Source organism: Phlebotomus papatasi, chromosome 2 (genome assembly GCF_024763615.1).
Source record: "Phlebotomus papatasi isolate M1 chromosome 2, Ppap_2.1, whole genome shotgun sequence".
Lineage (NCBI taxonomy): Eukaryota > Metazoa > Arthropoda > Insecta > Diptera > Psychodidae > Phlebotomus > Phlebotomus papatasi.
The window spans coordinates 7,414,356-7,558,534 of record NC_077223.1 but is presented as its reverse complement, the minus strand read 5'-3'; the positions used below and the strand labels follow the sequence as shown (position 1 = coordinate 7,558,534).

At 35.2% G+C, this 144,179-nt stretch overlaps 9 protein-coding genes across 15 annotated transcripts in view; 5 read left to right on the top strand and 4 right to left on the bottom strand.

Annotated features, from left to right (window-relative positions):
• Positions 1-28,308: 28,308 nt before the first annotated feature.
• Positions 28,309-33,576, top strand: LOC129802316 (uncharacterized). 2 transcript variants are annotated; one of them, XM_055848039.1, is made up of 2 exons: positions 28,309-28,521; positions 32,583-33,576. In XM_055848039.1, exons 1-2 carry the CDS (start codon positions 28,504-28,506, stop codon positions 33,354-33,356), a joined length of 792 nt encoding a protein of 263 aa, XP_055704014.1. In that variant the 5' UTR covers positions 28,309-28,503; the 3' UTR covers positions 33,357-33,576. The 2 variants fall into 2 exon arrangements, with proteins under 2 accessions (XP_055704014.1, XP_055704015.1); XM_055848040.1 differs by lacking the exon at positions 28,309-28,521 and having other exon boundaries at positions 32,577-33,576.
• LOC129802306 (phospholipase B1, membrane-associated-like) lies at positions 33,493-95,512 on the bottom strand. Of its 4 annotated transcripts, none has more exons than XM_055848023.1 (6): positions 95,296-95,512; positions 54,843-55,300; positions 34,814-35,192; positions 34,559-34,745; positions 34,334-34,450; positions 33,493-34,209 (listed from the first exon to the last, which is right to left on the bottom strand). In XM_055848023.1, the coding sequence occupies exons 3-6, from the start codon at positions 35,169-35,171 to the stop codon at positions 33,573-33,575; spliced, it is 1,299 nt and encodes a 432-aa protein (XP_055703998.1). In that variant the 5' UTR covers positions 35,172-35,192; positions 54,843-55,300; positions 95,296-95,512; the 3' UTR covers positions 33,493-33,572. The 4 variants fall into 4 exon arrangements, with proteins under 4 accessions (XP_055703998.1, XP_055703995.1, XP_055703996.1 ...); XM_055848020.1 differs by having other exon boundaries at positions 34,334-34,462; positions 95,296-95,510; XM_055848021.1 differs by lacking the exon at positions 95,296-95,512 and adding an exon at positions 83,674-83,885 and having other exon boundaries at positions 34,334-34,462.
• On the top strand, positions 83,846-87,861 carry LOC129802311 (actin, indirect flight muscle). The gene is made up of 3 exons (XM_055848030.1): positions 83,846-84,389; positions 85,962-86,910; positions 86,985-87,861. The coding sequence occupies exons 2-3, from the start codon at positions 85,986-85,988 to the stop codon at positions 87,188-87,190; spliced, it is 1,131 nt and encodes a 376-aa protein (XP_055704005.1). The 5' UTR covers positions 83,846-84,389; positions 85,962-85,985; the 3' UTR covers positions 87,191-87,861.
• Positions 95,513-99,140: 3,628 nt separating the features above from the next.
• Positions 99,141-103,633, top strand: LOC129802312 (actin, clone 205). Of its 2 annotated transcripts, none has more exons than XM_055848033.1 (3): positions 99,141-99,310; positions 102,333-103,288; positions 103,357-103,633. In XM_055848033.1, the coding sequence occupies exons 2-3, from the start codon at positions 102,364-102,366 to the stop codon at positions 103,560-103,562; spliced, it is 1,131 nt and encodes a 376-aa protein (XP_055704008.1). In that variant the 5' UTR covers positions 99,141-99,310; positions 102,333-102,363; the 3' UTR covers positions 103,563-103,633. The 2 variants fall into 2 exon arrangements, with proteins under 2 accessions (XP_055704008.1, XP_055704006.1); XM_055848031.1 differs by having other exon boundaries at positions 99,233-99,310; positions 102,336-103,288.
• LOC129805041 (uncharacterized) lies at positions 103,625-104,344 on the bottom strand. The gene is made up of 3 exons (XM_055852850.1): positions 104,176-104,344; positions 103,835-104,120; positions 103,625-103,772 (listed from the first exon to the last, which is right to left on the bottom strand). The coding sequence occupies exons 1-3, from the start codon at positions 104,342-104,344 to the stop codon at positions 103,625-103,627; spliced, it is 603 nt and encodes a 200-aa protein (XP_055708825.1).
• LOC129802309 (uncharacterized) lies at positions 104,337-111,564 on the bottom strand. Its single transcript, XM_055848028.1, has 4 exons — positions 111,306-111,564; positions 111,129-111,241; positions 110,944-111,055; positions 104,337-105,246 (listed from the first exon to the last, which is right to left on the bottom strand). The coding sequence occupies exons 1-4, from the start codon at positions 111,471-111,473 to the stop codon at positions 104,425-104,427; spliced, it is 1,215 nt and encodes a 404-aa protein (XP_055704003.1). The 5' UTR covers positions 111,474-111,564; the 3' UTR covers positions 104,337-104,424.
• A 29-nt stretch (positions 111,565-111,593) lies between these two features.
• LOC129802318 (28 kDa heat- and acid-stable phosphoprotein) lies at positions 111,594-112,915 on the top strand. The gene is made up of 3 exons (XM_055848041.1): positions 111,594-111,785; positions 112,140-112,625; positions 112,694-112,915. The coding sequence occupies exons 1-3, from the start codon at positions 111,776-111,778 to the stop codon at positions 112,729-112,731; spliced, it is 534 nt and encodes a 177-aa protein (XP_055704016.1). The 5' UTR covers positions 111,594-111,775; the 3' UTR covers positions 112,732-112,915.
• Positions 112,916-117,932: 5,017 nt separating this feature from the next.
• On the bottom strand, positions 117,933-132,347 carry LOC129802314 (putative RNA-binding protein Luc7-like 2). 2 transcript variants are annotated; one of them, XM_055848036.1, is made up of 6 exons: positions 132,154-132,347; positions 131,915-132,009; positions 123,564-123,662; positions 123,278-123,496; positions 118,677-118,889; positions 117,933-118,596 (listed from the first exon to the last, which is right to left on the bottom strand). In XM_055848036.1, exons 1-6 carry the CDS (start codon positions 132,212-132,214, stop codon positions 118,330-118,332), a joined length of 954 nt encoding a protein of 317 aa, XP_055704011.1. In that variant the 5' UTR covers positions 132,215-132,347; the 3' UTR covers positions 117,933-118,329. The 2 variants fall into 2 exon arrangements, with proteins under 2 accessions (XP_055704011.1, XP_055704012.1); XM_055848037.1 differs by lacking the exon at positions 132,154-132,347 and adding an exon at positions 131,607-131,667 and having other exon boundaries at positions 131,915-131,981.
• Positions 132,348-136,679: 4,332 nt separating this feature from the next.
• Positions 136,680-144,179, top strand: part of LOC129802301 (exportin-5) — a 10,894-nt gene continuing 3,394 nt past the window's right edge. The window contains exons 1-2 of the mRNA XM_055848016.1: positions 136,680-138,335; positions 142,869-144,179. The exon at positions 142,869-144,179 is cut by the window's right edge and continues 265 nt beyond it. Of these exons, the coding sequence (XP_055703991.1) occupies positions 137,118-138,335; positions 142,869-144,179 (2,529 nt within the window). The 5' untranslated portion in view covers positions 136,680-137,117. The remainder of the gene's footprint in view (positions 138,336-142,868) is intronic.

The following is a 144,179-nucleotide window of genomic DNA, read 5'->3' as shown; positions in this document are numbered from 1 at the left end:
TTAACAATCATTATTAAGCATTATCCCTTTGTCCATAGGAACTTAGAAATTGAATCCCATATAATCTTAGAAATATTTCAATTCTCAGATAAGAGTAAGCTTAGAAATTGAAGCTTAGAGCTTTACAAACTTTAGCTAATACTCAATGGGACTAAAATCTTTTATGACATTAGGTATTTAATAAAATATGTAATATTGATATAAAATGCATATCTAAAAAGAAATTTTAATGTAGGAAAAACTAAGGCTAAAAACTGAGGACGAACATTTCTTCATTGGACAAGTACACTGAGAAAAATCCGAAAAAGTCAAAATAACATTCCGGAAATGTTAATTTTACCCTGCAGTATTGATCCGAAATCGGTGTAAATATTATGCTTTTTAGGTGTATTGTGGGTTAAAGTTACCCTTTTTTCATGTTGATTTCACCCTCAAAAGGTGTAACACTAACATTAAAAAATGTTGATATATTTTTACACCCGAATAGTCAGGGGGATGACATTAGCTCTGAAAAATGCTACCAGTTATAGTGTAATTTTTTTCGTGTTTTCATACACATTTCACGAGATATCTCCGAAAGTACGTAGGTTGCCAATTTGGGGTTTTGGTTGCCTATTCTATATTAAATTGGCTTTTATTATCTATTTGTATTATTTGCTAATTCATGCTACACTGCTGGCAATAATCATAGCTCCACTTTTTCATACTGGAAAAACTCTGGAAAAAAAATTTTTGGAAAAAAAATAATAAAAAAAGCATTTGAAGGTATTTTCAAACCGATATGAAAAATTGCCATTTGAATTTCATACTACCAGAACTGTGAGTACTGTGATAGCATCTTTATCAAAATGGCGTTTTTCGGGTGGCAATAATTATAGCTCCACTCAATAAATTTGGCTCCAGAGTATTTTTTTTTTCAATCAGTGACGGCAAATATCTTTTAGTAATTAAATTAATAAATTTATTAACCTAATTAGAATCATTTTTATAAATTTTTTCATGAATTTTGCTAAAATATTGCAAGAAAAATGTTTAACGAACAAAAATAAGGGATTAATTGAGATCTTGAAGAGGATGGAACCTGACAACCAAAAAATTTCCAAAAAAATGGGAAGATCCTATCACCTTTCAGCCGAATTTGTCCATATAGCCGACATATATACCTTTTCAACCACTCCCGGGGCTAAGAATCTTCTTTTGTTAGAGACAAAAGTGTGCAATTTTCTGTGTTACAGTCGGAAAAAACAAGTTTTCTACCGAAATTTGATGTAAAACAATGCTGACTGCTAAGTCTGATCGTGTCTTGTTGGTTTTGTTCCAAATCGGAATCCTAAGTGACTAAGGTGGTCTTCAGAATACTGGAATAAAAAATTATCAAAAAGAATCTTCTTGCAGTTAAATGCACAGATGGTGTTTTTCGTAATTTAAACTGTTTACCGGTTTAATTTTACTGTTTACCGGTTGTCAACCGATTTAAACTGATTAATAAATCATTCAGAAGATCCCTAAAAGAGAGTATTAAGAGTAATAGACCGTCTTCAGACCAGAGGTTTAGCCCAGTTCCCGAGGATCTCAAAACCTTAAACAGCAACCGATTTTAATGATTTTTCAAAATATAATAGGTCATTTGCCCTTAATAATCCAATCCTAAGCCAAATCTTCCAAAAAATATTGACTGATAAGGTATTAGAGAAGTTAAGCCATATGGCTAAGCCCTATGTCGAAAATAGACACAGGCTGATCCTCGAGAATACTCAGCTTGAAAAATTTGGCGGTAAAGGATCAGCCCAAACTATCATACACTGAGGATTTTGGATCAAGGATTAACGTTTTCAGTGTAAATTTCTATTAAATCTCCACACTTTGAGTACTGAAGGACTTCTTAAATGCAATATCAATGGATTTTTCGTACAGAAAGAAGCACTCTGACTTTCCTATTACTCCAATCTTAATGCATTTTAAGATTTTGAGACATTGCGTACCATTACTCCCCATGCTTTTTCACCCAATTGACATTTCGAAAAGCACCCAAAAACCCCCAAAGTGAAGCTTTTTATTTTCAGCACTGGCGCTGATGTCGGCTGATCCCCGTAACTTCACTAGACCTCATGAATTTAGAAGATCAGCCTGATCCTCCAAATTTTGGGTTGATCCCTGAGTGTATCAACACCAATCCTCATTTTTCGGGCTGATCCCTAAGCCAATCCCTGTGTCTATTTTGGGTTTTAGGTCTGAAGTCCGTAATAGAATTGATTTTCTGTCGAAAATTACTTATCGGTTCATAACCGGTTCATTATCAGTTCAGAACCGCTTAGAACTGATTTATGAATTACTCAAAACATTTCCCAAAATACACCTCAAAAGCAATATAATTGAATTTCGAATAAAAATTAGTTCTCGGTAATGAACAGAATGATTATCGGTTCAGAACCGATTGGGATCTGTTCAGTTTTATCCCAAACATGATATCATTCAGTAGAGAAATACGCACTTTAGAGTTTTTTTTATAAACCTTCGACGGTATTTTCGTATAAAGACAATATGGTAAGTATACCAAAGGGGCAAGGAACTATGAAAATGAAGGTGGTCGAAATAGGCCACCAAAGCTATGTCTGCTTTTTGTTCATTTTAAAATGTATTAAGAATTATTTTAGAGAAAATGAAGACGATAAACTATCTACAAGGTTCCAAGCAACTCTTCTTAACTCATTCGTACCCATCGATTAATATATTAATCAAAAAATAGACGATTTTTGATCTTTTATTGGATTTTTCGTTACTTTGGTCTTTCGATTACTTCGAAAAAATAGTCTGACAGTGATGGAAATACATTTTGTTGTTCTTTTCTCGCTTCGCGGAAAGTCATGCAAAATTTTTGCTCAAAATGGCGAACGGAAAATACGACATCCCGTCGAATGTCTTAAAATTGACCTCCATCCTCTTTCTTGATTTGAATTCTGATTGCTAATTCGTGTTCTTAGATAGTTACTCTATCTAAATCAAAAGAGTTTGTAATTAATTAATGTTCAGAATTTAAATTCAGTGAACGTTAAAACGCGTGTTTGACAAGGGTTCCCCGCGCCCCCATGATAGATATTTTTTTTTTTCAAAAAAAAATCATCTATTAATCTGTATGAAACTAATTCCAAAATTTGAACAATCTATTTCAAATATTTTTGGTACATTGACTGAATGGGTTAAGGACGGGAGTAAAATATAACTTTAGAAGTCCGTAGGAAAAAAATATTTTGGAACATCGGTGTTCCTGTCGTCCTTATAGGGTTAAGGGGGTTTCCCTAATTACAAAGTCAAAAAAACCTATATTTTTTATTGTTTTTAATAGATAAATAAACTATCTAAGAATACCTCATGAAACTTTCAGAAGTTCGAATTCTTATTTTTAGTTTTTATGAGTTTTTCGAAATGTAGAGGAAAATCAAGAAAAAACTTGTCAACCGAATAAAACGATTGAAAGCTTATTCTCTTTACAATTAAACGTTCTTCTATTTGAACTAAAGGAATTGTTATAAACACCTAATTTTCAATCTTTTACCGCATGTTAAAGTCAAAATGTTGTCTTAAGAATGCACGTTCTTTAAAGGAGCTTGCAAAAAAGTTACAATTTCACGATTATCTTCGATTACCTTCGGGTTTTCTTAATTTCAATATGAAGTGCAGAATATAATAATTGAAAATTTTTTAGTTGCGTTTTTTCAGACAAAAATTACAAGCTGAAGTTTTCCCTCCAATTAAGGTGTGCTCCGAAACGATGCTCTAATCAGCTATTCATTATCTAACTGATTTGTAGTATTTTGTTTTTTCTAGAAAAATGTATTTAAACACTTTAGATATGTATAAACATATGTATATCAAAAATTTCAAGATTAGTCCTTTCCTTGTTTTCCAAGAAATGGCGAAAAATAATTCGTTTTTAGCCTCCTAATTAGGGGAACCCCCTTAAGACTCTTCCATCACTCAGGCTTATTCAGATCTAGTTTAGCAACGAAGGAATCAAGAAAAGATAAAATTTATGGCTAACAACTCTATTAGATGTAAATAAATATCTAAAACTTTTGTAATTTAAAGCACAATATTAAATACTTCTAAGAGATAGCTTTAAGAAATCCATAAGAATGCGCCATCATCCAAGCCACTACCCTAAGTTCTATTTAACGAGCGCAATTGAAACACAATTGTATCTAATAATTGCTAAACTTTTACTTATGCAAAATAATTCATAAAATAAAATTAAAAAAAGAGAAAAGTAATGGGAACATACTCAAACAGTAAGACCATAGGATCTAAATGCTTGTCGAAGTAATCAAGTCAGTTATCCGTGCAATAATTTGTTAATAAATATCTCAACGACTTATTAAGAAATCGCACAAGAAAGAAGAATGCATACATAGTCTCTCTATGTCTTATTTAGAGAATATTTAAAGTCTTATATATTGAAGAAAATGTTTTACTGGTTCAGCATAATATCTGCAGATAAAGATAAAAAACTAAGAAGAAATGTTGTAGAAGGGAAACAAGAATGTTTCAAGCATCTCCGGTATCGCTATATTCCAATTCATTGTAACACCTTAAAGAGTAAAAACGATATTTTTATAATAAAAGATTTAAATTTTATAATTTAGCTTGATAAAAGTTCATAGTCTTTTCAAAATATCAATCAAGTGTCTCAAGCGTTTACATTTACAGTCTCCTTTTAATATTCAAAATGAGATCTATAGCAGAAACTGGGGCAAATAGTTACAGCCATTGGTCAATTTGTGACATTTTTATTCTCCTATATTTATTCATTTAATAAAGAAATTGAACTCTCAGTGTTTTCCTTTCTGTAAGATCTAATTTTAAAATTTTCAACATGTCACATTTTGCCCCAAGATTGCAAAAAAAACAAATGAGCAATAAAAATACAATTTGTTAAGTTTGTTTCAATTTGGTCAGCAAAAAAATGATCTACAAAAATAGATCCGGTCAGTTATGCTTCAACCCTTAAAATTTATAAATACTAATGAAAATTCTATGTCTTTACTAACATTTAAGAAACAAATACTCGCCAAGTGATTATGTTACGAACAATGTTTGTGAAAAAATTGAAAATTTTTAAGAATTCACAAATATTTACAAAACAGTTTCTTCTGCGGCAGGTTGAAATAAATTTTAAAACTACACAGAAAAAAAAAATATTTCGTAAAATTGATCATAAAATTGCATAACTCACTAACAAGTTCGTAAAAATTTGTAACTTTTTCACGAACATTTTTCTTAAGATAATCAATTGACGAGTATTTTTTGTTCTTTTACAAATATTTGTTCGTTAAAGTTCCTCAATATTCAGAAAAATGTTCGTGAAATGTTGACATTTGTTCGTAATCTTCCAATAGGAATTTACAAATATTTACGAACAATTTTACGAAATAGTTTTTTCTATGTTTTTTTCAAAGTGGTACACATAAATACACACATAAATAAATTTTCTAAAGTCATGACTTTGCGAAACTACCCCACACTCCCCTTATAGTGTTTCTCTTCTTCAAAAAAAAATATAAAGCTACTTAAAATGCTTTTTAATTGATTGCACGGTTTATGGATAATTTAAAAAAAAATAAAACACAGTTTCTTTAAAATGTTTTTCATGTTATAAAACGTTTAAACATCCACTGAGAGAAATCCGAAAATAAAATAACATTCCGGAAATGTTAATTTTACCCTGTAATATTGATCCGAAATCGGTATAAATATTGCCCTTTTTAGGTGTATTATGGGTTAACGTTACCCTTCTTTCATGTTGATTTTATCCTTAAAAGGTGTAAAATTAACATTAAAAAATGTTGATATATTCTTACACCTAAAAAGTGTTAAAGTTATGAGGAAAAAAAGTTAATCACACCCTCTTTTTTTCTCAGTGCCTGAAAACTGCAGCAATGTGCTAATAAGAAGAATTAAAAAAAAATATTTTATTTGAAAAAGAGAGGCGGTAGAAAATTAGTTTATTCAGCAAATAAATAAAAAAAGAAACATATCAAAAAAAATATCCAAAAGAATAATTTAACAAAACAAAATATGGTAGGCAAAAGTAGGACAGTTTCACTTAAGTCACCCTATTTTTAATATTATTTTAAAAAATCAATGTTAATTGTTTTAAAAATATTTTTGTATGGTTCTTTTAAGTACAGGCTATTTGAAAATCATTGATTCTAGATATATTCATTGACTATCTTTAAATTTCTTTTTGTAAATTCGTAAGGGAGCAAAACTGCCCTATCCTCCCCTATGTAACATTCTGATCAAAAGAAAGCTTTTTAGAATTTTTTTTCCTTAGCAAACTCTAATCATTTCGATCAAATTTTTATTAAAAACTGTGATAATAAGGGGAAGTGAGGCACCTTTGAATGTGGGGCAGCTTTGAAATTGTGATTTTTCACCTATTTTTAAATAAAATTGAGCCTTATCATGATATAATTTAGCTGCACAATCAGATTGAGAAGCTACATTATGATAATGGCTCTATTCCATTTAGACTTAGTAGAAAAATCCCAATTTCAAAGCTGCCCCACATTCAAAGGTGCCCCACTTTCCCCTACAGGAATTAAATTTTTAATTTAAATAGAAATATATATATAATATCTTCTGCAGAAAACATTTTGTGATTTCCCAGATTTCTTGCCGTTCTAAAAACTCAAAGAACGTTAAAAGTTTGTCCTGCTATACTCTGAAAAAAAGGTTTTGTCAAATTAACAAGAAAATTTTGTCAAAAGTATGATCTCCTTTACAAAAAAAGATAAGCGTTTTGTCAAATTGGTAAATAACATCCTTCACTGAGAAAAAAAGAGGCTGCAATTAACTTTTTTTTCGTCAAAACTTTGACACTTTTTGGGTGTAAAAATATATCAACATTTTTTAATGTTACACTCTTAGAAAAAATTAGTTCGTACAAGCTCATATGCAGTTATTAGAACTATAAAATATAGTAAATATAGACCCAACTATATATTTAGTTTGGGTAACTAAATGAAATAGTTGACCACAGTTAGTTAAAGTATCCTTTTCATTTAGTTATCACAACTAAATCAAAATAGTTATGGGTACTATAACATATTAGTTCCAATTACTAAATAAATGGGGTTGATACCCATCTTATTGGCTGTAATAACTATATCATATTAGTTGTGGTTACTATATAGCATTCATTGTGATGCATATTTCTTATTAGTTGCTTAAAATTCGAAAGAGCTTCAACGCATTACTAAAATAAAAACCACCCTTTACTATTGGTAAAGTAGTCATAACTTCATGAAAATATAGGCCCATCTATTTACATTGGTTGTGAGAACTAAAAGGAATTAGTGACCAATATTAGTTGGGATAATGATTTCATTTAATTAACACAAGCAAATATAATTGTATGAAAGCATTATGAAATAATTGCCGCAACTTATCCACGTAAATATTGTCTTATATTCTCACTACTAATAAATTTATTATGAGTATAATGTTTTAAGAATATAAGAACTATTTTAAATAAATTTGATAATAATCGCCCGAACAACTAATTTTCATTAGTAATCACGTCTAAACTTTTCCAAGAGTGTAATTTTACACCTTTTAAGGGAAAAATCAACATGAAAGAAGGGTAACGTTAACCCATAATACACCTAAAAAGGGTAATATTTACACCGTTTTCGGATCAATACTGCAGGGTAAAATTAACATTTCCGGAATGTTATTTTGACTTTTTCGGGTTTCTCTCAGTGTTTTGACAAAATTTTAACAAGATCTATTTGTCAGATTAACAAAACTTTTTTTAAAGTATGACAGAAAGCGTTAAAAGGTTAATTAGAACACAAGTCACAATGTAAATTAGAACAAAATAAGAAAGTGAACGACAAAGTTATTTTAATCATCGGTTTATTGATTACCTAACATTTTTCTTGGTGTTAATGGAATAAATTTTACGTTTTCGATCGATGATAGAGTTTTAAAAGATTAAATGCAAAAGAAAATAAACTAAATTAAGATTGTGCTGTAATATTCTATTACACTCATGTGATAAGTCATAAAATTTTGGGCTGCCTGAATTTCTTTATAGCCTACAAATTTCATCATAAATCGCTGTATTTTGTTCAAGTCTTTGCGAGTGATATACATAGTGTTTATTTCTCAAAGTATCAGTTATTTCAAATCCAGCAAACGACCTTTTTCTTGCACCTCGTGAGAAAATCCAATGAATCACCCTCTGAATTGAGAGGTGTATCATGTGGAAATTGTTGAGATCTCCTAACCAGAGATTCTTGTGCGAACGTAATCTCCAAGAGCGGTTTTGCTTAGGCGCTTTTGAGCACTCTTCTTGCCGAAGATCATCAATGGGAAGGGATTAAATGGTACGGATAGACGCAACTACAGACGCTAACACCATTCAATAAATCCTCCAAGACATGTACATATTTTATATGCATTTTTTTTTACCGTCTTCACATGTTTAAAATTATTCGTGTATAAAGTTGCAAATGGAATTGTGACCGACGAAGACGGTACAACGAGATTTTGTGTCATGGAATTCAATTGAAATTACATTTAAAATGCAAAGTGCTTTTTTTTTTCTCCTGGTGTGGCATGTGAAGAAAACATGAAGATAAATCCTTGAGGAATTGGGAAAAATCCATCGGGTGATATCAATTCAACCTGAAAAGCTTCCACTCAATATTTTTCCTCACAAATACCATCAATAGTATTTTCTGCCACAAACTTGGTGACACTCTCTCTGCATGATATTGGCGAGACACCTCAACTAGATCACGTCAATCAACATTAAATCGCTTGAAATTGTGCAAGCTTCTGCAAAGTAAAAAATACTTGATCTCTTGCACGAAAGCACGCAAAGCTTCGCGAGCCAAGCTGCTATAGCAAAAGTGACCAAAAGGAAGCACGCAAAAGCTCTTGCTGTTGCCCTGCATATTCGAAAAATAAATAAATTGCCCTATTTAAAAAACCGGACGTGTCTGATGAAGAAATTGGTCGCATTTTTATGCGCGAAAAAAATGACGAATCCATCGAACTTTTTACACATAAACCTGCATTTAAAAAAAAACCAACTGTCTGAGTACAAGAAAAAATTCCAATGAGTAAAAAGTGAAAGTGTTATTGACTGGCAATGAACTATATCTGCAAGCTCTTTTTTGTGGCAATTTAGCGAGAGTCAAAGTTCTCTGTCACTGGCCCGTTAATCGAAAACTTTTCGGTACATCTTCCTCCGCAAAAGTTGGTCATTGTCAGAATATTGAGAAAAACCAGCCAGGTAAGTTAATAAAGATTTTAATGAATAATTTTTTTTATTATAAATTTCAAAGTAAATTTCCCAAACTCTTCACAAGACACGTGTTCACGGCGATTAAATCTTCTCTGTTTAAAGTGTTAAATTGAATATTCAAAACTATTGAAAGTTCAACGATAAGCACTCATTAAAATACTTACCGAAATTGCATTTTCATTTCTTTGTTTCATTCATAAGGTGATGGATTACCGGACTTTTTTAATTCATTAATTTTCAAATAGTTTTTCCCAAGCAATCAAGACCTTCCATTCCTTGCGTTCTTGTATACTGAAAGAACGACTTTATTGCTCGAATTGTGCAGAGAAAGCAATTGTAATCCCTAATCGAGCGTTAAGCCCTAAATAGACTCAAAGTTTAAGCGGTCTTCAGCGGTCTTCGGACTTTGAGAACATAATAAGGTCAATCATCTTTAATAGATTAGAGCAGTTAAGCCATATGGCTAAGTAATTGTAACACCATTGACGTAAGACGTATCTTGAGAATCAAGGAGATAAACTCCCTCCGGGAGCGTCAGGGATGGTTATCCTCTCAGGACAGGAAAACACAAAAGGGAGCTTTGGCAAAAATATTCGTGTTTTCCTGTCCTGAAAGAATAACCCCTGATGCACCCGGAGGAAGTTTATCTCCTTGATTCTCAACATATAGCTAAGCCTTAGGTCTGAAGCTGAAGCCAGTAATAAGCCGAGAGATGCCTTAGTGGGAAACTGATGGAAATGCAGTCTAATCATTATTATGATGATAATTACAAGAAGGTCCGCTTTGAATGAAATTTTCGGGACTGAAAAAAAGCCCGCGAATTCACTCCAGTGACACAGTAAAATTGCACATCTGCAGGAGATATATTGATATTGATATTGATATTTATTTCTCTCAAACAGATAGGGTCCGCCCCTCTTACATTGTTTGATAAAAAAGAAAAAAAAGAGTGAAAAGAGCAAAATTACATTCTTATTACATAAAATGAAGAATGAGCAAAAGAGAAAAGGTAAAGTACCAAAAAAAAAGAAAAAAATTGCATAAATAGAGAAAGAAAAAAAAGAATAAGAATGTTCCTAACTCTCATCCGACCTAGACTGATAGTGCCTTGCAATGCCATCCTGTGAGATTCTAGCACTCACAGGGAGAGAGTTGTAAAGAACAAACCCATCAACAAAAGTGTTCGCGAATACTGGTATCCTTGGGATAAGTTACGGAATTATGTTTGCATACATTAGGGGCATTTCAAAAAAATATTGTTTCATAAATGAGCTCCCAATTGTAGGCAATTTATTATTAGATGCTCAGTCAATAGATTAACTTGAATGAAAAGAAACACGGACTTTGACCTAGATCCTTCTCCTCCTTTATTACTAGGACAACGTTTCGGAGCTTGTTGGCCCCTTCCTCAGGTCTACAATGTATAACATTTAACAATTTATATAGGCAATTTATATAAAATTCTATTACTCCTGTTTTCACTTAAGCCAGAACTTCCTGTATGTTAAGCCGCCCCTCGGCTTAAGTCGCATGTGTGTCCAACACATTATTATACCTTACCAGTTACTTTCCGGTACTCCAAGAAAAACATTTGTCAAATGGATGTTTATCTATGCAGAATTTGGAAAATATTTGTCAAATCGTCTGCTAACTGAATCTTCTTAAAAGTTTGTAAAACGGATGCTTTTCTACAGAGAAAAAAATTGTAGGGGAAGAGCTCATAATTTAGGACAGCTTCTAAATTTGGACACTTTGAAGGTAAAGTTGGACACTAAAAATAAATTGAACATATTTTTACAACATTTTAGTAAATTTTACTATTTACGAGCATTTCGAAAGTCTCTAGTGGAAGTACAATAGAATTTTAACGAAAATTTTAGGGAAAAGGCTCATGCTTTTGGACAGAGTGCCTATAAGCATCAATGTTCCAAGTTCGAAGTGCGATATTTTCAATACTAATTGACTTTTTTTGTTACTCTCTTTTCAAAAAGGTTCTATAGAAACTTGGAAAACTATTTGTTGTCTTTGTTCTTACTAAAATTAGTCTTAATACGCTTAAAAATGAATTGATACGTAGAGGCGAATTTGACTCAAATTTTAGACACCTTGGTTGTAAATATGGACACCTTGGATGCCCATTGTTCTCTATTTCAAGAACCTATCTTACCAAGTCCTCTACCTGTTTACGTAAGGGAACCGTAGAATACCACAAGAAACCTGGAAACTGTTCTCCAATTCTGCACCTTTAATGAGCTAGCGTTCTGGTCCACACTGTAGACCCATCGGAAGCTGTATCGGCCTCGTTTCCTCAAAGTACAAAGTCCGCCCCTAAAGACTTTCCAAGTTTTTTTTACCTTCGTTTATCCGCAGCTCCAGATTTCGTTCCGCATGATCAATCTAGATGAAATTGCTAAGACATACGTGGACTTATCGAGAATGACCCCCTCGTGCTAGCGCTGAAGTCGCAGATCGCTTTTTGCAGTGTCAGGTTGAATAAAACGCACGATAGTCCGCCCCCTGTCTGATTCCGTTCTTTACACGAAACTCCAGTGACAACAATCCGTTTACCTTAATTTTGCTTCTCATCCTAATCAGTCTTATCAATCTGTTTGGGCTTCCGAATTCTCCCATGGCTTCTTATAATTTTACCCTGACTATGCTGTCATAGGCTCATCTTCTCCATAGACAGCCGAAGAAAAAAGTTCTGGTCTGTTGTTGATTTGTCTGGAGTGAAACCACATTGGTATTGTCAAATTCGGTTTCCCCTATTTAATTCTTTCGCTCCAGATCAACCTTTAAACAGTTCTCACGATACAATGAGTAAAGATGAGCTCCCAGTATCATTTTTGTTTTAAAAATTCAAATTTTTTATTTCCAATGTAAGCAAAAATATCTAAAAATCGCATAAAAACATTATACGTCCCTGTAATACGAGATGAACGATATGAATTTTTCGTGGCGCCAGAGATTCTGTACAAGATAATTTAAAACCCTCTTATATCTTTTCTTAAAGGCAATATCTGTGACTGGTACCAAGCAATCTCAGCAGATATATTGCAGAGTTTCTTGGAACCTAAAAAGATCTCATGAATGAGTTCTACGTGTATAAATGCAACACTTCGTGCGTTGTCGTAACCACCATTAAAATTACGATGGTCTCAAGAGGTTGAAGTCTCAAGAGACGCATTTCTCTGTCTGTGCCCATTAAAATTTAATAAAAATTGTTCCTCATCTTCGTTATTCACCTAAGAGGTGTATTGACATTCCAGTGTCTCGTAAAACGTTGACCTATTGACTGTTTATAGATGTTTGGTCACGAACTTCTTTCCCACCTACACTTCCTTCCTCATTTGTATTCGTCATCAATTTTGAATATCGATGGACACTTTCCTCTCACCTCAACCAGCAAAATGGAAAACACTCTGTGAATTTTTTTTTGCCATATATTTAAATTTTTCTACCTTTTGCAAAACTCATCAAACATAACAATTGCCATTCACATACAAAAGACTTTTACGGTGAAAATTAAATAAACATCATCTGTCTCATGAATATGATGGAATTTAGTGCCTAATGAAGACTTCAATAGCCTTATCAGCATTTTAAATTGCCATTGAGAAAAGATGGTCCCTTTCGAGCATATATGCAAACATTTAAATATCTCGTGTTGTTTTCCCCTCAACAAAGTCGTATTTACCTATTGTCTAAGATTTTTAAGATGTTGTAGATGAGAATTCTGCAAAATTATTCATTATTATTTGTCATGGTTTTGCAGTGCACTTATAACCCTAAATTAGCGAAAAGCCGTTAAAATCTTTAAGTAATAGCTATCAATATACCTTGTAACACATTGAAGATAGCTTTTAGTTGAGATTCTTTACAATCGCAGCTTATGTTATTTTAAGTAAAACCTGACTCCATTAGACCGTGCTCGTACTTTCTAAAAGCACATTCTGGAATTCAACACTGGTAAAACAAGGAGGATCATATTGATTCATAAATGGATCATATTTGATCCATTTGCAAAGGATGAATCAAATTTGAAACTTTGAATGCATTCTTATCACGATAGAACATGTTTTATCGTAAACTTATTACTCACATATTTCTCTTATCTGACTGAACACCAAATGTAACTTTTCATTGCTTATATTAGGTGAGATTCTTAACAATCTCACCTACTATAATCCTAACAAAATTTCATGTCGTCCGATCGAGCTCAAACTTGGCCAAAACGTGTTTCAGCACTTCCTGATCACGAATATATATGTGGCTAATTTACGTTCCCGGCCGGCCGCTCTTTGGAGCTTAATAGCTCCTAAACTAAAAAAGATATCGACTTGCGGTTTTCGGCAAAGGTTATATATCGGGTGAAAATTGCAACTTGGTGCATTGACCCCCCACCCCCCACCCCTCCTTCCGCCATTTTGAAGACCCCCCTTTTTTTGTTTTCTCAATAGCTCCGCCCCTATGGCATCGAGCGGGCTCAAATTTTAGTACGTTATAGCTGGGCCTTAGAGCTTTCCATCAATACCAAACTTAAGGTCCCCCGACCCCCCTGACCCGAGCTATAAGGGTCCAAAAAAAATTTCTTAAAATGACCATAACTCCGGTTCTAACTGTCAGAATTTAAAAAGTGAGGGCTTTTTGGAAAGCTCTCGTGAAATGCCACTTCCCCTTCTAACATCGCAAGTTCATAAAACCACCGCTAGGGGCGCTATTATTAAAAAGAAAATTTTTAAATCTTATAAGTTAAATAACTCAAAAATTCCATTGTGCATCGGGCTGAAATTTTAGTATGTTGTAGTCGTTGATTATACCTATCAAACAAAAAAAACCTTAAGTCGATCTAAAACCCCTGACCCGAGCTATAAGGGGTCAAAGTTTGAACATTGACCGGCCTCTATCTCCGGTTCTAATTAACATAGCGACCTAAATTTTACCTTTTTGGTTTCGTCTCGATGAGCACTTTCAGATGGAAGTTCAAAAATTCACCACAGGTGGCGCTGCGATAGCGTCAAAATTCCTCGAAATTCAAAGTCACTTTTCTCAAAAACGGCATTGTGCAAGTTAATGAAATTTTAGTATGTTGTAGTCCAGTCTAGGACGTTTCCAAAATGGTGCAAATGCGCGCTGTGGTTAAAACAGAACCGGAGATATGAGGGGTCAAAGTTCACGAAATTCAAAAAATCATATCTCCGGTTCTATGTAACCGATTTTGATGAATGAGGGCTTAAACGAAAGATCTCACCAAATGCTACAACTTTCTAGAACATTTGAACTTTGTGGGACCAACACCAGGGGCGCCACAGTCGAAAAACCAATTTCAATATCACATAACCTCAATTATCTCGACTGTCGCTGAACCGATTTTGATGATTCCTTCGCCATAATTGTAGAGCACATTTGTCTCTACATTTCGTCCATACATCATTTTCCACTCAGACTACGCTATCACTCAGATTTTGCCGTTTAAGTGTGAAAAAATTGATTTTTCCAATAATAACGCTTTGAAACCACTCGGATACCAATTTGACTGCCTCTACTCCACAAAGACACTTAAAATAGGGGTTTAAATGGAAAGTCCCGCAAAATACAACAATTCTTTGATATAGTTGAAGTTCAACAAATGACTACTTGGGGAACTCTGGATGAAAAAACGAGTTAAGAAACAAAAAACCTCGCTTATCTTGGCTTCTGAGTAATCGATGAGATCATGTTCTATAGGAAAATTATAGAGTACATTCTGGTCTACATTTCACCCATATATCACTTTTGTGCCAGTTCATCCAAATCCTTGATATTTTGGTTTAAATACAAAATTTGTATAATTTCACGAATTTGATTCAAGATAACTGAACGGCGACTCACAATTTCAGCTCTAAATCGAATTTGCATGCACTCCGAGTTAGCTCACGTTAAGAATCTCACCTACATAAGCCGGTTAGGATTATCTGTCCCTTTACTTAAATAAACGTAAAAAACGATACTTTCGAATGGATCCTCGGTGATTTCTTTAGCTAAATGAAGTGCCAAGACACCCTTCATTGGTCCAATGCCTACTTGCGGTTATTCTGGTAGCCGTATCAAGCACCTTCTCAATGAGAAGGCGACCAATGAGCACAACAGGGGGTGACATTAGGTCTGAAAAATGCGACCGATTTTAGTGTAAATTTTTCCCTGTATTCATACATATTTTACAAGATATCTCCAAAACTACGTAAGTTGCCAATTTGTAGTTTTCGGTTGCCTATTCAATATTAAGTTGGCTTTTATTTTGTGTATATATTTTTTGCTAATTCATTCTACACTGACAGAAAATAGCTAACAATCCCAAAAGGTTATTCGGCTCGCTGGAAACATATGGAAAACATAGGAAATGTCCTGCCCCTGGAGCACACAGTATACTGAGCTAAACAGCCTGGTTAGTTAGTAAGTTAGTCCTGAAGGGAAATTCTCTAGCGCTCTGACAATGCCATATGACCAATTGGGTTCGAATCTTAGGAGAGCTTTTTCGAAAATGCGATTCTGTAGCCGTGACATTGCCATTTCAGCTCACGTGGCATTGTCAGAAGTCACATATTTGAGATTTCTGGCAGTTCAAATGACAATGAATTTTCTTAAACAAATCAACCAAGACGTACTGTATTTTTATAAAACCATCAAGTAAAGGGATTTCATTAAAAATTCAATGAATTGCATTTTAGAACTCATATGATATGACAAAAAAACCTCGAATGGTATTGTCATGTTTCGAACTCACGCATGACAATGCCACGAAAATTACAGAATTCCCCTACTGGACCACCTCAACATAAGTATTAATAATAATAATACATATAATAATATAATAATCGTGCCTTCAAATCTTTTCTTTCTATTAAAAAGATCATATTTTTTAATTATTTATTATTTTATATATAAGCAACTTTACTATGGAAGAAAAGTTTTGTTACTTTAACAAGAAAAGTTTGTCAAAAGGACTTCTATACAGAACTTGAAAAAAAAGTGAAATCAGCAGAAAATTGGACTGTGTTTAAAGTTTGTGAAAAGGACGTTTTCAGAATAAAACAAGACATGAGAAAATTATTTAAAAAAATGTATACATTTTTTTGTTTTTGTAAAAAAATGTAGGGTAAGTGTGCCAAATTCCGGCCAGCTTGCAATTTCGGCCAACTTTTGTGTTCCTCGAATTTCTATGAATTTTTAGTCTTTACATACTCTAGATATTATACAATGCAACAGAATAACAAAAAATGTAGCTTCGACAAACGAGATGACGTGAAAAAGGCATTGGAAGAATTCCCGAAGGGCAAGGAACTATGAGAATGAAGGTGTCCGGAATAGGCCACCAATGCTATGACTGCATTTTTATTCATTTTAAAATGTATTAAGAATGATTTTAGAGAAAATAAAGACAATAAACTGTCTAGAAGGTTCTAAGCAACACTCCTTAAAAATAAGTAACAAAAAATTCAACTTGTATTAAAAATATTATATTTCAAACTTGAGACTTTGGCGCTTGCATGCAACTATGCCGACATTTGGCACACTTACCCTATACATTTGATAAAACTTTTTGTTATAACAAAAAGTTTTATCAGTTTGTGAAACAACATCCTTTTGATAAAATTTTCACAAGATCCACTTGCATACTTTACAAAGCCTTTGATTCAGAGTATTTATTTATTTTTGTACATAGAACAAAACAACCGTAAAATAGTTTGTAAATGTTTGTGAATTCCCAGTGGGAATTTAAAAAATGCTCTTGAATCGTATAACCCACTTAAAAGTTCGTAAAAGTTTGTATTTTTTCTTAAACACTGTTTGTATATTGATCACTCGATGAACGTTTTTGTTCGTTTACAAACATTTGTTCGTAAATATTCGTAAGGAAAATGTTCGTAAAATTTTGTTATTTGTTTGTAAAGTTTTGCAAAACAAACAAAAATGTACGCACAAATTTTTGTAAAAGAATTAAAAATGTTCGACAAGTGATTGTTTTACAAACAATTCTGTGTAAAAATACAAACTTTTACGAAATATTTTTTTCTGTGAAGTCTAACTTAGGGTAGAGTCAACCCTTTTCGCCATGTAAGCACTTTTTTGCCACCTAATATAAAACAACTAATTTAAGGCATTTAAGAATAAGTAGCATTTCAACACTCATAATATGTTCTGTTCTAATATCCCAATACGTTATTACGTCTCTTAATTAATTGAAATTAGTTTTAAAACATGTGGCGAAAAGTACTGAAACAAGTATAATTGGGTAAAATGCATATTTTTCAATGAGATTTTCTAAAATTCTCGAGACGTATCCTAGATATATAGATAGATATTGCTTCAAAGTATCTTTATACAAAAATTCATTTTAGTCTGACAAAAATATCACACCTTACGAGGCCCCTAAAGCTTAATGATGGCGAAAAGTACTGACTCTACCCTACTGTCTTATTTGATTGCATTCATACAGTCCCCATTTGTAAAGCTTTTTTCTACTCAAAATATTTTTTATAAACCCTGTGATGATTTGAAAGCACATATGAAAAGAATCATAAGCTATCATAAGCTTATCTAGACTGACCATCTGATTTTCTGAACTTTTCTCGAGCTTTCAATAAGAAGCCAGAGTGTTGATAGAGCCAATCAATATCCTTGTTTAAATTCTCTTTTTTCTCGCATTAAAATCTCGAGAGTATTTCTTTTTGCAATTAGCGAAGCTTTGTGTTGACATTATCTTCACACCTCTTCATCATCAAATTGTCTACTCATTTACCTGTAATCCACTTCGATGTTTTTCTGTGATTTTTTTTTAAATCACGAATAGAGAAGACATTTCGTAAGAGAATTGAACTCGTCCTTCGTAACCACGGTACCTTGTTAATATTTGTCAAGTGTCTCGACATAAAATTACATTGAGTCCAGGACACCGAGGTGATTAAAAATGAAACAAGGGTAATGTCATCAAACAAAGCAAGGAGATGGACGATTGCTGCTTCTTGAAGGTTGCACTGAAAGCAATTAAAATGATAAGTATCATGTCGTCTTCGCAGAGAGTGTCCCATTAATATGATCCGGCAGATGGAACTCTAGGCTAGAGCGGTAGTTAGCTCTAGTGCAGATCTCACGTAGATCTCTGTGAGCTTACGTCGTCTCAGTATGATCACCTTGAAATAGACACTGATTGTTATGAAATCTTTCACTCTCGTTTTTTACATCACATTAATTTCTCCTCACGTGCTCTATGAACAGGAGAAAATGTACCATGAATACCTTTTGGTGCACTTGATCTGAACCTTGAGTGATCTCGACCAATTATTTTGGCAATTTTTGATATTTTCGTTGGAAATTCCCACGCAGGAATTTACCTTTTCTTTCACCTTTCACTGCCAACAATTTATGAAAGAAAAATTAAGAATCTCCTGCTAAAATTGAAGGCATAATTGAAAATTTTGCAACGGCCCTTTTACTTCCCACAAAGTGATCTTGTGGCGATCTTCATGAATTTTAATTAAATGACCGCAAACTTGCACTACGTGATCTCTGAAGAAAGTCACAGAGTTTGTATTAACGCCTGAGGTTAGGCAAGATAATACCTTCTTGAAGCTTTCATCTCAGCGCAGCTTTGAACACTTGACGATCTCAGCGAAAAGTCGCTGAGATCACTCTCAAAGATCGCTCTGATGGATTGTGTTAAGTGAAATGGTAAACTAAAGTGAATAGGAACGCGGAATTGCAGAAACCATCTCACCCACTCATCTCTCTTTAGAGTGCTCTTTCCCAGAAAACAAAAAAGAAAAAAAAATAAACCCACCAGTGCAAGATCATCAAACAGCCCAATTGTTACACGAAATTTACCATATTACACGCAATTTGGCTGGCTTTTTGGGCTATTGAGATCTTGTTAGCGGAGTTGTGATTGTCTTGTCCCACAGATCATTTCGCATGTGCTTTTTAGCCAAATTATTAAGTAATCTGAAACTCTTTTTGAGTGCCCAAAAAACGACTTTCTGTGGCACTCCAAGAAATTTCGCCACGAGAGTCCAAAACGAGTTTAATGATCTTCTGTGAGATTCAGAAAAATAGAAGGAAAAACATCGAACATCTCAGTTTTTTTCGCACCAATCTCTTGTCGAATGATCAACACGGTAACAGGAACAGTTGATTGAAGAAATGTTGAGACGTTCAATTGTTTTTTTTTACCAAGAATAAGTAGAGCAAAATCACAAAAAAAATTATTTAGTTGAAAATGAAAGTAGGAGTTTTTTCTTCTTAAATTGATCTTCACATTTTTTTATACATCGCTGAGTACTTAATAAATAATATTTCTTTTTTACTTAACAAATTTCATTATTGTGCTTTATTGATCACAGCAAAAACATAAATTTATTTGCGATTCCACGATTATTATTTTCCGTCGAGACTTGGAATAGAAAAAAAAACAAAAAACAAATCAACTTAAATTTAAATTATTTTGAATTGAAATAATTAGTGCAGAGCCAAAAGAAATAAATAAAATTCAAAATTATGCAAAATAAAATAAAAGAAAAATGTGACATAGTTTTGCATAAGAGTATAATGATGTTATACTTCTTTGATTCTCATTACAGTAGAGCCTCGCTATAGTCCATATTTGGTTCCAGATTTGACACTTGGTTCGCACTATAGTCCATGTCATTTTTTAAAATTATCAACGACTTTTAGTATTGAAATTGCTCGACGGCTACCACTTTCTTTGCGATTGTGGTACTTGTCCTCGCTCTCTTCATTATGGACCACAATTATCACAATTACTCATTAAAGTTTGCCAAAAATATTAAAATAATTATGACAACATTGCATGTCGCGTACTAAAAAACATAACCTAACTTAAAATCAGTGTTTTGAAATCAACTGTCAATAAATTGTGGACTATAGAGCGATGGGCTATAGCGGGATTCTACTGTATTACGAATTATATTTTAAAAATACAAAATTACAATTAGAAGAATAAAAAAAAGTTAATTTAGTATTTTAAGCGAATTTATTTATTAAATAGACTAATTCAGACGTAATTTTGAGGAGATGATTTGTCTTTTCATTATTCGGATGATTGGGGCTAACAAATGACAGATACCCAAAAGAGAGATTTTTCGAATTTCTCGTGTTTGACAGCTGTCATCCGGATATCGAAGTGCAGCATTCAGCGTATAAAGCGAAACTTCCGTCATTTAAATCTTCACATATACTTTCCTTAAAATAAATTAAATTTTCAATTTAGATTGCATGGAGTTCGAAGTCCTTTCATTCGAAAATTCGAAATTCTTTCAGACGAACACCTATAATCGTACCATTTGACCTCCGAATTGATAGCAAGTGCATGAAAAAATTCTAAACAACTATTCATGCAAAATAAATAATTTTTACTTTATAGATTCCCTTCGAAAAAGGTTAAATAATGCCTCTAGTTCATATAGCGGAAGAATTTCATGCTTCGAACACTCTTCATACTTATCCCGGGTCCCGGTAAAAATCCCGAAAATCAAAATCCCGAATTCTTAAAACTGTCATAACTATTCCCATGATTTCACCCGTGCTTGCTGGAGGCAAAGCGAAATTTTCTGTGTCTTGGGAAATTATTCTACGCATTATCCTTGATAAAATTACATCCCTTTCAAGATTTTTAATATTCGGGATTTTGGCTATCTCCGATATTACCTATATCTCTTTAACAGATGTAACCGATCTATGAAAATATTATTTTAATACTTTTTCTTAATTCACCATTTCCTGAAAAATTAGCTCAAATTCATTCAATTCACTTCAATTCCTTCCATTCACAGAGAGTTTAATTCTTCAATAGTGTCTTGGATAAAAGGTAAATTGAACTCTATTTGCACAAAATTTTGCTGATGCTCGAGGAATTCAAACTCAATTTCGAATTGTCAAAGTAATTTTTTGCACAATATTTAGAAAATTGTTGAAACATGACATTAAGAAGCCGTTAAAAGAAATATTTGGTGATCACGACGGGAATTATAATGGAAAATCAATATTATCAGCATCATTGCTTTGTTTTATTTCACAAACAAATTGAAAACTGACACTCAAGACACTTCGAAATTCGAACAGGAAATATTTCAGCCGCCACGCGGACGAAATGAGAAGTAAAAATGTCTTTCCTTTGGCTTTCGAAACTGAAGTTCGAATTTTTTAAACTCCAACTGTGAATAAAGCATTTTTTTCACAGGTAATTGCGAAAAGTCTACAAGCATTCCCAAAACTAATTGGATTTTTTTTAAATATTAATTATGGGAGAGCCGGCATGTCTAAGACACTTTTTTATGATTTTAAGGCAATATTTCCAAAAAGACTAGTAACTAGCATAGACTTTCATAAAAAAGTCGATTAATTTTTATGTCACATTTATTTAATTAATCAAAGAATAATCCACCGTGTCTCAAACAAGCAGGCTCTCCCCTACTAAATTTCTGTCATTACCAAATTTTACAAACTGCTTAAGTTTGTAGTGTTTCCTTAAGGCTCTTACAGACAATTTCGACATTTCTTTCATAATAGTTCAGACATTTTTTTCCAAAGACCAATTTTCAGGAAAATTGCTCCAATGTGTAGAACTAGAAATTTCCAAATAGTTCAAGTAGTTCATTAGTGAGATGATAATATGGCGAATGAAGCCATCCAGAAATCATTAACTTCGAAAAGAGTAAAATCCAAATAAAATAACTGAGGTTTTCGAAATTCGATTTCGAATTTAACAATGGATAATTTGAGAGAGCTGCTTGCGCTCTCACAGATTGCGCTGAGTGCTGTTCCCAATTTTTCAATTCCCAATATTTTAGACAAAAATTCAGCCAAATAGAAAAATAAGACCAAAATCAACTTTCATTATCTTCAAAAAGATTTAAATCCTAATAAATCCGGCACACCTTTTAGATCAGAAAATTTGATCAAGTCAAAATTCACATCCTTTTCTTTCTTAAAAGTTTTACATATGTCTATCCTACTTTTCTTACTATTTTACTTCTTTTGAATATCATACCAAATTAAATTTAGTTCAGTCCAATTTGGAAACCAAAAAAGTGGGAGATACTTATTCAAATCCTTTGAGGAAAAAAAGGACCCGAATGTTGACTTCATGAAATTTTACCGATCTAAAAGGTGTCCCGGAGGCATAATAGAAAAAAATTAGAATTTTGAAATTCGATTTCGAATTCGACTTTGAATTGAAAAATCGATTAATTTAGAAAGCTCATAGAAATTAGTTTAAAATGAACAATCAGCCATGAAACCCACTGCCCTGTTAACATTGTACAAAGAACCGACGTTAGGGAAATATAGTAGAAGGAAACCGTAATTTGTTTCGAAGCGGAGTCAAAGTTTGAATTTATTATTGTCTTTAGAAAAAAGTGATTAACACTTGTTTATTGTTGGAAAGTGCCCCTTCATCCTCTGTTATGCCTTGTAAACTCCTGGACAGATTGAGAGAGAAAACTCTGGATATTCCTTATCGGTTCGACGACTGAGGCTTGGAGACCGTGCCGAAAGCCTTGGAAAAAGTTGCCGTTTTTCTAAGAATGATTCCATTTCTCGGCGAATTCCGGTTCCCTTCTACTAAACTGCCCTACTAACCTTTTTTCGCACGAGAGCAATGTTTGTCTCACAGATTGCGCTGACAACTGTTCTTAATTTTTCATTTCCAATCATAAAAATCGTTCTAATTGAATAAGATACTAATGAAATTGTTTTCAAACTATTATTTATTCCAGGGGTGTGCAAGAATCGTTTGAAACCGAATAAACGTCAAAATAAGTTTGTTTAGATAGCGTTTTGACCATTGACGCACAAGTTTCATTTGACGTTTGTTCGGTTTCAAACGGTTCTTGCACACTTATGATTTATTCTATCAAGAATTTACAATTCTGTCATATTAAATATTCTTAATCTGCATAGAGGGACGTGGGACTATTCTCAGCTGTCGGACCAGATTGATATACGAGTTTTTCGTTTATATCTAAAGAAAGCTGTGCCTTACAATTATCTTGTTTAGTTCTACAATTATTTTACAACGATAAACTATAATGCTTTAATGCCAAGTTTTCTTTAGAAATATGCAAAGAAATCGTAATATATCAATGTAGTCCCACTTTCACTTAATCTTTTAGAACCAAAAAGCAATTTTAATCAATGTAGCCACACTTTCCCTTAATCTTTTAGAACCAATAAGAAATTTAAAAAAAAAATACAAACACCCCGCGTTCCAATACTTTTCATAGCTACTGTAATCACCTTATGAAACATAGTTTAATGGGAATTGCATCCGAATTTATTGGCTAGGATCAGTAGAGATCTTCATAAATTCGACTATTTGTTATGTGAATTCTTTTGGTGTGCTAATGGACGATGATGCATTAAAACTGGATTCATTCGGCTGGTATTTATCAGGTAATTTCTCTGCAAGATAGTGTCTTGTATCATGATCCTCTTTCACATCTCCACATTCAGTTGACGCTTGAGGATTGCACAACAAAGAAGTATATCGAATTCACTTTCAATTGGCTTCTCATGCCAAAGAAAGAGGCAACATTGGTGAAGACGGTGCTGAGATATACGGAAAAGAGTTTGATATAATTGAGTCAAGAGCAAAAAAAATACATGTTTAGATACTTGGAGGTGGCAGGTGAGAGGAATTTTGCTGATTGTTGGGGAATCTTATTTTTTGTCTATTCTTCTGGGTGAGATATTCACGTCATCACAGACAAAAAAAACAGAGTGACAAAAAAGAGAAACAGATTTAATAAGTCTCTTATTGTATGCTGCATTAATTTTTTTTGTCAAGCAATTAAATGTGAATTGAGAGAAAAGACAGCACCATCAAATATTGCTATCGTTGCAATAAAATGCTGAACAGTATTTGGCGCATGAATATTCGGTAAGACAACAAAATGTTTGTCAATCGTGATTGTCATCTTTCTCTCCCAATCGAATTGTCCCACATTGAACTCTGTAGAAATCTGTTAACGATATTCCGCATCATAAATTCAGCGATCGAAGAAGTTAGTGGAGAAAGTAAAAAAAAAGAAGTCAGAATTATGAAACTCAGCATCAATCCCATAATTCGCCACCTTCACCAGCGTCATCCGCACGAAGATCTCCCGCCAAGACTCACCAGTGCACCATCGCGACCCTACAACTGGGATTCGGTCAAAAATCCAGTGGCCTCCGTGATACTCTTTCTCCTCTTTTTATTCTTTGGGAAAAGATGTGTTCACTAAACAAGGGAGGAATATTCATGTGGATGCGGTGTAGCAGATACAAAATTACTCCTAATCATTGATTACACACCCAACAATAATTATGAGCGGTCTCAAGATTAACAACTTCGAGGTTAACCCTTTAAAGACGAGGGACTAAAACATAAATTTGGATCAGAGGTGAGAGCAAGAACTGTTTGAAACCGAACAAACGTCAAATGAAATTTGTACGTCAAAGTCAAAACGCTGCTGTACAAACTTATTTTGACGTTTATTCGGTTTCAAACGGTTTTTGCTCACCCCTGATTTAGATGGTCATAGAAAAAAGAATTTGGATCTTCTGTGATCCTACAACATTTAAAAAGTTAACAAATTCACGGAATTACTGACACAAAATCAGTGAATTTGCGTACTATAAAGGGTTCTGGGAATATGCACCTCGGGATCATTTACCTGCCGGTATTATGCACACACAATTATACATTTTGCCTATACCATAGGAAGCTAATTTGTTAATGAATTTTTGAACTACCCCTTAAATGTATGCAATTTTTTACTCAGTAAATTCGAAAATCATATGTTTTGCATATATTAGGGCGTTTCTGTATTTCATTTAAAAGAATCTCCTACATGTACGCAAGTTTTCTGGATACACAAAGCCATTTCGCGTGGATTTTTTCGATTCTGAAAATGTGCATAATTCTAGAACCCCTTGTGTTAAGAGCTTTTTGGATATTCTACGAGGGCAGTCCGAGAAGTCCCTGGGTCTCAGAAGGAAAACAAAAAATATTTCGAACTTTACGTTTTAATTTCCCAACATAGTGTCCTTGTAGGTCGATACACTTTTCTCAGCGATGTTGGATAGCCTCTATACCCATCTTGTAGTAGGTTCCGTCCAGGTCGCCGAAATAGGCGTCAACTGCAAGCTCGACCTCAGTGAACTCAGTATTGTTGGAAAATCTTTGACCACCCAGCCATTTTTTCATGTTTGGAAACAGGAAATAGTTCGATGGGGCCAAATCTGGAGAGTAGAGAGCGTGGGAAAGCAGTTCGAGCTTCAATTCCTTGATTTTGGCCATCGCAACAAGGGAAGTGTTTTTGCTCCGGTGTGATCAAACGCGGCACCTAGCTTGCACAAAGCTTTTTCATGTTCAAATTTTCTGTCAATCTGCGATGTACGGCACTTTTTGAAAGGCCTGTCAGCAAGCTCATGCATTTTCAATCGACGATCACTCAATATCATTTTTTCGATTTTCGTCACATTTTCCGGTGAGGACACCTCTTTAGGGCGACCAGTGGGTTGACAATCATTCAAGCTCATTCGACCACGCTTGCAGTCTGCTACCCAAAATTTTACAGTGGAAATCTAAGGAGCAGACTTCCCTAAAGTAGAATCCAGGTCAGCTTTGGGTGTCTTAAGACATTTCAAAAACAGGTACTGGAACACGTAATGATGGCTCAATTTTTCAATGTTCAATTTTTTTCTGAGCATCCATTTTTACCAGCTGCCAAAAAAGAACTAAGCAGCGCATTACCGCCAAACCTGAAACTTAATCTTTGTTGGTACATTGGAAAAAAATTACTGGTCCCAACCTACAAGCGCCATCTATACCTAATGTCAGGGACTTCTGGCACTTCCCTCGTGCAGCTATTATTGAACTCTTATAGATCCAGGCTTTAAAGGGACTTTACAGGCATTTTAATAGGGTCCCATTCTCTACCTCCACCTCTACGCGATGACCCCTGGACTCCAGTCGAAATTTTCGGCTAGAGACTGACAGAATAGGAGACCTTGTCTTGGCGATATGAACTATATTTCTCAAAACGGCGGACGTGGACTTGTGACGATGGATAGGTCATCAGAAAAGAGTGATGTGCGGAAGAGCGATGATATTACTTGCACACGAGAAGCCCCAAAGCCATTCAAATATGATTACTAACTTGGCGCCAGGTGGCAACTAACCCTAAAAGTTAAAGCCAAAAATTTTTATCCTCGTACTGTAGCCCTTCCTGACTACAGACACTTACACTCAACAGGTGATGTCCTTCTTTTTGGGAATCTCAGGCTCAGCATCCGCACTTTAAGCCTTCCAATGACACATTGACTCCACCACACATGGCGCCAGGGTATCACTCACTCTGAAGCAGGTCAGGGAGCCAACCTTGAGATTGCAATAGGCAGGGTTGCCTACGTTTTGTGGCGGAAAATCTTCTACAGTTCCCACCGATCAGACATGGTAGATCGGATCAGTAAAGACCAATCCTTAAGTTCTAGGAGTAAATAAAAGCTTACAAATAGGAGAGAGTAGTCACCTGCATCTACGGTACCTCAAAATCTTCGTAAAAGAAAACCTAGGGTCCTAAATAGGCTCAGGCTGATCCCCAAGAATTCCTATGCCCTTGACACACTTACGACTTAAGCCGAGAGGCGGCTTAGTGGAAAATTATAGACATGTGGTTTAACCATTATTTCGAATGTAATTACGCTGAGTCGTCTCTCGGCTAATCCTCAAGTCTGTCAAGGCTATTAGACTGTAAAATTTGGCTTTTTTATCTAACCCATTCCTTACCATGGTATTATACATCATACGCAAATTGAGTAATTTTAGATGATTTATTCCAGGGAAATTAATATTCGAATTTGTGTCAAGACTGGATTCCCAAGAAGCAAAATAGCTGCCTTATAGAACCAAGTATTAAACAAGTCTTTTAGTGCACTTTTAAAAGACTTAAAGTGAGAATTTTCTTTTGAAATTCCTACAGAAGCTTTTAAGATCCTTAAGAGTGCGCCACTGTACTTATAGTAATCTCAGTGATGGAACCAAGAGCATTATAAGCAAATAAAAAGATTTTTGGTTCTATAGTTTCTTACTTAAGGAATCCTACAAGACTATATTAAGAAAAAATTGCTTCTTGGGTTATCAGTTACTTTTGTCCTTCAATTACTTGAAAAGATAGCCCGACAGAGATGGGAATACATGTTGTTGTTCTTTTCTCGCTTCGCGTGAAGTCATGCAAAAATTTTGCTCAAAATGGCGGACGGAAAATTCGACATCGCGTCGAATTTGTTAAAATTTGCCTTCATCCTCTTTCCTGATTTGAATTCTGACTACCAATTTGCTTTCTTGGATAGTTACCCTTTCTAAATCAAAAGAATTTGTAATGAATTAATGTATAGAATTGAAATTCAGTGTCCGTTTAGACACGTGTTTGAGGGAGGCTCCCCGCGCCCCCATAATGGATAATATTTTTTCTTTTCAAAAAATTCACCTAATTATCTGTAAGAAACTAATCCCAAAATATGAACATTCTATCTCAAGTATTTCTGGTACAGTGATTGAATGGGTTAAAGAAAATTTACGCAAAGGACCTCTAGTAGATGATCCTAAACCCTCAGTGTATGACAGTTTGGAATAAATCGTTACTGCATGAGTTTATTGAGGCCCTTATGCCCCTGTAATAGTAAATGGGTGATAAGTTTATCAGTTTAATTATCTTATTCACAATAAATCAAGTAAAGTTCATCTGGGAATATATTCTATGTGGTGTACAGTTTTCCTTAGGATATATCTTTGCCTTGGCATGTGCGTGAATCCCTTCACTTGTGACCCCACCGAAAAATCTCTCGTTTGGCACCCAAAATATCCATCGAGATCGTGCCCATCCATGTGGACGACGGTGTGGGCAATTCAGCGATGCCGAAAGTGCGTCTGGTGGGCAAGACAAATGTGATTGTGGTATAAAAAGATGATGAGAGCTGGAGATGGTACCATAAGACCATTTTCAGTGACCAGGAGAACTTGCTCCGGACAGTGAAGAATCTCCGTGAAATCTTGTCGCGAGTTCAGTGAAAAAAGAGATCTCTTAAGGATTTAAGAGCTCCTGTAAATTCTGTGAACAAATTTAAAAAAATAGAGATATCAAAAAAAAATTATGAATAAATTCTGTGTGGTAAGTTTTTTTTTTTGGGAATAAGCCCGCCATAAATAGTATTTTAGATGGGCTATGTGTGCGTGTTTAATGTGGATTACTTCATTTGCATTTGGATTACAATATTTGACCAAAAACATGAGAGGGTGTTTATTTGTCCCAGGAAGAAAATGAATTTTCACGCGCTACTCAAAATGCAAATAATCATAATTCATATCGGCTGCACTGGGTCAAATAAATCAGTTTCAACGTTTCAACTCGTGCAACAACCTCAAAATTCCGACAACTATTTCAACAAATAATTGATTTATGAACCTGGAATATGTTAACGCGCAGTGTAATTTCCATTTCATCTATGCTGGCATAACTATCTCCCGGCATCGCACCTCAAATTTCACGGATACCCATGCCATATGTCCGTTTTGCTGAGGGTGTTACGGAAAAACGTGGCGTTACTAATGTTTCACTTAATTTTCATTTTGATACTTTGAGTAAATCTGTGAAATTTCTTTTCTAAAAATAGCCTATTGTTGTATTTTTTTAAAGCACTAGGCAAGTCTAATTAAATAATTACATAAAATATTTAGGCCCCATCGTGTTCATTTACCGTATTAAGCTTTGAATGCTTTGAAAGCTGTTAATCTATACCCATTAAAAGAACTCATTCAAATTAAATCATAAATAGCGTTTTGATAATTTCGAACTAGGGTGAAAGGAACACCTATTGATACTTTAAGAATTTGTGTCAGGACCAGGACCATATTGATACCCTACTCTGTACCATTTGGAATACAAAATTTGAACACTTATCCTTAAAAACGTAGACTAATGAAAAAACATCAGATTTCTTAAATTTTATCAGATACAATAAATAAATTTCAACATTTTGACAAAACTGTCAATAAGGGTTCCCTGTCGAAGAGGTGTTCCTTTGACCCTAATCATAATATTTTAATTTTTTTATTCCTTGACAGTAATTTTTTAAGAACTATCTACATTTATTTAAATATTTTTAGTGCGATAAAATGTTTTAGTCTCATCGCGTTATCTGATTGGCTAGAGCTTAAAAGCTTTCAAAGTTTTCAATCTTAAGACCTCTACACATTAGAAGCACTTTTCGTCAAAAATTGTTTTTTTTTTAAGAAATTGCCTGCAATTCTGTAGGTAGAAACGTCAAAATTGTGTCAAAAAAGCAATTTATGACGAAAACTGCTCCTAGGCTCTAAACATTGGCAGAAATTTTCGTCAAAAATTGCATTTGTAACAGAATTTTTACATTTCTACCTACAGAACTGCAAACAATTTCTTTCAAAAAAGAAAGGAAGAAATTTTTTGAAAGAAATTGCCTGCAGTTCTGTAAATAGAAACGTCAAAATTCTGTCAAAAAGCAATTTTTTGACGAAAACTGCTTCTAGGCTTCTACACATTGACAGAAATTTTCGTCAAAAATTAACAGAATTTTGACGTTTTCAAAAAGCAATTTTTGACAAAAACTGCTCCCAATGTGTAGAGGCCTTAATCTTGCAAAGCGAAGGAATAAAATATTTTATTGCAATAAATATTAGTTTACTTGTAAATAATGCTTAATTGACAAAGCTTTGAATTCTAGAAGTATTTAAAGGGGAGACTGGGGCAGTTCGTTCAACGAATTTATTACGATTTTTTTATTGTTCTACCTTAGTCAAAAAATTCAGTAAAAATCATTAGACATCAACTGTCCTTTATTTAATCTAAATCAAGAAATGAATCTACTTAAAAATTACTCAGCTGAGCTGTAGGGGCAAGTGGGGTACCTTGAATTGAGACACCTTTGAATTGGGACAACTTCAAAATACGACTTTTTGTCCTATTTTCAAATGGAACAGAGCCTTATCATAATATTTTTCAGCTTCTTAATTGACTAATGGAGCTTTATTATATCATGGTAAGGTCCAAGGGGTTATTCATAAGCAAAATAGAGTGGCTCAAGTTCTCGGTTTCCTGAAAAAAATGTATGGGTTCCCTGGGCTCCCCGCGAGTTCCCTGAAATTTATGAGTTTTCTGGGTTCCATAAGAAAATACCCCCGGATTCCCTGAAAAAAAAACATGAGTTCCCGGGTTCCCCGTGGGTTCCCTGATCAGATTGGCTCGAGTTCCCCGAAATGAGTTACCCCTTGGTATCGTCCACTTCTATTAATTCTATAACCCTTTCTGGGCGAATGGTACACCAGTGTCCCAAAAAAAACTTTTTTTGTCAATTTGGAGGATAAAAAGACTTTATATAATAATTTTTTTGGGACACCGGTGTCCCACTTATCCTTAAAGGGTTAAGAACGAGTGGAACACCGGTCTCCCAAAAACAAAAACATTTTTCTGACTAAAGAACGTTATTTTGTCCAAAACAATCCAAACAAGTAATTTCTAGTTTTGTAACACCGGTGTCCCATTCGTCCTTGAAGAGTTAAGAATAAGTGGGACACCAGTGTTCCAAAAACAAAAACAATTTTATGAAAGTAGAAAATTAATTTGTGCTCTAAATAGTCCAAAAAATTAATTTTATTTTTGGGACACCGGTTCCCCATTCATCCTTAAAGGGTTAAATATGTAAGTAGAAATAAGTGGGGCACCTTTGAATTGGGGCACTTTTGAAATAGAGATTTTTTCTCCTGGAATGGAACTATACCTTTCCGTGATATAATTTAGCTGAACGAAGCAATTGTGAAGCTATATTACATTATAATAAGGATCAGTTCTATTTAAAAATAGAAAAAAAAATCCTATTTGAAAAGTGTCCCATTTTAAAGGTGTCCCAGTTAGCTCCTAAGAGCCTCTTTAAAAGGTACATCAATTTCCTCTAAACTATTTTTCATTAGATTTTTCCTAAATGATCTCATAAAATTATTAAAATATTCACCGATTTCTATAATATAAATATTTTTTCTGAATTTAAAACTGCGCGGAACTACTTCACACTCCCTTTAGACTGTTTCCCTTCTTCAAAAAAAAAATTGAAAAGCTACTTAATATATTTTTAATTGATTACACGGTTTACGGAAAAATTAAAAAAAAAAACAATTTTCATTTGAAAAAATAGACAGTAGAAAATTAGGCAAGTCAGCTGATGAATAAGAAATAGATCAAAAATATCCAAAAGAATCATTAAACAAAACAAAATATAGTAGGAAAAAGTGGGACAGTTTCACTTAAGTCATCTTATTTTTAAAATTCTTTTAAAAAATCAATGTTAATTGTTTTAAAGATATATTTTTTTTTGGTTCTTTTAAGTACAGGCTATTTTAAAATCGTTGATTTTAGGTATTCATTGACTATCTTTAAAATTCTTTTTGTAAATTCGTAAAGGAGCAAAACTGCCTCATATTCCCCTATGTAACATTCTGATCAATAGTAAACTTTTTAGAGTGTATTTTCCATAGCAAACTCTAGTCATTTAAACTAATTTTCAATCAAGTTCAATAAGAAAATGGAGATAATAGGGGGAAGTCGACCTTATTAAACCTTATCAAGATACAATTTATCTGCACAAACGGATTGAGAAATTAAATTACATTATGATATGGATCAATTCTATTTAAAATTAGGAGAAAAAACCCAATTTCAGAGGTGCCCCACATTCAAAGGTACCCCACTTCCCACTTGCAACTTCCAAAAATATTTCTCGCAGTGTTTTGAATAGCGCGGAAGAACTACATTACTTACGCTTTGCAATCTCTTCTCGTTCTTCCACCTCTTGAGCCATTGCCTGATCATTCTCTGACCTTTTTGGATGAAAGTGAAGACTCTGCGAAAGTCTCACTCTCGAATTTCTCGATCATCCCAATTCGAGGTCATCCGATGAAATGGCTGGGTATATCTTGCTGTGCCTGATCAATAAAACACATTCAAGTGGCCAAACGTGAGATGCTCAAGCCACGCTCAAACCAGTTCACAAAGTCATTATGGTAATTGGCGTTTTAGGAAGCGCGCGCGCACGAGATGAAGAAAAAAAATACGACAACTTTCGCACATCAACCATTGAGCATCCAACAATAAATTTTCGGCGGAAGTTATGCTGAGAGTTATATGAGAAATTTCTCTTGATGCAGATTGGTGTGTTGGCGTTGGCTGCTGCCGTTCTGGCTGAGCCCCCATCCTTCCGTCGTCCATCTACGTCCTACGGAGTCCCATCTTCTAGCTACGGAGCACCCTCAGCCCTGTCCTTCGGTGGTGGATTTGGACACAGTAGCGGAGGATTCGGACACAGTAGCGGAGGATTTGGACACAGTAGCGGAGGATTTGGACACAGCAGCGGAGGTTTGGGTTACAGCAGTGGAGGATTTGGCCATAGCAGCGGAGGATTTGGCCATAGCAGCGGAGGATTCGGACACAGCAGCGGAGGATTTGGACACGGTGGATACAGCCATGGAGGAGGTCTTTCATCCGGATTTGGAGGTGGCTACAGGGCTGTGAGCCATGGTTACCAGAGCAATGAGGGTCAGTATGTGGATCCTCAGCTCCTGCACAAAGTCAAGCAGATCCTCCTGGATCAGGAAAACCTCGCTGAAGCTCATCACGGTGGTGGCCATGGAGGAGCTCTCTTCACCCCATCTTCCTCCTATGGTGTCCCATCAAGCTCATACGGACCACCATCCCCAGTCTACGGTGCCCCCCACTACCGCTCTCGTGTTGTTGACATCGATCTCGGTCATGTGCGCCAGGGTGTCCAGGTAGCCCAATACCACCAAGAATCCCTGTCTCACGATTCCGGTCACGGCTATGCCTCTGGTCACGGTGGCTACTCTGCCCCCTCATCGACCTACGGAGCCCCAGCTTCCTACGTAGCCCCACCATCATCAGCTTACGGAGTGCCACATCACTAAGCCTTAGTCAAAATCAAAACCAAGATCTCTAACTCTAAACTTTTCCTCAAACTCTTCACCCTCTATCTCTCTTTCGCCTTCTGACTTTTCCGACTTTCCCTCCCTGTGGCGAGAAAAAGACGAAGAATTTTCCCTCAAGACTTGATTGTACATAATCCAATGTATTTTTTTTTGTAAATATGCAATAAAAAACAAATCTTAATGATAAGTTCAACATCAACTATTGGCGTTTGTAAATATAAAAGGTTTCTGAGTGGTTGGGCATTTGAAGTCCTGGAACAGAGGGGTAAATCCTGATGATTTCTGCCCTACGGGTTCCATCATATTGTTCCACAGTCCATTTGCACTTACAGCATGACCTTTTTGACTCAAATGGACACAATCAATGGACATTAGGTTCATATCGGATTGTTTGGATCCTCGGTAGAACACAGAAGCATCCTTGAAGAATGGTTGATAGACCACAGTAAAGTCCTTGGTGTGAAGTTCTGCCAGGAAGCTCACTCTCTCCATGATTTTGACAAACTTCCTCTCCAGGGATCTAAAGAGCTTCCTGTCTCGTGAATAAGAGGGTCCAAACAGGCAAGAGCACTCAATTGGACGGGTCAGGGAGCAAGAAAAAGGAGTTTGAACGCGATCCATTGAGAAAGACAGACTGATCAAAGGGGATGGGACCAGATTTACAAGAGTCCGTGGGAGATTGTCCCTCAAATACCTCAGAGATTCTATCAGATATTTCTCCTGCATCTCATTAATCCATTGCGTGGCATTTGTCTGATAGCATACATCTGAGCAGAAGTCATTTCCGCCAATCATGTAAGTAAGGATCTTCCAGTGATGCGTCATGTTGACTCTGAAAGAAACCATTTCATTTCAATTGCAGAAATTAAATTGTTTCCGATGAAATTAATAAGATAGTATTGTGTGAAAGTGAAAGTGGTTTTGGACATAAATTCTTTTCCAATTTTGTTATATACCTGGAGTCCAGCCTCATGCGTCTGACCAGTTTTTTTGCATTGTACGGCATATCGCTCGTTGTGGCAATATTTTCAGCCACATTGAACTGAGCCTTCCGGTGTACATTGTACGAATCACTGAGAGAATACCTGGGATGAGATTGATTTCGTGGGTTAAATCAATTAAGTCACTTGTGGGATGGACTACCCACAAAAACCTCATCGTCAATCAATTGGAAAACTCACCCAAAGAGATGGGAATTGAACTCCTTGATGATGTTAGGGAGTGTCAGATGTGTGCGCCATGTCCCTTGACCCCCAATTGACCACGACACTCCCCTATTCTCCACCATCACCTCCCACAATGCTCTCGAATTGGCAGCAGTGGCTGTTGTTAGAGAATCCCCAACTGCTGCTATTATATCAATATCACCTGTCAGGAAATGGAATTGCGTCACTTCGGGAATTTACAGAGTCTCTCAAAAGGTATCCCCATCCCACCTGGACGCAGCTGATGAACACTCTCTGGCGGGCTGGGACTCCGGAAACCATCCAGAGGACATGGGAAAGCTTTCGACGGGGCAACATGACGCTGGAAAGAATCTCCGGAATCCCTCTGACCAGTTTCCCCAAGGAGGCGACTGTATACCTCCCGGAAACCTCGATAGAACATTCTAATGGGCAGTGAAGCGTCCAATGGACTGGTCACAATGGTATCTTTGTATATCTGCGTTCCTGTGATATTCCTCAGCAAATTCCCACTCGTACGACTTATAACATTCTGATGACTATTTGGAGCCAGCAATTGCCCATTAATTGAACCGACCAAAATGATAAGGACACAAACAGCATTCATCATACTGACCAAAATCACTGGACCCTGAAAAAATTCCTGGTTAAAAATTCTAATTTATCAGAGTTTTTCTTCAGAGAAAATTATTCAGAGTAATACCGGCTCAAGACTGGAAGCTTAACCCAATTTGGGAAGGTCACAAAAATCTAAATAATTTTCCCTTAATATCCAATCCTAAAGGCCTTGACAGACCTGAGGATTAGCCTAGAGACAGCTTAGCATAATTATATTAGAAATAATGGTTAAACTGCATTTCCATCATTTTCCACTTAAGTCGTCTGTGCAGTTACACAAACCTTGGGAAAATGTAGTAGAAAAAGTATAAGTATTCCACTTTAGAATGGATTGCACGGACTGTGCTTTAGTTTCCCAATTACCTTAAAGAAGATGAAATAATTGAACGATAAAAAAATTGCCCCAAAAGTCTCAGAAAGGAGTCCACTGAATTACCTGAAAAACGGTAGAAAAATACGGAAAATTAATATCTGCCTGTCCACCGAACCATCCGGTCGAATGGACGAAATTTTCCCGCGATGGGCAGATTTTCCGTCTGATGTCCAGAAAATGTGTGTCTTCTAAAAGACTCCACGTGGTCCCACGTGTTGGCGAAAAACCTTGATGAAAAAACACTTTGTTCCACCACCAATAATTTTTAATGTTCACCAAATAAATTCACTGATTTTTACAATCCTTTCCACTTATTTTCTTTAACTTAATAAATAATTTACAATAATTTTCTCACATAAATTGATTTTGGAATTCACTCGAATGCTCTTGTGCCAATGGATTATTTGAGACTGAATAGAAGGAAAAAATGGTAATTTTTGGGAACTCGATTGCGCATCAGGATTAGCGGGATCTTTGGGAGGAGTAAAAAACCCGCATTAGCCAGTGCTCCACTTGCATGAAATGAGCGCCACTGGCTTACAGTCCATTCTCATCGATTCACGCGCCAATCTTTGCAATTGCGCTAAAAAATTAAGATTGCGCCGTAACATCGTCTCTCGGCTTAAGCCGTAAGTGTGTCTAGGGCATAAACGTCTATTTCCTCAAAAACCTTGCCTCACAAGAAATTTTAAGAGTTAAGCCATAAGGCTAAGACCGGCTTCAGACTATAAGTTTAGCCTAGTTCCCGAAGGTTTCAAAAATCTAAATAATAAAGAAATTTCAATGATTTTTCAAAATCTAATGGATAATTTTCCCTTAACCCTTTAAGGACGATTGGAACACCGGTGTCCCATAAATAAAATAATTTTTCCTGACTACCTAAAGTTATTTTTCTCTTATTTCTGTACATAATTGTAAAGTAGAATGTTGATGGAATCTAGAATATTTTTTGCAAGTCTCTAGCTATTTGCTATGTAGTAAATATTTAAGCTCAAAAATGACGAATTTTTAAATTACCAAATTCATAATTGATTTTATTTATTTTTTATACTTCCATTTTTTTTAAGCAAAACCCTTTTGGGAATAAAAACTACAATACTCATACGTAATATTTTTCATTAAAGCGAAAATTTTTATTCATTGGTATTGTCAGAAAAATTACTTAAATTTTTGGGCTATTTTTGTCCCTATCGTTCATAGAAGCACAATAGAATATTGAGAATAGTTCAATAGAAGCACACCGAATCAGACTCTGTTGGACTTTCCAAGGTTAGATGTAAGACTTATCATTGATTATGTTTCTCAGTTTAATTTTTATTGTTGATTTTCAGTCCGTAAAAAGTGTCTCGTCGTTAAAGGGTTAATACCCAATTCTAAACAACAATTTCTTAAAAAATCGTGCTTGATAAAGAATTAGAGGAGTTAAGCCAGATGGCTAAGCCATAGGTCTGAAGCCCGTATAATACGAGCTTCATACCTAATGTTTAGTCATATGTCTTATATTCGCTAATTTCTCTAATTTCCGGAAATATTTTTGGAAAGTATTTCACTTAGGCTTGAATATGAAGGACAAATGATCTATTTCCGTTTCTAAAAACCACTGCAATTTGTTGTAATTCAGGTTTTCAATTCAAAGGTCTTCGGGAACTAAACTAAACCTCCAGTGTAAAACTCGTATAAGCCTTAGGTCTAAAGACCGTATAACACTACACAATGTACGAAAAGACTTAGTAGGGGAAAGTACTCTCCCTTCGAGCGTTCATGTCTTCGAATAATGTGAATTTCTTTTGTTTTTCATAAGAGATATTCACTAAATTATCACGGAATTGTCAACAATTGATGATAAGCCAACTAATATTTAATAGAAATGTGTAAGTCTTTTAGGAAAACTAAAAGAAAATTCACATTATTCGAAGGCATGAACGTTCGAAGGGGGAGTACTTTCCCCTATAGGATGTGTTAGATAGTATAGCCTAATTCAAAATCTACTCCAAATAAGAATTCTTTTATTAAAACTTAAAAATAAAAAAATAGCACTGTGTTTATTAAGGGATTACGTATGGATAAACAGACCAAAAACGGCGTATTTTCCTGATATTTTTTAACATAATAAAAAAAATATTTAATTCAATCTCTTAGTCATATAATAAAAATTCATTATTTTAACTATATTTTCTAGAAATTTCGTTTAAAAATTTTAAGAATTCAGGCACTGGAACTTGCGAAGACCTTTTCTTTTAAAAAACTATCTTTTCGATGGACAAAATTACTCTAGTAAACTAAATATTCCCTGTTAGTTCATGAGTCAAACTAGGACTTAAACAAAATATTTTGGAAAAAAAATTAAATTTGATTTTTTAGAGAATTTCATACAAAAAAATAGATTTATTTAAATCTAGATTAAAACGTTCAAATATTTCAAAGACATTTGTGTTGCTCAGACAGTGAGAGAAATCCGAAAAAGTTAAAATAACATTCCGGAAATGTTAACTTTACCCTGCATATTAATTCGAAATCGGTGTAAATATTACCCTTTTTAGGTGTATTGGGGGTTAAAGTTGCCCTTTTTCATGTTAATTTTACCCTTAAAACGGTGTAAAATTAACATTAAAAAATGTTGATATATTTTTACACCTAAAAAGTGTTAAAGTTATGAGGAAAAAAAGTTAATCGCACCCCCGTTTTTTCTCAGATGGAGGAAACACAATCTATTATGTGTATATGCTATGCATTAATAATAATGGCTCATTTAAAACTTTTTAAATCATTAATAAACGTTTTTTTTTATTCAAGTTTTTTTATTACTGTGTAATTTTTAGAAATACTTTTTGATCAGCTTTAAATTAAGTATTATTTGATTTATAAAATATTCTTGTACAGAGAGAGTCAATTGAACTGCAACTTTTGAAAGTGCTGTATTTTTACTGCTAGAACTGAAAGAGACAAATCGTTTTTTTTTAACTTGACACCGTTCTGGAGCTTAAACGGTAAGAGATATTGAATTCCAATCTTCGATGACCCCCAATAAAAAGAAATATCTCTAGTTACCAACTCTATCCCCACCAAAATCATGTTTTATCAGTTTTTCTCAAAATTGATCCAAGTTTTTTCAATGATTTTCGGATTTGTGTTTGAGGTAGTCTTATGTATGACCGGAAAATTCGCCAATTAACAGGGGCAAACAGTCACAAAACGGATATTTTATTTTTTTACAAGCTACCCGAGCACCTCCAAAATTTCTAATTAGAACAGTTTTATAGGAAGTTTACCGCTCTACAAATCTGTGAAAGTCATTTTTTTTCTATTTTGCAAGGAAATATATTTATCGAGCCGTTTTTTAAAAGGTAATTTTGTGATCATTCTCAAAAATGCTGGGATATATAGTATCAGGCATAAGATACTATCACATTTTCATTCGCTTTATTACGGGATTCCGTAAATTTAAGTAAAATACCTAGATTACATATTTTCATAGGAAATTTATTCTTCTACACCTTTGTAAAACATCGTTTTCTCTATCTGAGAAAAGCGCATTTCAAATTATTTTACAAAAAGCACACAAAAGACTGCAAATCGTTTGACCAATGCAAACAACAAGCTACGACACATAGCATTGACGTTTCTTTTCATCGTGGGATATCAGAAATTGTTTCGGTTTTTGTTACTTTTTGCTCCATAGCTGTATAGAATTTCCATTGATTGGAGATCTCTTATTTTTAAGAGACAAAAGACGGTTGGATTTTGAACATGCATGGAGGGAGAGAGAAAGAGGAAAAAGTGGTGAATGAGATCAGCTGGAAAGAAAGTAGGGGAATAATGGGAACGAGTATGGGAGTTACGTAAGAGACTTGATTTTTGCAAAGAGACGTGAGGAGAAAAGTGTATAAGTTTATTTTGTGAATTATAAATTAAATATTAGTTCAAACTACAGAAAAATTTACGTGACGTAGAGTTAAACGTGTTCAGTGAAATCTAAGAGGAGAATATTTGTAAATAAAATAATTGGTGAAGGTGAAAAGTGTGTTTCACTGCCTCAGTGGATTTGGAAAAGGGCATTTGGCGGTCATCGAGGAAACGTCTTCTGGAAAATCCAGCCGCCTACGTTCCGGATCACTGTTGAAGATATTTAATAAAGGAATATATATTTCCAGGTACGTGAATATCACAAACGGTAGAAGGAAGCCCAAGAAACACACAGTCCCTGACAGATTTATAACACCACAATATATTTATAGGTAAACTGGGCAGGAAGAAGAGGGTATTAGATATCACAGAATCCTATCACAGAGAAATTATTGTTTACCACAGGTAATTCTCCACAATAGCTTTTGTTACTTTTTACCCCAAGTGGTCGTTTTTAATAAAAGGATTTCTGGAGAAAAGGATCTTTGTAAAATTCTAAAATAGATAGCGGATTTGTATTCAAAGAATATCCAGATAATTTGGGAAATATTCACTAGTGCATCAAATTTAATATAAGTAGCTAATAATTTATATCTTCTGCACGGAAAATATTTCAAAAATAGGGCTAAAAATTTCGATATTTTTTATTTTCTAAATTCCTTGTTCAAATTCTAACAAAATTACAACATTGAAGAAGACCTATGGAGGCTATCTATGGAAAAAATTTAAGCCGCTATCTTATTTATCTTGGAAGATATTGAATTTTAAAATTTTCGATTTGTGACTTTTTGCCCCAGTCTCCCCTAGCGATCTAAATTAAGTTGCAGTTCAATTGTCTCACCCTGTATAAGTAGACAAGGAGTCGCAATCTTAATAAAGTATTTTAAATCAGTATCAAACGCTCCACAAAAAAAGCAGAATGTTTCTCAAAGAGAATTTAAATTTAACTGCTCCATTCCATAGAGTACCATCTCACTCATAGTAAATGTATCAATCGAAGTAATTTTTTTTTAATGTACCTTAGGATAGTATGGTCTGGAACCATCGAATTATTGATACGTCGTTCCATAACAAACCCACATAATTTCCATTTAAAAATGCATGCACAATAAAATTACCCAAACTGAAAATGCATTAAGAGAAATTACCAATGAGATGGCAGTTTTAAGGCAGGAAAGGAGAAATTATGTGAAAGAACAGGTACAAGAAATTCCATCTGAATCGGAATTGACAACAAAACCACCGGAGGTGGTGTACGAAAAAAAAAAATTGAAATTGAAGCTATATGGATGAGGAAGTGAGAGTTTTGCACATGAGATGTATTTTTTGGGAAAGTTACCGCAACGTACAATATTAATAAAATATCATCAGACAATTTAAAATGATTTTTTTGGGTGACTCAAAGAGTGTTGAAAAAAAATGCGATAATTAATTTTCTTTCCGCAATCGTATTTGTGAGAAAATAGTCAATTGACCAATTCATCAATCCAACACTATTCCATCAAAATGTGTGAGGCAATCATTTGAGAAGATGGTTAGCTGAGACAAAAGCCCCTCAAATGAGGTTGTTTCTCACTCATTTATTAATGTAATGATCCCATTACATAATGTCAGACACATAAAAGCCACACCAGGAGAATGTCCAATCCAAAATGATAATGGAATTTTTGGGCGCCTCAAAGAAGCATATCTCAAAAATTAATTCACGGGATTGTCTGCAAAGAAACCAATACAATGTGACTGGATTGGGAAAGTTTGTCTTTGTGCAAAAATTACAATATTTTTTAAATTACACATTCTTAATTAAGACAAATTTAAATAAAAGATTTAAGTTGACGAGCCAATAAAGGTGGAATATTTAATTGATGAAAGATTTATTTATGATCACTTTCGCTTTAAAATTCCTGTGAAAAGCCTGAAGATAGAGTTCTTCGAGTGTAAGAACGTCTCCAAGGAAACTAACTCCATTTACATTGCAGAAGTCCTTATGACCATAGGACTGCAGAAGTTAAAGAACAGTTCAACAATGAACCAACAATTAAGCAAGTAAAGTTAGAAAGATATTTGAAATAAGTTTAAAGTTCTCATGGAAAGTAATTTGAAGCAAAACGACAAGAGTATGAGTCAGTATATTCAACAATAATGAACTTTTTTATTGGAAAAGTTGAGTCCTTCCCCTCTCTATACTTTACCAATTAATTACTTTAAGTCCTTCCTCTTGCAATTCTCATTACTTAATCTCAGTGTTCTTATCTGCATTTTGCTGTGGTTGTATGACAAAAATTTTCGCAGTTTTAAAAGTTTTTTTATGATAAAATTCAAAGGGTTTTCATTTACCTTTATTCATGTTCACGATCATGTTCAAACGTTCAAAGCGTTTTATTTAAATCTATTTAATGAAATTGAATAAGTAAGGCTCAAGGTAGTGTGGATTGGTGTAGACTGTAGAAACAAATGGGACCCATCGTTAGAAAGATCTCGATCTCAGATACAATAAGGGAGACCGGGGCAGAATTAGGCAGCAAATAAAATTTTTCATTGCATATAATTTGTAAGAAAAATGTTTGTAACAGGCTGATAAATATTTCAATGAAGGGATGCGTTTTCATCGAATAAGTAGTAGTTTCTTCAATATTTCTTCTAAGGCAGGCTATAACATCCCACTGTCTAATACTATATGTGGCTAATCTGCCCCGGTCTGCGCTAAATACTAAAATTTCATTGAAATCGCTTTATAAACACCGAAAATTTAGTCCAGTCAAGACATTTTCGATTATAGCTCAGGTAAGGTAATATTAAGGGAGGAGTGCGACCCACCGCTAAAAAGGTCGCAACTTCAGCTACAACACACTAAAATTTAACCCTTTAACGACGAGACAGTTTTCGCTGACCGAAAATCAGTAATAATAATAAAACCGATAAACGAAACTTGTAAAAGGTATTATATCTAACCTGAAAAGAACCAAAAGAGTCTGATTTGATGTATTTTTTGTCTCTATGAACGATAGGGACAAAAATAGCCCAAAAATTTAGGTAATTTTTCTGGCGATGCCAATGACTGATAATTTTCACTCTAGCGAAAAATATTGTGTTTGTGTATTGTAGTTTCTTGTTCCAAAAAAGTTTTGCTTAAAAAAAATTGAAAGTATAATAAATAATTAAAATCAATTTTCAATATGAGAATTTAAAAATTCGTCATTTTTTAGATTAAAAAAATTACCTTATTACAAATAGATGGAGACTTGCAAAAAATATCCTAGATTCCTTCAATCTTCTACTTTGCAATTACGTACAAACATAAGAAAAAAATAGTTTTAGGTAGTCAGGAAAAATTATTTTCTTTATGGAACACCGGTGATCCAATCGTCCTTAAAGGGTTAAAGAAAAAGTATCGTTTAGTTTTCTAAATAGGGGAGACTGGGGCAAAACTTGTCAAAACGCATATTTAATTCTTTCACGAGCTCTGAGAAAACTTAAACGCTTTACAATGAACATATTCTTATAGAAAATTTACTGCTTTACAGCATTGCAGAAGACTTAGAAATGTGATTTTCGAATCATTTTCTAAAAGTCGATTTTGTGGAGATTTTCAAAATTGCTGGGGCAAATTTTGTCAGTCTTCGAATAATTTGTGACGTTTTACTTTCACAAACGGTAAAAATATCAAATAGACATATTTTTATAAGAAATTTAGTTCTCTACAACTTTGTCGAAGATAATTTTTCTCTATCTTAACGAGAAATGTGCTTAAATTGAGCTAATCAGTATTGATATTTTCTGTAAGGCAAATATTCCAAAAATAGGGCTCAAAATTTCATTATTTTTTTTTTACATAATCCTTCCTCGAATCCCTTGAAACTTTGTAAGTTTAAGAAGGTTCATGAAGACTATCTAGAATAAAAAATTCAAGCCTCAGTCTCTTTTATTTTAGAATTTATTTTAGAAAATAGTGAATATTGAAATTTTCGTTTTTACAAATTTTGCCCCAGTCTCCCCTACTCCAAATAATAATAATTATTATTATTACTATTTATTCACAATAATACAGTCGTCCTTTAAAAAGAAAATTACTAGGTCATCAAACCTAGGTTAAACTAGGTAAAATGATTTAAATGATTTGAAATGTAAGTATTAGTTATTATATAAGTGGTTTCCTTCTTTATAGGTTAATCATGATTTATATAAATAAGTCAAGACAATGTTGAAGAAGCTAATCCTGAATGAGAACAATTAGATGATAGGAGTCAAGGTCAAGAACAATTAAGTGAATTCTCAGATAGTGAAGAACTTTTGCCGAAGTGATTTTGATGATAAGAGTACGTTTCGAAACGCGATAGACTATAATTACGTTCGACCGTTGAGCCCAATCGATGCCATACTGGCTGAATTATTGAGAAAACAAAATTTAGGGGTGTTCCAAAATATCGGAAGGCGGTAAGGGTGGATCTGACACCACCAACTTCTAGCAACCTATCAAAACTTTTAACCTTTTCTCTCTCCAGAAGCGTTTGTACTCCGGATGAGACGGACGGGATGTCCACGGAAATCGACCTTTAGCGCAAATGGTATTCGTGATCTATGAGTGTCAAAACGTGTAATAATAGAACTGGTCGAAATTGGAAGCTGGCCGAAATTCGGTACACTTACCCTAAATAACTTGTCTCATATTACTTTTCGTAAAGTTTCACTTTAAGTGCTAACTTTCAGTCTAGTCAATAAAAAAATATATTAGGTATTCAATTCAATTCAATTCAATTTATTGACTCACAAAACTTAGGGTAGTTCCCTCTTACAAATTTGTGGCATAAAAAAAATAGTTAAAAAAAAAAGAAAATGAAACAAAATACAGCTATAAAAGAAATTAAGAATTTAAAACATGAAAAGAGAAATTAGCTAGGTCCATTCTGGAAGTGCTCCCTAATAGTGTCAGGCGATCTACGCTTCTGAGGAGCGAGAGAATTATACATAAAAACCCCTTTGACAAATAGAGTTCGTCTGAAGGACTCATGGTGTGACTTAGGGACAATCAGTCCACCGACTCTAGCCGACCCGCCAGGAGTCAAGAGAGAGGCCAGGTACCCAAGGCATCCCGATGCAATCAACCGGTTAAGAAAGATGAGAGCACGCATTTGAAGTAGCGATGGGAGATAACATCCTACAAAAACATTTCTATAAGAAGAAATGTGATCACGAGGGCGCAACCCGCAAATGTATCTCACACAATTGTTGAAAGCAACTGAAAGCCGACGAATCGTGTCAGCATCCGACAGAAAGAAGAGCTCTGCTCCATAATTAAAAAATGGGAGTAGCAGTGCTCGGGCTAGGAGCAAGCGAATATCATAATTACTATATACTTACTCTATACTTATTATTTATAAAAAAAATTCATAGATGTTAAATAAAGGATGATTTTATTGTGCTACTTAAGGGAAGGTGGGACATCTTTGAATTGGGGCAGCTATGAAATTGGGCTTTTTTTTTCAAACCAATTATGAAGCTAAATTACATTATGACAAGGCTAAAAAATTCTATTTAAAAATAGGAGGAAAAACAACTTCAAAGCTGCCCCAATTCAAAGGTACCCCACTTTCTCCTATCAGGCGATTTTCACATCCATATTCCAGTAATTTTCTTCAACTTTACAGGGAATTGAGAATGAATTTATTTATTTTAAAAATTTAATGTAATAATTTAAAAACTAATTCACTCGTCTATTTTTTGCCTAGGGGGAAGTGGGGCAGTTTCGAAAGTGGGGCACCTTTGAAATTGGGATTTTTCTCCTATGCTTAAGTGGAACTGAGTCATATTACAATGCAATTTAGCTTCTCAATCTGTTTGTGCAGCTAAAAAGTACAAATTTCAAAGGTGCATCACTTCCCCATATGTTCAATAAACAGAGAACTTATTAGCCCTTTGAGTGCACAAAGAAATAAATGGATAAAACAACAAATATTGAATTGATTTAGCGGTGTTCGATGTGTACTAATTTGGTGTTAAATATTGCAGAAAATCCCCATTGGGTATCCATTACAATTGAATTGTGACACAGTCCTCATCGTTAATTCACCGCACACGATAAAATAAATTCATTCCAGGGCGGATGCGGTCGAACAAAAAAAAATTGCGGAAAACTCAGGAATGGGATAGTATCGTTCTCTATTTTAAATCAAATTATTTAAATGCACTGTCAAACATCTAAATACAATTAATTGGCGATTGTAGCGTCACGTTTATTCAATCACGTTTATTTATTTATTTCTTCTATTTAAAAGCACTAACACTGAGCACAGTTTCTGATTGATTTTCATGTTGTATACCTCTGTCAATGATGGTTCTTGAGAGTCTACTCAAGAAAATAGCTCAAGAGTTCTCTCGATGGAAAACTCTGCACAACGCAGTTTAATGACATCAATACAACTGAAAAGACTTGCGGGAAAATTAGACTTTAATGTGCAGTGGGACTGTCTGAGGTGAGCAAGAATTTAAGAATTGCATAATATTTTCATTAGTAATTTTCTCAAACACCAAGTTTAATGTTGAAGTATTGAAAAAAGACCTCTATGCATCTTGTTTCTCCCACTTTGAAAGATTCCAAGAAAATTAATTTGCCAGGTAATTATACTTGAACCCTTTTGTTGTATCACCTTACAATCCAATAAAATGCTCATTTGCACTTGGTGTGTCTTTCAAAGGGAAAGCCCAGGTAAGAGGTGCAAGAGTGGAAAAATCAAATAATCGGGTTTATTAACGTCTCTCTTCACTGTTATTAAATGGACTGACCAATTAATTTATTTGTAATTTTACTGGAAGTCATGTTGGTTGCAATGAGGAGTGCTTATGTGGGGGCTCATTAGTATCCAAGTGATGGTCTCTTCTTCGCCAAAAAAAAAAAAGAAAAACCACCACCAGACACTCACCCATGTCGGTGTAATTTAATTATAATGAAATTGCGTAAGTTACCCGATATAAAATCTAATAATCGATGTCATACACTCGTTCAACTTGTTCTGGTAAAGTGTCACAACAAATTGGATAGCATAAAATGTTCCAAGTAAGAGGAAGAAGTCTCTTTAAAAATATCATCAAGGAAATTAGCAATTTTTTTTCCAAGTGTCCAAATAAAAGTTTCATTAATGACTGGATCATTAAAAGCTTTGATTGACAACAGATTAAACTGAGAGCAAAAAAATATACATTAAAATTTCCCATAAATTAATACAAATTCAATTAATTTGAAATCATTCCATACACTTTATTTGCATTTTATGAGCTTTCCCAAAAAAAAAATGTTTTTAAGTACTTACCAAAACTGAAATTAATTGAATCTTTGAAGAGATTGTTTCAGCCTTGCATAAGAGTTTGTTGCCAATGAACTTTCATTCACTTTTATTTATAAACAAGTCAAAAACCTCTGATTTTGATAAAGTATTTTTTGCCCATAAAATGTTTTGAAAGGGGTGGAGAATTAGAAAACACGGCTAATAGACTAACAAATGAAACAAAAAATGCAATGACTTTGTCCTTAATGGCCTCTACACACTAGAGATATTTATGTCCATATTGAAGCCAATTCCCTACGCTTGTGTAGGCAAAACTCTTCAATATGGACATAAATTTATCTAGTGTGTAGAGGCCATAACTCTTTCCAGACCGCAGCATATGCTGCAAGCCAATTTCACCATTTTTAATCAAAAATATCTAAGTTCAGGAATTAATTGTGGTCCTACAAACAATATCTTACATTTGGATAAGAATATAATTTTTATTAGTTCTGAATAATTAAAGAACATTATTTTTCACAGAACATTCATATGCTGCTTTGGGTACTCAGAGTCCCAAAAGAGACGAAAGAGTTAACATTTTTTTTATTTTACTTAGAACAATTTCTAATGGTGCTGTTCCAATGAAAAATGAACATGTTTTCTTTCAGCGTTTTACTGTTCTCAAGTGCTTCTGTTTTATCGACTTTTCTTAGTGTTGGTTCCTGTCTCGATTGTTTTCCCCAGTCATTGTTGTGTACTAAAACTACCCAGTCATGTCAGGAACCAACACGTAGTAAAGTCGATAATGCAGAAGCACTTGAGAACAGCAAAGTGCTAAAAAAACCTTATTCGTTTTTCATTGGAACAGTACCATTATAAAGTCGCTTTGGAATTGACTCCAAATATCTTACTGAAGTGGAATGAATAAATAGGAGCAAATGTCCAACCATCCGCCGACTCTAGGTTCGAACAACCTTTTTTTCAATATGTTTTTAATTAATTTTACCCATTATAGTAATAGAGTTTCGGCTTCGTAATCCAGATGGATTTTTTGGATATGTTCAACGTCTCGAAAATATAATACATTTTTTTTGTAGAATTAGATTAAAAGTTTTAAAGAAGCTTAAAAAGACATAATTAACCCATTCAGTAAATAAACCAGAAATACTTGAGACAGAATGTTCATATTTTGGGATTAGTTTCCTACAGATTAATAGATGAATTTTTTGAAAAGAATTTTTTTTTACTATTATGGCAGCGCGGGAAGCCCCTGTAACACACACGTCTTAACGGTCACTGAATTTAAATTCATTCATTCATTTTCAACCGCTTATCCCTATTGGGGTCGCGGGCCCATGACATCCAAATTAGCAGCCCACGCTTGTCGATCCTCCGCCACTTCAGGAAGATGTTCGGGTTCGATCCCGAGGCGTTCCAAGGCAAGATTCTGAATTTGATTCAGCCACCTTGTCCTAGGTCTGCCTCGAGGCCGAGGTCTCCTCACAATCGCTTGCATAGCTTTTCTGGGGCTGAATTTAAATTTTGTGCATTAATTCATAACAAACTCTATTGATTTAGAAAGAGTAACTATTCAAGAACACAAATTGGCAACTAGAATTCAAATCAGGGAAGAGGAAAGAGACCAATTTTAACAAATTCGACGGGATGTCGTATTTTCCGTCCGCCATTTTGAGCAACAATTTTGCATGACCTTACGCGAAGCAAGAAAACAATAACAAAATGTATTTCATCTCTGTTGGACTATTTTTTCCAAGTAATTGAAGGACTAAAGTTACTAAAAATTCGTTCCCGATAGCAATTCGGATAAAAATTGCCCAGGAATAAATCATCTAAAATCACTCAATTTGCGTATGATGTATAATATCATGGTAAGGAATGGGTTAAAGAATTCTGCTATTATATTTCATTTATTAAACAAAAACATCACAGGATATTCATTTTCATTGCTGAACACACATGCATACATGACCACAAAATTATTTTAAATGTGACCGTCGATAAATTGTCCGGATTATGCCGATCTGGATTAGAGAGCAGGCGCTGTATATTCAAGAGTGAACTGTGAGTGGCGATCGGCAAAATAATGCTCATCTGGAATCGTAAGATAAAAATCGGAAGATCCGCACTATTTTGCTGAGGAATCAAAAGTTCGGCAAAATTTAGCCAGGGATCCGCAGATCGGCACAATTTTTGGATGAAGTCGACAGATCGGCACTCGAGTGAACCGTGAGCGGCACAGTTATCTACCCGTTGAATATATTCCAAGCTAATCCAATGCCTCAAACTTTCGGAAAAGAGCCGTGGGTCAAATCCATTAAGAACATAGAAAAAATATCGAGATGTCCGAAGCTTGAATCATGTGCCAAAATCCCGAACGTCAAAATCCTGAAAAACCAAAATCCCGAAAATTTTGGCTTACGGGAGTTTGGTTTTTCGGGATTTTGGGTTTCGGGATTTTGGGTTTCAGGATTTTGACCGGGACCCCTTCGGATGATTCAAGCTTCGGACAACTCGATATTTTTTCTATGTTCTTAATGGATTTGACCCACGGATCTTTTCCGAAAATTTGAGGCATTGGATTGGGTCCCGGTCAAAATCCCGAAAGCCAAAATCCCGAAAGCCAAAATCCCGAAAGCCAAAATCCCGAAGAATCAAAATCCCGTAAGCCAAAATTTTCGGGATTTTGGCTTTTCAGGATTTTGACGTTCGGGATTTTGGCATTCGGAATTGGCCGGCACCGATCCAAAGATAGCGTGCTTTCCCCTTCGGGAAATTAGATGATTTACCCGATTTACCTTAAACTTAAAATAACATAAAATAAAATTAATCGGCGTAAAGTAGTTTTACTTGTATTTTTTTTTTAAATAAAATTCTTAGTTTAAAAATTCTATTATTTTAATCGATGGCATCCTTTATTACAACAAAATATTCTGCCTATTTTTGTGGTACTGAAGCTCAAAAACATTCAAAATATGTCAACTTTGATGATTTTATTTAACCGTAAAACATTCCTCAGCGTAATAGCCCTATAACTTCACTATTTTCCAATTGTTTTTTTTTGTTAAGCGTAGTCAACATCTTGAATTTAGTCAAATCATTAACTTGAATATAATTACCTTAAGGCTTAAGCTATCACTCGGCTTACGTCGTAAGTGTGTCCTGTAGGTGAATTCCGTAACGATATCACAATGCCATTTATGACACATTCTAAAAATTTAATGTATCAAAATATGAGAAATTAATCGAAAATCAGAATAATATCAGTTACTAAAAGATTTATAGGGCTTCTTGCAAAGACCATTCGATGATTACTGGCTTGATTACTGGGCTTTATGGTTGACCTACTCTCGAATTTATCATAAAAATTTGTCATATGACATTGTCATACTGTTACAGAATACCCTACTGCACATAAGTCAGGCACAACATTCTTTTTATTAAATGAAGTTGCCTATAGGTCTCGCTCTTCATAAATGAGCTGCCCCTTTAATGCTAGCATACTCTTCTAGATATTTACTGAACTATGTTCAGACCTTAAACTGTGCATAAATTACTTAAAATTTTAAGTCTCCCTTCTGCATAAAAAAAAGAGAATTTTGCATAGTTTCAATGCATGAGTAAACGAATGCGAACATAATGTAAAGTCTTCTTCACTTCGTCGCTCATTATTCTTGTTTACTCGTTTATAATCGTTTAGGTTAATCAAATAAATCTTGTGCGTTAACATGATATAATAAATAAATATGTTCATTGTGGCTTCAAATATTTAAACCAAGCAAACACATAAAAATTATAGCACAAAATGTAATAAAGATTAATATTAAATTGCAGAAGAAACGGCAAACTTTTAAACTACTCTTAATAGGTAATAACTACAATAAGTACATCGGTGGCACTCCTTAGAGTTATTACTCTATTTAAGAATGGTTATACAAGATTCAGATAAAATATTTATTTTAGGTGGATTGGGTTGATTTAAGTAGGGAACTGACACTTAAAAGACTTTCTCTCTAGACTTTAACCCTTTAATTTAAGAAGGGAATAACGCATGCATTACTTAAGAAGGACCAAGAACCGATATTTAGAAAACCGTTTGACTCCAAGTCTGAGAAATTAATGGAAATATTTAAGGGAAATAAGCCAATTTCCCGTAACATTTATCAATTCATTACGGACAGGATCAATAAAAATCATAAATTTTAAAATCATTAAAATAAATTTAATTTTAACCAAAACTGTTAAAAAATATACGATGTAGAAAGGTTTGTCTTTGACGATTTCGCCTATGAACGAAGTGTTAATTTCAGATAGTAGGGGAGATTCGGGCAAATGTGAGAAGAGAATCTGAATAATTTCTATTGAGCATATTCTTATAGGAAATTCACAGCTCTACCGTTAGTCGAAGTTCACTTTTCTCTATTTTGAAAAGAAATGCGCTTTCTGAGCCATTTTCCAAAAGATGATTTTGTGGAAATTCTCAAAAGAGCTGGGCAAATTTTGTCAGGCATGAGGTATTTGTTGTCATTTTCTTTCGCTTTGTCACGAGCTCTTGTAAATTAAATACTGACGAATTTTACACCGACTATTCATTTTTAATTAAAGTACTTGTAGGAAAAAATTAGTTATACATTATGTAGTAGCGGATCAAAACCAATTGGAACCGGATCAGTTTTGTCGTAAATTCCAATACCTTTCCAACGAGCCCAAATATGACCCATTCGCCTGATAAATGCGCTCTCTAAAGCCTTTTTTAACCTTTGACCTTGAAAACCCGTTTTTAGGAATGATTCAATGGTATTTTCACACATGGTCAGACACACAGAAGATGGAAATGTATTGATCAGAAAAGGTTCACGTGTTGTGCCAGCTCTTAAAAATTATCGACCAAAGGAATGTGCCACAACAGTATTCATGGTGTCTGCTACTGGCCAACCTGTTCTTCCGATTCTTGTTCATAAAACTGATATTACACCAAGGATTGTTGTTCACATTAAATATTAAATGAAATAATCCAATAAAAATTTTAAAAATGTAATAAAAAATTATTTTCTCGTTTTAATATGCTTGTAAATTGAATGATCCAATTAAAAGACCATTTGAGCCAAATAGCAAACACGCGATCCACTTAGTGAACGTTAACTTATTTCAGAATTATCGTTATTGAGAACAGTGGAGGGGAGTTTAGAGACCCAGACGAGGTTCGAAAAGAACACGTTTTGTCTGGGTCTTTGTGACGGATCAAAATTGAAATTAATCAATTAAATTTAAATTTAAATAAAATAAAATACAAGTAAGTTTTAATAAATATTAAAAGAAACAAAAACAAAAGAAAAACCATAAGCAAAGGAGCCAAGCCAAAATTCAGAAAGGGAACCGAGTGAGACCCGCGCGCGGTAATGAGACTTAAAAGTTAGTTTACAATGGGAGCAAAGTCAAAGCATTCGCCCAAGAAGGAACAAGACCATGACCACCAGCCACCCTACCAAAGGTGTACCCCGCAACGGAGAATCCCCAAAAATAGCAAGCCAGTCACTTCACATTTTGCTTAATAATTGGGGAAAAGAAACGAAAAATGATCCGGTTACCACACCTTCCTACTTATATTATACCGCAAAACTGCCATTAATTTTGTATTTTTCAAAGCTAGAAGTCAAAGAGGGACCAGTATATACACTGAGAAAAAAACGGGGATGCGATTAACTTTTTTTCCTGATAACTTTAACACTTTTTAGGTGGAAAAATATATCAACATTTCTTAATGTTAATTTTACACCTTTTTAAGGGTAAAATTAACATGAAAAAGGATAACTTTAACCCCTAATACACCTAAAAAGCATAAGATTTACACCGATTTCGGATCAATACTGCAAGGTAAAATAAACATTTCCAGAATGTTATTTTAACTTTTTCGGATTTCTCTCAGTGTAGGGTAATTTGATAAAAGTCGGATAGTACTGAAAGTCAGAGTATGAAAGACTGCTGCAATACACAAATCATTACAAAGTTTATGCTGTGACCTAAATGTCCGACTTTCAATAATTTATACAGACTTTAGACTGAAGGTTTACCAATATGGTTTAACTTCTCCAATTTCTTATCAGTAAAGACGCTTTGGAATATTTTGACTTAAGACTGGATCTTGCGGGTAAATGATCTATTAGACGAGACTCTAAAAAACCAATGAAATTTCTTGTTATCAAGTTGTCGAGATCTTCAGGAGCTAAGATAAACCTCATGTCTGACCGTGGTGTCACATATAAGATTAATATTAATATTAAGAAAAGCCGGAAGGAGAGGTATATAGTATGCAAAATTTCAAATTGAAAATCGCGTGTGTTAGAAAGAGTACACTCTAGTGGAGTAATACAATGAGTAAGATATTACTGTTCGTATTAATTGCTTTCTGAATCGTATTACAGGCGATTCGAGCAATTTTCCATGGGCGCCAACTGTGATTCGGTCAGTTTTCGAGCGAAACACGAGAGAGAAGCAAGATAAAACATTTGCTATCTTTTTTTTGGCATTCTCGCAGTTCAGAAATTATTAATCTTAATATTACAGTAGACTCTCGCAAATTCGGGTTCCGGTCAAAATCCCGAAAGCCAAAATCCCGAACGCCAAAATTCCGAACGCCAAAATCCCGAAAGCCAAAATCCCGAAAGGGCCAAAATCCCGAAATCCAAAATTCCGAATTCTTAAAAGTGTTATAGCTACTCCCACGATTGTACCCGCGCTTGCTGAAGGCGAAGGGAAATCTTCTGTGTCTTGGGAAATTATTCTAAACATTTTCCTCCATATAATTTCATTTCTATCAGGATTTTGAACATTCGGGATTTTGGCTTTCGGGATTTTGGCTTTCGGGATTTTGGCTGCCACCGGCAAATTTGGCTCTTTTAAGATCGGGCTACTTTTTAATTCGGGCAGCGGTTACATTTGAAAAAAGTTTGTTGTCATTTTTCAAGTTTGATTATGATTATCAAATGAATCAAATATGCTCAAATTTGGCATGGTTTGTCTTATTTTTGATGTGATTTTGCATTATTGAGGGATTTTCATGCAATTTACGTTATAGATGAACATGTAAACTCAATATCTCTATGCACATGAATAAAAAATTCGTTACATTTCAAAAAGTTTGTCGCCCGAATTTCTGTCTAATTCGGCTGACATTTCGGTTCCATATGCCCGAATTTGAGAGAGTCTACTGTAATCGTATATGTGACATGGTCATGAAAACCGCTCTACCCTAGCCCGTTTTTTTCCGACAAAAGTCGACAGAGCTTTTTTTCGACGAAAATCAATTAGTACATCACTGACAATAACCCCTATACCACTATACCTCCAAGACTTTGAACTCGAGAAATTTAATTAACTTTCCATTGCTTAAGTTAAATTCTTTGCAAATAATTGGAAATTGTGTTAGGGCTAATAGTTGACTTTAATTAAAAACCACAACTTTCTAAGTAATTTGGAAAAATTTAGGATGATGCTCATCATAAAAATTTTATTTAGCCACATTATTTGACAAAAACATTCTTTCCTAGGCTCATCCCTATTCAAGGGTTATAATGAATTCCAAAACGGCTGCAATTAGTGAATAAAAATCGAGTTGATGGCACTGTGTTGACCATGTTGGCCCCAAAAACCCATAAATAATGTTAACCGAAAAATATGCGTGTTTTTTCTGTCTTCTTGGTTGACAAAAAAAAATGCCCCTATACTGCAATTACATAATGGCAGAGGAGAAAGAGAATTGTTTTGTTACGTTTTGTGTGATTCTGCCAGTGAATAATAAAAGCCTCTTTTTCGCGTCGGCATGTCAGAGACACACCAAAATCGTGAGGTATTTTATTTGCATGATATTGTCATACAAACGTAACGAAACAATTAAAATTCAGGTGAGATTCTGATGGTGGGATATGTATTTTGATAAAATGAGCAAGTGTATAGTGTGCTTCCTCCTGGCACAGAGCCGAGCTAAACAATCAACCATCTCCGCAGATACTATCCCAATTTGGTGTGGATGCCTTGTGGTAAATTTCTCCCAATTTGTCTGTGACTTAATTTGGCAATTGTTTCTTCAAGAGAGAATAAAGACACTCACCAACAGAGAATCCGGTCTCACATTCACCAGCTTAGGGCACTGTCGACATGAAGGTTGCAGAGATGCATGTTGGGATGCAAAAATAGAGTTCGCGATGCGCCAGAGACACAATCCCAGGGCTCTTCACATGAGATAGTGAATGAGTGTGTCGGGGCAACCGACAATCGTCTTTAATTGTTGAGATCACATAGGAGAATTAATTATCCCGAAGATGGTGATTGTTGGGACAAAAATAGAGGCACGCAGGTCCCCATCACCCTCTTTGGGGCCTCAAGCCACCTCTCAGCATGAGATCCTCAGCTCTCCATTGGCATCTTGACAATTTGCGCACATTTCTGTCTCGCGACAAAACTGCGTGTGCTTCGCAAAAAGACATCTCAATGACCATTTTCAGCTGATCTTCAAACACCCATCTCCAGGAAGACTCAAATGAAACTTCCGTCTTTACCGTGCAATATCTGCAAGACATCAAAATAAACACCTCATACCACTTTTGCTACATTATGAGAAAGTTCACGTACATAGTGAAATATTAGCAAATTTTAATTACTGATGAAATCACTTTCAATTTAATTTAAAATTCATTGAATGCCCCCAAATACCTCCAATATGCTAGATATTTCGGACAAAATTAATTTTCAAACAAAATAATGTTAAGTAAGTTTAATCAAAATTGCAGAAACATGTTATATTGGGTTATGTAACAGAAATTTTGAGATGATTAACCACGAAACCTTAAGGTGAGCACTTATGATCTTTAAAGAATTAATCCAGATAATTCGTTGATTCGACCATTCAGAAATTATTACGTAAAAACTAACTCAATTTGCTGTAAGTCTTTTAGGTCACTTGAAGTACATATTTTATCAGGTAATTTTTCACAAAAAAAAGAGATAATGATATTTTTGAAAATTATTCTTCACAGATAATTTAACATTACGCATGTAAATTCTCACAAAAGGGACTAAAAAATTGGTTTTGTGCACAAATTATTTTTAATTTCAATTAGGGTAAGTGTGCCAAATTCCGGCCAGCTTGCAAATTCGGCCATATTTTTTGTTCCTCGAATTTCCATGAATTTTTAGTTTTTGGATACTCTTGAGATTGTACAATGCAAAAAATAACAAAAAAATGTCGCTTCGACGAGCAAGATGATCTGAAAAAGATATTTAAAGAATTCTGGAAGGGCAAGGAACTATGATAATGAAGGTGGTCGAAATAGGCCACCAATGCTATGACTACATTTTTTATTCATTTTAAAATATATTAAGAATGATTTTAGAGAAAATAAAGATGATAAATTGTCTGCAAGGTTCAAAGCAACATTCCTTATAAAAGAGTAGCAAAAATATTCAATTTTTATTAAAAATATTACATTTCAAACTTGAGACTCTGTCGCTTGCATGCAACTATGCCGAAATTTGGCACACTTACCCTAGATTAAAAAATAAAACATACATTGCACCTTGTGTTATGTAAAATTAAAATAATACAAAAAATTATATAGAGTTAGAAACCCGTAAAAATATTTTATATTGATTTATTTCAGTAACTTTGTTGGAAAATTTAGGTTTTCATGTTAAATTCCGTAATAATAAAAGATATAAACTGCTAATTATTTTACACAATAAAAAGAAATATTTAGAGTTAATAAATGGATTTTATTCATTTGCAATGTTTATAAGGAACAGCACAAGAAAGACAAATAAATATTACGGCTAACACAAGGTAAGCTGTTACTAGTGCAATGCTGTAATTAAAGACATAGCCTACGCTTTTAAAAAAGGGTTTTGTCCAAGTGTATAAAATAAGTTCTTAATAAGTACTTATTAAGTTCTTAATATTAAGGCATTTTTTGGGCGATACTAGCAACATCTAGCGGCTAAAAGTGGAAACTGGAATAGAGAATGCGATGGACACATATTAACCATTAGACTAAAAGAGATGGAACAATTTGACGTTTAGAAAGACATAACCTCAAAAAGATTTTATAAATCTTTATTTAATAATGTCTTCAATTTTTGAGGTTATGTTAAACATAACCTTAAACCTTCCGAATTAACCGTTTGTGATTTCGTTCCAGGACTCCTCCATTGCTTTTGTGCAGTGTCACAATAAAATGTAAATGAAAGGGGATGTCTATAAATTAAAGTGCGACAAGGGGCGTAAAACTTTTCTGAACTTTTGTCTCTTCACAGTGAAGGAGGTGGAAAAATTCAACCACATTACACTGTCAATATTGACAAGTTTTTCAGTCTAATTACAAATTCCGCATACTCACCCGATTCTTCCAACCCCTATTTTGGAAGGTGTTTTGGCACCTTTTTGCTAAGTTTTCACGACATCTTCTGAAAACGACGCACGTGATGCAAATTCCAAAAGGTGAGAAAACTTTTCCTGACTGACAATTAAGTTGCAATTAAGTGTATAGGAAGCTGCCAAAGACAATAAACACCCTCTCATCTTCATAATTTTTGCTAAAACGACAAATTTTCTACCAAAAACTCCATAAACTGTCAACTGTCAACTAAATTTAGGAAGCATTTATGCATTCGACCATTAAATTAATTTAATTGACTCTAATGATTCACACAAATATTTCGACGAAAGTTTAAGGTCATGGCAAAAGAAACAACCATTTGGATTGCAATTTCAGCCACGAAAGTGATGCTGAATGAAATTCGTTTTATCGAAAGAAAGTGATAATGCTAATCCATTTCTGACCCACTTAAATATGCGAGAAATCTTATGAAAAAAAAATTTGTTTTGATGACGAGTGGTCAGTGTCACATCTTTTACGCACGATGAAAGTGTTTCTGCTTAGTTTGTATAATCACGATGAGCTGTCAGTGAAATATGACTACGAATTTTTCGTTCAAAATGAAAGTCTTTTCCATGCAATTTCGTTATGATTATTTATGACTCGATCCCACTCAGGCGACTTGAGACACGAGTCGCAGTGCAATACGTTGGATTTTGAAATTGATACACTCAAAGAAAAAACATAATAGCGCAAAAATTCGCTGAATGCACTAAATCATAGGAGTTCAAACATTCCACGAATTTCTTTCGCGGTTTTGTATATAAATAGGGTAAAGTTTGGAAAGTCGGACAGTGCGTAATGTCGCACAAAATATTTTTTTGAGTTCAATACTTTTCTTAAAATTTAGCAAAAAATTAATAAAATAATTTTAAAAGTAATTTGGAATTGCATAATTACCAAAATATTACTAGATATTCAAAATCTGAACTTCAAAATTTATTTGTTGGATATTTCTCGCTGTCCGACTTTGCAAAGTCCACCCTATTTGCTTATAAAAAATTGAGGTTAGGCAATGTAATATCAAGCCAATAAATGATTGCAAATGTATTTGCAATTCGTAAATAATACGCTACCAAATACGCTTAAACTAGAAGGATTTGACCTTACAAGGATCCTTAAAAAATATATTATTCAATAAAATATCGTTATAGAAAAAAAGTTGAAACGAAACTATCAAAGAGACTCTTCAAAAGATATTTTAATATATGTGACGTCCTATGAATCTAAGAATTACTCTTCTTTACAGTCATCAAAGCGTGAGGTATGCTATTGGTTATATAGAAGTTATTCTAACGTCGAAATAACATGAATAAAATCATGTTTACGTCAGAATGACGTAAATTATTTATTTATTTTATTAATTAAAAACATAGATTTTTAACCGTATTATGCCCAACGTACAATAGTTTTTGTTTATTAAACATGTTTTTGACATTTCAATAAGAATGAATGAGATCTATATCTAGTCATCTCGCTCATTCTCATGGGAAATTTTGAAAACATGTTTACAAACAAAAGTTATTGTGCGCTGGTCATTATTCCTCAATTTCAAGTAATGTTTTTGACCATACTTTGATTTATAAGAGCTTAACATATTACGATTTTAATTAAAATTCCTTTTTTTGAATATTATCATTCTCTAGAAATTAGTAATTTTAACTTAAGCGGTTTTTAGACTAGAAGTTTAGCCCAATTTACGAAACTTCAGATGATCCAAACAACAAGCAATTGTAGCGAATTTTCAAGATTTTGTTGTGGATGTAACTTTTATGAACTACAGAGAGCGGAGGGAGAGACTAGGTTGGGACCAGTAGCATTAAAAATGCGTAGGGTTAACTTCAAACTTAACCATTTATTGGACTTCAGATTTGGGCTCGTGGGTGAGGACGAAAGGGTATATGCTTGACTTTTCTAATGATACCTCTTCCGGAATGACGTTCGGTCTCATTGTGCAACGGCACCCTCTCATTCCGGGTCGACGACAATCCGTTTATTCATTCACCAGAGGTGGGGTTCCCAATTTGCAAGTACTACGCCACGGCTTAGGGCATAAACGAGACGTTTTTGCGGCGTGAGTAACATCTACCTTAAGGTTCTTAACGGTACTACTCCACATTCGACTCAGGCCTAGGTCGGCTTAGGTCTGAAACCTTTGAACCTGGACACTATAAATAAATACGAATATACGAAATTCTTTTTTGAATTTAAAAGTGGTCTCTGAATATTATATTTAGATTTCGATGTCTGAGGTTACTTGAGGATTAGTAATAATAATACTGCCACAACATTCCATGAAGGAACAAGGCCTTCCCGCATTGGGATTTCTAGACATGCATTATTACTTTTTCTTGTACGGGATGAGGTTGCCAGTCCCATGCCCGTGGAATTAAGTGCAGTGAAGTGCACTTTATACAATCCGAACACCTTTAACGCCAGAAAAATTCCTGGTGACCTAAAGGGAATTCGAACCCGGGACACTTGCATCATAGAGCGAGTGCTCTACCACTTGACCCATTGAAACCACTTAAGGATTAGGGCAGAATCACATTGACAATAAAATGCTCGCCGTAGCCTCACCATATTTCGTTAATTTACGTATTTTCATTCCAATTCGTACGCAAATTCTCGATTACCGTATTACCTTGTCTCGTACTCGGTGGCACTAGATGAAAATAATATAAGAAAATTGAAGAAATAAAACGAAAATTCGATAAACGGTGAGCAAAAAAAAACTGTACAATTAATTTCTCGTACAGTTTTTTTTCCTCACCGTTTATCGTATTTTCGTTTTATTTCTTCAATTTTCTTATATTATTTTCACCTAGTGCCACTGAGTATGAGATAAGGTAATACGGTAATCGAGAATTTGCGTAAGAATTGTAATGAAACGGCGTAAATTAACGAAATACGGTGAGCATTTTACTGTCAATGTGATTCCGCCCTTAGTCCTTCGATTTTTGAGAACTACAGGTTCACATTATCTGACACTCCCCAAAGAAGTAATAATAATAATAATAATTAATTGATTGATGCCCAGGTTACATAATATAACAAACAAGACTATACAATAACTACTCTACAGTTTCTAAATCAGTACCGTAACCTCTAAAAATCTAAAGGCTGCTGTTGTCGCTGTTGTTACTAAATTCATTATAGAAACAAATGGAAGTTTCGAAAGCGCCCTGTAAGGATACCCAACATATTCTTCAATCCTGTCCAATTTCAGCAGAAACTTGCTACTGGCTGGCAAAGGACCCCTAGTCAGGGACTTAGTTTGCCTACAGCCTTTGACCATCTGTCTAAAACTTTTGCCGATCGATATGCAATTGGTGGGATAACTCATCCTTTAAAATCTCAGAACAGACATAGGACCTATAAAAATCTTCAAGGATGCTCCCTAGCCAAAGTATCAGCTCTGACGTTTCTATGAACACCTCAATGGGATGATCACCATTTTACCCATATTTACAGTATCCCCTTTCTTGGAGCCTGTCCTAATATTCTGTTGGAGAGGGACGTAACTCCTCCCTGATTTGAAGTCGATATCTCTATCCGTTTAACCTTTAAGATTGAATGGGTACCCTGGTGCTAGGAGAATAGATAAGTCAGTAACAATACCCTTGAACCATTCCTTTTATCGATTTCTCAAAGTCAATGAGTTAAAAAGAACTATAAAAAGTATTTCTCAATCGATTGAAGTGAATTTGCAGTAATTGGGAAAGTATTTGGATACCACGTAAGGCAGAATTTATGCAAACTGGTTTTGAACTGGTGATTAATCGTCTATGAATGGATACTTAAATTTTGCCCGAACTTCAATTAATTCCTTCTACCATATTTAAAGTAATTTTTTAGGTGATCAATAAAGCGGTTCAAATCGGTTGTGTTCCGGTCCGAATCCGAACACGTCGAGTAAGATCCGCTAATCAGCTTCAATGATATGAGTTTGAGCATTCGACAAAATCTTGAATGCCTTGCCCACTTCTTTATAATAAACTTTACTATTACCATGAATTATGATAAAGTAACTTATCTTCAGCTTATCAATTAAGTTTCAACTTCCGCTCATTTAAAAGCATTTTATATCATTTTTTCCGTTGATATCCGAGTGTATCTCTCTCGTTTAAATATTCCATTTTTTATAATTTCTCCTTTACAAATCAGACGCATCTTTTATGCATTCAAAAGCAAACCCGTATAAATTCCAAAGCTAAAATGCTGGTATATACCTGTGAAGGGGATAGGAGATTGCTTCGCCTTGGGAGGATTCCACCCTCTTTGCACAAAGTCCATATTTGAGTGTTATTATGAATAATAAAATGGGCCTGGTACAATTAATAGCTCAGAAAGCTCAATGAGGATTCATCTCTTGGGGTGAAATCGAAAAAGTAAACAAAGGCACATTAAAATATATATGAATTTAGGATTGGGATGAGAGGGTGAATTTATTGTCATGCACAAAATCCAACCCCCTATTTTTGGCTTCTTCCAGGCAAATATTTGAATCGGAGAAAATTCCTGCACAAGCCGTGAAAATGGATTTACTTTCACTGATTCTGGGGTTGTGCACAGAATCGTCCCTCCAATTGTGATTTTGAGGATGGCATCCCGGCAGGGTTCGTTCGGGGTAGCAATGTGAAATGCAATGTGGAAATGCCAAAAGGGGATGAGATGGTATTTCCCTGTGATTTCACTTGAGTCACCCCGGACAATGTTGGAACAAATGGTTTATTTGGACAATTGAAATGGCAACCCTCGCGGTGCTCAACACCCTTTCAACCTCGATCATTCGCGATGCGATCGTGTGCAATATTCCCCGCGAAGGACGAAATTGGAGCTAAATTTATCGCTTTGACTGTGTCATTTGCCACCCCAAACGGTGGATACAATCACGAGCGGTTATACTTTATGGCATGGCATTTAATTAACATGCACAACAGTCCAATGGCTATGGCTGCAAGATGATATGTGAGATTCACGCGCAGGAGACACATTCGAGGGTGGCCCACAGCCTGTTCCATAGGGGGGTTGGTTGAAAATGCCACCAGTAATCCCTGACGACATAAACCTGAATTCACTTCCATGGAAAAATTGCGCGAATATTTCAGATTTGCGGAGAATATCTAAAATTGTTTATACTTACTTACACGCAGAAAAAAAGTCAATTTGGAGGGTAGTTTACTATGATTCGAAATCGGACCTACATTGGAGTTTTGATTATTTTATTATTAAGGTTAGAAAAGTAAGACTACGAAACTAATTTGAGTTCTATTCCACATTACCCAAAATAATCGCAGAGCATCTCTATAGAGACGATACATTAAGTTTGCTGAAGAAAATCCTAAGAAAGGGCAGCGAAATCAGACATTTGCAATTAATGCTAAAATTCATGAGAGCAACTGATATACCAACAAGACAAAGGAGCAGGGGAAACTCAGGCACCAAAGACTGATTTATTTTTCTAAACTACCTGCACCATGTCGCCTATTTGTTCAGTAGACCTCCTCAGAAGTCTAATATCTGATTAAAAAATCGCAGTGTTCTGTCCAATCTCATGTTTGGTAGTGCCCCAGTTTCCCTAATTTTGAAGGTAACAGACAAGCTGAGTGAGAAGTAACAACTCATGAAACATCGAAGCCAATTTTGCTCCCAGACTTTTCTATTTTAAGCAAATATCACGCCCACTATTGGTAAGGTATCTAACGGATTATTACGGCGGCGGACGCATGGTACGGGGGGTTATACGAAGTTGAATAAATTATTATTATTATTATTATTTTCGGGTTCAGATGTTCTGGTGTTCGTTAGAGGACACCGGATGGTCATACCGATTAGTTCTAATCCCGGAAGAATGAGCCGGGTAAAGGCAAGTATCTCATACGCTTTCTATTTAAACCGTTCTGGTACTTTACACTTCTCGTTCGTTCGAGAATAGAACTAGTAGATATAACCTTCCAGTGTTCGTCAAAAACAACTTCTTATTTCGGAACGAATCTTTTTCTTTCGAAAACGAAATGAACAGCATTAAGGCAAGTATCTTGTACGCTTTCTATTTGACTCGTTTTGGGCCATTCTTTGTTTAGTATCTTTCAAAACTCTGCAAGAAATTTTCCGAATCTTATCTACCAAGGATAATCACACCAAAATCTTACACGAGCTCCTTTCAAAATTTCATTAAATAAGTGAGGAAGTTAGAAATAATAATAACAATATAATAACAATAATAATAATAATAATAATATAATAACAATAATAATAATATAATATAATAATAATAATAGAATCGCTGTTAAATGGCAAAGTTGATAAAACCGCCGCTAAGCCAAAAATAATTCGGAATGTTGTCTCAGAGGTCGATCGCCTGTCCGCACCTTTTTGTGTGGAAGAGCTCACTTCGGTTATTAAAGCTGTGAAAAATAGGACATGCTTAATTTTTATGCCTCAACACGTTTAATAATATTCCTCATAATTTTAACACTTTTTAGGTGTAAAAATATATCAACATTTTTTAATATTAATTTTACACCATTTTAAGGGTAAAATTAACATGAAAAAGGGTAACTTTAACCCCTAATACACCTAAAAAGCATAATATTTACACAGATTTAGTATCAATAATGCAGAGTAAAATAAACATTTCCAGAATGTTATTTTAACTTTTTCGGATTTCTCTCACTCAGTGTAAAAACCCGTTAGATGTTCAAAGGTTTAAACCGAAGAGTTACACGAAAGTGTGCAGTGTGCAAGTTCATCAAAAATTGTATTGTATTGTATTTTATTTTATTACCAATATGTGTCTTTACATTAGCTCCCCCATACTAAGCGTCCGCCGCCGTCTTAGCGTTCATGACCAGCCTTCAAAGCCAAACACTGGAAATGCTTTTTCTCAGGCTGGTCTTACCAAATCCACAAAACTACGCAAGAATTCACTTTTTATAGTAAAAGTTTAGACATTTTGTTGACATTGTTGGCAATTGAAGTGTTAAAATATCGAATTTCGAAATGGCACAATAATCAGCGCTAAAGCGGCAAGTACGTGAACTTGCACTTTAGGCTTCCGGTAGGTTTTCGAATAGGTTTGGCTTGGCTTTAATATGGCTTTGTCTCTTCGAAAGGTTATTACTGAACGGATCTAATCGTACCATTCACAAGTAGAGTTGGAAAAATTCGAAGATCTATTTGAAAAGCCAAGAAAGAGACATTCTTACTTCTTGATGATTCCGCAAGGTGGCTGTAGTATGCCCTGTTCGAATTTGAAAGTATCAAAATGTGATGGTCTTTACGATCATAATCACTGAGTAACTCTTTCGTGAGCTTTTTATTGTGATGCTCCATAAATTTTTCCCACCTTGTTCGAAAATTTATTGTCAAAATTCGAAATTAAATTTGAATTATTCGAACATGAACGACTTTTTATGAAAAAAGAGTTACATTTACCTTTTATCCAAGACACTATCGGAGAATCAAACTCTACTTGTTTTTGCACCCAATGGACATTTACACATTTTGACACTTAAACACTTCGAAATTCTAACAAGATGTATCTCACCTTTCGGAATTATCAAGAAGCAAGAATGTCTCTTTCTTAGCTTTTCAAATATATCTTAAAATTTTTCAAACTCTACTCGTTAATGGTAAGATTAAAGGAATATGGGAAAAATGGGTCCCGGTCAAAATCCCGAACGCGAAAATCCCGAACGTCAAAATTCCGAAAGCCAAAATCCCGAATTCTTAAAAATGTCACAGCTACTCCCACGATTGTACCCGCGCTTGCTGGAGGCAAAGGGAAATCTTCTGTGTCTTAGGAAATTATTCTAAAGATTTTCCTCTTTATAATTTAAGCAATTTCAGGATTTTGAAAATTCAGGATTTTGGCTTTCGGGATTTTGGCTCTCAGGATTTTGGCTGCCACCGGGGAAAAATATGACATTTTCGAAGCCAGAATGTGTGCGAAGTCTAAAAGCCTTCCCCTAATCAAAAAAATTATCAAAAAAAAATATTTTAAATTTTGACACAGTTTATAGAAATCCAGGAGCTGTTATTTAGTTAGTCTCGGTACATTTTCACCCAGATGTTGTGGCAAAGCCATTAATCTATATATGTCCAAACTTTAAAACTAAAGTTGTGCATACCTGTGCAACAAAGTGAAACTAACTGAAAAATGCATGGAGTGTACTAAATTTCCAAAAATACATAACTTTTGTCGAATTTCAGGAGAGGAAGTAGAGAGCTGTGTAGTTAGAAAAGTGTGAAGAATTGCACATGGCTAAATTTTGAATACACGCCACCAAGGATGACGGTGAAAATTCACAGAGACCTACTTCCTGTTGGCAATAACTTCCTCTGCCGGATATTCACTTTCACTCTGGAGCGTTCTTTGGTCCCTCACAAAACACTTCCTCCTGCATATTCCCGAGTCCACGAAAGGGTGAAAACCCCTTACACTGAAATTTCCAGCTAAAGGTCGCATTTGGGGATGAGACGCGTGAGGACAATAGAAAATAATTTAGCATAAACATCCCTGTGGGGAGCAATTTAGACGGGATTTAGAGCAATTTCATTCCCCTTTTGCAAGTGCAACACTCAAGATGTTCCAACTTCACGATCATTTCATTAATTTGTTTTTTGGCCATTCAACTGTACGGTTTTTCTTCCCTTTTTTCGGGGCAGACAGGGGATGGTAGTAGTAGTAAATGAGAAAGAGTGAATGATGAATTATGTGTTTTGTAATAATCCAATTTAGTTGTTGCTTGGGGAAGACTCTAAGATGCATTAAGTCATCCCCCTTTGGGAAGAGATGGTAAAAAGTCCGTTTACTTGACTGAAGAAACCCACTCCCTTTGGCGTTTCATCGCCTGATATGAAAGTACTAATGACTTCAATTCTAATCATTTACAATTTAAATTCAAAAGGAGAAGTCGTGCGATGAGCTGCGAAAGAGCACAAGAATCTTCACTTTATCCATCTTCCACATTGCTCCTTAAGAATATTCTTGGGGTGAAAACTTCAAGATGCAATCAAGAGCAGTGGCATCAGGAGTGGGTGTTCTTGTAATATTCCATCCTACTTGACGTGTTAGGGGAAAAAGTTGACGATGGGAGGCATAAATTAGAGATTGTGGAGATTGCAAGCAACGCATTATGTCTAACAATGATGAAATTAAATTAAACTGCAGAATAAATTAATTTCTTCAGCATATACTGTGACTCCTTGTGATCCCTGCAGCGAAGTTTTCTTTTTTTTTAACTCTAGACGACTATTTTCTATATATTTTTATTTTATGAACTGAGAAAAATGTTTAAGACTCTTGAGGGTAAGTTAAACGAGGGTATTTTGATTCGAAATCTCCCTCTTGTAAAAAATCCCCTTTATAGATATTTGCCTATCTTTTGGAGCATTGAATCTTTTGGTAAAGGCTCCTCGAACAGAAATCTACAAAGCCTGACTCTGATTTAGCCGAGACACATTGGGGGGATTAAAATATACGGAAGAGAACCATTGAAATAACATTTCGAAAAACCTTTATTTGAAAGAGATCATAAAGCCTATCTAATCCAGAGATTCTAAATCCTCCATTGACCTCTTCTTCAAGTGTTTTTTGCCTGTCTTATTTAAAAAATCTCAATAAATTTAAGTTCGAAACATTTCGAAAATATGAACTTTTGAGAAACAGCAATTAATTTAATTAGTAAACAATAAAAAAAAATAAAGCAAAGTCAAGCTTACATTGAGCTTTTCCCTCTCGAGACGATCTTCCTTTCTTCTCAATGGGTGCAAACACAAACGGAGTTTGATTCTCCAATAGTGTCTTGGATAAAAGGTATGTGGAACTCCATTTGCATCAAAAGTCATTGATATTCGAAAAATTCAAATTCAGTTTCGAGTTTTTAAACCAAATTTTCATAGAAGGTGAAGAAAATTTATAAAATATCACACTAAAATGAGGAAAATTATGATGAAATATGCCTTCTGATTTTAATTTTCAAAACGACAAAGCAAAAAGAAATACATTTGACAATTACGAACAAGAACACTCCGAAATTCAAAACTATGTATTTCATCCACCGCGCGGAGGATACAATAAGTAAAAATGTCTCAAGCTGTAAATGAAACAACTCTCAATTTTAGCAGAGACACACTTGGGGTATTTCTTAAAATACACAGAAGGAAGCCATTAGAATAAATATCAAAAAATATCTGTTTAAAGCTTAAAGAGAGATTGAGCCCAAACAGAAGTATATTTTGATTTTATATCAATATCAATATCAATTCTCCAATTGTGTCTTGGATAAAAGGTAAATGGAACTCTATTTGCACAAAATGTCGTTGATGTTCGATGAATTCAAACTCAATTTCGAATTTTCATACTAAATTTTCGGACTAGGTGGAGAAAATTTATCAAATATCACATTGAAAAGCTGTCAAAAGAGTTACTCAGTGATTATGGAGTGATTTAATAATGGAACAAGAACAGTAAACATCGTTGTTCTGTTTTTTTAGTAAATACAATTACTTGCTAGGTAATTGATACTTTTAAGCATTTTATTTCCTTTCCATCTGTAATAAGCCTTCTAAGCGTTTTTCGATATTTTTTGTACATCGAAACACAATTATAAAATGTCTGTGGTGTGAAAATTTTATACAAACGATAAATACCATGTTCTTCCTTCTTCTTCCTAATACTTCAACACTATTAAGTAAGATTTTTAATTTTAAGACTTCTGTTTCGAAATTAAAATTAGCCGAGACACACATAAGAGGATTACAACATGTGGAAAGATGATTTTGCCTAAGGAACGAACCACAAAGCGAAACTAGTTCATAGCATACTGAGTTTCATTTCGAAACCATTTTAAAGAATTAATCCTTTCCTTTCCTTCTGTAATAATTCTTCTAAGTGTTTTTCGGCTACTTTTTATTCCGAAATAAAAATATATAATTTCTCCGACAAGAATAAATACCTTGTTTTTCTTTTTTCTTTTTTTATATTTCATTAAGAATTAAGCGAGATGTTTATTTTTAAATTTCTCTTTCGAAATTAAAATTAGCCGAGACACACTTAGGGGGATTATAACAGATGAAAAGGAATTTTATCCAAGAAACTCACCACACAGGGATATTTTCCAAGATTCCCCGGTGTATAGCATAGTAAGTTGCATTTCGAAACATTCCAGTTTAAGGGAACCCTTGCAGAGTTTTCTCGTACGGAAAAAGAACCCTTAAAAAACTGTTAAAAAAGAAATGAAAATTGTAAGCTTTTAGTGTGCAAAAATATTTGTGAAATGCGATGAATGAAAGAATGAAAGACACTCAACCGGGGGATGTGATACAGAGAATATCAAGTGAAATATTGAGGTGGAAAAGGAAGATGTTGTGAAGAGAGTCATAAATCAAGTGCATAGAAGAATGACATGAGGTTGACACACGCTATAGAGTATCCATTTATGAAATTGATATTCAGATACAAGAGGGAAAATTTATTTGAGCCATACCCCCTTGCGATTGCAGAACATTCTCCATATAACCTAAATTCATCATCCACTTTAAGGATATTACCATTTGCAGATGAAGCACGGGATGGCATTAATTAAATGCCATGGAATTGTCAGAGGTGTTCTCCATGAGAAACATAAACTCCGTGTAGAAAAAAAAAAACGCTACGTAGGAATTGGTAGGGAGAAAAGGGTTTTCCCGGAAGTGCATCTGCTTTTGATGCCATTCATCATGTAGACCGATTTGTACAAGATTTTCGTGGAGTTGTGAGGTGAAATCAGTGAGCTTGAGTGTCTTCTTACCCGAGGAATAAATTTGACTATCTGTATATGGTAGAGACACAAAACTCGCCCATTTATAGAATTACTCGGTTTATGTTAATTCGTATCATTAGCGATCCCATTTGCATGAACATTCCTTAATTAAGACTCTCATTTTGCTCCTTGTTTTCTATTGCACGGCAAAAAAGGCACTTGGCTTTGAATCCACCCAAACTCATTGTTGAGTGCATCCTGCAAAGTTTTATTAATTTTTTTTGCTGGTTGCACTGAATAAGATTTCTATTGGCAATTGAATTATACATTGACTGTGCAAGTACTTTCGTCACACTTAACGTTACTGATTTACAATTTTAGACAAGAATTACTCATCGGCTATAACCGGTTCATAACCGATTCATAACCGATTGGAATCTTTTCAAACCTGTTAGAAATTCGAAGACCTTTTCAGCGAATCCAAACATGATTCCATTCTGTTACGAAATAGACTGTTTAGAGCCTTTTTAAGCTTTGACCTTGAAAAACGGGTTAATAAGAATGATTTAACGTTATTTCGTATATGGACTAAATGTCCTCCTGGGTAATATTCAAAGGATATCTAAAAAAAAAAGGGAAAACGACTCTCCTGGATAATGTTAACTAATAGAGCGGTCGCCAAAGACCAGAAGTGAATATCTCTTACCGTTTGTCCACTATCTCTCTCTTTGAGTTCGAACAGTCAAATCAAATAAATCACAGAAAACGTTTTCATGCAATTGCAAATAATACTTGGTTACGAAAGGAAAGGTCCGAAAGGTCTGAGAAACGGGTTTCCGAAGGTCCCAAGTCTCTAGTTATCTCTACACAGTGAAAAATTTTGAAGTATACATTATGCAAGTATACAGTATAAGTATGCAAAACACTTTTAAAACCAGATCAATTTTGATATTGACTTCGAATTCTCCTACTCAATTGATGAAATTTTAGCATTAATTTTAGTACAATTCAGTACTGATTTTGAAAAATACAAATTTTAGCAAAAATGGTATTGAATCTAGAGCACAGCCTTGTGAATTCTAGAAATAGCATTGATTTTAGCACATTTTAGCATAGATTTTAGTACATTCTGACATTGAATTTGAAAAAAAAAACATTTTAGCACTGAATATTGTGTACTACTTTTAAAGTAAATGTAAAGTAAAGGTTACCCCTTAATCACTGAAAAGAGGTTGAGTGTTACTGTGTTACCAGGACACGAAAATAGAGTTGTCACAACTAAAATCCAACATTCGAATCAACCAACCCTCTGGTATTACGCTTGAGGTTTGTGCCAACGCTAATGAGGTTAAATCAAGCCTTATCGGGAATAAGTATGTCTGTCTGAGGCTTGGTTCAACCCTTATTAAGTGTTCCCCTAAAATTTTCTTTAATATTTTTTTATAATGTGATTTAAGTAAATTTAATGAAGAGGAGAGTTTAAAATTCTTAGTTTTTACAACAACACAAAAGACAAAATAAGTAAATAATTTTGTAAAATTGTCCTAAAAACCTAGTTCAGTTTAAGCATATACTTCAGCCAAGATGAAATTTTTCATTTAAACTGACGAACAGTGAACTGCTGCACTGAAATTTGCTTCAGTGAAGTGTTCATGGAGTATTCACGAGTGTTCATGCAACAGTCGTGAGTGTTTATGGAAAACTCGACGAACACTAATTTGAGTATTGGCGTTGTCTCGTAATAAAAATATGAGGCTTGTACCAACACTCAAATGGTCGAGCGTGATGGGAGTTTAGGCAAGCCTTAATGCGACTTGTCACAACACTCATTTAAAAAAAAATGAACTTTGATTCAACACTGAGAGAAATCCGAAAAAGTTAAAATAACATTCCGGAAATATTAATTTTACCCTGCAGTATTCATCCGAAATCGGTGGAAATATTATGCCTTTTAGGTGTATTGGGGTTTAAAGTTACCCTTCTTTCATGTTGATTTTACCCTTAAAAGGTGTAAAATTAACATTAAAAAATGTTGATATATTTTTACACCTAAAAAGTGTTAAATTTATCAGGAAAAAAAGTAATTCGCACCCCCTTTTTTTCTCAGTGAACACTCAATGTAGGAAGTGATATAGCATTATCAAGTGTCATTCCGAGCGCAGTTGTTTTAAAACTTATTTTCACATTCATTTATTTATACATCTTCTCTCAGCTAAGGGTAAGAAGTCACTATATTTTTTTATTTATTTATTTATTTATTTATTAAAAAATGGAACTGCCTTTGAAACTATAGGTCTCTTTTAGAGGCATAATAACAGGCAAGAGGTTTATGCGTCCACCGTCGTCTTAGCATTGGTGATGACCAACCATTAGACGGCGGTGGACGCATAAACCTCTTGCCTATTATTGTGCCTCTAAAAGACCTACCTATATTATATGTATACTCAGAAAAATAATCGAGTAAAACTCACTCGAATCGATATTGAATTGACTCTTTTTCATTGTGATTGTCGATTAACTATATTTTAGGGTTGATTTTACTTCTATTTAGTTGTAATATTCGGAAGAGTTGATTTAACTTTTTTTCCCGAAATTTACATGACAAAAGAGTTAAAATAACTCTTTTTAAGACTGAAAATAATTCGTTTTAAGAGTTAAAATAACTCGTTCCAAGAGTTAAAAAAATCTTTTTTGGAGTTAAAATAACTCTTTCAAATCCTAAAATGAATAGATTTTGCAATTTTATGTTTTTTTTTATTTTATCATTTTTTTTATTAATATTTTCTTGATCTCAAGTTTCCTATATTCCGAACGAAATATCACGTATGATGCACGCACATGTCTTCATGAAACACTGTTAGGCATATTTCTAGTTGATGTTCCATATGAACTTTGTCACACGAACATCTTCTTGACTGAAGTATATTCTTAAAACGAAAACACTTAAGCATATACTTCAGACGAGATGAACACATCGAAAAAGAGTAATAAAATTACATCGATATCCGACGAATTTAATTCAACTCGCACGAAGAGTTGTTTCAACTCTTATTTACTAAATTTTACAACGAAAGAGAGTAACAATTACATGGATATTCGTAAAATTAATTCAACTCTGCCATAGAGTTGTTTTAACTTTTTTTTGATTTTTTCTTAGTGTAGCTATATAACTCAAAATCAAAGGATTTAATAAATTGCTCTCTTGGTGGAGTTCAAAAAGTAAAAAAAAATGTTACAAATGTCAGATGCATGGACATATTGCAGGTTTCTGTTAAACCTTTCTTGTAGTCACTGTGTTTTGCAGATTTATGAATTGTTATTAAATATACTTAAAACCGTAGTACAGTGTTTTCCACACAATTTCCCTGGTAAATTTCAGTGCTGATCTACCGAGGAAATATGAGACAGTTGGAGGAAGATGCAGCAGAGAAATATTAATGCGTCGCTAGAGGGAGAAATTATTCCTCAGCACTGTTCCTCATCATTTCCAACCCGTATACCTATTTTATGTAGAGTGTGAACAACAAAAGGGGTTTTCTCTGGGATGCGAAAGCAAGGAACGTTTTGGAAAAGCTCGATTGCACGCGATGTCGAGGCAAATTCAATATTCCATAAATCATATATCGAGAATTTATTTTCATAAATTATGTTGTACATTCGGCATGAATATGAGGTGTTTGGGGGAGGAAGGGAGCTTTTGGCGTATATAACGACAGGGTTGAGCTTTTTGTGAGGTAATGGGAGGAAGAGTAGAAGAAACATTATGGGGTGAGGTAGTGTAAATCACCAATCAGTTTATTGTGCGGAACGCTTTTCCCGTTCGTGCGGAAACACCAGGCGCTTGTATGCAATCCCCCAAAGCCAGGGATGGGATGCATCAAGTGAAAAAGTACAACTGCCAGTTATGGTGAGAGAACAACAACTACAAGAGGAATATTTATTCACCGAAAGACTCATCCCTGGTGCACCAACCCAACGAGACAGCCCAAAATGCGATTTTATAGTAAATTTAGTGGAACGACTGGTTAGTCCGATCCTTTTCACACATTATAAATAATCTTTATGAGGTCATCCATCAAACATTGGAACACCAAAACCACTGCCATCATTCTCAATCTTTAATGGGAAATTTGCCAAGAAGTTGCAGATGGATAAGGGAGTAAATTTTCGTGGTGGGTGGCATTTTCAGCACTAGCCCAGAATGCCTTTAATATTTTCAGCCAGTGTTCTTCCCTCGCAATTTCAGCGTGTACTAAAGTGCAAAAAGGAAATTAATGCTGAAGCATTTATGGTGAGAATTTTGTGGTGGATTCCATCTCTTAAAACAAAATGCAATTTCCTCCTTTTGCGAATAATTTCTTCTTCATTCTAACAAATGCCATTGCAACTTAATGCCCAAATTGAACAATTTTTTTTTCAGTTGAGTGTCTGATAAATTTTCTGCTGAACACCCAAAATTACATCCCTCCAAGTCTTTAAAATAAAAAATCAGTAACATGGGAAGGCATGACGACAAAGTTGAAGAGGTTCTCAAGTACAATGCCATGACTCTTCCCTCCGTAGACAGATACAATGAAAATATTTACAATTTATGGCAGTTGGTGTTGAGAAAGTAATCACTTGTCTTTGGAAACAAGGAAAAGGTGGTGAGAGCTCTTTGGAGGAACAATAGAGCGTCAGTGTATGAAAACTACATGGAGAATTTATCCAGAAGGAGGAAATATGTGCAGAAGGATTCAAACCATCTACCATTAATTTTCATATTTAATCTCTTTTCAGACATATGACGTATTATTATCGCTCTCTATGAGAAACTTTTAAGCATCCTCCAGAGAGACTTCCTCACAAGCACATCCTAGTGATATATAACATTTACAGGAAGAGCAATCATTACTGAACATTCCATTCCCGACACTTCAGCCTCATGCAATTTCGATTCTCTTGTATTGCTCCAAGGTAAAGAGATTTGTTGGGGTGGTGTACAAAGTTATAAGTGAATTTATTAGAAAAAAATGTGATTACAAGGATTACAATTTTCTTAATTAGTCAATTATCCATCATTTATACTAAAAAGTTCGACTATTAAAAAAATCTGCATTACAATTGTGATTATGAAAGATTGACAGGGATTGAAGGTCCACTTAAGCCATGATATTTCGAAATACAAAGCTTTATGTTCGAAAATCTTACGAAAATAAAGCTTTATGTTCGAAAATCTTGAACATAATTTAGACTAATTAATTTAGACTTCTGACGACTTCCTTGAAACATGTCTTAAAAAAATATTTTAATGCCTTTTAGCTCGGTATAATTTCATGAAATCAAAATTCGCTTCCCTTTCTTTCTAAAAAAAAGATTTGCATAACTCTATTTCACTCTTATACAGTCTTCAGACTAGTGACTTAGGTTGTGACTAAGCCCGAAAATTTGGAGGCTTAGCTAAGTCCTTGTTGAAACGAAGGTTTAGTTCTTTGTTATTAGCTTATCGAGGATGACGCACCTTTGCAGTAACACAGTGAAACATGAAATCAGTCATTACAAAGATGAAAAAAGGATTATATGCGTATTCAGGTAGTGTTTTATGATGTTTGGAACGAAAAACTGATACACCAAAAAAGTACAAAATGAATTTTTTCCACCATATTCGAGAGAGAAATAATTTTATACATAAACGTTTGAGAACGCACTTTGTTTATATTTTCGGAAAATGTCATTTGACAGCCCGCCGGATTCCAATGTTGTCAGAATCTAAGCACTAAGTCTCAATTTAGATCTGAAAAGGTTTCTGACTCATCCTCATTCACCAACAAAGCCATCTTAGCGAGGAACTGGCATTAGTCTCAGGTCTTAAGCCGGTCTTATGCCCTAGACACACTTAAGACTTAAGCCGAGAGACAGCTTTATGGAAAATGATGGAAATGCACTTTGACCATTATTTCTAATACAATTACGCTAAGCCGTCTCTCGGCTAATCCTCAGGTCTGTCAAGGCCCTTAGGGTCTTAAAATTGGTCTTAACTAAATTCAATTTGGTGTGATGTTCAAAAGAAGAAGAAGAAGAGTGCGAAAGAGCAGGACAGACATATGCAATGCTTTTAAATATAAATAAATTGAATAAATTTTTGTTTTTTTTTTCGAAAGATTTTCATTGTGATTCGAAATTATAAAGTTAGAAAATTTCGTATTCTTATAAATATCAGGAATTCTAAAAGTTTTACAACTTTTGAGAAAAATCTCTTAAAATTTAATTTGATTTTTTACGTAGTTTTTCAACTTCCTATTTTTTAATTTTTGTGAATACAATATTCCCCTTCCATGATTCAATTTTTTTAAACTTCTACAATTTTTCAAAACATCATCATTATCATCATCATCTTTTTCAACCGCCTATCCCTATTGGGATCACGGACCCATGGTATTCAATTTAGCAGCCCACGATTTGCCACTTCACGAAGATGTTCAGGTTTGATCCTAAGGCGATCTCAAGGCAAGATTCTGAATTTTATTCAGCCACCTTGTCCTAGGTCTGCCTCATGGTCGATGCCTCCTCACAATGGCTTGCATAACTTTCCTGGGGAATCTTTTAAATCTTTTTTAAAACATTATCTGTAAAATTCTTTTTGTTCATTTTCTTTATTTTGGAACAAAAAGTCCAAAGCATATTGCCATAAAAGAATTTAAAAAAATAACAATTTTATACTAAGAAAAAAATTAAAGTGAAACATAATAATTTTTACGGCAATTTACATTGCATTATAGCTTTTCGACAGAATCATTATTGGATACGATTGTAAAGAATCTCAGCTAAAACTTCCAGTAATTTTAGAACCCTCCGATATTTTCTGGACTATCCTAACATATATTGAAATTTTTGGAAACAAAATAAAGCTATCAATAATCAGTAAATCAAATTCTAAACTCTAAAATATCTGGGGAAAAAATTATATTTGTTTGTTAAATCTTACATCAAAGATTGGGTTCTGAAAAATTGCTTAAGACTCAAAAATCCAATACGAATTTTGAAATAATTTTCATTGTTTCAGCCGTTTTCCGTTTTTTTTTTAATTTTTTAAACCGGTTATCCGTCTGTTCTGAAAACCAGGTAATTTGGAATCATTAGACAGATTGTTCTATATATGATTATATTAATTTGAATTGAATTGAATTGAATATTTATAAAACAGATAGGTTTTGGACTCCTAATTGTGGAAATCCCCTAAAAAAATTAGAGCAATTTTATCCATATGGATCAGTGATTCCAGTTACGGATCACTGGTTAAATAAAAACCGATTACCCGCCCTATTTTTGAAACGATTTTGACACCGGTTTTAATAAATGAAATCTGTTTTAAACTCTATATTTAAAGAAATTTTAAAATTTATTTTAAGATCAAATGTATTTTGTTATTCATCAATCTAAAAACTGAGAAAAAAGAGGGTATCTTATTCCATGTGAATTTTACACATTTTTAGGGGTAAAATTACCATGAAGAAGAGCACTTTTGATTTTGACCCCTAATACACCTGAAAAGGGTAATACTTACACCGATTTCGGATAAATACCGTAGGGTAAACGTAAAATTTCCGTAATATTACTTTAACTTTTCCGGATTTCCCTCAATGTGCATTAAAAACACTTCAAATTATAATAATAATAATAATAATAATATTTATACTACACTGCTTCACGATGAAACGATCTAAATTGTTTGTAAAATCCGCACTGCTTCTATGTGATAAAAATCGTGTAAGAAACATGAACTGCTTCTGTGTTAATGCTGATTTTACTTTAAGTGTGTAACCTGTATTAGAACTTAAAATCTACGCCTAAAAGCTTTGAGAAATTGTATTTTTCTAAGCTGTCTCTATCTCCAGTGCTAACCAATACTTCTACTGACAGGTATACTGTATAAGGGCTTTAGATCTAAGGGCTTTGACAGACCTGAGGATTAGCCGAGAGACGGCTTAACGTAATTGTACTAGAAATACTGGTCAAACTACATTTCCATCATTTTCCACTAAGTCGTCTCTCGGCTTAAGTCGTAAGTGTGTCTAGGCCATAAGGTTTAGCCATATGGCTTAACTTAACTGCTCTAATTTCTTATCAATCACGATTTTTTGGAAAAAGTTAACTTAGGATTGGATTATTAAAGATGATTGACCTATTAGGCTCTCAAAAAGCAATAAAATTGCTCGCTATTTAGAATTTTGAGATCTTCAGACTTTGAGACTTTGAGACCGGTTTACCCAACAAGACAAATAGCTGCCTTAGGACTAAGACTTTAAAAAGTCTCTTAATGCACCTTTAAATGGCTTATAATGAGAATTTTGAAATTCCTGTTGACCCTTTTAAGCCTCTTAAGAGTACACTACTTTACTTTTAGTAGTCTCAGTAGCGGAATCTAGAGCGCTATAAGCAGATTATAAGAAATTTGGTTCTTTAACGCCTTGCTTAGAGAATTTTACAAGACTATATTAAGAAAAATTGCTTTCTGGGTAGTTTAGTTAAATCGTGCAATTAAGATTCCTCTAATGTGTTGAATAATCCTAAATTGCATGTACACCATGTTTCAAATTGTCTCTACCTTTAGGATAAATTCTCATAAGATGTTATGAGACTGCAATGAACTTTTTCCTTAAAATCATGTCGAAAGCCATAAGGAAAATTTTATGAACCCTAGAATTGTACATTTAATATCTCTTAGACATCTGTTTTTGTGCACCGTAAAATTTTCTGCATATAAGAGACATTTCTTGAATCACTCAAGAAAATTGTGATGCCTCAATGTCTATTACTAGGCATTTTATGGTCTGGCGCCCAACTTCTTGCTACTTCCCATCCTGATTAGCACACTCTATGACGTGATTTTCATTAATTTTGTGAATGATACCGAGAAAAATTTTTACTGGTCATCCCATGTAAGAGAAAAACTTATTTCCTGAGAAAATTGTGATTTTTTGACCGGGAGAGAGAAAGAGTATTTTAAAAGAAAAAAAAAAGTTTCAAGACGATAAATTGCTGCGATAATCGTGGTTTTATGGTTTAGTCAAGTGTATTTGGCCAGATAAAAAGTTAATGCAAGAAGTTGGTTGTCGGGCCGAGTGTGAGATGAAAAATTGTGAATTTTTTTTCCTCCTCATTGCACTTTCAATCGCCATAAAAAGGAAAAATAGGGGAGAGAGAGCAAAGAAAATTTTCCAACTTGTACTCCGCGCGACGACAATAAATGTCTCCCAGAGTTGGCATTGGAGCGCATGGGGAGAGACCGATGTAAGATTATGAGGATGTTCGATTTGTGCAAGAAACGGTTTTCGGCTCATTTCTTGCACGGAATTAGATGCAAAAGTATTTGCTGCATCCACTAATACACATCTGGCACAAGTTGCACACCCGCGAAAAAGATAAATTGATATCAATGGTTAGTCTAAGAGACTCATGTTGATAAATCACACTGAAATAGCGTCTTCTAACACTTGCAAATTATTCTTTTCTCTACCACTCATGCTTCCAATCATTGCCACTACATAAGATACAAAATTGCTCTCACATGCACCAACATTATTTATTTTAGATGGCTCCTACTTATACTACATCCAAGATAGCACCAAGAAAGAGCTTTCCATTGTTGAAGGAAAAATATGGGTTAAATTTTCGGTAGCAATTTCACCTGACGATTTATACCATCCATATAATTAACAACAGTGAATTTTGACGAAAGATTTTCTCACTTCTAAGCACATAAATATAGCAAAAGACAAGAAAATCGCAACATACTATTTCACCAGACGAGCTGTCGTCCATAAATTTTGCAGATACACCATCCAGATGGTCTCATTAATATTCCACACGCTTTTCTCACGCACTCAACGCAAAACGCTTTAAGTGATTAGCTGTCATAATTGTTATTAGTACAAGAAACCGTCTTGGAAGATTCTGAGATAATTTGCTTCTTAAAGATGTGTCGACTGCGAGGATCTTCTTCGAGAACTTCCTGACTCTTTTGGCTATTGTTCAGAATTGCGAATGCCAAATTCTTTCATCTTGTTCACAAATTACGCATTACAATAGGCAAATTAAGGAGGAATCTCTGACCTCGTTATATTATGTTGCCGATGATGTTCTATGTGCTCGAATTCGCGGATTACTGATGCGACTACCGCCGACTTATTATAATACCGGCCTCATCAGAAAAACCGCAAATATGTTTTGGAGATAAAAATTGCATACCTATAATAAACTTCCTATTCTAAAGGGTTAATTCCGCAACTATGATTAAGAAAAATAAGGTAAGTGAAGCATGTGTCGACACTGAAAGTCGGATCGTCACCCCAAAAAAATGAAAATGTAGGGTAAGTGTGCCAAATTCCGGCCAGCTTGCAATTTCGGCCACCTTTTTGTTCCTCGAATTTCCATGAATTTTTAGATTTTACGTACTCTAGAGATTATACAATGCAAAAGAATAACAAAAAATGTAGCTTCGGCAAACGAGATGACGTGAAAAAGATATTGGAAGAATTTCCGCAGGGCAAGGAACTATGAGAATGAAGGTGGCCGAAATAGGGCACCAAAGCTATGTCAACATTTTTATTTATTTTAAAATGTATTAGGAATGATTTTAGAGTAAATAAAGACGCTAAACTCTTTACAAGGTTCCAAGCAACACTCTTACAAAAGAAAGAATAAAAAAATCAATTTGTATTTAAAATATTACATTTTAAACTTGAGACTTTGACGCTTGCATGCAACTATGCCGAAATTTGGCACACTTGCCCTAGATGGAGGCGGTCAGACTTCGCACGTACTTTGGCTTCGAACACTACATATTTTTCTCATATAGATTTACAGATAGATATTTTATTCATCGATAAATGCTTTAAAAGCGCATCAACATTGCAGAAACAGTGTTTGATTTTCCCTCTATTGCGTCCACCGCCGTCTTAGCGTTCGTTCAATACGTACAGCCCAAGAAGCAAAATACCTGCCATATAGAACCAAGTATGGGAAAAGTCTTTTAGTGCACTTTTAAAAGGCTTAAAGTGAAAATTTTCTGTTGAAATTCCTATAGAAGCTCTTAAGATCCTTAAGAGTGCGTCACTTTACTTTTAGTAATCTCAATGTTGGAACCAAGAGCGTTATAAGCAAATAAAAAGATTTTTGGTTCTATAGTGCCTTACTTAGGGTATTCTACAAGACTATATTAAGAAAAAAATTGCTTCTTGGGAGTGCTCAGCAAAAGTGACCCAATGTTTTGCAATTCTGTATAAAAAATTTAATATTTCATTATCTAAGTCCTATATCACCTTGAACTTTTTTTTCCTTGAAAGCTCTATTCTAAAATTTGATTTTTTGAGAAAAATACAAAAAAAAATTAGAGCCTTTTACAAAGAGGATGCATTGGATCACTTTTGCCGGTAGTGTCCAAATGCCATATTTTAATCCTCAATTTTACTTAACGCACAATTAACATTATTTAGGATGCAGTATAATTGCTACCGGGTTATATAAGTCCTATTTGCAAGATCATTTCCGATGTCTTCTCACTTATAACCCCAATAAAGACTATTTTTAACAAAAAATTTAGAATTTAGATTTAGAACAGGAATTAGATCATGAAATATTAAATTTTTTATACAGAATTGAGTCACAAGAGCATTGGGTCACTTTTGCCGAGCACTGTATGATAAATGTGCGAGTTATTTTGATACAGAGAGAGTACTAGATTATCAAAGCCTGAAGTTTCAAATAGTTTTGTTCGGAATTTTGCCCTTACTTTTAGAGCAGGAATTTCTCGATCATGTCCTCACCTGAAGGTGTCGACTTTCTCAGAATTTCGTACATCTGAAGTTTTGAGAATGCAAAAGGGGGGACAAAGCGTCCAATCGGTTACTATTACTTATCGGATCATTACCGGTTCACAACCGATTTGAATGGAATTATAAATCACTCAAAACATTGCCTAAAATAACTTAAGATTATTCTAATTGAATTTTAACAAAGATTAGTTTACGGTTATGAACCGGTTCATTATCGATTCAAAACCGATTGGAACCGATTGGAAATTCCAAGATCTTTCCAACGAGCCCAAACATGACCTAATAAATGCGCTCTCTAGAGCCTTCTTTAATCTTTGACCTTGAAAAAACGTTATTAGGAATGATTCAAGTATATTTTCAAGTTGTTAAGTCTAAAACTTTGGCCCTTAGAGCTGGAGACAGCCGGATGGACAGACGGTCAAACAGTGTGACGACATTTCTCAGAAATCGTCTAAAACGTGAAGATTTGTTGAGAAAAGTTTTCTCTGTGGGGTGGAAGGCGGAAATTTTGGAGGATGAAAAAATGCAAGGATTATACTTCTCTCTTCGTGGAGTTCGGGTAGTAAAAGCCAAACGGTAAGAGATGGCAATTTGGGGTCTTTGTATAATCGCTTTTTAAATCGTTCCTGAGAAACTTAGAACATTGGCAAGATTTTCTTTCCTCTTTAAGAATTTTCTTTCCTTTTCGAACATCGTCGCTTGAATCAACAAATGTCGAGAGTGCATATTCTGTAACCTCGATTTTATGGGATTTTTTACTCACGATCTACTGAGTTTACTCTTTCGCTTGTTGTGTTTCACGATATCGCAGTAAAGGTTCAATGTTCTTGATAAATTGCTGTTATCACAGTTAGCACAGTTACTAATACAAGCATCGATATAACTTAGACATTATCCAAAAGAGTTTCTAGAAGAACAGTGACCTTAATTACAACAAAATTGGATCCATTTTAGGAGTCTTTGAATCCCGGATCATTTCGATCCATATTCAGTAGGTCATAAACCGGTAATAAGTCGGAAATTAACAGTTTATTTGAAAACCTTTGCAAAATCCACGACGAATCTAAGAAGCAAAATAGGTGCCTAATAGAACCAAGACTTTAAATAGTCTTTCAATGCGCTATTTTACTCTTAGTAGTCTCAGTAACACAGCCAAGACCGCAATAAGCAGATTATAAGAATTTTGATTCAGAAAAGTCTTAGGGTAAGATGGGGTAGTTCGGAATCATGTCTATTTTGGAATTTTAAGATTTTCTCACTGTTTCAGATGGTCAAAAAGAAAAAGAAAATCACGAATATGTACAAGGCTTTACATTCGAGAGTACGGGAGACTGGGGCAAAATTTGTCAAAACGAAAATTTCAATATTCGCTATTTTCTTAAATAAAAGAGACTGAGGCTTGAAATTTTTATTATAGGACAGCCTTCATGATCCTTCTTAAACTTACAAAGTTTCAAGGGTTTCGAGGAAGACTTATGTAAAATAAAAAAATAATGAAATTTTGAGCCCTATTTTTAGAATATTTGGCTTACAGAAAATATCAATACTGATTAGCTCAATTTAAGCACATTTCTCGTTAAGATAGAGAAAAATTATCTTCGACAAAGTTGTAGAGGAATAAATTTCCTATAAAAATATGTCTATTTGATATTTTTAACGTTTGCGAAAGTAAAACGTCACAAATTATCCGAAAACTGACAAAGTTTGCCCCAGAAATTTTGAGAATCTCCACAAAATCGACTTTAAGAAAATGATTCGAAAATCACATTTCTTTCGAGATAGGGAAGAAATAGTCTTCTGCAATGTTATAGAGCAGTAAATTTCCTATAAGAATATGCTCATTATAAAACGTTTAAGTTTTCTCAGAGCTCGTGAAAGAATAAAATATGCGTTTTGTCAAGTTTTGCCCCAGTCTCTCCTACTTCTTCGTTAATTTTTCCTTTTGCCATCTAAAACTGTTAGGAAAACTCCTTGTTCCAAATTGAACATGATTCCAAATTACCCAATCTTACCCTACTTCTTCATTGTTTTAGCTGAGATTCTTTACAATCTCAGCTTTAGTGATCACAGGTGAAATCTGACCTCGTCAGTTTTCCCTTTTCCCATCTAAATCTAAAACTATCAGGAAATTTCAAAGTTCCAAATTTTTACTTAATCGTATCGAGATATTTGTACAATGTAATCATGTATATCGACGCTTCCATTCCATACTATTTTATCTCAGAATGACAGAATTTCAGGAGAGCCATTTAAAGTTGACGATTTTCTATGCTGCCCGTGTATTTTTTTTCGAAAAAATTGAATATCTCGTTACCCAAACGCCCGATGACCACCAAATTTTCACCAGTTGTAGATCTCGGTCCCAGGAACAACATATCTCTCGGAGTAATATAATTCTAAGTCGACTTAGAATAGTATGGAATGGAGCCGTCGATATATGATACTGTTGTTCTATCCCGTGTTGGAAGAAACTACTAAGGCAATTGTAGAGCGCCCGGAAGCGCCTTCCCCGCAGTGTGAATGCTTCGTTAGTGCTTCCAGAGTTGTTGGGCACAGTGAAAATGTCTTTTTTCTAGACATTCAGACCTTTGCACCGGGCGGGACTCGAATTTAGAACTTTGAGAGTCGAATAGGAGATCTCATGCGCCGTAGACCCAACGATTTTGCCTATTGCGCCACTGAGATCCCAAGTTCCAAATTAGGCATAATTCCAAAATACCCCAAAGTACTTGGGAAGTGCTTTGCCATGAATAATTTTCTTCTCAAAGCAATTAATACTCAACCAACTCATGAATTCGAGCTCATTGCGAAGTGTTTTTCACTTGCTCATCTTGATTATATCATCAAAATAGCAGCTCTGACATGCAATTTCATTTTGCATTTGGTTATCGAGCTTTAAAAGGTATAATTTCAAAAGGGTTTTGATGAGATTTTCCAAATATACCAACCCCATTCATCCAAGTACTCTCACATTTTCACCCACTTTCTCAGCTTTTCCTTGAATATCCCCCAAATTTGGCGGGAATTCTCAATATAGTTAATCTTCCTTGACTTGATTCACCATGGAAATCAATTGACAGTGATCATGAGACTGATGAGCCATGCACACAATACAACAGAGAGTGTTTTGGGGGATGGGGTCCGGGGAGGGTTAAGAAGTTGCAATTGATTAGGAGAAAGATGTGCGAGTATTTGGGGGAAAAGTGTATGGGGAAAATGGTATTTTAAGTGGCACAACACTTAAGATCATGAGAGTGGGACAGAGATAGTGCAACAGACACAGTGTTAAGAAGATTTATGTGCATCAGTGGCATCTTCAGCCCTCACTCCTGGTACCGCCTCATGAGCCCTCAGCATGGGATGTCTTGTTCTTCTGGGTGGTGGTAAATCGCAGATGTGCTAGCCCTATATGGGTTCACCATTTGGCCGTTGTATTTGTTTCGATTGGTGCATACGCGGGTTTTTGCATTTAAAATTGTGTGCATGCACAATAAAAAGCGTAGAGGCCATCGATTCGATCCTTGTAAGGATCGTTTCTATTTCGAGCATACAAAAGCACTTTGCACGAGTATAAAAGTCAATGTTCATTCGGCACATTGTCTCACTCGCCGCAACATTCGTGCCATCGACAGGGCAGATTTCATTGTTAATTAGTGTCTTAAAGGTTGGTTCAACATCTTAAACCACATTACCCGGGAGATGATCTTAATTTAATAATTCAATATTAATTTTAATGGTGAAAATTTTAATTAATTTTAAGTGAATTTATGTGTGACCCAATTTATCAATAGTGACTATGGATTATCTGTAACTGAAATTGGATTTAAGTGAATTTTCTGTGATGGCAATTCATCCCTCACTGAGAGAAATCCGAAAAAGTTAAAATAACTTTCCGGAAATGTTAATTTTACCCTGCAGTATTGATCCGAAATCGGTGTAAATATTACCCTTTTTAGGTGTATTATGGGTTAAAGTTGCCCTTCTTTCGTGTTGATTTTACCCTTAAAAGGTGTAAAATCAACATTAAAAAATGTTGATATATTTTTACACTTAAAAAGTGTTTAAGTTATGAGGAAAAAAAGTTAATCGCACCCCCTTTTTCTTTCTCAGTGTTCACTCCACCAACCCTATCACTTAAACACTGAGATAAATCCAGAGAAATCCGAAAAAGTCAAAATAACATTCCGGAAATGTTAATTTTACCCTTAAGTATTGATCCGAAAACGGTGTAAATATTACCCTTTTTAGGTGTATTATGGGTTAAAGTTGCCCTTCTTTCGTGTTGATTTTACCCTTAAAAGGTGTAAAATCAACATTAAAAAATGTTGATATATTTTTACACCCAAAAAATGTTAAATTTATGACGAAAAAAAGTTAATCGCACCCCCTTTTTCTCAGTGATAGATCCAAGAAGGATGTCCTCGTTGAAGGAAATTGGCAACAAAATAAATAGTGTGCATAATGAAAATGTTGTCGATCCCCAATTACAATTATTTATATGCGTTACCCACCCCATTCAAGGGTTGGGTTGTAGCTCATTTCCTCTCCCTCTACCAACCCCCTTATACCCCTGACTTAGGACACATTTCCAGATCCCATAAACACATTTGTAATGATGATTTATGGTTATTCGGGTAATTTTGTTTTGTGTTCCATTTGATTCCACTTTAATCAAACGTGTAGAGGCCTCAAGTTGAGGGAGTGAAAAACCCAACAAGTCACCGTTAGAGTCTCCAAGAATATCCAGAAATCTTAACATCAAATGGGGGGTTTGCTATTTGGAATGGTTCGGGGTTGGAATTCACCGCGAAGGGTTCTTTCTCCATTGTGTGTAACCCCCAGGAAAGTCTTCCCTCAAATTGGCATTCGCCGTGCACAAATGTGTGATAGATAATAAGATGTGACAGTAAATAATTACTTATTCTACCCGCACACGAATTCTCAGGGAAATAATTAGGGAATCATTTCGTGGGGAAACATAGGGAACAAGGAAAAAAAATACCCTTCCCTTAACCCTTTAAGGACGATAAGGTCAAAAATTGAGGGTCAGAAAAAATCACTTTTTCTAACTTTTTAGAGCAAAATACAACTTTGGAAAGCCGTAGGAAAAATTTAATTTTTGGGTCACCGGTGACCCAATCGTCCTTAAAGGGTTAATTCACAAGAAAATCATTTTCAAAGAAATAACAGAAATCTCTTAACTTAAGAGATCTGATCTCAACGCTTTTCATTGCAGAGGGAAGACAAATAGCATATCAAGATGTGTGATGAAGATGCGGGAGCACTTGTGATTGACAATGGATCGGGAATGTGCAAGGCCGGCTTTGCCGGAGACGACGCCCCGCGTGCCGTCTTCCCCTCCATCGTAGGTCGCCCGAGGCATCAGGGCGTGATGGTGGGTATGGGTCAGAAGGATTCGTACGTGGGTGACGAGGCCCAGAGCAAACGAGGTATCCTCACGCTCAAATACCCCATTGAGCATGGCATCATCACCAACTGGGATGACATGGAGAAGATCTGGCATCACACCTTCTACAATGAGCTCCGTGTGGCCCCCGAGGAGCACCCAGTACTCCTCACTGAGGCTCCCCTCAATCCCAAGGCCAATCGCGAGAAGATGACTCAGATCATGTTTGAGACCTTCAACTCCCCGGCCATGTATGTTGCCATCCAGGCCGTACTCTCCCTGTACGCCTCCGGTCGTACCACCGGTATTGTCCTGGACTCCGGAGATGGCGTTTCGCACACCGTACCCATCTATGAAGGTTACGCTCTGCCCCATGCCATCCTCCGTCTCGATCTGGCCGGTCGCGATCTCACCGACTACCTCATGAAGATCCTCACGGAGCGCGGTTACTCCTTCACCACCACGGCCGAGCGGGAAATTGTGCGTGACATCAAGGAGAAGCTCTGCTACGTAGCTCTGGACTTTGAGCAGGAAATGGCCACAGCAGCCGCTTCCACCTCCCTGGAGAAATCCTATGAATTGCCCGACGGACAGGTCATCACCATTGGCAATGAGCGCTTCCGCTGTCCCGAGGCCCTCTTCCAGCCATCCTTCCTTGGCATGGAATCCTGCGGCATCCACGAGACCGTCTACAACTCCATCATGAAGTGCGACGTGGACATCCGCAAGGATCTCTATGCCAACACAGTACTCTCCGGAGGCACCACCATGTACCCAGGTAAGGATCTCATCCTCCCTACCTAAACAAATCTCTAATACTCCTAAATCTCTCTCTTTCTCTTTTTCTCTCAGGTATCGCTGATAGGATGCAGAAGGAAATCACTTCCCTTGCTCCATCAACAATCAAGATCAAGATCATTGCTCCTCCTGAGAGGAAATACTCCGTCTGGATCGGTGGTTCCATCTTGGCTTCTCTGTCCACCTTCCAGCAAATGTGGATCTCCAAGCAGGAATACGATGAATCTGGCCCAGGCATTGTCCATCGCAAATGCTTCTAAATGCTCCATATCAACCACCATCTATCTTCACACTCAACCGGGGAATCACCCAGCAGGGCGAATATGTGCAGATATATTGAAAAAATTCTCACAAACTCTTCACTCATCATATGATTTCTTTAAGTTTCTCTTTCACTTTTAAACACCAAAAAAAAACTACATTTAACACCAAATTGTTCCCATCAATTTTTGCAGAGCAATACCTTAGCAATTGCTCCCCAAAAGTTTGATTAAAAATGTGAACACAAAATGTAAAAAAAAACACACACAAATGATTCAAATCCACGATTGATTTGATATTTTTGTTAATAAAATGACTTTTTTTTGTAAAAACATATTGTGATTTCGAAATAAAGGGAAATTTCTTGTCATTTAACAGACGTCACGAAAGTACTGAAAAAAAATCATACGTTTTTTTCCTCAATTCACTCACCAAAAAAATTGCTCTTGAAAAATTACCTAATTAAATTTGCCACGATTATTTCATTATTGCCACTCAATTATTTTTGGTTGAAGTATTTTTCTTCTACTAAAAATTTAATTACACTGCTGTTAATCAATAAACGGTCAAAAGCGTGGGTGTTTTTGAACAACGACAGGGTAGTATAAAAGCTCTATAAATTATGCACCAGAACCTAATTAAATGATTTAATGGAATTGTTTTATTTCAACCTGGTATGATTAATCTCTATTAGCAGTATAAACACCTTTTTTATACGTCACTCTAACCCCCTTCTGAATATTTTCCAATTAGAATTTATATCTGTCGATTTAAATTTTAATTAGGAACATGTCTATTTTATTATGATCCTTTCATAAAATGTCGCGGGCATAGGGCAAGAGAATACAATGAACAAATTCTAAAGTAAAATTTAGTCATTTTTTGTCTGTGACTAACTGCTCAGTGTTTTATAGCAACTTTATCAATAAAACAAAAGCACTTTGGGACTTGAAAAGCAATTAAATGAGGATGAAAGTTTTGACAAAAAAACACTGAACTATTTTTGTACTCTTCATAGACTCAAACAATAGCCTTATAGACCTCTTCTATACGGGGGGATTTCGAAATGCACCCCTTTGTGCTATGCACCGGTGAGTCTCGGGAAATCTCCTCTAGTGGTTCATTCCTGAGATAAATTTTCTCCACCCTCTGTTATAAATCCTCCAAGTGTGCTCTAACTAAAATAGATAGTCTGGAAGACTTTCTATTTTATTTCGAAACGTTTCGAATGTTAATCACACAATGATTTAGAATCAAAAAATTTGTTAAAGATAGGTAAAGTTAATATTTATGCCTGGTGACGAATACTTTATAAGGAAGAGGAGTTGTGGCACACATCCACTATATCAAAACCGGCCTAACGCAGGATTTTATGCTAATATTGTTGCTAAATTAAGAAAATATCGTAAGTTTTTATTTTCCTATAAATCAACTTTAACAATTCGACCATTAATGAAGATTAAACGATGCATTCAGAAGAGTGATCGATATCGTGTCCCCATTTCACCTGCTTTTCGACTCTTGATAACTTTGAAAATAGTTCACGAGGAAAACATCTCTTGAAATACAAAAAATAATAATTAAAATCGCTTGAAATGTCAAAATATTCGAACATAAACAAATTGAGCTTTCGAAGAGGGAGATTTTAAGCGCCAAAAGATAGGCAAAAATGCACCGGTCTACAGCTCAGTGGGAGAATTTTGTAAAAAAAATGGCGGTTTCGGAATAAAATCCCCCTGTTTAGATACTCCCATAGGGACATTCAATTAGTAACACGGTAGAGATCTCGCTCATTAATGAAAGTGTCCCAGGTTCGAATTCTATTAGATCACCAAGAATTTTTGTTTAGCTTTATTGCGAGAAGACCTAGCTCCTTTACGAAATTGCTGTGCTACTATTATTATCCTCATTGAAAAACAAATATCAGAAATAATAAATCAAAATTTTGCAAATAAATACCTCTTTAAATTAGGATAAATTTGATTCGAAATCTCCGTTTCGAAATAAAAATCCCCTTCATTGCTTTACCCCTGTCATATTTTGTCTAGTTTTTGGCGTATACATTTTCGATTGAAACACTCAATGTTCGAAAAGTTTTCAAAAGTTTGTGCTTTTGCGAATAATTCAAATAGTGGTAGTAAACCACGTCCACTTCTTTTCAACTTTCATCGCCAAAAAACCAAAATTACTCTCTTTAATTTTTTTCAATTGATTTTCTTTTTAATTTTTATATTAAATTCGTTTTTAAAATAAAACATCCGCTAACATTTCTATATTTTAACCTATGCATATTTGGGAAGATTGCAGTAGTAATTCCAAAGAAAAATGAAAACTAAAATTCTTTCTCTTGACTGTTCTCATATGCTTCTACCGGTTCTGCATTATTTCGAATTTTTTCGACTTTTCGAATTTTTGAATACAAAATTCGAATTTTAAATAGGGGAAAGCGCGCTACCTTCGGATGACTAAAGCTTCGGAAAACTCAAGTTTTTTGTCTATGTTCCTAATGAATTTCACCCATCACTCTTTATAGGAATTTTGAAGCATCGTCTAGGGTAAAGTGGTACAAGTTGGACAATGGTACAAGTTGGACAATAGTCTAAGTTGGACGGGGCTTTTTTTCTTGATAAATTTAGTACTTCATTTTTATTGGTATATTTTTAATTCTTTAGTTTTATAAATTGGTTTCTTGTGCTTAAAAGAAAATAGTACTGTATTTATCAAGAAAAAAGCTATGTCCAGCTTGTACCGGCGAAATGTCCAACTTGTAACACTATGTCCAACTTGTATCTTTTTACCCTAGGTTAAAAACGTCCATACAAGTAAAAAACCACCGAATTCGTTTCTGTTGAATATTCTAATGTTTGGAGTTATCTATTTTATTGATTTTATTTATTAGTTTCATTTTTATTAAGGGAAACCGGGACAGATTATCCAGCAAATGAATTTTTTCATTGCGTTTAATTTGTAAGAAAAATGTTTGTAACTAGAGATGGTATAATTTCAGAAATTTCACAGCAGTCGCCACCTACTTTAGGTGGAAATTTATGAAATTTCTTGAAATTTACCAACTCTATTTGTAACAGGCTGATAAATATTGAAAATTCCAATGAATAGTAAGGGATATGGTTTCTTCAATATTCCTTCTGCGGAAAGCTATAACATCCCACTGCCTAATACCACGCGTGGCTAATTCTGCCCCGGTTTCCCCTAATGATTTTCGATCAGTAAAAAGTGTCTTGTCTGTAAAGGGTTAAGTGAGCCTTAAGTGGACAAACAATGATCGTACCTTTGCATCGTGCAATTGAAACCAATTCAAATTCGTCGTTAAAAAAAACGGTCAATAAAAAAGATTTGAGTACATAAAATCACTTTTCTGCCTCATTCATCAATTGAGAAATATATTGGCTAATTATAAATATTGAAAAACGTGAAAATACAGGGGTGTAAATATGAAAAGTCAGCATGGAAATTGGCAAATGCCCAGAACATTGTCAACAAATTACTTCCATATGCATTTGCAATGCAATTTTCTGTCCGATACGACAGAAATTATAATTAATGAGATATTTGCACTCACACTGTGGGGTCTTTTTATTTAATCTATTTTTGGGTCCATGAAAAGGGAGACAGGACAGATAAATTTACTGCTTAGGCAAAAAGATCATAAATTGACTTTTCTTGTGTTAAATGAGACCATCCATCAAGTGCATAAGTGGCGAAGGAATTGCCTGTTATTTCTGGAGAACTAGTCTTTGTTTAATTACACTGGAAAATCCTTTGAAAAAAAGAAGTTGAGAAATATTGCAGTTTTGCAGAATGCTCGAAATAGCAACTTTATTGCGACACCTCATAAAGAATCCATAAAGTAAAATTGAACTAAAACCATTTGAGTAATTTTATCACACTACTGATTTTAAAAATTCTTAGAAATAGTTTCATAGTAACAAATGCCCAGAATGCAGTCCCTGAACAATCTGTCCATAGGTCTAACAAAAGGAAAATTGAGGTGAAAAGCTCGAGGCAGCATTGGAAAAGTTTCCTGTGCAGAAACAATTTGTCAGTTTGTCTATCACGTTGTTGTGCCAAACGTGATCAAGTTTATTGCTAAAGAGAGTTGGTGCAATGTACTTGAGGAAAAACTCCCAATCTCAGAGAGATTTGAGGGAAGAACTTTTGTACCCGCAAGACATTAAAATAATTCCACAGTAAATTAGAAAATTATTCATTCTACATGTTGCAACTCACACAAAGTAGTGGTGACCAATCGAACTTCACCCTTGACTTATCCATATCAATTAAAATAAATTGTTTCCCAAATCCCAATCAACCCCAAAGATTGAAAACTAACTTTTATCATCCAACACTTTTAACACTTTGGACTTTTAGTTCTTCTTTCGCTCTCTCAAAATAGTGAATACCAGGTACGGAAAATTCGCTGAGTGCTCACACTGACTGAGAGAAATCCGAAAAACTTAAAAAAAAATATTCCGGAAATGTTTATTTTACCCTGCAATATTTTTCCGAAATCGGTGTAAATATTATGCTTTTTAGGTGTATTAGGGGTTAAAGTTACCCTTTTTCATATTAATTGTACTTCAATTTTTTTTCATATTAAAGTTATGAGGAAAAATGTTAATCGCACCCCCTTTTTCTCAGTGTAGACTCACAAGTTCAAGAATTTCGCGATATAGGAGGAAGTAGGGTATTTTTCTACTATTATTAAATGGAACTGAGCCATATCACAATGTAATTTAGCTTCTCAATCTGTTTGTGCAGCTCAATTCCATTTAAAAATAGGAGAAACATCCCAATTTCAAAGCTGCACCAATTTCAAAGGTACTCCACTTCCCTCTAATAGTTTAATTTACTTTACAAATTTTGACTGAAAAATCACAAAATCTTAAAAAAAAAACCATTTCGGTAATGTTAGTTTTATTCCTATTGTTCCGAAATCAGTGTAAATATTACCTTTTTAAGTGTATAAAGGGGTTAGAGTTACACCTACGGAACAAAATACCACAAAACATTGCAAAATTTACATAAAAAATTGTTGAAATCTTGGTTGATATATTTTAACACATGAAAAGTGTAGCCTTTATAACGAAAAAAAAGTCAATTGTATCATTTTTTTTCAGAGTTTGGCAAATAATTGGCATTAAATTAATCATTTAAAATAAATAAATCTTGTCAATTATTTCAATATCCATATTTTCATAATGTCACAAATCACACAATGAAGCAAATTTAAAGTTATTTATGGTGCAATAACCACTATGTGCCAATGAATAACTATCCACCACTCCTACTAATTTTTGCAATAACAATAATAATAATTTATGCTGCATTGACTAAAAAAGTTCATGGAAGGAGTATATTAATTTTCCGATTTTAATTTAATTTTTAGCATTTTTACTATTAAATTACTGATTTTGATAGTGGTAATATTCTGAGGTTGCAGTTAACACTTCGCTACCAAATTTGATGCATGGACTTAATGAGAGAGAGCATTATACATAAAATCAGCTATTTTTAACTTGTTAGAGTTCTGGAGCTTAAACGGTAGAAGATATCGACTTCTGGTCTTCGATAACCCCCTGTATAAATCTAGGTTGTCTAGAGGAATTCTTTTCTTCGCAGTTTCTCAATAAGTTATCTCTTGGCTTAACCCTTTAAGGACGAAAAATAGCGGTCAGAGAAAATTACTTTTTCTGACTTTTTAGAGCATAACAGAGCTTTACAAGGTAGTATGAAAATTTTCATTTTTGGGTCACCGGTGACCCAATTGTCCTTAAAGGGTTAAGGATGATAGAGAAACCCGTGTCCCATTTTTTTTCCTACAACCTTCTAAAGTTAAGTTTTCCTCTATGGTGTCTACACACTAGAAGCAATTTTCGTCAAAAATGGCCTTTTTTAAAAGAATCTGACGTTTCTGCCTACAAGGATAGGGGAAATTTTCTTTAAAAAGGCAATTTTTTACAGAAATTTCTACTAAGTGTGTAAAGGCCCTTTAGACGTTTTGATTATTCCTACACTGGTAAAAATAAAAGGGTCAAATTGACCCTTTTCAATAAAAATGGATCATATTTGACCCTTTGAAAGGTTCACTTGAATCTTTTAAAATTTTGTATGCATATTTATCACGATATATCGTGTTTTATCGTAAATTTATTACTCTTATCGTATTTCTCTCATCTGAGCGAACTCCAAAGATAACTTTTTCATTGTATTTGTTCGTTTATTCCAGAGTTAAATATAGGTGTCAAAACAGTGACCCTTTCAAATGATCATCGGTGACCCTTTTATTTTTACCAGTTTATCCTAATTTTTCGTACTCTTCTTCTTCTTCTTTTGAACATCACAAAAAATGAATTGCGTTGGATTTTGGATTTGGAGGTAGTCCCGCTGAACATGTCGACATCGACACCTATCGCCAGAAAAATCGCCATCTTGGATTATTCAAGGTCAAAGTTCAACCAACCTAGAGGGCCTAATTTTTAACGGATTTGGTTAAATTTCGACTTTTTTGAAAGATCTTGAAATTCCGAACCCGACTGCATCAACCACAATAGGTGATGGGTCGGGAAAGTAACAGTATTAGTTCTATTTTAAAAATACTGTTTTTTCTCGTTTTTCAGTATATTTTGACCCAACGGTAAGAGATATTGACTTACGGATTTTAATGTGCTTTCTAAAATGACATATTCTCGATGGTAATCTCTTTGTTTTCCCCCCTCCCCCTTAATGCGTTCCCTATACTCCAGAAATACGTCAAAAATGAGGTTTTCTAACTTTGCAAAAAATTGAACCTAGCGATTTCAATGATTTTCGGATATAATTTTTTGTTAGACCAAGTAAAACGAAACAATTTGAGAAAAAGAATTGCATTTTATATTTTTATTGATTGATAATGTCCAACAGATGGTCCTTGCACCCTATTGAATATTATTAAGGGAAACCGGGCCGAATTAAGCAATGATAGAATTAGTGAAATGTTATAGTTTGCTTTAGAAAGAGTCGTATATTAAGCGAACTACTATTTATTCAGAGTGAACATCTGCCTTCCTTGTTATTTAAATAACTATCAGTATCATTTTAACATTTTTTTTACAAAAATGAAATTTTCTTTTCCTAAATAATTCTGCCCCTGTCTCCCATATTGGGCCTTACTTTTCAAATCTCCAGATAGCTTTAATTTGCATTACTTTCATTTACTTAAAACCCCATAAGCAATTTTGAACAGAATTCTTTTATCTTCTACCTAAGTTACGAGTGAATCGGTGGAAGCGACAATTTATTAAATCCCCTTAAATCATGAATCTTTCATCCCTTTAAAATGAAGCAAGGGAATGGGAAAATGTTTTTTGAACATTCCGACCATTGCTTAAAAAATATTTCCCAGAAGTATGGAAAATATTTCAGAATACTTGTCGGTACGCTGTGAAGTACTCCTCCGGAAAAAAAAACAGAGAGAAAACACCAAAAGGGTTCCAGAGGGAGGAAAATGAGCAGAAATGGTCCGTGAAAGTTCAAGCTTTTTCTCGCCCCAGAAACCTTCCTGTGAATGAATTTTGAAAGTACCACCCCGAATGGAAATTTATCCTTGGCAATTTTTTTTTTATCATCCTCTTCCAAGGGGAGTTTTGGTGCTGGTGATCTAAACGTTATGATTCTGGACGGTGTGACCATGGAGAGGACTCTTGTGAGTTGCATATTCAAAAACTTTGGAAGCTTTCACAGACAGCGACTCGATTTATGACTCATCTTTGCATATTTTTCCATATGCAAACGTCTACTTCAGGCTATTCCCAGTTTCACCCGGAAAATTCCACCAGTCCCTGACCAAGAGAGAGAGAGGGCTTGTCCCTGAGGGAAACAAGGATCCCATTGGTAGGACGTGACCAAACTATTAAGTATAATTAAGTTTTGGAGAAAAAGGATTACTTCTGCCACCGCTGGAGTGTGGCATTTTATGAGAACATTGAAGAGAGAAGAAAGATTGGGCAAGCCTCATTAGTCACTCCTGGGCAACATGCAAAAATGTTCAGGAAGTTCTCTTGGTGAAAGCAAAGAGTTAAAGCTCCCACCTCTATAAATGACTCACCCTCTTCTGCTTTTTGCCGAATACTTCAATAATTCCAAGGATTTCCACACAAGAATGATAGCACTTTGCACAAGATGCTCCTCAAGAGGAGATGGTGTGACCTCCTCATGGCCATAATAGCCAATGGTCGGTGGAAGATGAAAAACGACTGGGAGCCCCAACATTTGTCACCTCTCGTGATCTTTTCATCTTTTCTGGGGGGAAAATGAGGGAAAATGGGATGAGGGGAGGAATGTCTTCGACGCCCAGGCAGCTGCTCAGGCAACTTCTTAATCGTCTAGAAAGCGACTCTTCATAAAATTAACACAATGAAAACATTCAAACAATTTTTGCAAGTACAGGAATACCCTCAAACTCTTCACATTTTGATGCACAATTTCTTAATTAAGAGAATGCAATGAAAAAGTTAAGATCATCAAATGAAGTTTTCATATTTTTGAAATTATTGAAATTTCTGCATAAAATAGATGTTACAAAAACGCTACAGTTTTGTAGAATCTTTAAATCCTAATGAGAAGAAGAAAACTTTAAGTCTTCAAGGATCCCAAATAGCAAAATAAAGCCAGAAAACTACTATTTACGTCTGGGGCGATCTCCGGCCTCTCTAAAATGATGGCCGGACTTTCCGGTTACTTTCAGTTGAGGCCAAAAGGGGACGACTGTGACCTTGTTTTACCTTCAGTGAGGCAAATGGCCTACCGGGAGTTCCGGCTTGAGTGAAAACGGACTGAAAGAATTTTGCCTACTATCGGGAGTTCATAAAAAGTAATTTTTGAAATGCCTGTTACCGCTGAAAATAGGTTGAAAAATTGGTACCTAAATGTCTTACATACATCACGGCGGTTCCATAACTTATCCTAAAAATATCTCCTGCCCATTAAAGGCCCATCAAGCGGACTGGACCGCGACAACTAACTATCGTGTGTCCAGACTGTTCATTGCCAATATCGATAAAAAACGGACGGTTTCTTCAAAAGGTTTGAAGAAACATCTGCATAATATTGTCTTTCAATGCGATTCAACAGGGGATGTAATGAGACTGAGGAGGCGGTCATACACCTTGTGTGTGATTGCTCCAGTTTATGTAATTTGGGGCGGAAGTTGCTTAGTAAAGCGATGCTGCCTCAAAGTGAATTATCAAGGATATAGCCGGCCTGTTTGATAGAGTTTATCCGGAGAACGGGTTGGCTTGACACACCCTGCCCTTAATAGAAGAAAATTCTTAGGGGATGCATAATGGGCCCAATACAGAGCCTTGGATGCAGCGGTCAACATTGACCGCCCCTTCTGCTAAATCTAAATCTACTGCGAGAGGCCCGACCGGATCCCTGAATGAACGTTGTAGCCACTTAAGTGGCTAAAGCCCAAACCAATCACAAGTCATTTCAATGACTATTCAGGCTACTAATACTACTTGGCTAAGACGGGTCCCGGTCAAAATCCCGAAAGCCAAAATCTCGAACGCCAAAATCCCGAAAGCCAAAATCCCGAAAGCCAAAATCACGAATTTTTAAAAGTGTCATAGCTACTCCCACGATTGCACCCGTGCTTGCTGGAGGCAAAGGGAAATCTTCTGTGTCTTGGGAAATTATTCTACACATTTTCCTCCATATAATTTAACGCCTTTCAGGATTTTCAACATTCGGGATTTTGGCCTTTTCGGGATTTTGGCTTTCGGGATTTTGGCTGACACCGGCTAAGACAGTTTGTGAAACTACAGAGATTTTCAAAAAAAAAAAAAAAGGAAATGCAAAAAGATACGAAGACCATAAATCGATGTTCTCTAATGTTTTGTTTTGACAAAAAATTGGATAAGCAAAATATTGAAGTTTTACAGCGTCCACCGCCATCTTAGCCAACGTCATGAATTTAAAAAAATTAAAATAAGAACAAATAATGCTGCTGTGCTGCAAGTGCTTTCTAACTGTGAATAAGATGTCATGCCCTTTAAGATAACCTTTTTAAGATATTTTTTCAATAAGAATCTAACGATTATTTCTTCTTACTCCCTCCGTTCCGAAATAAGTCGTACGTTTGGGGAAAAATTAGGGATTAAGGAATGGTTTCAGAGAATGTTTTTGTTATTGGCAAATATCTTGTGTATGAACTATCCTCCATGTTCAGGGATAATATGAGGATCCTATCACGATGGTATGTTGAGGATTCGATATGTTGAAGTTGTCCATTTTTCGCGTTTTTTTCAAAGAGCTCCGGTAGATAGTTAATTACTAAAAAATGGACTGTGATTAACATTACAGGATAGAATTTGTTCTAAATTTTTAGTATGCACAAGTAGAACTCAACAGTTATTACCGATATGACATTTTTTATTGCTCAAATTTTGCAGAATGAGCAATAAAAAGAATATCCATTTTTTATGTGTTCGAATATCTGGATGCAAAATGGTGAGAAATAGGGACTTGGGACCTTCAGAGGACCCCCCAAAAGTTGACCCTGGGACACTTTATATGTTTCTCTAAAACATATTCTGAATTGAAAAAAAGAAATCGCACGACGTGTTTTCGAGCAATCCCAAAAAACATGATTTTGAAGGGAAAGGGAAGGAGTGGGGGCAAAATAAATAACATATTAATGTTCCCAGGGTCAACTTATGGGGGGGTCCCCCGAACGTCCCAAGTCTGTATCTCTCACCATTCTGCATCTATGTTAGATTGAAAATAAAACGCCAAAAATAAGACATTTTGAAGACATTCATTCCTCAAGATACCATCAAGACCGGACCCCAATTTTAGTACTGAACATAAGCAATAGTTCTTTACAAGAGATAATTGTTGATACATAAAACATTTACCAACAAACTTTCCCTTAATTCCAATTTTTCCCAAACGTATGACTTATTTCGGAACAAGATTTTTTCCCAAACGTACGACTTATTTCGGAACGGAGGGAGTATTTACTTAATGCTTGTTATCCAAGGAGACATTTCATCCATATTCGCTAGGGACTTTTTTTCTATTCCTTCTGAAAATTTCCCAAGGTCAACTGTAAAACTGTATTTTAGAGCGAATTTGTGAACCAGTTATGGTCAATTGGGATTAATTTAAAATCAAACTTTATGAAAATAATCCTAGAAAACATCAAAAATCTGTATAAAATTTCCAGTCAAGAGAAATTCCAACTGGCTTCAAGGCTTCCAAAGTAACGAATCGGTTAATGATTTTTTGAAATTCTTTTGAAATTTTCTGAAATTTAGTTGCATACTTCATTGATAACTTTTGAATCGCTTGAAACAGAATAAAATAGAACAATTTCTAAACCGGAATCTTGATATTTCCTCACAGTTTTGGAAAAGCAAAAGAAAAAGAAGTGTTTTTCTTATTCTAATTTCGCTCTTTTCTGAGAAAACTGGAAAGTGTCTAGAATAAGGTTAAGAATGGTGTAATGTATGAGATATTTGTTATATTGTCCGTGCTAAGTTTCCGTCTATAAACCAGACCCATCATCATTATTCCCATTTTAAACTTAAAATTTGCAGAAAATTTTCACGAAATTTTCAAACTGATTGAAGGGTTTTCCTGAGAGTTTGTTAATAGGCAGAATCCCCCTGTGGACAATTAGAGATATTCAACTATTTTAATAAACGCTTTTTCCTGCGCTACGCCACTTCAGTCGTCCCCTCTTGCTATCGCAATGAATCAAGAGCAATTATGCGAGTGCAGAGATGCACTCATCATCTCAAGAATACGGGGGTGGACTGATTAACCACGAGAAGGTGCTAGAACAGGAGGTGAGATCGTACTGAATGCAGCACTGGTGGAAGGGGCGTCCCTTGAGTAACCTCTTCCAGGTCATCCTTAAAAGGCCTGCCGCCAAACGACGACATCGCGCGCCCTGACGCAAACCATCTATGGATCGTCGTCTATTTTCGCAATCTCGAGGGAATATATAAAATAGCCCACAAATTTACTCTTGCACTCACTTGCTCTTCTGATATTTGTCCGTTATTATTCTTCATATCACGCGCATCCCGTCGGATTATATCGCGAACTACACTGTAAGTGATCTTTCGAGAAAAATTCTACTGTGCGTGCAATCTTTTGTGATAGATAGAGTGATAGTCTGATAAGATTTATTTCAAGGAAAGAAGCGTTTTAGGTGGTTTTTTTAGTGAAGTTTATCTTGTATTGTTAAAGAATTAAATATAAAAGTATTTTCTTTTTAAAGTAAATCCTCTAATGGATCTTAAATTTAAGGAGTCGTAGTAACTCAGGCTTTGTGATGTAGTGAACCCGTAGGGAAATTCTGTAAGAGTATGACAATATCATATGACAAATTTTAATGGTAAATCCTGGAGTAGGATAACATTAAAACATTGTGAACATTGTGAAGCTTTAGTACTGATATGAGTTGGATTTTTAATTAGTTGTTCGGTATTTTGCTTATAAAAAAAATTAAATTTGTCATATGACATTGTCATACAGTTACAGAATTGCCCTACTGGTTTGATCCTTGATCGAATCACGACGAATGAAAATTAAAAAACCAGTAAAAGTTTAAAAAAAAAGTGAAGCAAAAGATATTAAAAAAATTAAAAAGAAAATGTGAATGGTTTTTCTTTAATATTAAAAAAAAGCATTTAAAAATAAATTTTCATAAAATCCTCTTTTTTGGTCAATTGCTAAATTTTCTTTAGCCTTAATTTTAGTTCAATTTTTGTAATTTGAGGAAATATTTCCTTTTTAATTTATAGAAAATTAAATTTTCATTTCTTCGGAAGAATGAGGTGCTGCTACCGTTTCTTCCAAAATCGGATTTAATATTAGAACGACTTGAAAATTAAAAATTGTAATAGTCTTTCAATTATTCGTTTGTTCATTAAAATTTTTAAATCTTATTTTTATTTGAAAATTTAAATAAAATTAATAAAATCTTCAACAATTGTTTTCTTTTTTTGAAAAAAAATATATAGACATTAAAAATAGACAAATTGGCTAAAAAGGGAAATGCCGGTTCTTTTTGAACACGATTTTGATATTAAAAAATATTAGTTTTTTTTAATATTAGATTGTGGAATTTAAAAAACTTATTTAAAAAAATTAACAATATCTAAAACAAAAAGAATAGCATTAGCCTTCATTCTTTTCTTTTAGAAAATAATTTGTAAATAAAATAAGAGGTTACAGTTCTTTACAAATTCGATTTTGAGAAAAACAACATATTATTTTATTCTTTTCTTTTTTCAAACATTTGTCGTTCCAAAAGTGTAATCCAGTGTTTTTCGAATGCGATTTCGAAAACTTTTTTTTACAATTATTAGTTTTTCTTCTCAAGACTTTTATTTTTAGAAACACATTATTAAATAGGATTTGAAATATAATAAAATAATCAAATATCTTTTTAGTAAGAACTGGAAACTAGAAGTAGATTTCCTCAACTATAGATAATAATAATTAAATTAAATTAAAGAATAACCTGCAATTAAAATTAGGTTCCAGTTCTTTACAAATTCGGTTTTGAAAAAATAATCCTATTTTAAATATTTTTCGTTGTAATAATTAAAATTTTTAGAAATATTTTTTAAATAATATTAACAAGAACTAAAACGAAAAGAATAGCATAGCCTTTATTCTTTTCTTTTAGAAATTAATTTGCAAATAAAATTAGGTTCCAGTTCTTTACAATTCCGGTTTTTGAAAAAAAAAAACATTATTCTTTTTCTTTTTTTTCAAACATTTTTTGTTCCAAAAGTGTATTCCAGTGCTTTTCTTATGCGATTTCGAAAACTAGTTTTTTTGTTCAAATATTAGTTTTTCTTTTCAAAAGTTTTATTTTTAGAAATAAATTATAAAATAGGATTTAAAATATAATAAAATCCATAAAATAATCAAAAATATTTTTAGTAAGAACTAGAAACTAGAACTAAGACTAAACTTCTAGTAGATTTTCTCATTTAAAAATAATTTTGAAACAAAAGCGAACATTTTCGTTCTTTTTGATAAAATAAAAACATATCAGTTTTTTTCAAATATTAAAAATAAATAAATAAGAACTAAAATCAGAAGTTTCAAATAGCTTATAATTCTTTTCTTTAGGAAAAAATTGAACCTAAAAAAAGAATAATTTGCAATTAAAATTAGGTTCCAGTTCTTTACAAATTCGGGTTTAAAAAATATTTCAAAACTTTGTCATTGGGTTGGGATAATTAAAATTTTTAGGAATAAATATTTTTTAAAGTAAGTTTTAAAATAAAGCAATTAAATAAATTTGAATGCGTAATACTGTAATGCGTTCTTTTCGAATGCGGATTTGAAAACTTGTTTTACTAAAATAATAGTTTACTTTTTCAAAAGTTTTATTTTTAGAAATAAATTAGGAATAAGGATTTATAAATAATTAGGAAAATTTATATTTTCTTCTTTTTGGTCAAAAATATTTTCTAAAATAGAAAAGAAATTATTGAAGATTTTACAAAAACAAAAATACAGGGCATTCTATTTGCAAATTCGTTCCAATGCAAACGTTCAAATTCGGTTTTAGGAATATACTGAACAAAATCTAATCCAATAAGTTTTTTTTTATATTATTCTTAGTTCACAAATTGTTATTTTAGGATACTTTTTATAAGTTTTAATATCCAATAAACCTAATGAATATATACCTATTTGTTTTCCTGAAATACCGGAAATCGCGGAAAACCGTTTTTCAAAACTAAAATTTTAATTGATTAAAAATTAAGTAAATTCAGCACAAATTATTTTTAAAAAAATCAGGATCTCAAAAATGTAACAAAATTATCAACAATATGGAAATCCGGAAGTCGTCGGGAAGAGACAGTCACTCAGGGAAACACATCAACTATCTCCAGAGCTTTCGGATCGGTCTCTAAATGATGTACTGATGAAGGCTTGGAGACCGAGCCAAAAGCTCTGGAGATAGTTGATGTGTTTCCCTGAGTGATCGTCTCTTCCCGGCGACTTCCGGATTTCCCTATTGTTGATAGCAATTAACGTCGGCTTATTCCAACAAAGTAAGAAAATTATTAATTTGACTTACCTTATTGATGTCGTTGATTGCAGCAGGTGAAAACCGGAAGTCTAATAGCTCAAGATGTGTGACGAAGAGGCTGCTGCGTTGGTCGTGGACAATGGATCGGGAATGTGCAAGGCCGGCTTTGCCGGAGACGACGCCCCGCGTGCCGTCTTCCCCTCCATCGTAGGTCGCCCGAGGCATCAGGGCGTGATGGTGGGTATGGGTCAGAAGGATTCGTACGTGGGTGACGAGGCCCAGAGCAAACGAGGTATCCTCACGCTCAAATACCCCATTGAGCATGGCATCATCACCAACTGGGATGACATGGAGAAGATCTGGCATCACACCTTCTACAATGAGCTCCGTGTGGCCCCCGAGGAGCACCCAGTACTCCTCACTGAGGCTCCCCTCAATCCCAAGGCCAATCGCGAGAAGATGACTCAGATCATGTTTGAGACCTTCAACTCCCCGGCCATGTATGTTGCCATCCAGGCTGTACTCTCCCTGTACGCCTCCGGTCGTACCACCGGTATTGTCCTGGACTCCGGAGATGGCGTTTCGCACACCGTACCCATCTATGAAGGTTACGCTCTGCCCCATGCCATCCTCCGTCTCGATCTGGCCGGTCGCGATCTCACCGACTACCTCATGAAGATCCTCACGGAGCGCGGTTACTCCTTCACCACCACGGCCGAGCGGGAAATTGTGCGTGACATCAAGGAGAAGCTCTGCTACGTAGCTCTGGACTTTGAGCAGGAAATGGCCACAGCAGCCGCTTCCACCTCCCTGGAGAAATCCTATGAATTGCCCGACGGACAGGTCATCACCATTGGCAATGAGCGCTTCCGCTGTCCCGAGGCCCTCTTCCAGCCATCCTTCCTTGGCATGGAATCCTGCGGCATCCACGAGACCGTCTACAACTCCATCATGAAGTGCGACGTGGACATCCGCAAGGATCTCTATGCCAACACAGTACTCTCCGGAGGCACCACCATGTACCCAGGTAAGGACATTTTGAATGAAACAATGAGAAACCATCCCTAAAAATCCCTAATCATTCCCATTTTGCAGGTATCGCCGATAGGATGCAAAAGGAGATTACTGCTCTAGCTCCATCAACAATCAAGATCAAGATTATTGCTCCTCCTGAGAGGAAATACTCCGTCTGGATTGGTGGTTCCATCTTGGCTTCTCTGTCCACCTTCCAGCAAATGTGGATCTCCAAGCAGGAATATGATGAATCTGGCCCAGGCATTGTCCATCGCAAATGCTTCTAAAAGACACCCAAATTTCTCTAAAGACTCGATCTCAGTATTAAAGAGACACAATAAATGCAATTTCAATCTGAGTCATCATTTAATTCTTCTTCGTCGGCAGTCCTCCGGCATTCCCTGAACTTCGAGTAGAACCAATTAGCAAAGCTCAGTCTGAGCTTGAGAGGTCGAAGTGCATCCAAATCTTTCTTTTCCAGAACCGAGAGGGATTCCCTGAAAATTTTATTTGATATTCCTGGAGTTCTTGGAACTTGTAAGGGAGGATTAAAGCTTACTGAATGCTGGGTATATCCTCGGGATCCTTGGTAATGAGAACAAGATCGAGGCAGTAGATGGAGTGAAGCAGGTAAATCATGGCAGTGCTGAGTGCCAAAAGGCTCTGCAAGCGATTGATCCAGAAAAATGGATGAGCTGCTTCTTCGGCATCCGTGAGGAAGAGTAAATGAATGTCCTTTTCCGCATTGGCCATTGAGACAATCGCCGTGGCCAGGAAAAGGACAAAGAAGAAGCCAGAGAGGAAGATTTCCTGGATGATTGACAATTCATAGCGAATTAGGATACCTGTTGGGAATTACCATGAGTTCCGGAAACTTTTCTTCCCCCAAAACCCTCATACTTATTGCCCCAATCAGGGAGACCAGGAAAGCTGCAAAGAACGTCCCGCAAAAGATGAACTGATGCGGAAGGGGTTCAGGTCTGTACAGAAATCCCAGGATGTGAATCACCAAGCAAATCAGGGACTGAATAGCCTCGAGGGATTTAGTAAGAAAGCAAATCTTTATCATTTCTTTTTATTTAAAAAAAAACTTCAGATCTTTATTTGGCAATGACAACTTGGATTGAGAAAAAATTGAAAAAATCAACTTTAGTCTTGAGGATTGAAGATGAATCCAGCAGGTTTTGGCCTGGTGAGTGCTCTACGCGTTGGCTGGACAACGGATGCAGGAATTTCCCTCTCGAGTGCTTTAATGTCAATTTTCTTCGGTTTGGGCTTCTCAACTTTGAACTCCTCCTCCTCATCCTGACTCCAGGAAGGATACTCGCTAACTCTAATTTCCGGTGGCTTAACCTTTGGCTCTATGTAAAACTCTGACTGCATCTCCAGCAACTCGTCAACCTTCTGCTGCGTATCCGAAACCATTGGCATGGGATTCTCATTGAAGTACTCATCATTCTTCTGACGCCAGTAATTCACCTTCTCTTCCGTCTCTCGCTGAATATTCTCAAATTCCTGACGCAGGAGCTTCCTGTCCTTCCTGCTAATGTGTGCAGTATCCTGAAGAATCATCAAGATACTGTCCTCTTTCCCCTCTTCCTTGTACATCGACGCAATGGCCATATTCTTGAGAAAGGGCGACACAGTGGTCAGAGCAAAACTCACAGAATTCCTGTCATTGTTCTGCCATCTCTGAAAATTCCTCGTGTGAATCTTAACCAAGTCTTCAAAGAAATTCTCCGAATGTAGAGCAAGTTGTTCTTTCGTCAGCACCTTGCCTGCATCTTCAAGTTCCAGGGAGAGACTCTTGAATGTGAGCCTCCCAAAAAGTTGCCCATTTTGCATCCGGAGATCAGGACTGAAATTTATGGCATGGGATGAATCAATCATCCGCGAGAGCCTGAGGATTGCTCCGTTGTTCCAATGCTTCGTCATCATGTACTCCTGCCTGGCCGTAACTGGATTCAATTTCTGCAAAGACCATGCAATTCATGCAAATAATGCCCCAAACCGAAAAATTATTATAATCGGTTTCGGAATAATGACCTTTATTTTCCCTAAATTTTCCCCTTGAATTATTCCCAAAAACGATCTTCCAAGGTCATAGATTAATCAGTGAACAAGTTTGGATTCTTTTATAGAATCAATGGATTTCTCGCAAGTAAGAACGATCATTTCAAACGGTTTTGAACCGATACTGAACTGATAAAATCATTATTTTCTCAAAATTCAATTGTTTTTCATCGTAAGGGCTCCGAAAGACGTTTTAACCCTTTAACGACGAGACACTTTTTACGGACTGAAAATCAACAATAAAAATTAAACTGAGAAACATAATCAATGATAAGTCTTACATCTAACCTTAGCAAATCCAACAGAGTCTGATTCGGTGTATTTTGTGCTTCTATGGACGATAGGGACAAAAATACCCCAAAAATTTAAGTAATTTCTCTGACAATACCAATGAATAATATTTTTCGCTTTAATGAAAAATATTACGTATAAGTATTGTAGTTTTTATTGCCAAAAGAGTTTTGCTTAAAAAATATCAGAAGTATGAAAAATAAATAAAATCAATTATGAATTTGGGAATTTAAAAATCAGCCATTTTTTGAGCTTAAATATTTACTACATAGCAAATAGCTAGAGACTTGCAAAAAATATTCTAGATTCTTTCAACCTTCTACTTTATAATTATGTACAGACATTAAAAAAAATTACTTTGGGTAGTCAGGAAAAATTATTTTCTTTATGGGACACCGGCATTCCAATCGTCCTTAAAAGGTTAAGCCCGAAAGAGTGATCGGCCGGCCCGCCGGGAACGGGTTTTAGCCACCCATATGTTCGTGATCAGGAAGTGTGGCCAAACGCATTTTGGCAAAGTTTGTGGCCCATCTCTAAATTAGATCTTCTAAATTAGAATACCCTAAGGGATTGCTCTTTAAAAAAAGCAGAAGAAAGAACTGGAGACTTTAGGATTGAAGAAGTTATCAGTGCACTTTTTTGTCATCTTTACCCCATTATCCTTTCCAATTGAAGAATTTCTGGACTAGGGGAGACCGGGGAGGTTTGGGACAGGGGTAGTGTGGGACAAGGCGATTTTTTCAATTAATTTTTGAAATAAATGGGATTTAGCCACTACTCAATCGTAAGCAATATTAAGATGTATCTTGACTAAAAGAATGGATATCCACAGTTTCATTGTTTTAATTCTATGAACACTTTCTTAAAAATTGATAAAAATTGTACTTTTTGATTTCTCAGTTTTGCTCTTTGTATTTTGTATCAGCGAAATATAATCAAAACTTTTTTATCTCATTAGCTAGCAGTATAATCTGGGGACACATTCTTATAAAAGTTTCAGAGATTATACGCTGTTGTTTTTTACTTAAAGGTTTTAAATAGCAAAACTACCCGCGGGGATGTTTGGGACACCTGAAAGGGGATGAATGTGACGTTGATTTTCGACAAGATTGTAGGTGGCATGCAATTTTTTATTGTCAAAATGGAGAGTAGGGTGGAATCACCAGTTCTCGCCAGTGCCCCACTTCTCGCCACTTACATTGAAATCGCTATTTTTCGCAATTTATGAAATAAATGAGTCGCAATTTATTTGTATTGTTTCTGCTTCTACGCATAGAATCGAAAAATAATAATTATTCGTTTTGGATTCACGATTTTGATCACTTTTTAGAGCAATATTTTAAGCAAGTGCATCGAATCCAACATCTCTTACCAAATGTACTAAATGTCGTCAAATTTTTATCAGGCCAAAAATACCTATTTGGGTAAATAATTTGTCTATTGAATATTTAATTGCACTTGTGGAATACATAAAATTTGTATTTAGTCAATTAATATTTCATTTTATATTATTTTTGTATAAAAATGAGGCATGGCGAGACGTGGTAATATTCTGGAATTGATTTTACCACCTGTCGCCATATCTTTTCAATAGGCGACGCTAACTTCACTTCGTACATTCTCAGATGTCAAATCTGCATTGTTTACTTTCTGCAAAAGCCCCATAATTTGATTTCTCAAATAAAAGTGAAGAAAAATCATTTAAAGAGAGTAATAATAAAGTGATCACAAGGAAAGAGAAATGGTGAATGTATTCTTTTCATAGCATTGCCTAAAATAACCGAGTGTGGTTCTTTTCAAGTGGGTGGCGAGAAGTGGTTACAAATTTTACAAAACTGGCGAAAAGTGGTAAAAAGTGGCGACGAAATGGTTATTTCTGCATTATTAATAAAAATCAGATTTTCAAGTAGTCCAGCGTTATGTTCTAGGATTATTGTTTTCACGTATCTAGAGCCAATACATCTAAGTAACTTTGTGTCAAATTTGACTTATCTTGTAACAAGGATTCAAAAGTTATGATTAAATGAATTTAATTTTTTCCTAAACATGGCGATAGCCGGTTATTCCACCCTAATGCCCAGTTTCTACTGGAAATCTACTTTTTGTGCAAACTTTACCAGTTGAGCAGTTGTCTACAGGGACAATTAAACCATCAATATCTTGGGAATCAATAATTTATTCTCCAAAGGATATTCAACCTTTGCTCAATCCCGTTAAAAGCTATTTTCTTGAAAATTTCTCGAGCAATATCCTCTACAAATCTTACAAGTTCTCCAGAAAAGGCAAAACGAGTACTTTTTCAGAGAAATTAATAAAAAAAACAGGTAATTTGCAGTTGTCGCAAAATCAAACAGGTTCCGTCAATGAGTTCAAAACTAAAAGTTGTAAGAAAATCTACTCGTGTGAGGAATTTGATGTTCATGATTGTAATACTTAGAATAAAAAAGCAAAGAAAGGTAGATGGAAAATAATATGAAAATACTTTAAATAAATGATTGAGAATAAATGACTCTCCTACTGTACAAATTAAATTGGTAATAATTTCTAAGTATGAAAAAAAGATTAAACATTTTTATTTCGATTAGAAATATTTTAAATCTAGTACTTAAAATTAATTAACGTGCTCCAATAATGCAAATTGTGCGAGAAAAAACGCGTCCCAAACATCCCCTTTTGCGTCCCATACTGCCCCACATCGGGCAGGTTTGGGACAAAGCGTCAAGTAAAATGTTTTATCTTATCCAAGAAAACTCAGTTGTTTTCCAAGTTCTATCGAGTATTAGGTGAGATTCTTAACAAAATCTCACCTACTATAATCCTAACAAAATTTCATGTCGTCCGATCGACCTCAAATTTGGCCAAAATGTGTTTCGCCACTTCCTGATTCCGAATATATATGTGGCTAAGTTACGTTCCCGGCCGGCCGGCCGCTCTTTGGAGCTTAATAGCTCCTAAACTAAAAAAGATATCGACTTGCGGTTTTCGGCAAAGGTTATATATCGGGTGAAAATTGCAACTTGGTGCATAGACCCCCCACCCCCCACCCCTCCTTCCGCCATTTTGAAGACCCCCCTTTTTTTTGTTTTCTCAATAGCTCCGCACCTATGGCATCGAGCGGGCTCAAATTTTAGTATGTTATAGCTGGGCCTTAGAGCTTTCCATCAATACCAAACTTAAGGTTCCCCGACCCCCCTGACCCGAGCTATAAGGGTCCAAAAAAAATTTCTTAAAATGGCCATAACTCCGGTTCTAATTGTCAGAATTTAAAAAGTGAGGGCTTTTTGGAAAGCTCTCGTGAAATGCCACTTCCCCTTCTAACATCGCAAGTTCATAAAACCACCGCTAGGGGCGCTTTTTTTAAAAAGAAAATTTTTAAATCTTAAAAGTTAAATAACTCAAAAATTCCATTGTGCATCGGGCTGAAAATTTAGTATGTTGTAGCCGTTGATTATACATATCAAACAAAAAAAAACCTTAAGTCGATCCATAACCCCTGACCCGAGCTATAAGGGGTCAAAGTTCGAACATTGACCGGCCTCTATCTCCGGTTCTAATTAACATAGCGACCTAAATTTTACCTTTTTCGTTTCGTCTCGATGAGCACTTTCAGATGGAAGTTCAAAAAGTCACCACAGGTGGCGCTGTGATAGCGTCAAAATTCATCGAAATTCAAAGTCACTTTTCTCAAAAACGGCATTGTGCAAGTTAATGAAATTTTAGTATGTTGTAGTCCAGTCTAGGACGTTTCCAAAATGGTGCGTATGCGCGCTGTGGTTAAAACAGAACCGGAGATATGAGGGGTCAAAGTTCACAAAATTCAAAAAATCATATCTCCGGTTCTATGTGACCGATTTTGATGAGTGAGGGCTTAAACGAAAGATCACACCAAATGCTACAACTTTCTAGAATATTTGAACTTCGTGGGACCAACACCAGGGGCGCCACAGTCGAAAAACCAATTTCAATATCACATAACCTCAATTATCTCGACTGTCGCTAAACCGATTTTGATGATTACTTCGACACAATTGTAGAACACATTTGTCTCTACATTTCGTCCATACATCATTTTCCGCTCAGACTACGCTATCACTCCGATTTTGCCGTTTAAGTGTGAAAAAAATGATTTTTCCCATAAAAACGCTTTGAAATCACTCAGATGCCAATTTGACTGCCTCTACTCCACCAAGACACTTAGGGTTTTAAATGGAAAGTCCCACAAAATACAACAATTCTTTGAAATAGTTGAAGCTCAACAAATGACTACTTGGGGCACTCTGGATGAAAAAAACGAGTTAAGAAACAAAAAACCTCGCTTATCTTGGTTTCTGAGTAATCGATGAGATCATGTTCTATGGGAAAATTATAGAGAACATTCTGGTCTACATTTCATCCATATATCACTTTTCTGTCAGTTCATCCAAATCCTTGATATTTTGGTTTAAATACAAAATTTGTATAATTTCACGAATTTGATTCAAGATAACTGAATGGCGTCTCCCAACTTCAGCTCTAAATCGAATTTGCATGCACTCCGAGTTAGCTCACGTTAAGAATCTCACCTACATAAGCCGGTTAGGATTATCTGTCCCTTTCTTATAAAGTCAGTACTCGTAAGTATCCTATAGACCCCATAAAATTGTAATACACTATCGTGGTTTTTTGGAATAGTGTCTCAAAGTCAAAACATGAAAAAGTGTCCCAAACCTCCCCGGTCTCCCCTACACTTTTAATTTTTCTGAGAAATTAACAAATTAAAATTTGTGAATATGAATTGATTTTCGATTTATTTGGAGGAAAATTAACGAAATAATGAAACTGTAGTATAGAAAATATATAAATATAATAATTTAGTACTGTATTTATCGTGAAAACAATGACGTCTCCATTTGCAGTAGCGAAAAATTTCCATTTGGAGCAGGTTTTGAATTAGCTTAATTTACCCTAATTATCAGTGCACTATTTTGTCATCTTTTACCCCATTATCCTTTCCAATTAAAGAAATTCTGAAAAACGTCTTCATATTCAGCAGATTTAAATTATTCTGATTTCTAATACTCCCTATCTTCCTACTACGTTATCAAAGATTGAAATTTTAAATTTTTACCTTTCTCAAAAATTGCGTTATCATATCTAACACCGGACTGTACCTTTTGGCAATTTAACGTTGATAGGTTTTTCATTTTCGTTTTTTTTTCGATTTTTATAAAAATTTCCTAGAGATGCAATATTTTCTACGGCGAGGAAATTCCCATTGCATCGAACTTATTTTAATTTAAAAAGAAAATAATTAAATAGACTTACCCATTCGCAGGGAACAATATCAGTGATGCCTCCCAAGAAGATAATCTTGGATTTTTCCTGCATAGACTCTGGCAGGGGCCACAGCCACTTCCCAATACTCTCCATGGAGTACCTGGAATCAGAAAGAATCAAAATTTTAGCGTAAATCTCCCCAGAATGAAGGGAAATGAAGAAAACATGCTTACCCATAATCCAGAGCAAAGAGGAAGAATATCTTCTTCCTGTCAATTGTGTGAGTAATGTAGTCCACTTGAGCCCTTATCCACTTGTCCTCTATGATGTTGTAGTGAGCAACAACCTGTCGAATGGTTCAATTTGTTGAGTTTGCGAAAATTTTTTGCAGAAATTGCAAAAATACCAACCTCATGCACTTTGGGCTCGTAACCTTTATTGGACTTCAAGAAGTATTCCCTGTTGGGCAGTTCTCTTCTGAGATAACCCTCATATGGCTTTGGCAGGAGCTCATCTTCCTCGTGTTGATAATAGAACAGATGAGGATTGATAAACTGAGTAATCTTAATACGAAACATTTTGACTTCCTTTTGGAAAACTCCGTGGAAATTCCCGTAAACAAAATTGCACTTGAACCGGCGTTCAACAGCCAAAGTCAGCCGAAGGCAACCGAAGAGAACCCGATTGCAATGTGGAATGACATCTGGCAACCCGGTGTGGAAATTGTTTTCCGACAGCTGTGACTGTGGATCGTGTTGTGAAAAATTTGATTTTTTGCGTTTTTTAGGGAAAATTTATAGGATTTTGGGGCATTTTCCTCGTCAATCAACTCCTGATTATCTCTCGCACCTGTGATTGTTCAAATACTTCACATTAAATCATGCCACGAGGTAAGAATTGCAAGATTACATCTCATTGTCTTTTTCTCTTTATTCTCACTATTTCTTGCAATTTTCCCATTTTTCTTGGCTTTTCAACCAGGAAGAAAAAATAGTAGCCAGACAGTTTTATTATTTTTGCTTTCAAAGTGCAAAATCCTAAAAATAATGCCCAGCGCACAATAACTTTTGCTTGTAAACATGTTTTCAAAATTTCCCATGAGAATGAGCGAGATGACTAGATCTAGATCTCACTCACTCTCATTGAAATGTCAAAAACATGTTTACCAAACAAAAGTTATTGTGCATTGGGCATAATCCGTAGAAAAACACTCCGTGTAAACATAACCAAACTTTTGCTTGCAGGAAAATTTGTGAATCACAAAGGGCGCAGTCGCCACTTTACCAATCCGGAAGAACTGGAGGAAGAGCGCCTGAAGGAGCAGAAGAAGAAGTCCCTGAAACAGACGGAGAGTGATAGCGAAAGTGCTGAAGAGGAAGAAGAGGACGAGGATTCCGAAGGAGGCGATGGAGAGGAAGACGAAGAGGAAGACTCTGAGTCAGATGGGAAGCCCAAAGGTGTCTCAGGGCTAATTGAAATTGAGAATCCCAATCGAGTGACCAAGAAACTGAGCCAGAAAGTTGGTAGGATAAATCTGGAGGAAGGAACGTCCAAGCCAGAACTCACGAGGCGCGAGCAGGAGCAGATTCAGAAGCAGAAAGCTCGTAGGCAGTACATGAAGCTCCATGCTGAGGGCAAGACGAAGCAGGCACGTGAAGATCTGGCACGATTGGCTATCATAAAGCAGCACAGGGCAGAGGCAGCTGCACGAAGGGAGCAGGAAAAGAAGGGTAAGCAATTGCCGGACAAATGACCTTTTTGCAGGCTTCAATGCAATTTCTTCTTTTTGATCTGGCAGAGAAAGAGGAGGCACGGAAGAAGGCATCGAATGCATGATAGTGCAAGGACGATCAGCCAGAAGCATCCGCCCCCAGAATTCCCCTCTCAATCCTCGACAACCTGGACAAAATCTGGATATTCACCGAATTTTCCTCCCTAAAGGCACATCTATACTGAAATTTGTTTTTACATTTAAGAAAATGTGTTTCTAGTGGAATAAATAATATTCATCGCCAAAAAATTGTTTACTCTTGAATGGTTTTCATTTTATCATTGATAACAAAAATCAGATCATGAGCCAAGGGGTAACTCATATTAAGAAACCCTTGTCAATTGTTCGAGGCTTCGCGAAACTCGAGAAACCCGACATAGGGTGGAATCACCAGTTCTCGCCAGTGCCCCACTTCTCGCCACTTACATTGAAATCGCTATTTTTCGCAATTTATGAAATAAATGAGTCGCAATTTGTTTGTATTGTTTCTGCTTCTACGCATAGAATCGAAAAATAATAATTATTCGTTTTGGATTAACGATTTTGATCACTTTTTAGAGCAATATTTTAAGCAAGTGCATCGAATCCAACATCTCTTACCAAATGTACTAAGTGTCGTCAAATTTTCATCAGGCCAAAAATACCTATTTGGGTAAATAATTTGTCTATTGAATATTTAATTGCACTTGTGGAATACATAAAATTTGTATTTAGTCAATTAATATTTCATTTTATATTATTTTTGTATAAAAATTAGGCATGGCGAGAAGTGGTAATATTCTGGAATTGATTTTACCACCTGTCGCCATATCTTTTCAATAGGCGACGCTAACTTCACTTCGTACATTCTCAGTTGTCAAATCTGCATTGTTTACTTTCTGCAAAAGCCCCATAATTTGATTTCTCAAATAAAAGTGAAGAAAAATCATTTAAAGAGAGTAATAATAAAGTGATCACAAGGAAAGAGAAATGGTGAATGTATTCTTTTCATAGCATTGCCTAAAATAACCGAGTGTGGTTCTTTTCAAGTGGGTGGCGAGAAGTGGTTACAAATTTTACAAAACTGGCGAAAAGTGGTAAAAAGTGGCGACGAAATGGTTATTTTTGCATTATTAATAAAAATCAGTTTTTCAAGTAGTCCAGCGTTATGTTCTAGGATTATTGTTTTCACGTATCTAGAGCCAATACATCTAAGTAACTTTGTGTCAAATTTGACTTATCTTGTAACAAGGATTCAAAAGTTATGATTAAATGAATTTAATTTTTTCCTAAACATGGCGATAGCCGGTTATTCCACCCTAGTAGCGCCATCTGTGGTGAAACACCATAAATATGATTTGGCATTCTTGTCTGCCGCATTAACACAAAATCGACGTACACATACTCTCAATGAAAATGTTAATTGCACTTTTCAATTTTTACTCCACTACCACCGTAGACACTTTTTTTCAAAAACTTTTCACTTTATCTAGGGTCAAAGGAACGTCTATTGACACTTTAAGAACTTTCGTAACTTTCCTGACTGATATCTTCTATTGTATTAAATTTTTTTGTGTTTAAATATTAACTTATATCAACTTATTAATTTGACTACCGTTCAGTATCATTCACTTTTCTCAAAATGTTTGAAAAACTAAAAAAAAACTGTATTTTTTAAGATCATGACTAAATGCCATATCTATTGACACTTTCGGTATCTATTGACACACGAAATTTGAACACCTATTGGACACTTTTTCTTTACACTTTTGATTGAGATTTTGGTTGAAAACTTCCTTATTGCACTGGATGACTCCATCTGGGGGACTGCTAACCAGGGAATCTATTAAATCTCCATCCAGAACGCCCCGTCCTTCCGTAAGAAACTCTTCCCCACAGAGATTTCTGTAAATCTTATGTCCCTTCGCAGCAGCCATTCTCGTGATGATAAACTTCTCTATCATCATAATCTTACATTGTATTCCTTACAGGATGCAATGGGCAGCTTTTAGATTTATAAAACTTGACACTCTTCTTAAGAATTCTCTCTCAACAGCTTATAGACAATACTCTTTCCATTAGGGCATCTCTGGTGCAGTCGAAATTTTTGTCACGCATTAGATTTCTGCAGTGCTAGAGCTGAAGGAAGTTCTACTATAAAAATATCACCAGTGGCAACTCACCAACAAACATTCTTAGTCTTTTTTGCGCACAAACACTTAACTTGTTAGTAATTTCACTATTTCTTTCACAAAAATGCAGCAACTTTGTTTACTTTTATTCATTCTTCTTATTCTTCTTCATCTATCAAGCTGATACAAAAGTCGGCAATCTGAACCTGTCAATAGACGTTGAAATCGACGATTTTGTCTCGGTTTATTGACACTGTAATTAAATTCATTTTAATTAAAATAAATTGATGCAAATTGTATATTAAATTAAAATTTAGTTATTTTTTGACTGTTATGCAACAGATATACGTTCATTTTATTAAAAAAAAATAGAAAAAAATTATTTTTGTAAAAGCTTCCTTCTTACACTTTTTCATAAGAATCTTGAAATTTCTCCACGTCGACAATTGAAATTGCTTAAACCTTTTTAAAACCTTCTTAAATTCGCAGAACAGTTCTAGAAAAGGGTAGGTTAAAGGAAAGCAGGTCAGATTACATGAATTTCACTAGATATAAACAATTTATATTAAATAAATTTCAATGTTTTGATGAGAGTGTCAATAGGGGTTCCCTGTCGAACAGACGTTCCTTTCACCCTATTATTTACCTAATTTCTTAGCAAATTTTGCCCATTTTTCTGCATTTAAACACTGACATTTGCAAGAATTTTTGTCGTCGGACTATTACTGAATGAACCATCCAACATGGCAAAAATTTTTGCATTGGGATGCAACCTCGCGAACAAATCTTTGAAAAATCTCACTATTTAGGTCTTTTCGTCAGAAAATATTTGTCACAAAACACTCCAAAGACCTGAGCAAACTTCTGAACCACAAAATTTCCTTTTCCCAAAAAAATGTTTGTCAATTTTTCTACAAAACACTGCTCAATTTTCACCTTATTTCTGTCGGCATCGTGTTTTTGTGAATCGTAACACAATTCTCTACCGTAGGAGCTTTTCCTCCCATTTTCCACTATTATAGTTATTGAGAAAACACGCGAAAACTAGTGAAAGGAACGTCTGTTCGACAGGGAACCCCTATTGACACTCTCATCAAAACATTGAAATTTATTTAATATAAATTGTTTATATCTAGTGAAATTCATGTAATCTGACCTGCTTTCCTTTAACCTACCCTTTTCTAGAACTGTTCTGCGAATTTAAGAAGGTTTTAAAAAGGTTTAAGCAATTTCAATTGTCGACGTGGAGAAATTTCAAGATTCTTATGAAAAAGTGTAAGAAGGAAGCTTTTACAAAAATAATTTTTTTCTATTTTTTTTTTAATAAAATGAACGTATATCTGTTGCATAACAGTCAAAAAATAACTAAATTTTAATTTAATATACAATTTGCATCAATTTATTTTAATTAAAATGAATTTAATTACAGTGTCAATAAACCGAGACAAAATCGTCGATTTCAACGTCTATTGACAGGTTCAGATTGCCGCGACTTTTGTATCAGCTTGATAGATGAAGAAGAATAAGAAGAATGAATAAAAGTAAACAAAGTTGCTGCATTTTTGTGAAAGAAATAGTGAAATTACTAACAAGTTAAGTGTTTGTGCGCAAAAAAGACTAAGAATGTTTGTTGGTGAGTTGCCACTGGTGATATTTTTATAGTAGAACTTCCTTCAGCTCTAGCACTGCAGAAATCTAATGCGTGACAAAAATTTCGACTGCACCAGAGATGCCCTAATGGAAAGAGTATTGTCTATAAGCTGTTGAGAGAGAATTCTTAAGGAGAGTGTCAAGTTTTATAAATCTAAAAGCTGCCCATTGCATCCTGTAAGGAATACAATGTAAGATTATGATGATAGAGAAGTTTATCATCACGAGAATGGCTGCTGCGAAGGGACATAAGATTTACAGAAATCTCTGTGGGGAAGAGTTTCTTACGGAAGGACGGGGCGTTCTGGATGGAGATTTAATAGATTCCCTGGTTAGCAGTCCCCCAGATGGAGTCATCCAGTGCAATAAGGAAGTTTTCAACCAAAATCTCAATCAAAAGTGTAAAGAAAAAGTGTCCAATAGGTGTTCAAATTTCGTGTGTCAATAGATACCGAAAGTGTCAATAGATATGGCATTTAGTCATGATCTTAAAAAATACAGTTTTTTTTTAGTTTTTCAAACATTTTGAGAAAAGTGAATGATACTGAACGGTAGTCAAATTAATAAGTTGATATAAGTTAATATTTAAACACAAAAAAATTTAATACAATAGAAGATATCAGTCAGGAAAGTTACGAAAGTTCTTAAAGTGTCAATAGACGTTCCTTTGACCCTATCACCACTTTGCGAATTAACTGCACTGTGAATTATTATTTTGTCTGCCATTTGACAATTCTGAGCGACACTGGAACTGGAAGCCATTGGAAATGCTTATTTTGCCGCGTGCAAAATGGCAAACTTTTGCATCCTTTTGCATCTTTTTGCAAAACAAAGTTGATTGAATTCGAATTGACCAAAAAATCTATTGAAATTAATCGATTTTTGCAAAAAAGTCGATTGGAGCCAGGGTTACTACCCTTTTTGGTTAATTACATGGAGTGGGTGTTCTCCTTTTGCATCCTTTTGCAAATTATTTTTTTCAGAGAACAATTTTCATACTATCGCCATATTGAATTTCTCTCAACCTACCAAGTTGGCGTAGAACTCTTTATCCTGACTCAGGACCTAGCTTGATCGTCTCCCAAAGAGTTCAGTCAAACCTGTACAACAAATATGAACATGAGAAAATATTCTAACTTACGCAAATTCATTTACTAAAAGAATTACACAACTGTACGTCACGCCACGCTTTCTACAAAAAGACTGACAAATGTGCCTGAAGGGCTTACACTTACATAATAAATTTTCAAATATTTCCGCCAGTTGGCGCTCGCGTTTTCAACTTCAACGTCCGTTGATAAGGTTGTCAGTCCATCAATGCCCGTGGAATCAAGTGCAGTGAAGCTCACAGAATGCAATCCGAACACCTTTAACGCCAGAAAAATTCCTGGTGACCTAAAGGGGATTCGAACCCGAGACACTTGCATCGAAATGGTAGAGCGAGTGCTCTACCACTTGACCCATTTAACTACAATCTACTAAACATAGAAGAAAACCCAAAACCCTTAAGTTTTACAATCATTTTTTTATTAATTAAAAGACTTTTACAATCTTCAATTGTAATTTTTCGTACATCTAATAAATAAATGAGAAATTTCTACATAGACATTCAGATTGTAAATCTATTGTTTTGTATGTAAATTACATTTGCAATTTTCTTTGTGTACGTCATCTCCCGAGACGTCTCAATTTATCCTGTTTCTCACTTTTTTTTTTAATTTTGTTTTTTGTTTTACTGAAATCCTCTGTCTCTGTCACTCCCTAATACACGATCGGAATTTCATGAAGATGATTGTATGCTCATAATCTGGACAAATTCTTGCATTTATAGATTTTCTCTCAATTTGTATTCCTTCAAAAAAAAAAGCTGAAAAGAAATTGAACTTTGACCTTGGTAGAAATTTATCTGCGATCACGTTCTCGGGAATACGATCGCCTCCGGGATGACTGACGACTACGGGAACGGCTCCGTGATCGGGATCTAGATCGACGACTGGATTTGCTGGTGCTTCCGCTTGTCTTCCTATCGCGACTCCTTGAACGATGCACCCGCGATCTCCTGTCCAATTCCCTCCCTCCCACATAGTACCGCGACTTTCTCTCTTCATACTCACGTTCACTACTCCTTCCCCCCTTCCTGAGATCTGCCTTTCGTGGTCCGGCAGTTTTCTGCAGTCCCCACAGAATCCCATTCATTAAAATGCACAAGGATATTCGAAATCAGAAAAATATAGAGTTGATCAACTCACCTCGAGATCGCTCAGTTTCTCCCTAATTGCCATGAAGCCCAGATGAAGCTTCCCGCCAAAGTGATCAGCTAGACGCACATCGTTGTCATGAATACCTAAATAGGCGGAACAAACCTCGCAGACACGCAACTTTTGCTGCTGGTATGTACTGGCTGGCATCGATGAGCGATATTCATGTTCTGCCTTCACCTTCTGCGCACGCAATTCATCAATCTACCGATAAATCAGTGATAAAGCTCGTTTTAACTTGTGGAAATTCAGATTCTTAAACCAACTATATAACTAAACCTAAGCCAACGCAAACACAACAAAAGGGAATATCGACTTAATATGGGGGGTCGTCCAAGTCTGAAAAATGATATCCCAAACCGTTTGGCCTCTAGACAAATGAAAAAAAAGTTTTTAGTCGCTTTATCTTTGATTTCGAGCAATAAATTCGCTCAAAACTGACTGCATCGGGTTGAGTTGCATCTTGAACAAAAAAAAAATAATATCAAATTGGTCCATTTGAACTGCAACTAATTTCAGATCGCTATAAGTTTCAAACCGTTTGCAAAAGGACAAGATCTCAGCGCCTGAAAGGTTACGCTTATGAAAGCGAAGAATTGGAAGCGATTGTTTGGCTTGGCCGTTAGTGGTCCATTACCGAATTATCAAGGAGATATTCCTGAACAAGAAAAACCATCGGATTTACCTGAAAAAAAAAATCGTACAAGTTGGTTGTCTTACCCAAACGGATACCAATGTTTCTTGAGAAATTGTCTTAGGAAGAGAGAATTTTACGAACTTTAGTTCAATGTTAATTGTATTTATGTACAGAGAAATCGTCAATCAGATCAAGTGACACTAAAATCATCCAAATCTCGCAATCCCGAGAGTAATGCCCTAGACACACTTACGACTAAAGTCCAGAGACGACTAAGCTAGTTCATAGCCAAGTCAGTTCCTGACACATAATAAATGAGGCTTAGCATTCACTGGTATCCACAAAACATAACTTTCCTGGGTTTTTATGCAGATATTTCTACTAAAATGCACTAATACTCCTTTGAAAATGAAACTATTTGTAATATCATGTCTCAGTACACGTGCAATAATTATGGTTAATTACATGGTTAATTACAATGGTGCCCATTGTAGTGGGCACAAGGGGTGCAGTACCCCTAGAAACGGTGGAGGGTTTAAAACGCCTTAAAATAAACACCAAAAGGTTTACAACCACCGTTTCGATTACCGCCCTCCGCTCATCAATCGTTATTTATAACGAATTCATGGACTATGGAGGGCGGTTGAGGTCAGACGTTGGGGTTAGTGATTCCCAAACACACTGTAACGTCCCATGAGTGTTAAATGTCAGTCCTGACTTTTTATGGACTGTTTTATTTAACTTATTCGTGTGTCGTCCCCGATTTAAACAAAAGGACAAAAAAAAAACACGGAAATCCGTAAACCATCTGTGATACAAAAATCTGTGATAACATCTAAGAAATATTTTGTAATGTTTCAATGTTATTTATTTATTTATTTATTTATTTGTAGTATTTATAGTGTGTTCTTCTGACCTTCAGAAAAAGAAAACCTAGAGGCGGGTGTAGTCAATGGGGGACAGTCATCAGACAAACCCCAAGCCTCAATCCTTAGGGGGTAAGGCGAACGAGCAGCGTGATGGAAGATCCACGCTCAGAATCCCCAGCCGCTCCCTACGAAAATGAATATTTGGCAACCGGGCCCAAAGAAACCGGAAAGTCCGGCTACCTTTTAATAGCCGCAAAAATTAAAAAAAAATTAAAAAAAAATTAAAAAAATTAAAAAAATTAAAAATATTTGTGAGGTGGAAGCTAACTCGCGGCTTAAGCCAATTTAGGCGATTCTAGCGAATAACTATTTTTGTTATAGTGAATTCTCAAGTAAATTTACAAGTAGTTTCATTTTCAAAGGAGTATTAGTACATTTCAGTAGAAATATCTGCATAAAAAACCCAGGAAAGTTATGTTTTGTGAGTGCCAGAAAATGCTAAGCCTCGTTTGTAGTGTGTCAGGAACTGACTTGGCTATGAACGAGCTTAGTCGTCTCTGGACTTTAGTCATAAGTGTGTCCAGGACATAAGCATTTGCAGTGCATAATGCAATTGGTTAAGGTCGTGCGGCAAGTCAAGCAAAGCATGTGGCCTTTAATAGCTCAGGTAGTAGAGCACTCGTCTAGTTAACGAGAGGTCTCCAGTTCGATTCTGGGTGGCGGTAGGAATTTTTCCTATATCCACCTCGGAGAAAACTGGATGATTTGAGATTTGAGTGTCACTTGCTTCTGTCTTAGGAAGTTTTGGACACGCAGCCATTTCAGTGAAAGGGAGTGGACATTCCAAAAAAAACTCGGAATAATTTTAAAGGCCAAGGTCAGAACCAAAAAGTATCATGAATTGAAGGTAGCCTTACGTCATGAATCGGCTGACATCCTGTATCATGTTTTCATTTAGATATTGCTCGAGAACACGTAGCACGCTTTCTTTTTTCATTTTTTGACATGCTTTAGAAGTTACCTATGCGCAAATTTCAAGGTCACTGTTTTCCAAGCTCAAATGTTAACAAAGCTCTAGAGAGTGTATTTCTCAACCGAATGGAGCCAGGATGGATTCGTTGGAAAGGTCTTGGAAGCTTTGCTAAGTCTGATATTATTATATAATATTACGTGTTGTCTTTTATACTCAATTATTAATATGACAAAGTCTTTGGAATAATGCAGCAAATTAGCTGTAGATTTATTGTTCTAAAGTGCTGATAATTTCAAATAACGAGTTGCAAGTAGATTGTAGATGTAGATTGTTTGTGTTATTTGGTGGAAGACGTCTGTAGAAGATTTCAAAACTCTATTTTCAATAAATTGAACGATAAAAAGAATATTTTTCTTTTATTTAAAAGCAATATTTTATAACCGAAAATTTAATTTCTAAGGTTTTCGGTTATAACTCGTATTAGTGAACTTCGACAGCTCTTACTATTCTTTGTATTTCCTTATCTAAATTATTATATTCTTTACATTTTTTAATAATAGGATCTATTGAAAAAGATATGTTTTGAATATGCCTTTCCAATCATTAAAACCACTTCTGAAATATTATTGATGAATATTTAATTCAATCTAGAAACACAAATATTTTCAAAATTATTATATTATTATTATTCGGTTTCAAATTTGCTTTCAAAATAATTTTTTCGATCACTACAGTAGATCTTACATGTTTTTTCATATATTATTTGCTTAGAAACACTCCCAATTAAATTTTCGGAATTTTCCGGAAGCAAAAAGCTATCTCGAGTGAGATAGCTTTTTTCCATTTTGGGCATTATTGCAGTTGATTTTCAATGAAGATTAGATGAAATTGAGATACAAAATGTTACTTATTTAAAATTATTTTTGTTAGATATTAAAAATTTTATCTCAATTTTATTTAAATTTTAGAAGAATACCTCAAAATAAGTCCCTGGAGCGCATAAAGTAATTTTTTTAATAGAACTTCGCAATATTATACAAGAATCATATGTATATAAACGGTAGAGATTGATATATGAAGCAGAAATATATAAATAGGCGTATCTTATGATAGTTTTTTATAAAATAATTATGATTCTAGTTTCAATTACAGCTTCTGGACTACAGAAGCTGTTCTCACTCAATCGGCTCTTTTTCAGTCGGGCGCAAGATTTTGCTGACAATTTTCACGTTTAAAAGCTAAATTGCTCAAATTTGCTGTAGTTCTTCCTATTTTATCGTGATTCTTTGTAATTGAGCGCTTTTTATTGGAATTTTCAAAGGCTTTGACGCTCAATACTATCGTTAAACCGAATGACATTTTGCCCCATATTCCCGATTGAGAGAGAGTCTACTGTACAATTTTATATGTTGCTTGTTTTTGACGAAATATTTTCAATACCGATCGCATTTTCAGACAATTTTGCTGAATATTTTGTCTAAAAGAAAAGTATAGGGATATACACATCCTGCAGAAAACATCCTTGATGAATAATTCAGTGATTCCCGATGGTTTAGAGATGAAAAACCATTTCAAAAAATTGAACATTTCACTCTCAAACGGAAAATCACCATTTGAAATTCAAAATATTTGGTCGCGTTCGGGCAGTTTCTTGCACTTTTGCAGAGGACGCTAGTATAGCAAATTAACCACTTGCCCGTGGGAATCCCGTCTGTTTACACGGTCCATGGAATTTCCCCAAAGCGAAGCCTGGACACGCCCTCAGAGGCCTCACTTTCAATTCCTGCTAAACAAAGGAAGCCTATAGATGCTATCACTATCGTCGCCAGAAAAAGAGAAACGAAGAAAGCCAATGCCAAAGAGATGACAAATCTTTTACTAGGCAGATAGAAAAAAAAATCAAAGAACTTATTTTCGAAAATTCGATGTCGAATATTTCGAAAACTTAGATAGGGTAAAATTTAGAGACGCGGACACATAAGAAATTTAACTGCATATGTATTTGTGCGCTGAAACCGCCTTTCATAGTCCGACTTTTAGTGCTGTCCGACTTTGAACGCTCGCTGTCCGACTTTTAAAAAATAACCTTAAAATAAGAAAAGATTACACTAACCTCTCCCATCAATTTCATGCTCTCCTCAACTTGTCCAGCTTCTCCCAGAGCCTCAGCCTTGGCCAATTTCTTGCCAATCTCTTCAGCCAATTGATGAACAGCATTGGCTTTCAACGCCACTTCAGCTGTTAATTCCTCCTGTGTCTCAGCTAGGCGCTTCTTAGCAGCATCAGTGCGCCTATCGCAATCAGCTATGAAAGCCTGAAGATGTTCCATTGCCTACAAAATGGAATTCCCATTTGAACCACCAGAAACTCCCTATACTTCCAAATCAAAATGTCCCTACCTCAATGTCATAGTAATAGTCCTTATTCTTAGATGCCTTCTCGTAATCAGCACGCAAAGCAAGATCGTGAACTTTGGGACATTCACCCAAATCCATACGCTGATCAGCCAAAAAGAGAAAGGACATAGCATTTTATGAGACATAAACTTACTCTGTGCAAAATCCCCAAAAGTTCTCTTGATTGTTTTTTTCTTATTTCCAAAAAAAGAAAATAAAATATAATATTTATCTATTTCTTTTTTTTATCATTTATATAATAACAAAAATCAAATCAAAGCATAGCTTTTTTTGGTCAACATTACATGTTTCTCTCACGGTTTTCTGTCTTTTATTGTTTTGTTAATTTTGACCTGAAATCACAATTTCCTATGAAAAATAAAATAAATTAAAGAAAATATGTGATAAAAATTTTGTTTTTTTTTTATTTTGTTAAAATAAAGAAATATTTTTTTGACGAACCATCGCTTCATGAACAATGTATGAGGTCTGGGTTTTTTGGTTTTGGCATTTTTTGGAGGACGATGACGATGATCTGCTGACTGCAGCTATTTTGAGGGGGAAGATTGATCATCAGAGAGGCACAAATCATTCACTCAATGCACAAGCACACACACAGAAAATTATTTTTTCATCAAATTCTATGAGAATATAATTAGTCTGAATTTTGATTTCTTTTTTAATTAAAATAAATATTATCATAACATTCTTTAAAAAAAAAATAATACAACTTACAGATTTTTATATCATTTTTCGAAACTCTGCTAACTTCACATTTGAAGACTCAATAGTTATTTTTTGGATTTCAAAGAAAATATTCTTTTCTAAAAAATTTAAAGTTTCTTTATTAAGAAAAAAGGTTTTCGTAGAAAAAAAAACAATTAGGATTTTTGTGTGAGATTTTATGCAATTTCCTCTTTGTTGGCAGTTTGATAATTTACAAAAAATACTTGGGGAAGACTGGGGCAAAAAGTCACAAATCGAAAATGTCAAAATTCAATATCTTCCAAGATAAAAAAGATAGTGTAATTTTCTTAAAATTCAAGCAAGGAATGTAGAAAATAAAAAAAATATTGAAATTTTTTGTTTTAGCCCAGTTTTTCAAATATTTTCCTTACAGCAGATATCAACTTTTACCTACTTATTTTCCAAAATTGATGAACTGGTGAATATTTCCTAAATGATTTAGATTCTTTGAATATAAAGCCACTATCTGTTCTAAAATTTTTAAAAATTTAAAAATTCTTTGTTTCCAGAAATCCTTTTATTAAAAAAGACCACATGGGGTAAAAAGTAACAAAAGGTGTGGGGCAAAAAGTAACAAAAGCTATGGGGCAAAAAGTAACAAAAGCTATGGGGCAAAAAGTAACAAAAACCGAAGCAATTTCTGATGTCTTACGGCGAAAAAGAAAGAATAATGTTTGAAAAATACACACCGCGAAAAAAGGAGAACCAACCGTATTCAGTGAGAAACAGGAAACAATTTACTTGCAAAACAATTTACTGAATTGTTCCGATAAATACTTTAGATTGCCTATAAGTAATGTCAAAAGAACATTTACTCGGGAACTCTTCACCAGATTTCGTCAAATTCATCTTGCTCAATTCGCCAATTTCGCCTTTTCAGAATGGTTGAATAGAATTTTCCTGCCAAAAATAGCCTTTGGAAAATAACTTACAAAGCGCTTTTCTCGTTCAGATAGAGAAAACTCTGTTTTACAAAATGTGTAGAGGAATAAATTTCCTATAAAAATGTGTCATCTAAGTATTTTTTAAATTTACGGGGGCCCGTACTAAAGCGAATCAAAACGTGATAATTTTATCCCATGCCTGATACTATTTGCCCCAGCATTTTTGAGAATGGTCACGAAATTACTGTTTAGAAAAAGGCTCGATAAATGTGTTTCCTTGCAAAGTAGAGGAAAATGACTTTCACAAAGTTGTAGTGCGGTAAATTTCCTATAAAACAGCGGTAATTAAAAATTTCTGGAGCGTTCGGGTAGCTTGTAAAAAACAAAACATCCGTTTTGTGACTTTTTGCCCCAGTCCCTCCCTATAATTTTGTTGTAATTCTTCTTTTGCGCCTGGAATCTAGGCAAACCCTTTCTGGTACTTTATTGATCAAAGCTTCAATTCTACTAAACCGATTTAATTCGACATTAAGGTTAAATTAAAGGTCATTATATGGCGAGTACAGTAGACTCTCACTCAATCGGCTCTTTTTCAATCGGGCGACAAATTTTGTTGACAATATTCACGTTTAATTATGAAGCTAATTCGCTCAAATTCGCTGTAGTTCTTCCTATTTTATCGTGATTCTTTATAATTGAGCACTTTTTGTGGAATTTACAAAGGATTTCACGCTCAATTCTATCGCTAAACCGGATGACATTTCGCCCCATATTCCCGATTGAGAGAGAGTCTACTGTACTTATCTGGCACTTGCATGCCAGTGAGCTGTCAGTTGAGTAAATTTTCCCATAAAAAATTTGTCGTCTTATCACAGTGAATGTGTTTTTAAATGAAATTTGAGTAATTGTGGATTTTTAGAGGTGAAAAACAGTGCATTCAGTGACGGAAAGTACCTGTATGTGCCATGCCTAGAACTCTGATTTACGATAAAGGCTGGCAGTGTCAGACGTGCGTCGAAAAAGGTACCGTTGCTCTTTTAAGGTGGTAAGGGTTAGAAATTACCTTCATTGTCTTTTTCAATCCTTCAATTTGCATATCAAACGACTAAAGATATACTTTAGCAATTTACTTCATGTAGAGGAAAGTACTCTCCATTCGAACGTTCATGCTTTCGAACAATGTGTTCTTTTTTTATTTTTCCTAGAAGACTTACACATTTCTATTGAAAATTACATAGCTCATCATCAATTTTTGTTAATTACGTTATAATTATGTGCAAGTCTCTTAGGAAAAATAAAAGAAAATTCACATTATTCGAAGACATGAACGTTCCCCTACAGAATTATCAAAATCCGATTTTACAAATTAGTTTGTCCGATATTCCGCCCTGTCCGACTTTCCAAAAATTCACCCTAAAGACCTTCAACTTTCTTCTAAACCAAATAAATAGGTTCGATAAAATCGAAGCTGAGAAAACCTAAAGACCGAAAAATAATGTTAAAAAAATGCCTATATTCCAGGCGCAAAAACCAAAAACAAATTAAAATTACAAGTATTTTTGTAAATCATCAGACTCAACCAACAAAAACACATTGCCTAAAACCTCGGACACGAAATCATCATTTCAAAGTGAAATAATAAATAAAAGATTTGTTATTCAGAGAAAATCTTTGAAAACTCTTGTTTAAAAGCACATTTTTTTTAATTTACTTTTAAACAAAATCAGGGACATTCACTGAAAAAAAAACCAATACATTTCTTTGTTTTTCACAAAATTCCCAGCATGAAATTGAGTAAAAAAAAAATAGAGTCAGTAAAGAAAATTATTCTCTACAAGTTAAACTAAAAATTATTTACTTTTAAAAAAAAGTGATAACTTAAAAAAGAAAATATTGTAAAATGAAAAAAAAAATATAAGTTTGATTTTCTCTTACTCAGGACAACACCCCCTCGAAGACCTCTCATCTCTCTGGAAACTCTTTCAGCCACAAGATGATGATCAGTAAGAAAATACACAGCGAAAAAGAAACTGTTTTTCATATCGCGATCTTTGGTTGAAAATCTTTGGCATTTTTTGTTTTTTTTTTTTGCAAAGTGTCTACTCACCCTTAAGAAACCACCACCAACTCATACAGGTGTAGAATTAATAGTATATAATTTTTTTTCTTTTTTTTTAAAAGAAAAATAGACAATTATTCTACGTACAATTTCCATGGATCTCCCCAACACATCTTTCAACACTCGACAGAGATTGTTTACTCCTCGTATTTTCTCTATTTCAGTCATTTTCTTTTCTGTAGCATTAGTACGTACCCAAAAACCATCGTCGGATTTTTTCTCAGGAGATATACGAAAAAAAATACCACAAAAAATACATTCCTAATATCTTTATCAATAGGATACTTTTTATATTTAAAGGAGAAAATAATTTATTACTATCCTTCAATATTACGATGGAAATATTAGCAAAAACAAATAAAAAGGTTTGCTAAACAAAAGAAAAAAGGATACTAAAAATATTTTTCATCTAATATTTCCATCTTAATGTGAAGGTGATAATATATTTTTAGAAAAAAAGGCAAATTGTATAATAAAATAGATCATTTTTCCCACCCAATCATTTCCAAAATTTCGATACTATTTTCTCTTGGAAGGGAGGCACAGTGTCATGCTAAAATTAGTGGTACAATTTTTTGAAAATTCAGGCATCCTTTTTAATGAAAAATTTTGAGTATTATTAAGTTTTTCTTTCTTTTTATCGAACCTTCAGAGGAAATTGTAGTGAAAATTCCCGCTCCGGAATAGAAATTCCGAAACTAGTGAACTGTCATTTTTATCTAATTGTATCTGTGCGCCCTGTGCGCCATCTGTTGAAGTGCGAGCACACTACAAAATATGACAATGTCATATGACAAATTCTCTTGATAAAATTCGAAAGCAGGACGATATTAAAGCCCAGTAAGCATCAAACCGCATTTACAAAAAGTTCTATGAAGCTCTCAGTAATTAATACAGAGTTCCGGCTTGAGTGAAAACAAGATTGAAATAATTTGATATGAATTACTTACTATTGGGTGCTCATTTGTAAAATAATTTTAAATGTAGACAAATATTTTTCACATGATTTATTTGAAGTACATTTCTTATGGCTCCGCCACACCTTTCAGATTAAGAGAAATTCATGAAATCGAAATTAACTTCCCTTTCTTTCTCAAACGTTATTCATAATATGTATATATTAATATGTATATATTCGTACTCTAAATTCTGTCGAACCAAATTTAGTGTATGATATTTAAAAATCGAAGAAGAAAGGAATAGATATATTAGATTTCAGTTTATTTCCTGCCTTTTGGATCCAACGATCCTTCCTTATATGTAATACTTTTGAGAAAGAAAGGGATGCGAATTTCGACTTCATGAATTTCTCTTAATCTGAAAGGTGTGCCGGAAGTATTATAATGAACCATTGGCGCTGAAAATAGGCTGAAAAATTGGAGTCGAAAATGGTTTTGTATACTTCACGGAGTTTCCGTAACTTATTCCAAAAACCTCTCCTGTGTAGGGGAAAGTACTCTCCCTTCGAACGTTCATGCCTTTGAATAATGTGAATTTTCTTTTATTTTCCTAAGAGATTTCCACGTGATTTTCACATAATTATCAATAATTGATAATAAGCTAAATAATATTTAATAGAAATGTTTAATTTTCTTAGGAAAACTTAAAGAAAATTCACATTATTCGAAGGCATGAACGTTCGAAGGGAGAGTACTTTCCCCTATGCAATTTTTCTGTGTCACTGAAGTGAATTAATAGGCTTTTTCGGTCCCGTGAATTTCTTAGAAAGCGGAACTCCCTGTATATAAATTGCATTTTCAAATTTTTTTCTGATCTTGCCTAATAAAAAATTAAATTTGTCATATGACAATGTCAAACTTGCACGGAATTCCCCTATTGGCAATATCAAACACACATCATAATGCCATTTCGCGCGTTTTTTCGGTCCCGAAAATGTGTATAATACCGGGATTAAATGTAAATGATCCGCAAAGTTATTTGTATTTTGACTACTACTACGTATAGAATCGAAAAGTAATAATTATTCGATTTGAATTTACGATTTTGAGCATTTTTAGAGCAATATTTTTAGTGCATCGAATCCATTATTTCGAACCAAATATACTGTCATAAAATTTTCATCAAGCAAAATGTACTTTTCGGACGAATAATTTGTCTATTGCATATTTAATTACACTTGTTCAATAGATAAAATTTGTATTTGGTTAATTAATATTTCATTTTATATTTTTTTTCATATAAAAATGAGGTATGGCGAAAAGTGGTAGGGGAAAGTGCTCTCCCTTCGAAAGTTCATGCCTTCGAATAATGCGAATTTCTTTTGTTTTTTGTAAGAGATTTACACTAAATTGTCATGGAATTATCAACAATTGATGATAAGACAACTAATATTTAATAGAAATGTGTAAGTCTCTTCGGAAAAGTAAAAGAAAATTCACATGATTCGAAGGCATGAACGTTCATAAGCAGAGCACTTTCCCCTAATATTTTGGAATAATTTTACCACCCGTCGCCGTCTCTTTTAATAGGCGGCGCTAACTTCACTCCATATAGATTCTCAGTTGTCAAATCTTCATTTTTTACTTTCTGCAAAAGTCCAGTTAGTTTGATTTTTTCAAATAAAAGCGAAGAAAAATCATTTAAAGTGAGTAATAATACGGTGATCATGAGTAAAGAGAAATATTGAATGTATTCTTTGCATAATGTTGCCCAAAATAATCGAGTTTGAACTTTTTCAAGTGAGTGGCGAGAAGTGGTTACAGAACTGGCGAAAAGTGGTAAAAAGTGGCAACGAAGTGGCTATTTTTGCATTGTTAATAAAAATCAGTTTTTTAAGTAGTCCAGGGTTAAATTGGTGGACTTTTGTTTTCACGAATCTAGAGCTAATACATCTAACTAACTGTATCAAATTTGAGTTATCTTATAAGGGGTCAAAAGTTATAATAAAATTCCCATTTTTTCTTAAATATGGTGATAAGTGGTTACTCCACCCCAACACAGATCTTTATCAATGGGGTGATTTGATCACCTGTTGCCAGTATTGCAGTATTAATTAAGTAAATAAATAAATAAAATAAATAAATAGGAGGTCACAAAGGGCCGATGTCAGACCTCTCTCGGCCTCGATTGCCCTCTGTGCTCCATGAATTGATAGTACAACTAAATGTACAGTAGAGTCTCTCAAATCTGAATCTCTCAAATTCAAACGACGTTTGGATTCAAAATGTCAATTGTGAGGTTATGTTAGAAAGTTTGTATTCTTGATGAATGAAAATCATATTTATGTGCTTCTTCCTGAATGTTTACATACATTATGGTCGTGTAAAATGAAAAGGAAGTATGTTACCACTAAGACTTGCGAGAAAGTACGGGAATTTGATTCAAAGTACAATTTAATCTCACACAAATTTCGTTAGTTTTGAAAAAATTGTTCGAATTTGGGAGGTGAGAAATGTCAAAAATACCCCCCGAGCGTTCGAATTTAAGAGACTCTACTGTAGCAATGTGACCGAGTCTCCTGAACCTCTTGCATGCTCAACAAGACACATCGGGGTTTCGCGTGAATTTTGGAGTGGAAGTCCTGTTCCCTAGTCTATTGGTGCAGGCCCGAATTCCGTTAGGAAACGAGCAGCTTCGTGCAAAAGCGCCACTGGTTTATCGGGACTTCTCGACTTAAATTAAGTACATATTAAGTGCTTAATAATAAGTACTTAATGGGTTAGCCGGGATGTCCGAGCAGTTTAAACTCGTTTTTTAACAGATGGCGCTAGTAAAACAAAAATCACTTTGTGGGAATTTTCTTGCGATTTCCTCTGAAAGTCCGATAACTCGAATAGTTTCAGCTCTTTTAAAATTAATAAAAATTATATTTAGTTTAAAGAGCATTAAGTGAGGCAAAATAGGGTTTTTGGTATATTGTTAAATGACTTAAGATCACTCTGAGTAATTGTCTAATGGCTATGAATGATTGATATTTAATTGCAGAACCATAAAGAATTTTCAAAAATATTCTGTACCATCATTTTAAGCACGAAACTGTCAAGATCCTCATATGCACCTTTTTTTAATTTTAAATAGTCATCGGTGGAGGAATATGAGATAAAGGCTCCCAAGAAAATGATAACGAAACCATATTAAAAGAAAAACCTAGAGAGAATTTATGATACTCCCTCAAGGAGATTCAACTTAAAGCACATAAAAGATCTGTGATATATATATTTGTGGGGGGGCTATCACAGAGATACTCTTCATTTGGGGGCTAAAGTATATTCTTTATTTAATTGTTTTGGGGAAGAATTCGAGATTTTTGTTAATACGTACGTCAATTGTACTTACAAATAGGCCTATTTAACATTTTTTCTATCCACATCTTAACAGAAAAAGCGATGGGCATTTTCTGAAAAGTATACATCGTAACATATTAAGAAGAAGCAGAGTTCCTCACGGATTTTGTTTTGGTTTTGTCTTGGTTTGAGAAATCTTTTTTTTTAAATTGTTTTTTTGGTCAACAAATCAAATCAACAATTTATTTTTACTCTACGTGGGGGAGATGGGGAGTGGAGGGTGCTTGTGTCCTTGGGGGACACAGAGACTCTTCAAAGAGAGACAAATGATGGAAATTAAAAGAAGCATTTGGAACATACCGTGGAGGCCAAGATCTCATGGGGGCAACATCCGAGAAGGAAACTTTTGCACACTTTGCCATCGTTGAACTTCAATGTGTATCGATTTGCTTCACCTGGAAGGGAAAAAAAAACAAAACAAAAAACGCATTTTCTATGACGCCTGCGATTACATAAAAAAAGGGGGCGCTTTGACAGTTCTCCTCCATATTGGGTTGGGAACACAAAGTTGCCTTTTTTCCCTGGCGAATATCACTCACCATTGCGTCCTGTGCCCATTAATTGATCAAGCATGGCACGCATTTGATCGGTGGCCGTCATTTTCACTGATTTTTTCACCTTTTAGACCACAAACATGCACTTTAATTTGCAGAAAAAGAAAAACTCCGCAACGCACTTTCACCCAACACTGCACTTAGCGCCACGATGCGGTGGGAACCTGAAACCAACATGCCGAATTTCGAAATTCCCAGCTGACCAAAAATAGGTAATCAACAATGCATGTGCTGATTGCCTTACGACTAAAGTCCAGAGACGACTAGACTCGTTCAGCCAAGTCCAGGGTAGTGACATTAGCTCTGAAAAATGCGACCGATTTTAGTGTAATTTTTTCCCTATTTTCGTACACATTTCACGAGATATCTCCAAAACTACGTAGGTTGCCAATTTGGGATTTTCGGTTGCCTATTCAATATTAAGATGGCTTTTATTTTGCATTTAAATTTTTTGCTAATTCATTCTACACTGACAGAAAACAGCTAATAAACCCAAAAGTTTTTTCGGCTCGCTAGAAATATAGGAAATGTCATGCCCCTGGCCAAGTCAGTTCCTGACACAGAAGGGAAAAAATTAAGTGACCTAAAATAAAAAGAAGAAATAATAAAAGAAAAAAAATCAAAAAGGAAAGAAAAAATGTGGGGATTTTTTATGGTTTTTCCCAAGGATTTTCCTGAGAATTATCCTCAAGTTTTTCCGATATTTCCCGAAGAGTTCCCAGGTATTTCTTTGAGAAAAGTCCCCTAGTTTTTCCGACTCCTGACTTTTTCAGGGGAATTCACGGGTAAATCCTGGGTTAAATGTCTCAGTTTTCCTCAGTATTCTTGAAAAGTTTCCCGGGATTTGCGGGAATGGCGCAGATTTTTAGCTCGCTACAAACAAGCTTAGCATTCACTGGTATCCACAAAACAAGCTTGTGTGAGTTTTTAAAGAGATTTTTTTGCAAGGTAACATGTAGGGGAGACCGGGGCAGATTAGCCACGTGTATAGTATTAGATAGTGGTATCTTATAGTTTCCCTTCGAAGGAATATTATGGAAACCACTCTTTATTCTAAATATATACTTCCCTTATTATTCATTGAAATATTTATCAGCCTCATACAAACATTTTCTGTAAAAATTATACGCAATGGAAAATTTCATTTAGTGGTTAATTTAACCCCGATCTCCCCTACTCTATTTGAAATGAAACTATTTGTAAATTAACATCTGAGCTCTCATACAATAATTATTGTTAATTACAATTATTTGTGAGGTGGAAGCTAACTCACGACTTAAGCCAATTTAGACGATTTTAGTGAAAAATTCTTGTTGTTATAAGTGAATTGTGAAGTCAATTTACAAGTTACTTTCATTTTGAAAGGAGTATTATTACATTTCATTAGAAGTATCTGCAGAAAAAACCAGAAAAGTTACGTTTTGTGAGTGCCAGTAAATATTAAACCTTGTTTGTAGTGTTTCAAGAACGGACTTGGCAATGAACGAGCTTAGTTGTCTCTGAACTTTAAAAAAAGCATTAAAAGTCATTGTAAAAACGAAGCGATTTCGGAATCTGGGACAAGGTGGCTGTAACAAATTCAGGATCTCGCCTTGAAGCGCTTTAAAATGGACAATGAACATTTTTGTGAAGTTTGGTGGTGGATGAACGGGATGAATAGGCGAGAGTTGCTAATCTGAGTCCCCTAAGCCCACGACCTCGCGATTAATGGATGCACAGAATTTTATTTCAAAATACAGTGCCCGCTTCGTAATCCGGATGATTGGGAGACAATTTGACAGATGTCCGCTTCGTAATCCGGATGGATTTTTTGAATTTGTTCAACGTCTTGAAAATATAATACAAGGTTTTTTTCCGAGAATTAGAATAAAAGTATTAAAGAAGTTTAAAAGGACAAAATTAGAGAATTCTATGCTATTATACTTCATTTATTGAACAAAAACTTCACAGGATAATTCATTCTCATTGCTGAACACACATGCATACATAACCTCAAAATGATTTTAAAGGTAACCGTCGATAACTCGTCCGGATTACGGCGATCCGGATTAGAGAGCGGGCACTGTATACTTAAATTTATTCCACTTTATAGAATTAAGCAGAAAATTCCTCCATGTTAGTGAGACTTATCTCAATGATCTCGATCAATGACATGCTTCGTCTTTTCACTCCTAACCACAATGGTCTTTTCAATGGGAATTCCGGGAATTATCGTTTTTGTAGACTAAACGCAACTGAAATTTGTATTTAATTTTAAAATGAAGTAAAGTTACCCAGCGAGCACCAAATGCTAACTGATTGCAATTCAGCTGAAAACATATGTATTTTCAGCTGAATTCTGCTAATCTTGAAACAAAATTGGCGATTCAGTGTCATTTCCATATATTTGGTTAGCACTTTTTGTTCGACAACTGCTGATAAGTCAGCAAATTTTTGCTAGTCGATTCAGCAAAAATATGCTGAAAACGCTACTTTTTTCAGCTAAGTGTGCTCGCTGGGTACATTTAAATTTTACCTTTCCAAATTGCGCAATTTTTGCAGCAAATAATTGTGTTTCAGGATTACAGTAGACTTTCATTCAATCGTTTTTTTTTTATTTGTGAAAAAAATGTAAAAATCGTGATCAATGAAACAAAAAATCCCTTGTTCGTACACATTTAATTCATCTGCAAATAGAAAATATTTAGTTTTCTCAAAAAAGATCCAATCAATTCGCAGTGGCTGAATTAAAAAAAAATTAAATGAAAATGTAAGAAAATACAGTAGACTCTCGCTAATTCAGCTCTTTTTAAGATCGGGCTACTTTTTAATTCGGGCAGCAGTTAAATTTGAAAAAGTTTGTTGACATTTTTCAAGTTTTATTATGATTATCAAATGAAGCAAATATGCTCAAATTTGCGATGGTTTGTCTCAGGTCTGATATGTTTTTGCATTATTAAGGGGTTTTCATGAAATTTACCATAAATATGAATATGTAAACTCAATATTATGTGTATGCTGTGCAGATGAATAAAAAATCGTTGTATTTCAAAAAAATTTTCGCCCGAATTTCTCTCTAATTCGGGTGGCATTTTGGTCCCAAAAGCCCGAATTTGAGAGAGTCTACTGTATTACTTAAAAGCAGTATTCTGCTTTTATATACACTTAAGAGCTTGATTTAAATAACTTTTTTATAATGTTAAAAAGATATTTTAAAAGAAAAAATGTTGTCTTTCAGTCTTCATGAAATTCTACAATTTCTTCTTTATTTTAATTGTACCTGTCGGATTCAAAAAGATCCATATAGCCGAACGATTACAAAACTGTATAAAATTTCATGTTTTCTTTTGTTTCATCTTGATTGCTTATTTTCTAACAATTTTTATGTTTCTTTCACATTTTATTGGTTTTACCGTAAATGCGTATTAAAACACACAATTCTTTTTCTGCTCTGAAATTACAGACCTATACAAATAAGTCGAAAATAATTTCAATAAATTCTTGTTCTTAGTTCTTATTATTTTCAATTTTGTTCTTGTTTGTAGTTTCAGTTTTTTTTTAAGATTTAGATCATTATTACTTTGAATATGTTTTTAGTTATTTTCCTTTTTATCATTTTTTTTAAATTTGTCTTTATTTATTCTTAATTTTTCGTTGTTTTTTATGTTCAAATTTTGTGTGTAGATTTCTCGTAACTTCAAAAGCCCCATTTGTGCTTTTGGAAATTAATTTGGTTGACTTTAACGTTTTTTGGCTATCTTTCTTGTCTGGAACTCCAAGCACCATATCCTTCCTAGCTGTGTAGAAGAGTGAAAGAGTTCCCTATTCGACTTGTCGCAACGGTGGCGCCCTCCCAAATGTTCAGAAAGTGGTGGCCATCAAAGAGAACTATTGCTTCAATCGCGTTCGCTTTTTTCCAGCCCGTAAGGATTAACATTAGACCGAACCCTGTTCCGAACGCGTTTGCTGAACAGTGTTCAAACAGGGAACTTTCGTTGCTGGGGGGTGATGTTGACCGCCATCTTGAAGCGCGTGTTTCCTTGACACATGCCTAAGGAGACCACGTTGTTTTCATCCATCGCAATATTAGTCATCTTGAAATTTTATTTACTGATTTAGGTTGTATCTTCTGTACTTTTGCACTAAATCTATTTTTTCTTCTTAGGCTTCTTCTTTTTCAGCATGGTAAATAACATCTCACAATTCACTTCAGAATACTCAACAACTTAATTAATTTTGATGATTAGTTTAAAAAAGCATTTTTAATGAATATTTTCAATAAATTGAACTATTTTATTCATTTTTTTTCTGTTAATTTTTTCAAGGTAAATCTATGACATCGGTTCTCTTCGAAGGTTCAAAAGTCGACCGCTACAATTTTTTACAGATTTTGTAAAACAATATGAATAATATTTATGTTACTTGGGGAAATGAAATTTGAGAGAAATAATATATAAAAGAAAGCAAAACATTCAACGCGAAACATAGAAGAAACATTAATGGGTAGTCTACCGGGTGGATGTCTATGTTTTTGCCAGCGCCGCCTGTCACTGAGAAAACAAAAAATTGTGTGGTTAAGTGCTCACTCGAATGTTTGGTTTTGCATTCCTTGGACAAAGATTACTGCATTTTCTCCGATAAATACCAGTCAGTTGTGCACCCTACATATCCCCGCGGTGCCCCCTCGGGCGATAGCCTGAAAATCGGCCGCCGAAAGACAGATTTTGTGCTTGAAAGTGAGAGTGAAAAGGTGTCTAGATCGCCCATTGATAGCGCATGGTCGTATTTTTGGGGCTCTTCTGGCAGCATTTTCATCAATTTCTCCAGCAAAAGTGTCCGGGAGTGAAAGTTGCGAATATTTGAGTAAGTAGTGAGTGCTAAAGAGTGAATTCTCGGGTGAATTTGGAAGGAAAAAGTGAGAAGAAGTGATTTATTGTGATCCGGAAGGTCCAGGTGTGTTTGGATTCAGGATGGAGGTGAATGGGGATGTGGCTAGGCTGGCTGGGGAGTTGGCTCGTGCAGTGGAGGTCACAATGAACACACATGCCACGCAGAATGATCGGATGGAGGCGTATATGGCATGTGAACGTTTCAAAGAGACTTCTCCACTCTGTGCCCAGGCCGGTCTATTTCTGGCCAGTGGGCAGTTTCCGCTCACAGTACGACACTTTGGGCTGCAGCTGATGGAGCACACGGTAAAGTTCAAGTGGTACAGTATCTCGCAGCAGGAGAAGATTTTTGTGAAGGAGAATGCCATGAAATTGCTGGCCAGTGGAGTTGGTCCAGCCGAAGATGCTTCCTTGATGCACATTAAGGATGCTTTGAGTCGAATCATCGTGGAGATGATCAAGAGGGAGTGGCCACAGCAGTGGACGACGCTCCTGGCTGAACTTTCAGATGCCTGCGTCAAGGGAGAGGCTCAGACGGAACTGGTTCTGCTGATTTTTCTGCGCCTGGTTGAGGATGTGGCTCTGCTGCAGACAATGGAATCTAGCCAGAGGCGCAAGGATATCTATTCAGCCCTCACGGCCAACATGACGGAGATCTTTGACTTCTTCATGCGATTAATTGAGCTCCACGTGAGCAACTTCCGGAGTGCCCAAGTGGCAGGAAGTGCCCAGCAGGCTCTCAGTCATGCTCGGGTCGTTCAAGTTGTCCTGCCCACAATCACCAGCTTCGTCGAATGGGTTTCCATTGTGCACATTGTGGCCAATGAAGGACGCCTCCTTCAGATTCTCTGCATCCTGCTCAATGATGCTGCTTTCCAGATTGGTGCCTCTGAGTGCCTGGCCCAGATTCTCAGTCGCAAGACCGTGGCCAAGGAACGAATCCCACTGAGTCTCCTCTTTCGCACTGACTTCATCAGTTATATCTATCGCTCCGTAGCAGCAGCCGAAGCCTCTCTCCTTCCTGACACTTACACCTTCCTCAAGAAGGTCGTAGCGGTGCTGACGGGCCTGGCCCAGCATCTCACCCTTGGGAAGACAAAGGAAGAGGGCATTCCCTGCAACTCTCCCAGCTTCATCACATTCCTCGAGACAGTGATGATGCTCACGCGGCATCCGAGTCTCTCAGTGGCTCACGGGGGCGCCCTCATCTGGATTATGCTCCTGAGGTACGAGCATATCGCCAAGGATCCAGCATTTGTGGAGTACGTGCCCAAGATTATCGAAATCGCCGGACCCAAGGTCAGTTTATTTCAATCTTTATTTTTTTTTTAATTACTTTTAGCAATTTTCCATTGAAATGCGCATAATTTCTTGCCCAAAAATATTTTCGTCATTTTAACTTCTGACAGTTCCGTGTTAAAATTCCAACGCATCCATTTTATGAAAAAAAGAGGCAATAAAAGTTGAATATATTTATTACAAACAGAAAATTAGAAAAACAAATTTATTGAAAATTTCTAGACCTTTCAAATAAATCCAGTTTTGAACAAATCGGTTGAAGAATATGTCTTCCAGAGAGAATTAATTTTAATATTTTAAAATTCAAAATGGCGACTGTTCTAACGATGAGTATCTATGAACGAAATTAACGAAATTGCTAAGAAAATTAGGTAAAAAAAAACACTGATAAGCCCAGAATAGGCTTATGGTTAGCTGTGATGGCTATGATACTGTACAGAGGACCACACCGTGCTTGCAACTCGGAATACGTGTAAATTCGATTGAGAGTTCGCTAAAATCGGTTAAATGTAAAGAATCTCAGCTAAAAATATTAGAACCCTATAAAAAAATTTTCCACCATTTCCTACGAAATTCCTTAGGAAAATTTAAAGAAAGTCACTCACTCCCCGGGAGAAAATTCCTTTTCTCATACCCAGTGAATTCTTTAGGAGGCCATTAATGCAAAACTGCGAAGGAGTGTTACGCACTATCCCTAGGTACAGTTCCCATTTTTGAGGGAACATTTCACATAAATTTCCACGAGTAATTTGAGGAAAATTTTCGGAAAACTGTAAGATCTTTTTCAGTGATATAGCTGAGGAGGGTTTTTGAATTTTTCCCACTTTTCCGAAGAAATTTCCTACAAACTTCCTCGAGATATCTCGAAAAGACTACCGGAAATTTGGGGAATGTATCCTAGGAACATTCCCAGGAAAGGTTCATATAATTCTTGTCGTTTTTCTGGGGACATTTCCTACAAGATTTCACATAAAAATCTTGGTAAAATTCGTGGAAAACTGAGATATTTTTTCCACGGATATAATCGGGAAAATTTGATAACTTACTCTCCAGTGCATTTCAAAACTTTTCCGAGAAATTTGGTTGAAATTCAGAATAAAGTGCTGGCAAAACGTCCCAGTGGTCCCAGGCTTTACGAAGTGCTCAAACTGTGCGGTGTACTGTTTACCGGTTCTCAACCGATTTAAATCGATTCACAAATCAGTCAAAAGATCCCCTAAAATAGTTTTAAGAGAGTAATGGAATTGTTCTTATGACGAAAATTACTTATCGGTTCATAAGCAGTTCATTACCGGTTCAGAACCGATTTGAATTGGTTCAGTTTTATCGCAAATTCCAAGACTTTTCCAACGAGCCCAAACATGATACCGGATAACAAATATATATTTGGTGAAATTTGAATTTTTTGGAAGGGTATTGAAATTTCGAACCCGGCTGCATCGGTCTTCAACGGTAATGAACCGGTTAAGTACCGATTTTTGAATAATTTTGCATCCCCAATAATTAATATTCCCTAAAAGTAATGTTTTTTCTGTTTTTCCCAAAATTGGCTCAAGCTTTTTCAATGATTTTTGGCCGGAAAATTCGCCATTTTGAATTATTGAAGGCCAAAGGTCAATCACTTTGGAGGGCCCATTTCTCAACCGATTTGGTTAAATTTGGATTTTTTGGAAAGGTATTGAAATTCTGAACCCGGCTGCATCGGTCATAATCGGTCATCGCAAAATAGAGTCCGGTCTATTTCGACAAAATAAGAGTTGGGTTGGGATGGATCGGACCCATCGTTAGACAGATCTCGATCTCAGATACAAGATACAAAAATTTCATCGAAATCGATTCATAAACACCGAAAATACAGTCAGGTTGAGACACTTTTAATTATATAGCTCAGTTCAGAGACCATCGAGGGAGAAGTGTGACCCAATGTTGTAAGGGTCTTAAACTCAGCTACAATATACTAAAATTCAAAGAAAGACAATCGTCTAGTTTTCGAAATATTCGACATCGAATTTTCGAAAATCGATTTTTCGATTAATCAGTCCTTAGATTGAATCGGACGAGGTTGGTGTGTTGTGTTCAGAAGAGTAATAGCATTTAAGGAGAGCTTTCCGTATCACCATTTTTTTGTCAGTGGATTAGGAAGCCTGTCTATTTTAATCGAAAGCTCGTAGGTCCAGCTATAACGTACCAATATAACAAAAGTTATAACACCCTCAATTCACTAAATTGGAAGTGCCCTCTAGTTGTACCCTTTTATCTGACACTGGGGGGAAACAGTGGCGCAATAGGCAAGACCGTTGGCTCTTGGCCGGATCGATTCCCCGGCTCGACTTACTGTTGTGAGTTCGAGTCCCGCCCGGTGCAAAGATCTGAATGTCTAATGTAGACAATTTTCATATGTTAATAACGTAGTATAATGCACCGCCTGCGCCCAACAACTCCGGGAGCATGGAAGAAGCATCCACAATGCGGTGAAGGCGCACCTGGGCAAATTTACAAACGGACTAGCAGATCCTTCTAACACGGGATATGTACATTGTAAAAATGATTACCTTTGTAATGAATATATTTCGATACCATTAATAATAACACAGTGCAACAAAATGAAACTTTTTTTCTTGGGATGGAAAATAATGAGTAGTTTCTTGTTCCTTGGTATGTCCTGAACATTTCTCCCGAAGAAACTTGTGGTCCATCACGTCAAGTTTCTGAGATATCTTAAGAAAAAGATCTTTAAGAAATTTTTCGAAATATTTGAAAAAAGTTGTTTATAATCAATAACGGTACATCCTAGGATGTTGGTATCAAAGGATAACTCAAGGATGAGTAGAGGAGGATTCAAGGACATTTTTCCTGGAACATCGCATATCCCTATCCCTCATTTTTTTTAGATTTGTTTCATAAACTCCTAAATGTCCTCCAAGCCCATGAAAAGGATTCGTGGGACGACTTGAATCCTTTACAAAAATAGTCTCCTGAATATCATAGGTTCGTAAAATATACCGTTATCCAGAAATTACGTATTTGAATGACTTATGAACCACAGAATTTTCTCTCAAAAATTCATTATTTTATTTCATATCTTAACAACATGCACTATAAGTCAATAAGACTTCGATATGGCATCGATCGGGCTCAAATTTTAATATGTTATAGCTGGGCCTTAGATCTTTCGATCAATACTAAACTTAAGGTCCACCGACCCCCCTGACCCGAGCTATAAGTGCCCAAAAAACAATTCTTAAAATGGCCATAATTCCGGTTCTAATTGTCAGAATTTAAAAAGTGAGGGCATTTTGGAAAGCTCTCGTGAAATTCAACTTCTCCTTCTAACGTCGCAAGTTCATAAAACCACCGCTAGGGGCGCTATAATTAAAAAGAAAATTTTTCAATTTTCCAAAATTAAATAACTCAAAAATTTCTTTGTGCATCGGACTGAAATTTTAGTATGTTGTAGCCGCAGATTATACCTATCAAACAAAAAAATACTTAAGTCGATCCATAACCCCTGACCCGAGCTATAAGGGGTCAAAGTTCAAAAATTGACCGGCCTTTATCTGCGGTTCTAATTAACATTTTGAGTTAAATTTTGGGTTTTTGGTTTCGTCTCGATGACCACTTTCAGACGAAAGTTCAAAAAGTCACCACAGGTGGCGCTGCGATATCGTCAAAATTCATCAACATTCAAACTCATTTTTTCAAAACTTCAAAAAATTTTTCAAAAAAAGTTAATAAAACCGGAGATATGAGCGATCAAAGTTCACGAAATTTAAAACATCATATCTTCTGTGCTTTTTGACCGAATTTGATTAACTCTAAAAAGCAAGGATTTTGATTCTCTTTTGTCATAAATGTGATGGATGGTGGATTACAAAGAAAATTAAACTTATGAGACATTAGAATTTATTTGTAGAAGATATGAAATAAAATAATGAATTTTTGAGAGAAAATTCTGTGGTTCATAACTCATTCAAATACGTAATTTCTGGATAACGGTATATTTTACGAACCTATGATATTCAGGAGACTATTTTTGTAAAGGATTCAAGTCGTCCCACGAATCCTTTTCATGGGCTTGGAGGACATTTAGGAGTTTATGAAACAAATCTAAAAAAAAAAATGAGGGATAGGGATATGCGATGTTCCAGGAAAAATGTCCTTGAATCCTCCTCTACACATCCTTGAGTTATCCTTTGATACCAACATCCTAGGATGTACCGTTATTGATTATAAACAACTTTTTTCAAATATTTCGAAAAATTTCTTAAAGATCTTTTTCTTAAGATATCTCAGAAACTTGACGTGATGGACCACAAGTTTCTTCGGGAGAAATGTTCAGGACATACCAAGGAACAAGAAACTACTCATTATTTTCCATCCCATTTTTGGCTGTTGCACAGTGTAATCTGACACTGGGTTCTAAGAAGTCCTTTACAACGGGTAACTCAGAATTAGAGTTTCCAAAGGGCAACCTAGAGCAATCTTAAGAGACGAGGTTGCTCCACATTTTTTAAGTAATTTTTTTGCCCACAGATCATCAAAATACTCTACCCGGCCAATCGCCCTGTTGAGATTACCTTGGATCCACGGGTGTTCGCCAGCATTGACTACGACAGCGAAGAAGAGTTTGCCCTCTTCTTCCATCGCTGCCGAACGGATTTCATTGACATCTTTCGCCAGGCCACAATGACAGCTCCTCTCGTAACCTTTGGTTTCTGCGAACAGTGGATGTCACTTCGACTGCAGAAGGCAATGGCTGGGGAGGTGACCAACATGACAGTACAAGATCCAGCCTACATGGAGTGGGAGGCACTTAGCTATGTTCTCGATGCAGTTATTGGGCGAATTTTGCTCGTAACTGAACGTCCGTCAGTTCAATCAGGTCTTAGGTTGTTAGAGGAGTGTCTGAAGGTAGATACTCCTGATCCTTTGGTCCTCTCAATCATTCTCTCGTGCATTTCGGCCCTATTTATGTTCCTCAGCATGTCTTCGTGTCAGATAACGGCTGGAAATTGTGTAGCCATGTCGGGTGTATCTCTTCTGCCGCGTGTGCTGCAGAAGATCTTTGCGTGCTTGGTGTTCAGAGATCAGAGTCCTGAACCAAGTGTCACGTCAACGAAGGCCGTGAAGAATCTCAGGCGACATTCGGCAGCGCTGATGGTGAAGCTGGGGATTAAGTATCCACTGCTTCTGCTGCCGGTGTTCGATCAGATCAATGGCACGGTACAGGGATTGATTGGAACTCCCAATCAATTGAGTCGTGGTGAGAAGACCACGATGCAGGAGGCTCTGCTGCAGATATCTAACCATTTCTGCGATTATGAGCGTCAGACGGCCTTTGTGGCGGAGATTATTGCCGAAGGGCGACAACAGTGGTTAAGTCTGGTGTCAGCTGTCAAGTCACCCAGAGACTTTATCCACTATGTTGGGTTGGACATTGAGCCGAGGCCTCAGGGGGAAACCCCAACCCATCCCACGGTTATCAATCGTACTCAACTAACTTATGCCATCAATATTGTTGTTGGGGTCATTAAACGCTGCTCCTGGCCCGATGATCCCGACAGAGCGTCCCGTGGTGGTTTTGTTGTGGGCCTCACGGAGTCTGGCAACCCCATATGTCGAAATCCTGCCACTCCGCATGTCATTCCCCTCCTGCCGCACATCCTTAGTCTGATTCGCGTGGTCAATGAGCTGTTCTCTAGCCTGCATCTCATGGTGGAGGCCTTTAGGGGTGTTCATGCGATTTTGGAGTCTGAGAAACGAGCTCTGATTGGAATGCCTGTGATTCCCAATGATCCAATGGATCCAGAGGCTGAGAAGAAGGTGCAAACAACTGAAGTTGAT

Excerpts from the sequence above, each read along its gene's own strand:
- LOC129802306 (XM_055848020.1), bottom strand. The coding sequence starts at position 35,171 with ATGATGAATGCTGTTTGTGTCCTTATCATTTTGGTCGGTTCAATTAAT. Across the intron at positions 34,463-34,558 it reads TTCAATTCCCATCTCTTTGG|GTATTCTCTCAGTGATTCGT; the intron begins GTGAGTTTTCCA and ends ATCTCATCCCAG. Across the intron at positions 34,210-34,333 it reads CGCATGAGGCTGGACTCCAG|AGTCAACATGACGCATCACT; the intron begins GTATATAACAAA and ends GGTTTCTTTCAG.
- LOC129802311 (XM_055848030.1), top strand. The coding sequence starts at position 85,986 with ATGTGTGATGAAGATGCGGGAGCACTTGTGATTGACAATGGATCGGGA. Across the intron at positions 86,911-86,984 it reads AGGCACCACCATGTACCCAG|GTATCGCTGATAGGATGCAG; the intron begins GTAAGGATCTCA and ends TTTTTCTCTCAG.
- LOC129802312 (XM_055848033.1), top strand. The coding sequence starts at position 102,364 with ATGTGTGACGAAGAGGCTGCTGCGTTGGTCGTGGACAATGGATCGGGA. Across the intron at positions 103,289-103,356 it reads AGGCACCACCATGTACCCAG|GTATCGCCGATAGGATGCAA; the intron begins GTAAGGACATTT and ends CCCATTTTGCAG.
- LOC129805041 (XM_055852850.1), bottom strand. The coding sequence starts at position 104,344 with ATGATAAAGATTTGCTTTCTTACTAAATCCCTCGAGGCTATTCAGTCC. Across the intron at positions 104,121-104,175 it reads CTCCCTGATTGGGGCAATAA|GTATCCTAATTCGCTATGAA; the intron begins GTATGAGGGTTT and ends AATTCCCAACAG. Across the intron at positions 103,773-103,834 it reads GAGGATATACCCAGCATTCA|GGAATCCCTCTCGGTTCTGG; the intron begins GTAAGCTTTAAT and ends TAAAATTTTCAG.
- LOC129802309 (XM_055848028.1), bottom strand. The coding sequence starts at position 111,473 with ATGTTTCGTATTAAGATTACTCAGTTTATCAATCCTCATCTGTTCTAT. Across the intron at positions 111,056-111,128 it reads CTCTTTGCTCTGGATTATGG|GTACTCCATGGAGAGTATTG; the intron begins GTAAGCATGTTT and ends TTCTGATTCCAG. Across the intron at positions 105,247-110,943 it reads ATATTGTTCCCTGCGAATGG|AAATTGAATCCAGTTACGGC; the intron begins GTAAGTCTATTT and ends TGGTCTTTGCAG.
- LOC129802318 (XM_055848041.1), top strand. Across the intron at positions 112,626-112,693 it reads AAGGGAGCAGGAAAAGAAGG|AGAAAGAGGAGGCACGGAAG; the intron begins GTAAGCAATTGC and ends TTGATCTGGCAG.
- LOC129802314 (XM_055848036.1), bottom strand. The coding sequence starts at position 132,214 with ATGACGGCCACCGATCAAATGCGTGCCATGCTTGATCAATTAATGGGC. Across the intron at positions 118,890-123,277 it reads GCATGAAATTGATGGGAGAG|ATTGATGAATTGCGTGCGCA; the intron begins GTTAGTGTAATC and ends ATTTATCGGTAG. Across the intron at positions 118,597-118,676 it reads AGAAACTGAGCGATCTCGAG|AAAACTGCCGGACCACGAAA; the intron begins GTGAGTTGATCA and ends TGGGGACTGCAG.